The sequence below is a fragment of the Oryctolagus cuniculus genome, chromosome 14 (assembly GCF_051225735.1).
Source record: "Oryctolagus cuniculus isolate XC-2025 breed Fujian yellow rabbit chromosome 14, ASM5122573v1, whole genome shotgun sequence".
Classification (NCBI taxonomy): domain Eukaryota; kingdom Metazoa; phylum Chordata; class Mammalia; order Lagomorpha; family Leporidae; genus Oryctolagus; species Oryctolagus cuniculus.
In genome coordinates, this window is record NC_142880.1 from 66,054,655 (window position 1) to 66,176,550 (window position 121,896).

Genomic DNA, 121,896 nt, shown 5'->3' on the forward strand with positions numbered 1-121,896 from the left:
TGGGGCCACAAACACAAAGGATCATGGAAAAGTAGACACAGTAATTTTACTATTAGGTATGCCATTTTTTGGTCTCACATGGTCATGCAGAGAAATCTGCATTACACAAAGCATTCATTTCTCCTAACTGTACATGTTTCAAAACAAAACGGGCATGATAATACTCTCTTCTACCACTCTTCACACCTTCTGGCTTTCTTCCACCACATCCAAACCTGAATCTAAGATGCTTATGACTCATGTGTAACTGCATGGTTCTTCTCTATGCATGTAAACACATTGCTCAGGGTCCTAGCAAGGGCTTTTGCTTCCTAGGAAGAAAGGAAGACAGAAAGATAGCTCAGCCTCTGAGCACTGTATCAATGTTAGTATCTCTACCTCATTCACTATCTTACCTTTACCTTTCCAGGCCATCTACCCCTGGTCCCCACCAAAACAGAAGAAAAATACATAAATAATGTGTCATCCTGAGGACTTTTAACCATAACAATTAACTAAGATCTGCAACAAACTAAGATCTGCACAGTTATGCAAGTGAAATGGGATTCAATCCAAAAGCAAAGGGAATTCAAAAACCAGAGCAAAGCAACAGCTGTGCAGCCATCCACGTATGCAGTGAAATCAGAGGCGAGAGAGGGGCTTAAGAATGACTCCAAAGTTAGTAGGAAAAAAGAAAGAGAGGAAAGAAAACTGACAGGTTATTTGATGTTTGACATTACTGAGGAGAGTATTATAGTACTGCTAGGTAAAAATTAATAATATGGAAAACTAAAGAACAAGCAAGGCAATTATTGACTCCATGAAAACCAGAGGTCCAAAAAAGGCAATATAAACATATTATACTAAGTGAGCTCAACTAGGTGTAAAAATTACACAAAGTAAATAATGTACATAAATTTAAACCAGAATTATAATTATACTGAAAAGGAAGGCAGAAGTAATAGATACATTGGAGGGAGCATTAAGAGAGATAAATCATAACAAATCAAAAATTACCTAAATTTTAAAAAAGCAGTGAAACAAAAATGATATTGACTTATGCACCAATTCTACTCACAAAAATTTTTAAATGTGAAAATACCAAGTACACTTTAGAAAATCTCATACACTGATGGTGAGTCTGACAAATCATTTTGAGAAATAAACTTAGCATTATCTACTAAAGTTCAAGATGTAGATGCCATCAATTACAACTGAAAGGACTGAAAACTATCAAATATTACAATGATACAACAAAATACCTCACTGGTAGATGGTAAGGAACTAACTCACTATTTTGGAAAGTGATAAGTAAAGGGGAAAAAAACAAGTCTTCACTTTAAAAACTACCTTTACTACATAAATTGTTTCCCAGGGTAAGAGAATAGTTGAAAGGGGGAATTTCTCCTTTTAAGTTTCTAGTACCAAAAAACTGATAGCCAACTGAACAAGTCATACTTGCTGCACAGCAGACTAAGCCATGACTTGTGACAGCAGCATCCAAGTCCTCACTGCTCCATTTCTGATCCAGCTCCCTGCTAATGAGCCTAGGAAGGCAACACAAGACAGCCCAACTGCTTGGGCCACTGCAACCCACATGGGCGAACAGGATGCAGTAACTTCATTTGTGAGTTCTATTAAACACAGAAATAACACCAAAGGTATAGAAACTGAGAGAAGAATAGATGAAAATAATTCTAAACTTTTTTTATGAGATCAGCTTTATCTTGATTTGAAAATTAGACATTTTACAAGAAAAAATATGTATCTTTCATAAATATAAACACAAAAATCCTTAATAAAATATTACCAAATTGAAGTAAACAGTATCTAAAAAGAATAATTCAACATGACTAAGTAGTTTATCCCAAAAATAGATAACTTAACACTTGAAAAGTATCAAATGATTCTCATGGATGCATAAAATACATTTTTAAACAATGTTTAAAAGACTAAGGAGGAAAATTTTTTTTAACTATTATTTAATGAATATAAATTTCCAAAGTACAGAATATGGATTACAATGGCTTCCCCCCCATAACGTCCCTCCAACCCGCAACCCTCCCCTTATCCACTCCCTCTCCCCTTCCATTCACATCAAGATTCATTTTCGATTCTCTTTATATACAGAAGATCAGTTTAGCATACATTAAGTAAATATTTCAACAGTTTGCTCCCACACAGAAACACAAAGTGAAAAATACTGTTTGAGTACTAGTTATAGCATTAAATCTCAATGTACAGCACACTAAGGACAAAGATCCTACATGAGGAGTAAGTGCACAGTGACTCCTGTGGTTGACTTAACAAATTGACACTCTTGTTTATGGCATCAGTAATCACCCTAGGCTCTTGTCATGAGCTGCCAAGGCTATGGAAGCCCCCTGAGTTCACTGACTCTGATCATATTTAGACAAGGCCATGGTCAAAGTGGAAGTTCTCTCCTCCCTTCAGAGAAAGGTACCTCCTTCTTTGATGACCCGTTCTTTCCACTGGGATCTCACTCATGGAGATCTTTCATTTAGGTTTTTTTTTTTTCCCCAGAGTGTCTTGGCTTTCCATGCCTGTAATACTCTCATGGGCATTTCAGCCAGATCCGCATGCCTTAAGGGCTGATTATGAGGCCAGAGTGCTGTTAGGACATTTGCCATTCTATGGGTCTGCTGTGTATCTCACTTCCCATGTTGGATCATTCTCTCCCTTTTTGATTCTATCAGCTAGTATTTGCAGACACTATTCTTGTTTATGTGATCCCTTTGGTTCTTAGTCCTATCATTACGATCAATTGTGAACAGAAATTGATCACTGGGACTACTGAGATGGCATTGGTACATGCCACCTCAATGGGATTGAATTCGAATCCCCTGGTATGTTTCTAACTCCACCGTTTGAGGCAAGTCAACTTGAGCATGTTAAGGAGGAAAATTTTTTCAACTTAATAAAAGATACGTATAGGGGCCATTGCTGTAGCGCAGCAGGTTAATGCCCTGGCCTGAAGCGCCGGCATCCCATATGTGCGCCAGTTCTAGTCCCCGCTGCTCCTCTTCCGATCCAGCTTTCTAGAAAGCTATGGCCTGGGATAGCAGTAGAAGACAGCCCAAGTCCTTGGGCCCCTGTACCCACGTGGGAGACCAGGAAGAAGCTCCTGGCTCCTGGCTTCAGATGGGCGCAGCTCCAGCCACTGCAGCCATCTGGGAAGTGAACCAGCAGATGGAAGACCTCTCTCTCTGTCTTTACCTCTCTCGGTAACTCTGTCTTTCAAATAAATAAAATAAATCTAAAAAAAAAAAAAGATATGTATAAAAAACCTACAGCAACCATCATACATAATGGTGAAAGACTGAAATTGCAAAGAAAGCAAAAATGTTCATTCTCACAGCTTCTAGTTAACATTACACTGGAAGTTCTAACAAATGTGATACAGCAAAAGGATATAAAAGGCATATAGTTTGGAGAGGCAGAGGAAAACCGTCTTTATGAAGGCATGATAATGTGCATAGAACATTCTAAGGAAACAAACAAAAAAAACTAATACAACTGGGGCCAGCATTGTCGCACAACCAGTTAAGCTGCCACATTGGCACCCCATATCAGTGCTTGAGTCCTGGCTACTCTGCTTCTATTCCAGCCTTCTGCTAATGTGCCTGAGAAGTACTTGAGCCCCTGCCACCAATATGGAAAAACAGGATGGAATTCCTGGTTCCTGGCTTTGGCCTGGTCCAGCCTCAGCTGTTGAGGAGTGAATCAGTGGATAGAAGATATCCCCTCCTTTGGGGCCAGCACTGTGGCGCGGCTGGTTAATGCCCTGGCCTGAAACGCCGGCATCCCATATGGACACCGCTTTGTGTCTGGGCTCCTCCACTTCCAGTCTAGCTCTCTGCTGTGGCCTGAGAAAGCAGTGGAAGATGCCAAGTCCTTGGACTCCTGCACCCACGTGGGAGACCCAGAAGCTCCTGGCTCCTGGCTTCGGATCCATGCAGCTCCGGTCATTGCGGCAAATTGGGGAGTGAACCATTGGATGGAAGACCTCTCTCTCTCTTTGCCTCTCCTCTCTCTGTGTAACTCTGCCTTTCAAATAAATAAATTTTTTTTAAAGAAATTATATCCCCTCCTTCCTCCCATACTTCTTCCTTCCCCTTCTTTCCCCCTACTCCCTCTCTACCTCCCTCCTTCCTCTCTTTTCTTCCTTCCCCTCTCTGTATATTAGCCTTTCAAATAAATAAACCTTTTTAAAAAATGGAATACAATAAATGAATTTGTCAAGGTTCTTTCCTACAAGATCAATACACAAAATTTGTACCTCTATGTATTAGTTATCAAAATTGCAAACCCAAATTTTAAAAACACTCCTAGTAACATCAAAAATGTGAAATACTTGAGGTAAACTTAACAAAATATGGGCAAGACATACTGAAAATTAAAAGGCATTACTAAGAAAAATTAAAGAAAAAACAATGAGAGTTGCGCCAAGTAATGAATAATGTCAAATGGCAACACAAACCTCAGTGGGCTTTAATACAGAAACAGATAAGCTGATTCTAAGATGTATATGGAAGGGTCAATAAGCCAAAATAGCTAAACAATTTTGGAACAGAGGCAAAATTGGAAAAATCATACTGATATATATAAGAGTTACTATAAAACTATAGTAATCAAGACAGTATGGTAGAAGACTGGACACAGATCAGTGCAACAGAATGCTGAACTCAGCTATGCCCTCTTATGCACAGTGAATTGGCTTCAACAAAGATGCTAAGATTTTTTTTTTTTTTTTTTGACAGGCAGAGTGGACAGTGAGGGAGAGAGACAGAGAGAAAGGTCTTCCTTTTCCGTTGGTTCACCCCTCAATGGCCGCTGCGGCCAGCACACTGCAGCCGGCGCACCGCGCTGATCCGAAGCCAGGAGCCAGGTGCTTCTCCTGGTCTCCCATGTGGGTGCAGGGCCCAAGCACTTGGGCCATCCTCCACTGTACTCCCGGGCCACAGCAGAGAGCTAGCCTGGAAGAGGGGCAACCGGGCCAGAATCCGGCGTCCCCACCAGAACTAGAACCCGGTGTGCCGGCGCCGCAGGCAGAGGATTAGCCTTTTGAGCCATGGCGCCAGCTGATGCTAAGATATTTTAATAGAAAAGGACAGGTTTCTCAACAAATACTGTTGGAATAACAACATTTAAAAATGCTTAAAAATTTTAAAAATGAACCTCAAATTTTACCTCATACCATACACCAAAATTAACTTGACATGGATTCCAGACCAATCATAAATGCTAAAACTACAAAACTTCTAAAAAAAAAAAAAAAAGCAAAGAAAATCTTTGTAATTCAAGGATAAGTACATATTTTCCAGCACACAACAAGCACCCAAAAGTAAAAAGATTTATAAACTGGACTCCAAAGTTAAAAACTATTACTTTTTAAAAGATAGAAGTTCTGCAACCCTCACTCATTTAACTGATAAGAATATTTATCAAGACAGTTTGAGAATATGCATTTTAATTAACTTTAAAGATGATTAAAAAATAAAGAGTATAACAAAAAAAAAAACATGGGCATAAGATATAAATGGGGAAAAAATACTCAAGGCACATATATCTCATAAAGGACATTTACCCAGTGAGAAGAAAAAATTCTTACAACTCAATAGATAACCCAAATAAAAATGGGCAAAATATCTGAACATGTACTTCCCAAAAGAAAATATACAAATGTTAAATGAAATGATGCTCAACATAATTAGGGAAATGCATACCGAAACCACACGGAGTTCCTACAGAGGTTAAATTTAAAAAGACCAATGATACCAGGCACTGACAAAGATGTGGAAAAACTGAAACTTCTTTAACACATTGATGCTGACACATATTAACACATAAATACAAAATGGTACAGATGCTTTGGGAAAGTCTGGCGGTTTCTTCTAAAGTTACACCATGTATTTATCATGACTCAATTAATTCATCCTTAGGTATTTACCAAGAGATATGAACACACAGGTCCACAAAGAGATTTGTGATGTCTGTACATAGCAGCTTTATTCATAATAGATCAGCACTCAATAGATCAAAACAAACTAGATGTCCACCAACAGATGAATAGCTAAACACACTGTGGTACATCCATACAATAGAATATTATTCAGCAATAAAAAGAACATATTACTGATAAAAGCAATAAGGTGGATAATTTTCAAAGCATCATGTTAAGCAAAAAAATTCTGACAGAATGAGAATACACATTATATGATCTTTTTATTTGAAATTCTAGGAAAATTATAACTAATTTATGCTCACAGAAAGCAGTTAAGTAAATGAATAGGGTTGGCTATTCGGGTGGAGGGGAACTGACTGAAAAAGATCTTTGGACATCTTTCCCGGTGACAGCTGTATAGTGTATCATGATGATAGTGCTAGTTAAGTGGATGTTCACATTTGTCAAATGTCTCCAAACTATAAACTTAAAATTACTGCATTGTTAACAGTCATGCATCACATACATTCTGAGAAAAGCATCATTAGGCAACTTAGTTATTGTAAGATCATAGACTATCTACACAACTAAGATGACTATGATCCCACTGATCCATACAGCTTTACGGAACCACCATTGTATATGCAATCTGTCTGAAACGTTAGCAGTTCATGACTACATTTAAATTATGCCCATTTTAGAAAGTTGATGGGGGACAAGGGATATCATAATTTGTTTTATATTTTTCCAATTAAATCTAGAGGCAATATTATGGTGCATCACAACTCCATCAGTAGACCTCTTTTAAATATCCTGAACAAATTTTCACTATTGCCTCTTCACTAACATCATTCATTTTCAATAGAATTGCCATAACAAAAAATCTAAAATTAGAAATTAATTCCATTTGGTGTTTAATGTATTTCATATTTACATTGAAATATACTCACACTTTTGTGAGGTTGGAGGGAGTCATAAAATTATAACCTGTCTCCTGCACCCCAAACTCTTAAACCATGTTAGACTCAGAGTCAGGCAGATTATATCAACCATATTGCTAAAAATAGGCTAGGTTAGAAGATATAATTTAGTGCAAACAATGGTCATCTAATATTTAACCCACTATTGGAGCTGCTCACCATGGTATGGGCAGAGCTGCACAAGCGTCAGCAGAGAGCCTGTACAGCAAGATTCACAAGTAGCTGGCAAGAGACCACACACAGGCTCTCCACAGAGGTAACAAATCCAAAGAAAGGAGGAAAATGAGATATGGCACACCCAGTTGTATAACCTAATAAACCACCTTCTTTCTTGGAAAGGTAGGAGTGAGAGACCAGAATCCCTTGCAAGTCCTAGTGAAGTAGGCAGGCATACAGGCTAAAATTGATTAGGTTTGTGAGCTGAAAGACCACGCCTTTGCCACGCCCCTGTGTGACCTCATCCCCCTACCGGGCCAGACCTAGGTGCCAACCAGCCAATCAGGTTAATTAACCACTCCCCTTTGGAAGTGGGTTAAAAGCCTGGGGCACAATGTGTCAGGCCCTCTCTTCTTCCCTGGACTCTTGCCAGGAGGGGGCTGGTGGCTGTAGCCCTGTGCCTCCAGGCCATGTGCTCCAGGCTTCCTGGCCTAAATGTTCATCCACGTGGCTGGTTCCTGGTGCTTGGTATGAACCCCTATTCACCACTCTCTCTTAAATAAAGCTCTCACTCTCCTATATATCTTTCTCACTAAATAAAAGCTTAAAACGTACCATGCTGCCTCGTTTATCTGTGCAGATATTTAGAATTCTCTAAATATTAGGCAAGAACGCTCTTGGGCTTATTAATATTGGGGATTTAATAATAAGCCTGTGGTGAAATCGTATGGCACCCCAAATTCCGGTAGCACATGTGGCACCCCAGGTAGCATTTCTAGGGAAACTTAAAGGGACACATTTTTAGTGCAGATTTTAGGGAGTCTTTTCCGATTTCACTAGGAAGCCATCCCCAGCCTTTCCCCTCCCACCAAAGTGATTAATGTTTCTCAAGCTTTCATTCACCATGTCACACAGAACAAGGAAAGTTTACATTAACACACATTAAAGAAAGATTCAGGCATGCCATCTTTTATCTTCCATCAATGTAGCCATATTTAATTGCAAGTGACCAAGGTACATGACTTTAGGAATTGGCTCCTTTATTTTGTTTTAATTTACTGTAGTAAGGAAGTAAATTATTTTAAAATTTCCATATTTTATTATTAATTACAAAAAACAACTACCTTCCTTTCTCTATCCTAAATACCATCAATTATAAAATACAGTAGCTTAATAATAACCTCTCAGAAAAAAACACATTTAATATACACACTGAAGATAATTACTATGGAACCATGGTTCTTGTGTCAACTCACAACTCATTTAGATACCTGTATGTCATTAAAGCATAACTCAATCAATTTAGAAGAGCTTCTAATGTGAAGAAATTTAAAGAGATGACTCATAAGTTGTTGAGAAAAGCAGTGAAACAAATTTTTGAATTATGTAAAATCATAGTTTTTAAATTGAAAAGATTATGCTACTCAGTTAAAACCATGAAAACTCTAAGACAAAGCTTTGAAAATAAAAAAGTCCTTTAAGTTTTCATGTATAACATCAGTTCAAAAGGTTTTCATACCTAAACCACTAACATCAAATTTTTCATGTAAGTCTCAGTTGCAGCAGATTTGAGTTCTATGATATATATATATATATATATCTTGCACAACTTTTTGACGTTTTATGTCCTATCTGCGAGCATATTTCTGATAAATACTCTTATAACCCAACAGTCTGTTTTCTAGAAAGTGATCCTCAAGTGATCAGGCATATGTAGTACTCTGACTAATGAATGTCTATTCCAACAATTTTCAAACAATACAAATTATATCCAAATTATATCCAATATAGTCTGAGCATTAAACAGTATCATTTTAGAATTTTAACATTATACCACTATCCTTAACATCAATTATTTTTCTTCAGAATCAAAAAGATGTGTTATGACAATTAACAACCTTTTTTACAGATTCATATATCAGTATTCACATCTTTGCAAAGTAATAGGTGGATCTTCTCTTAATACATAGAAGAGTGGTAGCTAAACCAAGCATCTTTTGAAGAAGCCTGGAGAAATGAGCTGGCTTTCTTCTCTGTAACTCACTATTCCTTTTTCTCCTGCATCTTACATCTAAACTATTTTATGTCTTATATTTATATAAGGATGAGACTAAACTGGCCTAGCAATATCAATATGAGGAAACACTAACTTCTTTAACAGAGTGGCTATATGCACTTCATCCTAGATCTTGTCTCCTTTGAGCCTGAGGCATAAACCTGATGTCAACAAAAATCTCCAACTGATAACCATCTGCTCTATTAGTATCAGGAATAGTAACATCTCACTTTTAGATAGGTAGGATTAAGAAGTTCTCCTTTCTTAGTATCAGAAAAGGGGCCGGCGCTGTGGCCACAGCAGGTTAACACCCTGGTCTGAAGCGCTGGCATCCCATGTGGGCACCAGTTTGGGACCCAGCTGCTCCACTTCCAATCCAGCTCTCTGCTATGGCCTGGGAAAAGCAATAGAAGATGGCCCAAATTTTTGGACCCCTGCACCCAAATGGGAGACCCAGAGGAAGCTCCTGGCTTCGGGTCGGCGCAGCTCCCGCCATTGTGGCCACTTAGGGAGTCAACCATTGGATTGAGGACTTCTTTCTCTCTCTCTCTCTCTGCAACTCTGAATTTCAAATAAATAAATAAATCTTTAAAAAAAATCAGAAGAAACTGAGGTAAAATATCTCCAAATTAATACAAGCTTTTTCTAGAAATAGCAAGTATGTACTAAGCACTTCACTTGCAAGGGGCTTTACATATATTACTCTCATATTTATTATTCTTGATTATTTATATATATATATTGCTCTCACATAAGAAATTATGTAAATTAAAGTAATTCTCAAAAGCTTACAACACAAAAAAATCTTCAAAATGCAGGGGAGGGGCCGGTGCTGTGGCACAGCAGGTAAAGCCACCACCTGCAATGCCGGCATCCCATATTGGCACTGTTTCAAGTCCTGCTGCTCCTTTTCTGATCCAGTTCTCTGCTGTGGCCTGGGAAAGCATCAGAGGATCCCAAGTGCTTGGGCCCCTGCACCTGCGTGGGAGACCTGGAAGAAGCTCCTGGCTCCTGGCTTCAGATCAGCCCACCTCCAGCCTTTGCAGCCATTTGGGAAGTGAGCCAGCAGATGGAAGACCTCTCTCTCTCTCTCTGCCTCTGTCTCTCTGCAATTCTGCTTTCAAATAAATAAAAAAACTTAAAAAAAAAAACTTTACAAAATACAGGGGAAAAAATATCCACAAATAAACAAATATCCATTACTCAAAACAACATACCAAATATTGAGTACTTTCTATGGATATCTATCAATGCCCATGAGAATATTCCTTATTAAATAAAGTAAATTTTTGTATTACTCTAAAACTGACCTCTCCAGCCAGACTTAACTTTTGATGATATGACTTAGGGGAAAACTTAAAATAATTTTTAAGGCAAGTGCAATTTCTCCAACTCCGGGAAAAAGAAAGAAAGGAAGGAAGTACAGGCAAGAAGAAAGGAAGGGACGGATGGAAGGACGGGGAAGAAAAGCATTTCACAAAAACAAAAATCTTCAAAAATCATCCTCATAGAAAAGAAGACCATTACTTATATGCTCAACAGTGTTAGGTAAGATTTCTCAACACAAAGTAGTTTATCTTACTTCTAAAAAAAGTAAAATTAAATTTACACTAATATCTTCCTGAGGGTCAGAAGTAACAGTATTCAATAGTTCTACACAGTTTTACTACAATACATATGACATACAAGCGATTCATATTAGCAGTGGTACTCTTGATTTATGAAAGTGTTTGGGCCTTCACTTAACATTAACTCTACTTAATGTATCCTTCTACTCATGGGACAGAACTAAAAAACACAATCCAGTTTCTATGCATTTTTTTGCTAAAATTTTTCACTAATTGGTATTCTAATAGCAACATTCCTACATTTTTATTTCTAGAAAGATATGTTAGTTGTTTAGACTTCGAGTTACTTTTCATTTCACTGACTAGTTCCAAAAAAGTTACTAGAAAAGTAATTCTAAATCATCAGTTGGAAAGTCAGAAACAAGAAATAAGGGTTTTCAAGGTTTGTTGAGCTTTAGAGACTAAAAGTGTTTTCAAAGTTATTTGAGTTTTTGAAAAAATATTGCTTTTTGATTGATATCATTAAGCAGTATAATTTCAATCACATGCACATAATGTCATTGTTTTAAAAATGACTCACTTGTGGTAAGGATTACCCCATCTACTGCAAGACTTTTATTAAAAAAATCACTCTGACATTTATCAATACTTCATACATTTATCAAATACTGAAAGAGAAAACTACCATTGTTACAACTTTAAAGTGAAAATGGAAGCACAAATCAGAACTCAAAGAAACCAGAAAAGGTTGAGAATGTACACAACTGCATGCATTTTCAGCCACACTTTCAAAGATTCCACATAGAACAAAATGATAACTTTGAATCAAAATTATTATCAAAAAATACTCAAGCTTTCTGATAAACTTACAGTAGTGAAACAAGAAAAATCGAAGAGCAATGGTTTATTTCTAAGACAGAAAGAAATCACTTTATCCTAAAACAAGTCAATGAGTCAGCATTTTAATAACATTCACCATCAAGTTAACTAATCATGAACACACTTTTCAAGCTGTGTCTTTAAAATGTGTTCATTTATACATTTCCATTAAGTTTATTAATCAAAAAAATTACTTAGAATTCTAATCTTGAAAGTATAAATCATAACTTATGAAAGCATACTCCAAACACAATAGAAAAATTCTACCACTGAGTTGTTACATGCCTCATCTGAAGAATTTATTTTACAAGCAGGAGTTCTGTCCTCTTTCACCAGAGCAAATGTTCCTATGTCTAAACTTCATGTGGCAATCAAAAAGACAGATTCAAATAATTCCTCTACACATACAGCTTCATCGGGCTTTGATAAACACAGATCCATCTGGTGGTGGAGCACCATCTGCCTTCTTGGTGACAGTCTCTACGGTCCCAGAAGCCGACACAATAACCATGGTTTTATTTGCTGAAACTGTCTTCTGTTTCTCAGCAATAGCTGCACAAACAGCAACAATCTCATCACTTTCAAAGTCATAGTCAGGAATGGACTTTGGTGAAAAATGTGTCACTTCAGCTGGTGCTTCACTTTTCTTGATACTCTGTGCTACTTTCTGTTGCTCCTGAAGTGTTCTTGCCCAAGAAAGGTCTTCCTTCCAAATTTCAGGGTTCATGGGATAGATATGAAGGGCTACTTGAAAACTTCGAATTGCCTAGAAAAAAAAAAGTCAGAGGTTTTTGTTTGTTTCACAACAAACAGGTTTAATAAAATTGTGTGTGTGTGTGTGTGTGTGTGTGTACACCTATATGTATACATTCTAATGCATTACTTTAATGCAATAGAATATAAAGGATAGAAAGTCAGGCCTCACCTAGTCAGCAGATAATGATTGTGGGAACAAACATTACAGAAGTGTGCAAAAAAAAGTCACTGACAAAGTGTTGATGGATTAAAAGCCACCAAATGGAGGAATAGATATTAGAGTTCAAAGAAAAGTAAATACACTGCTTAGCTCTTACAGACCAGAACATATATTAATCTGGGGATTTCCGAGGCAAAACCACTATCAGGAAAGTATGAGGAATGTATAACTTTGAAGCCAAGAGTTTAGATCTTAATAATGCGAATATTTATTGGGGTTTACTACATTCTAGACACTATTCTATAGACTGACATGTATTAACTCAATCATCCTCATAATAATCCAATGAAGTAGACATGGTTACTGTTTTCAGTACTATTTTACAGAAGCACAGAGATCGGTTAGCAAAGGTGTGAGCTAGAAAGCAGCAGAGCTAGGAAGCAAACTCAGACTGTATGGATCGAGAGTGTTCTTATTTACTATGTTAAATTGCCCTTACAAGAGCTCCAGTTCAGCCTGAATCAAAGACAATGTAAGCACTACTGACATTGAGGTCTGGGTAATTCTCTTTCTGGAATGAAGGGAGCCACTACTTGTACTGTGGGAGGTTCAGCAACATCCCTGACCTATACCCACCAGATGCAATACAGTTCTCTTTCCCACATTGTGATAACCCAAAATGTCTCCAAATGTTGACAAATGTACCTGAGGCAAAACTGCCTTCAGTTGAGAACTACTAGTCTAAATCTACTGTGTGTTATTCTCTCTGAGAATACTCACTCTCTGGCTAGAGGATCCTCATGCAAGCAGATCTGTTTTAGGATCCCACACAATGTACTGAATTCACAGTCTTCAGATATCCTTCAGATATTATCAAAAATAGATATACAGAAATAACTATGTGAAGCAGTGAATGAAAAAGGGTAGTTGCAGTTTTACATTTTAGTTTATTTATCTGAAAAGCAGAGAGATGGATACACAGAAAGAGACTGAGAGACAGAGAGAGAAACAGAGACAGAGATATTTCATCTACAGGCTCACTCCCTAAAATGCCCACAACAGGCATGGCCGGGTCATGGTGAAACCAAGAGTCAGGGGGCCGGCGCTGTGGCGCAGCAGGTTAAAGCCCTGGCCTAAAGCGCCAGCATCCCATATGGACGCCAGTTCTAGTCCTGGCTGCTCCTTTTCCGATCCAGCTCTCTGCTATGGCCTGGGACAGCAGTAGAAGATGGCTCAAGTGCTTGGGCCCCTACACCCATGTGGGAGACCTAGAAGAAGCTCCTGGCTCCTGGCTTCAGATAGGCGCAGCTCCAGCTGTTGTGGCCATCTGGGGAGTGAACCAGAGGATGGAAGACCTCTCTCTGTCTCTACCTCTCTCTGTAACTCTATCTTTCAAATAAAATAAATCTAAAAAAAAAAAAAAAATCATAGAAAATGTGTATTAGGAAAAAACTATGCATGGATTTCTAAACTGCTTCACTGAAATAAACCTATGATTCAACTCCATGCTCTATGGACTTTAAAAAAGAAAAAAGAAAAAAGAAAAGAAATCAAGAGTCAGGAACTCAATTCAGGTCTCCCACATGGATGACAGGGACTCAAATCCTTGAGCCATCCCACGCTGCCTCAAAGGGTGTGCATTAGGAAGAAACTGGAATTGGAACCAGAAGCAGGACTCAAATTCAGTCACTCCAATAAATGTAGGTATTTCAAATGGCTTCTTTAACTGCTCTGTTAAACATCTAACCCAGTAGATGAATTTTTTAATTGCAGCAAGAATTCCAGCCCAAAAAAAGTGTGATGTTTACCTAATAAGAAATCATTGGAAGTTTTGTGTAATATTTGTTAAATTTTAAAAAGTTATCAATCTTTCACTTAGTTCATCTCTAATTGGATGTAACAAATCATCAAAAGTATAATGAAATCTTGATGACTTAATTTCATTCAAAGATTAAAAAATCAGTAAATTAATCAGCATGTGTGACTGAGCACGTAAATCATGTGCTTAGCTCTATAAGGGTACTGTGCCTTGAATGTTCTTTATAATCTAAGACAAATGGCTCTAGGAATATAAAAAGAAGTATTAAATAAATACTTCCTCAATGTATCAACTAAATGCCTAACAAAATGTTAAAATGATGATTGTATTTACTAGATTTTTTAATTATTTATTTTAATTTTTATTTGAAAAGCAGAGAGACAGACAGAAAGAAAAAGATCTTCATCTACTGGTTCACTTCCCACATGCCTGCCACAGATGAAGCTGCGCCAGGCCAAAGCCAGGAGCCTGGAATTCATCTGAGTCTCCCATGTTGATGACAGGGACCTGAGTACTTGGGCCATCACCTTCTGCCTACAAGGGTGTATCTTAGCAAGAAGCTAAACTTGGATGAATAGTCAGGGACTCAATCCTAGTTACTTAATGCAGGATGTGGGTGTCCCAAGTAGCATCTTAACTACTGCACAAAACACCCACCCCTCATATTCATTAAAATTTTAAACCCATGTATATAGTTAAGTGGTGCTTAATATATTCAGAGAGCTATGCAGCCATTGCCAAAACCAAATTCAGAACAATTTATCACCCCAAAAAGGAAACTCTGCATCTATCAGTATTCTCCAAGACCCCAACTCCAGGCAACCATTAATCAATCTTTCTGTCTCTGCCTACTCTGTACCTATCATATAAATGAAACCATACAACAAGCGGCATTTTGTGTCTGGTTTATTTCACTTCAAATATTGTTTTCAAGGTTCGTCCATGCTGTAACAAGTATCAATACTTCATTTCTTTTCATTGCTGAATAAAAAATGTATAGATGTACCACATTTTGCTTATCCACTTATCAGTTGATGGAATTTCAGTTGTTTTCACATCCTGGACATTACAGTGCTATTATGAACATTTACATACAAGTTTTTGTATACACAAGCATCCACATTTCTCTTAGATATAAACTAACAGAATTGCTATGTCCATATGCTAACTCTATGCTTCATTTTTTTGAAGAACTGCCAGACTGTCTTCTAAAGTAGCTGTAACAATTTACATTCCCACCAGCAATACTCTCAATCAACCAGCTTTTTTAGGACAGTTTTCTTAATGGATGTTAAGTAGTAGCTCAGTGTGGTTTTGATTTGTATTTCCTGATGCTAAGATTGCTTAGCATCTTTTAAGGTGCTTATTAGCTGTTAATACAAGTATACCTTCATTGAAAAAAAATTTATCCAGATCCTTTCCCCACTTAAAAACTTAGTATTTGTCTTTCTGTTTTTGAGTTATAAGAGTATTTATATATTCTAGAAAAGAGCTTTATCAAATATATGATTTGTAAAAATTTTCTTCCGCTTTCCGAGTTTATTTTTACTTTCCTAATGGTATCCTCTGAGGTAAAAGTGTTTCTTTTTGATGTCCAACTTATCTATATTCCTTTTTGTTGCTTGTGCTTCAGGTGTCATATCTAAGAAAATTTTTCTGAAATGAAGGTCACAAAGATTTTCACCTACATTTTCTTCTTAGAGTTTTATACTCTTTGATAATTTATTTATTTGTTAATTTTTTAAGGAATACAAATTTCATAAGTACAACTTTAGAAATATAGTGATTCTCTCAGCCCTAAAGGCATGCGGATCTGGCTGAAAAGCCCATGAGAGTATTTCAGGCATGGAAAGCCAAGACACTCTGGGGAAAAAAAAAAATGACCTAAATGAAAGATCTCCATGAGTGAGATCCCAGTGGAAAGTACGGGGCCATCAAAGAAGGAGGTACCTTTCTCTGAAGGGAGGAGAGAACTTCCACTTTGACCATGGCCTTGTCTAAATATGATCAGAGTCGGTGAACTCAAAAGGCTTCCATAGCCTTGGCAACTCATCACAAGAGCCTAGGGTGATTACTGATGCCATAAACAAGAGTGTCAATTTGTTAAGTCAACAACAGGAGTCACTGTGCACTTACTCCTCATGTAGGATCTGTGTCCTTAATGTGCTGTACATTGTGATTTAATGCTATAACTGGTACTCAAACAGTATTTTTCACTTTGTGTTTCTATGTGGGTGCAAACTGTTGAAATCTTTACTGAATATATACTAAACTGATATTCTGTGTAAAAAGAGAATTGAAAATGAATCTTGATGTGAATGGAAGGGGAGAGAGCGGGAAAGGGGAGGGTTGTGGGTGGGAGGGAAGTTATTGGGGGGGTTAGCCATTGTAATCCATAAGCTGTACTTTAGAAATTTATATTCATTAAATAAAAGTTTAAAAAAAGAAAAAAAATAGTGATTCTCCCCACCAGACTTCCCTCCAACCCATACTCCCAAACCACTTCCTCCTCCCTCTCCCCTTCCCAGCCTCATTCTCCATTAAGATCCATTTTCAATTAACTTTGTACACAGAAGATCAACTCTATTCTAAGTAAAGATTTCAACAATTTGCACACACATGCACACACACACATACAACAAAAACTGAGAACAAGTTTTACAGTTAACTCTCATAATGCAACTCATTGAGGACAGAGGTTCTACATAGGGAGTTAGTGCACAATGACTCCTGTCGTTAATTTAACAAGTAACACTATTATGTATGATGTCAGTGATCACCAAAGGCTCTTCACATGAGCTGCTTAGGCTATGGAAGCCTTCTGAATCTACAAACTCCATCAGTATTTAGACAGGGTCATAAGCAAAGTGGAAGTTCTCTCCTCTCTTTAGAGAAAAGCAATCTTTCTTTGATGGCCATTTCTTTCCACCAGGGTCTCACTAACAGAAAACCTTAATGTAAAACATTTTTTGCCACAATGTCTTGACTTTACATGCCTGAAATACTCTCATGGGCTTCTCGGCCAGACCAGGAAGCCTTAGGGGCTGATTCTGAGGTCACAGTGTTACTTAAAGCAATTGTCATTCTGTGAGTCTTCTGGGTGGACTGCTTCCCACGTTGGAGCATTCACTCCTTTTAAATTCTATTTATTATTATTACCAGACACTTGATCCTTTTTATATGATCACTTTAACACTTAATCCTATCCATATGATCACTTTAACACTTAAGATGGCATTTTTACCACCCAGCTTAATGAGAATGTGGTCCCATGACAAGTTTTTAAACTGTACCCTCAGAAGGAAGTCTGTAGGAATGTATGCAGAACTATACAGCTTTACAGTTATAAACTTTTTCCTCCCTCTCTTGTAATCACTCTCATTTTTTATTGGGATCAATCCTCAATTGACTTTATACATAAATGATTAACTCTGTTAGTATAGCAGTATAGTATAGTATGAAGAAAAAACTGAAAAAAAAAAAAAAAAACTGAAACTGTTCCTTGACAGTCAAGACAAGGGCAGCTTAAGTCATCCCTTGTTAAACTGTCAATTTCATTTAAAGATTTTGTTTTAGGTGCTCTGTTACTTATCACAGATCAGAGAGAATAGATGGTATTTGTCCCTTTGGGACTGGCACAGCTCCAGCCGTTGTGGCCATCTGGTGAATGAACCAGTGGATTGAAGAGCTCGCTCTCTCTCTGCCTCTGCCTCTCTGTAACTCTTTCAAATAAATAAATAAACAACTTTTTTTAAATGGAGATATATGGGCCAGTGCCATGGCTCACTAGGCTAATCCTCCGCCTTGCGGCACCGGCACACCGGGTTCTAGTCCCGGTCGGGGCACTGGATTCTGTCCCGGTTGCCCCTCTTCCAGGCCAGCTCTCTGCTGCGGCTAGGGAGTGAAGTGGAGGATGGCCCAAGTCCTTGGGCCCTGCACCCCATGGGAGACCAGGATAAGTACCTGGCTCCTGCCATCGGATCAGCGCGGTGCGCCAGCCGCGGCAACCATTGGAGGGTGAACCAACGGCAAAGGAAGACCTTTCTCTCTGTCTCTCTCTCTCTCACTGTCCACTCTGCCTGTCAAAAAATACAAAAAAAAAAATTTTTTTTAAATGGAGATATATGGTTTATCTGACAAGGAATTCAAAATAACCACCAGGGATCAGTGCTGTGGCACAGTGAGTTAACGCCCTGGCCTGAAGTGCCAGCATCTCATATGGGCGCCTATGGTGGAATGAGAAGGCCGTGCCAAGATGACCACTGGCAAGCGAGCATCAGTTACTCAGGAATGGCTTCAGAACCCACCTGGCAAAGGAGCCTGCCTAGCAACAGGCAGTGATTGGTTAGGGATTGACCAGATTGGCTGCCTCAGCTATATAAGCTGCTCTACCAACTGAAATAAATGAGTTTGTGGGCCGTTCGCCTTTGGCCTGCTTTCACCTGACTCCTGGTGTCTATGTGGTGACTCCACGCCTGTTGCCCCCACTGCGCACCTCCTCTCAGAACGAATCCATAGCAACAGGTGCTGGTTTAAGACCCGGCTGTTACACTTCCAACCCAGCTCTCTGCTATGGCCTGGGAAGGTGGTGGAGGATGGCTCAAAAGGCCCTGCACCTGCGTGGGAGACCTGGAGGAAGCTCTCGGCTCCTGGCTTCGGACTGGTGCAGCTCCAGCCATTAAGGCCAACTGGGGAGTGAACCATCGGATGGAGGACCTCTCTCTCGGCCTCTCCTCTCTCTCTGTGTAACTCTGACTTTCAAATAAATAAAAAAATAAATCTTTAAAAAAAATAACCACCAAAAAATACTCACCAAGTCAAGAGAATAATGCCTGAACATAGTGAGAACATCAACAGATACAGAAAATATATGAAACTACCAAACAGAATTCATGAATCTAAAGGAATATAAATGAACTTAAAAATTTACTAGAGAAGTTCAACAGCATACTAGAGCAAGCAGGAGAAAGGATCAATGAGCAGAAAAACAGGTTATTAGAAATTATTTAACAAGAGCAAAAAGAGAAAAGAATGAGAAAGTACAAAGAAAGCATGAAGGATTTATCAGACACCTTAAAGTGGACCAATTTATATATTATGGGAGTCTCAGAAAGACCAAAAAGAAGAGACTAGAAGGATTCTTCAGTCAGATATACAGTTAAAAACTTCTCAAATCTGAAAAAAAAAAAATGGACACTCAGATCTAAGAAACTAGTAGGATGAACACAAAGAGATTCACACAAGATGCATTATAATTAAATTAAATGTCAAGAAAAGAGAGAATATTGAAAGCAGCAAAAGAAAAGAAAGCCAGAACAAAGAGGGAAGATGGTGGAATAGGGAGGGAGCTTATTGCTTTAGTCCAGGGGAAGATAGTTAAAAAAAAAAAAAAAGTGAAGAGAGTGCAGTCTCAGGGAAGAGTTAGGAAGAAAACGGCAGAGAAAACTCCACGAAAATTAGAGAGACACTGTGAATCTACATAGAGGGTGTGGACAACTCAGGACTCCAGTAGTCAAGAGCCTCAGCACCTTTGGAGAGTAAGGTGAGACCAGACTGCAGCAGCCCAAGCCACTAGTGATAAAGCTGAGGGAAAAGTCTGGCATTAGTCTGGCTTGGAGCCCCATGGGGAAAAGTGTACCTACCAACCTAGAGGGAAAAAGGAGGATGGGTATATTTCTCTCCCCAACCACCTGACACCGAAGACCTGTAACTAGCTGAGAGAGGGTGGACGCCATTTTGGACATACATAACAGCTGTACCACCTTGCATCTGCGTGCCCAGCAACCATCTGAAAGGAGACACCTGAGTCTGGCTGGGAGAACTGACAGGGGCTGGGTGCTCCCAACTGTGGGAGCCTTGTGTGATGGGACTGACTGTGAAAACACTATGGCTGCATGGGAGTGAACAAAGAGTGGCTGGGTCTCTGAGCAATCACTGTGGGCGGCCCCACACACTGAAGGCTCCTGATTTCCTGGTTAGATTCATTGCTGCCAGATCTGTGCTCATACTGAGGGCTGCATGGATCCTTTGTGTGGATCTTGTGGCAGCGCAGATGAATACTGTATCCACTTGAGCTAGAGCCCACGCACAGGTTTCCACAGAAGAGATAAGGTGAGCATGAGACCACACCAACAGGGCTTATCAGACCATCCTCTCAGATAAAAAAGAGAGAGAGAGAGAGAGAGAGATTACACACCTAACTTGGGTGTCACCTTGTGTCGCTCCCCCTCTTCGTGGAGGAACGACACTAAACCCTGCCTAGGCTTCATATCCGAGTCACGGCACCATTATGTCGCTCCCCCTCTTCGTGGAGGAACGACACTGGACCCTGCGCTGTTCTTTCGTCTGCTCGGCCCTCCCCGGGTTTGCTGCTGGTTCTTCCCGGGTTGGCTACTATCCCTTCCACCTCCGTGGAAGGGCAGTTCCCCCTGGCCACATTCCCCACTTCCGCAGGGGAGCGGCACACCGCCGGCCGGCTCTCTCGGGGGCTGCACAGGTGTTCCCTTAGATGTTCCCCTTAGATGTTCCCCTTAGATGTTCCTGGTGCATGCCGTCTCTCTCCTCCTTTATAGTCCTCCTCCGCCAATCCTAACTCGGCTGCCCACACGCCGAGTACGCTGCTCTCCTCCAATAAGGAGCAAGTCCTACAGTTTATTGGCTGAACTGGAGGCAGCTGTGTAGAAGCTGTTTTCTTCTCTCCCAGCGCCATATTGTGGGAGAGCAGATGCACAGAATAAGTCTTAATTCCAGTAACTTAGTCTAGTCCGAGCTGCTCCCCACACCTTGTACAATCCGCTCATCCCAAAGCACTGAACAAAGCTCCCTGGCCATACCCCACACACGCCTCTGGGTACTCAGTGAAAGAGCAGATACTCCACTAAGCCACAGAGGTACAGTTAAAAGATAAGTCATCACAGGGGGGAAAGAAAACCAACAATTATCTCTAAAAATGAGTAAAAATAAATGCAGAAATTCAAGAAACAAGAATAAAGAAGACAACATGATGCAACACAACACTTCAATACTAGAATGTGAAGATGAAGAAATAGAAAAATGCCAGAAATGGAATTCAAAAAACTGATCATAGGATTACTTACAAGTAACCAGAAGGGCCAGCACCATGGCTCACTTTGCTAGCTCTCTGCCTACGGCACTGGCACCCAGGTTCTAGACCCAGTTGGGGCACTGGATTCTGTCCTGGTTGCTCCTCTTCCAGTCCAGCTCTCTGCTATGGCCCGGGAAGGCAGTGGAGGATGGCCCAAGTGCTTGGGCCCTGCACCCTCATGGGAGACCAGGAGGAAGCACCTGGCTCCTGGCTTTGGATTGGCACAACGCGCTGGCCTTAGCAGCCATTTGGGGAGTGAACCAACGGAAAAGGAAGACCTTTCTCTCTGTCTCTCTCTCTCTCTCACTGTCTAACTCTGCCTGTCAAAAAAAGAAAGAAAGAAAGAAAGAAAAAAGAAGTAACCAGAAGCAAATCCATGAATTAAAGAAATCCATACACGACATGAAGGAAATTTTTTCTCATGAAATTGAGATTTCAAAGAGAAATCAAAATGAAGTATTAGAAAGGAGGAATTCAATAGATCAAATTTAAAATGCAGTGAAGGGGCCAGTGCTGTGGTGTAGTGAGTAAAGCTGCCCCATCCCATATGGGCGCCAGTTCGAGTCCCAGCTGTTCCACTACCATTCAGCTCTCTGCTATGGCCTGGGAAAACACTAGAAGATGGCCCAAGTCCTTGGACCCTTGCACCAGGGTGGGAAGACCCAGAGGAAGCTCCTGGCTCCTGGCTTTGGATTGGTGCAGCTGCAGCCATTGCAGCCATGTGGAGAGTGAACCTCTCCTTCCCTCTCTGTGTAACTGTAACTTTCAAACAAATAAATAAATCTTAAAAAAAAAAAAATGCAGTGGGAAGTCTTAACAACAGACTCAGTGAGGCAGAAGAAAAAATATCTGAATTAGAAGACAAATCTCTGGAAATTTTACAGTAAGATCAAAAAAAAAGAAGAAATTAGAAAAGCTAAAAAACACTGTTGTAGATTTACAGAATACTATCCAATGATCCAACATAGGGTCTAAGGAATACCTGAAGGCGTGGAAAGGATTAGAAAGCCTTTTTAGTGAAATAATAATGGAAAACTACCCTAATTTGGAGAAAGAAAGGGAAGTCCAAGTACAAGAAGCACTTAGAACTCCTAATAGACGTGACCAGATAATATCTTCATCATGCAACATTGTAGTCAAACTCTTCACAATAATACATAAAGAAAAGATTCTGAAAACTACACCACAGAAATGCCAGAATAATGTAGAGGATCTCCGGTTAGACTCAGAGCTGACTTCTCATCAAAAACCCTACAGCCTAGGAGAGAATGGCGAGATATATTCCAAGTTTTAAGAAAAAAATAAAAAACTCTCAACCAAGAATACTATACAAAGCTCTCATTCATGAATGGAAATGAAATAAAGACCTTCCATAACAAACAGAAATTGAAAGAATCCATCACCACCTGTCCAGCCTTACTAAAGGATTTACTACACACAGAAACATGGTCATCACTATGAAAAAAGGTGAAGGCGGAAAATCTCACAGTAATAGTATAAAGAAAATCCAAAATCAACAATAGGAATTTTTTCAACTTTTATTTAATGAATATAAATTTCTAAAGTACAGCTTATGGATTACAATAGCTAACCCCCCCCCCCATAACTTCCCTCCCACCCACAACCCTCCCCTTTCCCGCTCTCTCCCCTTCCATTCACATCAAGATTCATTTTCAATTCTCTTTATACACAGAATATCAGTTTAGTATATATTCAGTAAAGATTTCAACAGTTTGCACCCACATAGAAACACAAAGTGAAAAATACTGTTTGAGTACCAGTTATAGCATTAAATCACAATGTACAGCACATTAAGGACACAGATCCTACATGAGGAGTAAGTGCACAGTGACTCCTGTTGTTGACTTAACAAATTGACACTCTTGTTTATGGCATCAGTAATCACCCTAGGCTCTTGTGATGAGTTGCCAAGGCTATGGAAGCCTTTTGAGTTCACCGACTCTGATCATATTTAGACAAGGTCATAGTCAAAGTGGAAGTTCTCTCCTCCCTTCAGAGAAAGGTACCTCCTTCTTTGATGACCTGTTCTTTCCACTGGGATCTCACTCGCAGAGATCTTTCATTTAGGTCTTCCTTTTTTTTTTTTCCCCAGAGTGTCTTGGCTTTCCATGCCTGAAATACTCTCATGGGCTTTTCAGCTGGATCCGAATGCCTTAAGGGCTGATTCTGAGGCCAGAGTGCTGTTTAGGACATCCACCATTCTATGAGTCTGCTGTATATCCCGCTTCTCATGTTGGATCGTTCTCTCCCTTTTTTATTCTATAGGTTAGTATTTTCAGACACTAGTCTTGTTTATGTGATCCCTTTTACTCTTAGTCCTATCATTATAATCAATTGTGAACAGAAATTGATCACTTGGACTAGTGAGATGGCATTGGCACATTCCACCTTGATGGGATAGAATTGGAATCTCCTGTCACATTTCTAACTCTACCATTTGGGGCAAGTCAGTCTGAGCATGTCCCAAATTGTACATCTCTTCCCTCTCCTGTTCCAACTCTTATATTTAACAGGGATCATTTTTTCAGTTAAGTATCAACACTTAAGAATAACTGTGTGTTAATTACAGAATTCAACCAATAGTATTAAGTAGAACAAACAAAAAAATACTAGGAGGTATAAAGTATTAAGTTGTTCTTCAACAGTCAGGGCAAGGGATGATCAAGTCACTTTTTCTCATAGTGTCCATTTCACTTCAACAGGTTTCCTTTTTGGTGCTCGGTTAGTTGTCACCGATCAGGGAGAACATATGATATTTGTCCTTTTGGGACAGGCTTATTTCACTCAGCATGATGTTTTCCAGATTCCTCCACCTTATTGCAAATGACCGGATTTCACTGTTTTTGACTGCTGTACAGTACTCTGTAGAGTACATATCCCGTAATTTTTTATCCAGTCTATAGATAATGGGCATTTAGGTTGATTCCAGGTCTTAGCCATTATGAATTGAGCTGCAATAAAAATTAATGTCCAGAAAGCTTGTTTGTTTGCCAATTTAATTTCCTTTAGGTAAATTCCAAGGAGTGGAATGGCTGGGTTGAATGGTAGGGTTATATTCAGGTTTCTGAGGAATCTCCAGACTGACTTCCATAGTGGCTTTACCAGTTTACATTCCCACCAACAGTGGATTAGTGTCCCTTTTTCCCCACATCTTCGCCAGCATCTGTTGTTGGTAGATTTCTGAATGTAAGCCATTCTAATTGGAGTCAGGGGAAAATTTATTTTGGACTTGATTTGCATTTCCCTGATTGCTAGTGATCTTGAACATTTTTTCATGTGCCTGTTGGCCTTTTGGATTTCCTCTTTGGAAAAAAGTCTATTGAGGTCCTTGGCCCATCTCTTAAGTGGGTTGTTAGTTTCTTGTTGTGCAGTTTCTTGATCTCTTTGTAGATTCTGGTTATTAATCCTTTATCTGTAGCATAGTTTGCAAATATTTTTTCCTATTCTGTCGGTTGCCTCTTCACTCTCCTGACTGTTTCTTTTGAAGCACAGAAACTTCTCCATTTGATGCAATCCCAATAGTTAACTTTGGCTTTGACTGCCTGTGCCTCCAGGGTCTTTTCCAGGAAGTCTTTGCCGGTCCCAATATCTTGCAGGGTTTTTCCAATGCTCTCTAATAATTTGATGATGTCAGGTCATAGATTTAGGTATTTAATCCACGTTGAGTGGATTTTTGTGTAAGGTGTAAGTTAGGGGTCTTGCTTCATGCTTCTGCATGTGGAAATCCAGTTTTCCCAGCACCATTTATTGAATAGACTGTCCTTGCTCCAGGAATTGGTTTTAGATCCTTGATCAAATATAAGTTGGCTGTAGATGTTTGGGTTGACTTCTGGTATTTCAATTCTGTTCCATTGGTCTATCCATCTGTTTCTGTACCAGTACCATGCTGTTTTGATTACAACTGCCCTGAAGTATGTCCTGAAATCTGGTATTGTGATGCCTCCGGCTTTGTTTTTGTTGTACAAGATTGCTTTAGCTATTCGAGGTCTCCTGCGTCTCCTTATGAATTTCAGCATCATTTTTTCCAGATCTGAGAAGAATGTCTTTGGTATCTTGATTGGTATGGCACTGAATCTATAAATTGCTTTTGGGAAAATGGACATTTTGATGATGTTGATTCTTCCAATCCATGAGCATGGAAGATTTTTCCATTTTTTGGTATCCTCTTCTATTTCTTTCTTTAAGATTTTGTAACTCTCATTGTAGAGATCTTTAACATCCTTGGTTAAGTTTATTCCAAGGTATTTGGTTGGTTTTGTAGCTATTGTGAATGGGAGTGATCTTAGCAGTTCTTTCTCAGCCGTGGCACTTCCTGTGTATACAAAGGCTGTTGATTTTTGTGCATTGATTTTATATCCTGCTACTTTGCCAAACTCTTCTATGAGTTCCAATAGTCTCTTGGTAGAGTTCTTTGGATCCTCTAAGTAAATTATCATATCATCTGCAAAGAGGGATAGTTTGACTTCTTCCTTCCCAATTTGTATCTCTTTAATTTCTTTTTCTTACCTTATGGCTCTGGCTAAGACTTCCAGGACTATGTTGAATAGCAGTGGTGAGAGTGGGCATCCCTGTCTGGTACCAGATCTCAGTAGAAATGCTTCCAAGTTTTCCCCATTCAATAGGATGCTGGCCGTGGGTTTTTCATAAATTGCTTTGATTGTATTGAGGAATGTTCCTTCTATACCCAATTTGCTTAGAGTTTTCATCATGAACGGGTATTGTATTTTATCAAATGCTTTCTCGACGTCTATTGAGATAATCATATGGTTTTTCTTCTGCAGTCTGTTAATGTGGTGTATCACATTGATTGATTTGTGAACTTGGAACCATCCCTGCATACCAGGGATAAATCCCACTTGGTCTGGGTGGATGATCTTTCTGATGTGTTGCTGTATTTATTGGCAAGAATTTTGTTGAGGATTTTTGCATCTATGTTCATCAGGGATATTGGTCTGTAATTTTCTTTCAATGCTGCATCTTTCTCTGGCTTAGGGATTAAGGTAATGCTGGCTTCACAGAAAGAATTTGGGGGATTCCATCTTTTTCAATTGCTCTGAATAGTTTGAGAAGAATTGGAGTTAGTTCTTCTTTACATGTCTGGTAGAATTCAGCAGTGAATCCATCTGGCCCTGGGCTTTTCTTTGTTGGGAGGGCCTTTATTACTGTTTCAATTTCTTTCTCGGTTATGGGTCTATTTAGGTTTTCTATGTCTTCCTGGTTCAATTTAGGTAGGTTGCATGTGTCCAGGAATCTATCCATTTCTGATAGATTTCCCTGTTTGCTGGCATACAAGTCCTTGTAGTAATTTCTGATGATTCTTTATATTTCTGTGGTGTCTGTTGTTACGTTTCCTTTTTCATCTCTGATTTTATTGATTTGCGTCTTTTCTTTTCCTTTTTTAGTTAGTTGGGTCAATGGTGTGTCAATTTTATTCATTTTGTCAAAAAACCAGCTCTTCGCGTGGCAGCTTTCTTGTAATCAATCCTGTTGATTTCTTCTCTGATTTTAATTATTTCTCTTCTTCTACTAGATTTGGGTCTGGTTTCCTGCAGTTTTTCTAGATCCTTGAGGTGAATTGAAAGCTCATCTATTTGGTGCCTTTCCAATTTCTTGATGTAGGCACCTATTGATATAAACTTTCCTCTCAACACTGCTTTTACCATATCCCATAAGTTTTGATATGTTGTGTTGTTATCCTCATTTACTTCCAGAAAGTTTTTGATTTCTCTTTTGATTTCTTCTATGACCCAGTGTTCATTCAGGAGCATGTTGTTCAATCTCCATGTGTTTGCATACTCTCTAGGGATTCCTGAGTTGCTAATTTCCATGTTCACTCCACTGTGGTCTGAGAAGCTGCATGGTATGATTCTAATTCTTTTGAATTTGCTGAGACTAGCTTTATGGCCTAGTATGTGGTCAGTCCTAGAGAAGGTTCCATGTACTGCAGAGAAGAATGCAAATGCTTTATGTGTAGGATGAAAAGTTCTGTAGATATCTGTTAGATCCACTTGGGCTATAGGGTCGTTTAAATTTACTGTCTCCTTGTTGATCTTCTGTCCTCTTGATCTGTCTATTTCTGAGAGTGGAGTATTGAAGTCCTCCAGTACTATTGTATTGGGGTCTAAGTCTCCCTTTAAGTCCCTTAACAAACCTTTTAAATAAACCAGTGCCCTGTAATTAGGTGCATATACATTGATAATCATTATATCTTCCTGTTGAATTGATCCTTTAATCATTATATAGTGCCCCTCTTTGTCTCAACAGTTTTTGTGGTAAAGTTTATGTTGTCCGATGTTAAGATGGTTACACCCGCTCTTTTTCTCTTTTTTCATTTCTGTTGGCATGGTATATTTTTTTCCAGCCTTTCACTTTCAGTCTGTATGCATTTTTGTTGGAAAGATGTGTTTCTTGTAAGCAGCAAATAGATGGGTTTTTGTTCCTTAAGCCAATCATCCAATCGGTGTCTTTTAACTGGACAGTTCAGGCCATTAATGTTCAATGTGACTATTGTTAAGTGGTAACTTTGCCCTGCCATTTGCCAAAGATATTTTCTAATATATGCTTTGAACTTTCTGTGATCTTTTGCTGTGAGGTTTCCTTCCTTTACCTTCTTTCATATTGATGACCGTGTTTCTGTGTTTCTGTGTGTAACACATCTTTAAGCATCTTTTGCAGGGCTGGACGATAGGCGACAAATTCCTTCAATTTCTGTTTGCTATGAAAGGTCTATATTTAACCTTCATTCACAAATGAGAGCTTTGCAGGATATAATATTCTGGGATGGCAGTTTTTCTCTCTTAGTACCTGGGCTATGTCTTGCCATTCCCTTCTAGCCTGTAGGGTTTCTGATGAGAAGTCTGCTGTGAGTCTGATTGGAGATCCTCAGAGTAATCTGACGTTTCCCTCTTGCACATTTAGGATCTTTTCTTTCTGTTTCACTGTGGTGAGTTTAATTACAACGTGTCATGGTGAAGATCTCTTTTGGTCATGGTTACTAGGGGTTCTATGAGCTTCCTGTACTAGGATGTCTCTGTCCTTCTCCAAACCTGGGAAATTTTCTGCTAATATCTCACTAAAAAGGCATTCTAATCCTTTCTCCCTCTCCATGCCTTCAGGAACTCCTAGAATGCGAATGTTGGTTTTTTTAATAGTATCCTGAAGATTCCCGACAATATTTTTTAGATTTCTAATTTCCTCTTCTTTTCTTTGGTTTGACTGTATCCTTTCCTGTGCTCTGTCTTCTAAATCTGATATTCTCTCTTCTGCTTCACTCATTCTGTTTTTAAGGCTCTCTAATGTGTTTGTCATTTGATCTATTGAATTCTTCATTTCATTATGATTTCTCATCACTTTCACAGTTTCATGTTCTACTAGTTGCTTCATTTCATTTTGATTCCTCCTCAATATTTCATTTTCACGAGAGAGATTTTCTATCCTGTCCAGTAAGGATTTCTGTAGTTCAAGCATTTGTTTTTGAGAACTTCTTAATGTTCTTATCAATTTTTTGAGATCCACTTCTTGCACTTCTTCTATCTTGTCATCTTCATAATCTTGAATTGGGGTGTCTTTATCATTTGGGGGCGTCATAGTGTCTTCTTTGTTCTTGTTACCTCAGTTTCTGCGTTTGTTTGGCATTGTAGAGATATTCTTTGGTTTCTTCGCTGTGGTGTTTTTTCTTGTTATACTATGACTCTAGATTAAGTGGACTGTCTGCTTTTGATGGATCCTTAGAGGCTGAGATGGGTGTGGCCAGAGAGCTCTGTTTGGTTCTTCAGGGTTAAGGGTGTGCCAAAGGTGACTCACTCAGTGTGTTCTCTCGCTCGCTCTTTTTTTTTCTTTTTGACTCAGAAGGGAAGTAATTCCGCACAGCTGAGTGGAATTGAGGGTAGCTGATGTATGAAATCTGGCCCCTGTTGGTATTTGCTCTACCCCAAGGACCACACAAAGTGTCTATGCAGCCCTCAGTGTGGTCTCAAATTTCTCAGCAGTCTCTTACCGGGTTGCCAAGGTTACTGAGTTTGTGTACTCCATGAGTTCTCTCACCCACCCTTAGATTTTCACAGTCTCAGTTCGTTAGCTCCACACTTTCACTAGGTTCTAACCTCCAGCTAGTTCTCCCCACCAGAGTCAGGTTTTTCTGCTTGGCTGATGGCGTGCGCCACTTAAGTATGTCCAAAATGGTGCCTGCTCTTTGTCTTGCTCAGCTTTGTAAGCTGCGTGGAGACAGAGGCTAGTGTCCGTGCCAGTTCCCCTTATTTATTCGTTTTTTTTTTTTTTCTCTCTTCCAGTCAGCCTGGTGAACTTTCCCCAGTGGGGCTTCAAGCCTCATTCCCTCTAGGCTCTTTCTGCCTTTCCCTGCCAATGACTCGGGTTACCGAGGCTTTTGTCTCACCTCCCCTTCCAGCACTGGCGTACAGACTCCGCGGCTCGGCTTCCACGGCTCGGCTCCCACGCCTCGGCTCCCGTGCCTCGGCTTCCGCGCCGTGGGCGTCCTTGCTCTCCCCGTAGTTCCTCCGTGTCACATCCACTAGATCCGGAAGAGTTTCCTCTGTAATTTTTTGCCGAGCCTTTTCCTGAGACTACAGTAACTCCACTTTTATTAAACTATCTTTTCCTGGACTATCAGTGCGCGCCCTCACTATTCCGCCATCTTGGCTCCTCCAACAACAGGAATTTTTATGGGAAAATGGCAGGGCCACATCATTGCTTATCAATAGTGTAAATGGCCTCAACTCTCCAGGTAAAAGATACAGACTGGCTGAATGGATTAAAAAATAAAATCCATTTATTTGCTGCCTACAAGAAACACATCTCACCAACAAAGATACAGGCAGACTGAAAGTGAAAAGATGGAAAAGGATATTCCATGCTAATAGAAACCAAAAAAGAGCTGGTGTGACGATCCTAATATCAGACAAAATAGACTTTAACACAAAAACTGCTAAAAGAGACAAAGAAGAACACTATGTAATGATTAAGAGATCAACACAACAGGAAGATGTGACTATTATAAATGTATATGTACCTAATTACAGGGCACCTGGCTATTTAAAAGAAATTTTAATGAATCTAAAGGAAGATATAAACTATAATACAATAGTAATAGGGGACTTCAATACCCCACTTTCAGCAATGAACAGATCAATGAGACAAAAAATCAGCAAGGAAACATAGTTAATCAACACTATAGGCCAAATGGATATCTACAGAACTTTTCATCATACAGTTGCAGAATACACATTCTTCTTACCGGTGCATGGAACTTTCTCTAGGATAGATCACATACTAAGCCATAAAGTAAGTATCAGAAAATTCAAAAAAATTGAAGTCCTACCATGCATCTTCTCTGACCACAATGGAATTAAACTGGAAATCAACAACTCATGAATCTCTCGAACATATTCAGACACATGGAGACTGAACAACATACCTCTGAATGAACAGTGGGTCATACAAGATATCAAAAGAGAAATAAAAAATTTCTAGAAATGAATGAAGAAGAAATACAGCATATCAAAACATATGGGATACAGCAAAAGCAGTGTTAAGAGGAAAGTTTATAGCCATTAGAGCCTACATCAAAAAACTGGGAAGGCACCAATAGTGAGCTATCAATGCATCTCAAGGACCTAGAAAAACAATAGTAAACTAAACTCAAAATTAATAGAAGAAAAGGAATAATTAAAATTAGAGAACAAACAAGATTGAAACAAAAAAATACAAAAAATCAGCAAAACAAAGAGCTGGTTTTTTAAAAAAAAATACAAATCATTGACCCAACTAATTAAAAAAAAAAAGAACCCCCAAATCAATAAAATTAAAGATGAAAAAGGAAATGTAACAACAGACACCACAGAAATAAAAAGAATTATCAGAAATTACTACAAAGAACCGTAATGCCAACAAACTGGGAAACCTAGAAAGTAGATTCCTGGATATATAAAACTTACCTAAAATGAACCATAAAGACATAGAAAACCTAAAGAGACCCACAACCAAGATAGAAATTGAATCAGTAATACAGACCCGCCCAACAAAGAAAAGCCCAGGACTGGACAGCTTCACTGCTGAATTCTACCAGACTTTTAAAGAAAAACTAACTCTAATTCTTCTCAAGTTATTCAAAACATCTGAAAGGGAGAGAATCCTCTCAACTTCTTTCTATGAAGCCAGCATCACCTTAATTCCTAAACCGGGAAAAGATGCAACAGAGAAAGAGGACCACAGACCAATTTCCCTGATGAACACAGACATAAAATTTCTCACCAAAATACTAGCCAATTGAATCCAACAACACATCAGAAAGATCATTCACTCAGATCACATGGGAGTTATCTCTGGTATTCAGGGATGGTTCAACATTCATTCGCAAATCAATCAATGTGATAAATCACACTAACAAAATGAAAAACAAAAAACATACGATTATCTCATTAGATGCAGAGACAGCATTTGGTAAAATTCAGCATCATTTCATAATGAAAACTTGGAGCAAACTGGGTACAGAAGGAACATTCCTCAACATAGTCAAGGCAATTTATGACAAACCCATGGATAGCATCCTATTGAATGGGGAAAAGTTAGATGCATCCCCACTGAGATCCAGAACCAGACAAGGACATCCACTCTCACCATTGCTATTCAATATAGTCCTGGAAGTTTTAGCCAGAGCCATCAGGCAAAAAAAGGGAAATCAAAGAAACACAACTTGGGGAGGAGGAAGCCAAACTATCCCTATTTGTATATTACATGATTCTATATATGGAGGATCCAAAAGACTCCACTAAGAGGCTATTGGAATTCATAAAAGAGTTTTGTATGGGATATGTACACCATAGAATACTACACAGTGGTGGAAAAAATGAAATCGTGTCATTTGCAATAAAATGGATGCAACTGGAAAATATTATACTTAGTAAAATAAGCCAGTCCCAAAAGGACAAATACCACATGTTCTCCCTGATCTGTGGTAAATACAGTACCTAAAAGGTAATCTACAGAAGTGAAATTGACACTTTGAGATGTGATGATTTTGAGCAACCCTTGTCTCGACTGTTTAGGAACAGTTTTTTTTTCCAGATTATTTTTTGAGCTGTTTACTTAGTATAGAGTTAATTTTACAAGTATAAAGTTAATTGAAAATAGATCTTAATAAAAAATAGGAATGGGTTCAGGAGAGGAAGGAGGAAGAAGGATGGGAGTGTAGGTAGGAAGGCAGGTAGAGTGGGAAGAATCACTATGTTCCTGAGTGGTACTTATGAAATGTATGAAGTTTGTATACCTAAAACAAAAGGTTTCTGGGGAAAAAAAAAAAACTCAGTTGTCATAATCAAGCTCTCTTAAATAAACTGTTATCAGCTTTATAAAGACAGAGTTTACATATATCCCAGAGTAACCACAGAGAAAACACCTACAGAAGTACACAGAAGAAAACAGAATCAAAGCATATCAATATAAAAATTACCAAAATACAGAGAAGGATGAGAGGAAAAGACAGACTGGGGAAACAAAAGACTAGTAAATAACAATTAACAAAATGGCAATAGTAAATTCTTCTCTACCAATTAATCACTGCAGCAAAAGCAGTACTAAGAAAGTTAACACATAAGGAAAAAACAAGTAATTCAACCTAGTTTTACATCCCAAGGAACTACAAAAACAAACTAAGCCCAAAGTTACCAGAAGGAAGTAAATAATAAAGATCAGAGAAGAAATAAACAAAACGGAAAATAGGAAAATATATCAATAAAGCTAAGGGTCAGTTTTTAGAAAACAAATTGGAGAATGTTTTATCTAGACTTACTAAGAAAAAAGAGAAGACTCAAATAATATCAGAAATAAAAAAGGAGACACTACAATGGAAGTCACAGAAATGCAAAGAATCAGAAGAAAATACTATGATCAATTATTTGCTAATAATCTATACAACCTAGAAAAAATGAGCAAATATGTAGAAATATACAATCCACCAATATGAAATCATAGGGGCTGGCGCCATGGTGTCATGGATAAAGCTGCTGCCTGTGATGCCAGCATCCCATATGGGCAACGGTTCAAGTTCTGGCTGGCCCACTTCCAATATAGCTCCCTGCTAATGTGCCTGTGAAAGCATCAGAAGATGGCCCTGCCAGCAATGTGGCACAGCAGGTTAAAGCCCCAGCCTGCAACACAAGCACCCCATATGGGCACCGGTTCAAGTCTCAGCTGCCCCACTTCCGATCCAGCTCTCTGCTCTGGCCTGGGAAAGCAGTACAAGATGACTCAAGTCCTTGGGCCCCTGCACCCATGTGGGAGATCCAGAAGAAGCTCCTGGCTCCTGGTTTCAGATCAGCTCAATTCTGGCCGTTGTGGTCATTTGGGGAGTAAACCAGTGGATGGAAGACCTCTCTCTCTCTCTCTGGCTGTACATCTCTCTGGAACTCTATCTTTCATACAAATAAAATAAATCTTAAAAAAAGAAAAAAAAGAAGACAGCCCTGGATCATAAGTGGAGCAGCCGATCCAATATGAAATGTGGGAATCCCAAGCAGGGACTTACCCCACTTCACCACACCACCATTAATTATAAAAAACATTAATGTCAATGCTTCTCAAATTCTTCCCAAAAAACTGAAAGGAAAGAACATTTTTAAGCTCTTTTTGTTAGGTCAAGATCATCCTGATATCAAAGGTAGAAAAAGACACAATAAGAAAATTAAGGGACTATATCCCTGATAGACACAGATTTAAGAAATCTCAACCAAATCCTAGCAAGCTGAACTCAACAACACATTAAAACATTTACACAATATGTTCATGCAGGATACGTCCCTGGGATGCAAGGATGAAAAACCAGTTAATGTGATACCACATATTAACAGAATAAAGGATAACAATTCTACCTGTCTCAACTGATGCAGAAAAAATAATTTGTCAACATTTAATACTGTCTTGATAAAAAGTCAACAAACTAGAAATAGAAGGAAAAAAGTATCTCAACATAATATAAGTCATGATAACATTTACATGAGAAGCAAACATGGCAAAATGCTAAAAAAAAAAAAAATTGTTAAGGGGCCGGCATTGTTGCATACTGGATAAAGCTGCCTTTTGCAGTGCCAGCATCCCATATGGGCACTGATTCAAGTCCTAGCTGCTCCACTTGCGATCCAGCTCTCTGTTATGGCCTGGGAAAGCAATAGAGGATGGCCCAAGTAGTTGGGCCGCCACACTCACACGGGATCCTAAAGAAGCTCCTGGCTCCTGACTTCAGATCAGCGCAGCTCCAGCCATTACAGCTAGCCATCAGAGGAGTGAATCAACGGATGGAAAACCTCTCTCTTTCTGCCTCTGCCTCTCTGTAACTTTGCCTTTCAAATAAATAAATCTTTTTTTTTTTTTTTTTTTGACAGGCAGAGTGGACAGCGAGAGAGAGAGACAGAGAGAAAGGTCTTCTTTTTGCCGTTGGTTCACCCTCCAATGGCCACCGCGGCCGGCGCACCGCGCTGATCCGATGGCAGGAGCCAGGAGCCAGGTGCTTTTCCTGGTCTCCCATGGGGTGCAGGGCCCAAGCACCTGGGCCATCCTCCACTGCACTCCCTGGCCACAGCAGAGAGCTGGCCTGGAAGAGGGGCAACCGGGACAGAATCCGGTGCCCCGACCGGGACTAGAACCCGGTGTGCCGGCACCGCTAGGCGGAGGATTAGCCTAGTGAGCCACGGCGCCAGCCAACAAATAAATAAATCTTTAAAAAAAAAAAAAAAAAGGTTAAACCTAAAACAGAAACAATATTAAGACAATACAAAATGCGGGCCCGCACCGCGGCTCACTAGGCTAATCCTCCGCCTTGTGGCGCCAGCACACCGGGTTCTAGTCCTGGTTGGGGCACCGGATTCTGTCGCACCTGCCCCTCTTCCAGGACAGCTCTCTGCTGTGGCCAGGGAGTGCAGTGGAGGATGGCCCAAGTACTTGGGCCCTGCACCCCATGGGAGACCAGGAGAAGTACCTGGCTCCTGCCATCAGATCAGCACGGTGCGCCGGCTGCAGCGCACCGGCCGCGGTGGCCATTGGAGGGTGAACCAACGGCAAAGGAAGACCTTTCTCTCTGTCTCTCTCTCTCTCTCACTGTGCACTCTGCCTGTCCAAAAAAAAAAAAAAAAAAAAAAGACAATACAGAATGCTTTTAGTATTTGAAAAATAAATATGGAATCAAAAAGTTGTTTATGAAAAACTGAAACTGAAAGTTTTCCTAAATGATCAGGAACAGGACAAAAATGCTCATGCTCACCATTTCTACTCAAAACTGTACTATACTATAAGCAAGGGAAATTCAGCAAGAAGTAATAATGTCCCTGAGTCCTAAAGACTCCAAAAAAAAAAAAAAAAGCCTTTTAAAATGTTAAATAAATGAATTCAATAACATCGCAGCATACACAATACAGTTGTGTTTCTATACATTAAACACTGAAAAGGAGATTAGAGCAACAATGTATTTTACAATAGCACCAAAAAGAATGAAATACTTGGGGCTGGCGCTGTAACGCAACGGGTTAAAACCTGGCCTGAAGCGCCGGCATCCCATATGGGTGCTGGTTCTAGTCCCGGCTGCTCCTCTTCCGATCAAGCTCTCTGCTATGGCCTAGGATAGCAGTAGAAGATGGCCCAATTCCTTGGGCCCCTGCACCCACATGGGAGACCCAGAGGACGTTCCTGGCTCCTGCCTTCGGATAGGCTCCGCTCCAGCCATTACAGCCATCTGGGGAGCGAACCAGCAGATGGAAGATCTGTCTCTCTCTCTCTGTAACTCTTTCAAATAAATAAAATAAATCTTTAAAATAAAAAAAAGAATGAAATACTTAGGACTAAAACTAAAGAGACAAAACACTTGTACATTGAAAATTATGTAAATAAATCTTTTTAAAAAGGGGGGGGGGGGGGACCGGCAGGTGGTGTAGCGGGTTAAGCCACCGCCTGCAGTGCCAGCATCCCATATGGGTGTCAGTTTGAGACCCAGCTGCTCCACTTCCGATCCAGCTCTCTGCTATGGCCTGGGAAAGCAGTAGAAGATGGCCCAAGTCCTAGGGCCCCTGCACCTGTGTGGGAGACCCGGAAGAGGCTCCTGGCTTCAGATTGGTGCAGCTCCAGCCGTTGCAGCCAATTGGAGAGTGAACCAGTGGAAGACTTCTCTTTCTCTCTCTCTGCCTCTCCTTCTCTCTCTGTGTAACTCTGACTTTCAAATAAATAAATATTTAAAAAAAAAAAAAAAGAAAATTATGGAACATTGCTGGAATTTAAAGAAGACATAAACAAATGTCTTTCCACAGACTGGATAACTTAATACCATTAAAACATCTACACTATCCACAATCTAAAGATTCAGTACAATCACTATCAAACTCTAAATGCATTTTTTATACAACTGCACAAAACATTTCCACAATCCACACGGAACCAACCACAAGAGAGCCTGAAAAGCCAATCAACCTTGAAAAGGAACAAAGTTGGAAGCACATACTTCCTGATTTCATGCATATTATAAAGCTGCAGCTACAATAAATAGAACAGTGTGTAACTGGTACGAGACATAGTATACAGACCAACAGAAAAGAATAGAAAGCCTGTAAATTAATCCACACATACCAAAGTACTTCAAAAAGTTCATGGAAAATGGAATCAAAAGATAAATTTATTTTGGTGCAACAAAACTGAAATTCATGCATAGTTTTTCATCACATCTATTTTCCATGAATTTTTGGAAGACCTCTCATACATGGTCAACTGATCATCAACAAGAATTCCAAGTATCAACAGGAAAACAAATGATGTTGGGAAAGCTGGATATCCACATACTAAAGAATGAAACTGGACCCTCATCTTACTCAATATATAAAAATCTACCCAAAGCAGATTACAAACTTAAAACATAAGAACCAAAGGTATAAAACTTCTAAAGAAAACATTAAAAAAGCTTCATGACATTGGTCTTGACAGTGATTTCATGGATATAACAAGAAAGGCACAGACAATAAAATGAAAAATAGGCAAATAAGACTAAATCATAAAAACCTTCACTCAGCAAAGGAAACAATAAACAGAGTGAAAGGCAACCTTAAAGACTAAGAAAATATTTGCATATTATGTATCCAAGGATTTAACTTATAAGATACATATGGAACTTCTACAACAACTTACTAGCAAAAAAAACAAAATATGAATGGGAAACAGGTACATGAAATGATACTCAATAGCACTAAATCAATTGGGAAATGCAAGTCAAAACCACAAAACCATCTCTTTTCTGATTTGTGGTAAATAATATATAGAGTACTTCAAAAAGGTTATATATACATATATATATATGAAATTGAAATCTTGAGATTTGATTATTGTTTACAGCCTGTGGCTATACTCTCGAGGAATAGTGGTTTTTCTACTTACTACTTGTTAAATTCTTTATTTATTGGAAGATTAAGCTTGTGATTATAAAGTAAATTAAAAGTATGTCATCACAAAACTTTAAAAATAAGGAAGGAAGGGAAGGTGGGAACAAGGAGAGGAAAGAGGAAGGGTGTTCTTAGAACTGCATATATGAAATACATGAAATCTGTTCCCTTTATATAAATAAATTATTCAAAATTTAATAAAAACAGAAGATAACATGTGTTAGCGAGGTTGTGAAAAAATCAGAACTCTTGTACACTATTGGTAGAAATAGAAAAATGGGACAGCTGCTATGGACATAGCATGAAAGAGCCTGTAAAAATAAAAACATAACTACTATACGATACAGTAATCTTATTTACAGGTATTTATCAAAAGAATCAGGATCTCAAAGAGATACCAGCACTTTCATATTCACTGAAACACTATTCACAACAATATGCAGAAACAATCTAAATGTCCAATGAATGCTTCAAGAAAATGTGCTATATATAAATACAATGGGATTATCATTCAGCCTCAAGAAATAAGAAAAGTCTGCAATATACAACAACATGGGTGACACCTCGAGAACATTATACTCGATGAAATAAGCCAGTCACAAAAGGACACTCATACGAGGTACCTAAATAGTCAAATTCATGGAATCAAAAGGTGGAATTATTGTTGTCAGCAGTAGGGTATAGGAGGAAATAGGGAGTTGTTAATCAACAGCATAAAGAAGCAATCAAGCTGGATTTGACACTGTGGTGCAGTGGGTTAACCACCATCTGCAGTACCAGCATCCCATATGAGCCTTGACTGCTTCACTTCGATCTAGCTCCCTGCTAATGAGCCTGTGAAAAAAGCGAAGGTTGGCCCAAGTGCTTGGGGCTCTTACACCCACGTGGGAGACCTGGAAGAAGCTCCTGGCTCCTGGCTTCAGATCAGCCCAGTTCTGGCCATTTGGGGAATAAACCAATGGATGGAAGATCTCTCTCTGTCTCTCCCTCTCTCTCTCAACTCTGCCTTTCAAATGAATAAATAAATCTTAAAAGAAAAAAAAAAGAAGCAATCAAGCACAGTAGACAAGTTCTAGAATTCTGCTGTGCTACATTGTACCTAGTCAACAATACCTATATAAATTTAAAAATTTAAGGGGGCAGACCTGATATTAAGTGTTCCTACCACAGAAAAAAATTATTTTTATATGATAGAACAATAAAAGCTCTTAAATCCACTCTATTCTTACTTTTCAATTCCTACTTAAGTTTCAATGTATAGCATTTTTTTAAGATTTATTTATTCATTTGAGAAGCAGAGTTACAGACAAAAGGAGACAGAGATGGAGAGAGAGAGAGAGAGAGAGGTCTACCATCTGCTGGTTCACTCCACAAAAGGCCACAGTGGCCTGGACTGGGTCAGGCTAGAGGCAGGAGCTTTCACTGGGTCTCCTCTCTAGATGCAGGGTCCCAAGCACTTGGGCCATCTTTCACTGCTTTCCCAGGACATTAACAGGGAGCTGGAATGGAAGTTGAGCAGCTAGGACTCAAACCAGCGCCCATAAGGAATGCCGCAGCCACAGTACAGGCAGAAGCTTAACCTACTATGCCTTAGCACCAGCCCCAACATGTAGCATTTTTAAAAGAGTATAATTTAATAATTTGATTATACTCTTCAATATTAGAAAAGACAATATAGCATAACTCAAACAAAATCTAAAGTACTTAATTAAAGTAAAAATTTATAAGGGAGGATATTTGGCCCAGTGGTTAGGTCACTAGTTAGGACACCCGAATAACATATCAGAATGCCTACATTTAAGTCCCAACTTATTCCAGCTCCCCAATTCCAGCTTCCAGCTAATGCATGAACTGAGAGGCAGCACGTGATGGCTTAAGTAGTTGTGTCCCTGCCACCCAACATGGGGAACCTGGACTGAGTTTCTGGATCCCAGCTCCAAATCCCTGCTGCAATAGGCATTCAGGAGACAGAATCAGCAGATAGGAGCATTTGTTTGTTCTTTGTCTCTCTCTTTCTCTACTTCTCAGATAAAACTAATTTTTTAAGTTTACAAGTGAATATTTTAAATTTTTAAATCTTTGAATTGTCTTCTTTTCCCCTAGAAATTAGCACTTATCTATCACACTAGGACAATAATAATTATTAACTTACTTAATGAAAAAGAAAACACTGGCATTCCTATGTTAGACTTACTTTTTTTTTTTTTTTTTTTGACAGGCAGAGTGGACAGTGAGACAGAGAGAGACAGAGAAAAAGGTCATCCTTTTCTGTTGGTTCACCCTCCAATGGCTGCTGCAGCTGGCGCGCTGCGGCCGGCACACCGTGCTGATCTGAAGCCAGGAGCCAGGTGCTTCTCCTGGTCTCCCATGTGGGTGCAGGGCCCAAGCACTTGGGCCATCCTCCACTACACTCCTGGGCCACAGCAGAGAGCTGGACTGGAAAAGGGGTGCCGGGACAGAATCCAGCGCCCCAACCGGGACTAGAACCCGGTGTGCCGGCGCCGCAGGCAGAGGATTAGCCTATTGAGCTGCAGCACCAGCCACATTTTTTTAAAAAGTTAAATTTTGTTAACCATCCAGTATATATAGCCCTGCCAAAACAAAAACAGGACAATTCTCACAACTAATTCCTTCGATTTATCCTTTGTTATCAACAAGGTGTATGATCAAACTGAGAGACACATTTAAACCACTTTATGGTAAACTTCACACAGTGAGTGTTTCCTTTTCATAAGCTCCTATATTTTCCCCTAATTAAGCATGGTAACTTTTCAGTCTAAAAATTTATCACCATTACTCTACCTTATTCTACTTTCTTCCTTCTACTACGAAATCTACCACTACAATAACACTACACTTTAAAATGTGGTCTATTACACTAACCGATAGAATAAATAAAGGGGAGAGTGATCCAACATGGGAAGTGAGATACTCAGCAGACTCATAGAATGGCGGATGTCCTAAATAGCACTCTGGCCTCAGAATCAGCCCTAAAGGCACTCGGATCTGGCTGAAAAGCCCATGAGAGTATTTCAGGCATGGAAAGCCAAGACACTCTGGCAAAAAGATCTCTGTGAGTGAGATCCCAGTGGAAAGAACAGGTCTTCAAAGAGGGAGGTGCCTTTCTCTGAAGGGAGGAGAGAACCTCCACTTTGACTATGACCTTGTCTAAACAAGATAAGAGTCGGAGAACTCAAGGGGCTTCCATAGCCTTGGAAACTCATGACTGGTGCATAGGGAGATTACTGATGCCATAAACAGGAGTGTCAATTTGTAAAGTCAACAACAGGAGTCACTGTGCACTTACTCCTCATGTAGGATCTCTGTCCTTAATGTGCTGTACACTGAGGCTTAATGCTATAACGAGTACTCAAACAGTATATTTCACTTTGTGTTTCTATGGGGGTGCAAACTGTTGAAATCTTTACTTAATGTACACTAAACTGATCTTCTGTTAAAAAAAAAAAAAAAAAAAAAAAGAAACTATCAATTCCCAGCTTGACTCTCACTGGGATTAAACATGACAATAGGTCTGATCTGATTTCATCATCATTTAAAAAAAAATCATCTATTATTTTTCACTTTATGTTTCTGTGTGGGAACAAACTGTTGAAATCCTTACTTAAGGTATAATAAGCTGATCTTCTGTATACTAAGATAATCGAAAATGAATCTTGATGTGAATGGAAGGGGAGAGGGAGTGGGAAAGGGGAGGGTGGTGGGTGGGAGGGACGGTATGGGGGGGAAAGCCATTGTAACCCATGAGACGTACTTTGGAAATTTATATTCATTAAATAAAAGATAAAAAAAAAAAAAAAAAAATGTGGTCTATTTAATGATCCAAAGAACTAAGGTAAAAGGTGCTTATTACCTATTCAAATATAGCTTACCTACATCAGACAGTGTTTTGCATTAAGTTTTTTAAATTTCTGTGATGTCAAGTAAATAAAAGATATTTTGGCCCTGGTACAACCAGCATTTATAATCACAAAAGATGTTCAGTAATAATTTTGATCAGTGCTTATGAACTAATACCTTTAAAAGGTAATATATTTTTTGCATAAATTTGTTGAGGGGTTATTGATTTTTTGCTTCAGTAGACAAAAATTTAAATAATAATCTGATTTCGTTACCAGCAGTATCTCTCCTAATCCAAGCTGAGCACGTCCCAAAGTTTGCCAAGACTCCCATGAATGTGGATTGCACTGGACAGCCATTTCTGCCGCATGTACTGCTGGAAATATTTCATGAAGAGACATTAGGACCTATAAACCAAAAAGAAGAAAAAACCTGTCATTAATATACATAAACTATCAAAGTACTGACTAATAACCACCTTTTATTCTTTATAAATATGTTTTTAGTCTGGAAAACACAGCATTTCAGTGCATTTTTTTACCCCCTCCTCTGTCATTGAGAATCAGAAAATACAGTCGTCTTCACTCCTGAAATAACTAATGATGTTAAAGCATTTCCTTTCCAGTTATTGAACCTTACATCCAGAGGGTTAAAACCAAGCAGTCATTTTCTAGCTATGGCAGCTCAGAGCTATTTCAACTCCCAATCTCATTTTTATTTACTCTGTTTACAATATAGTTGATAGGGAACACTGGGTCTTTCTGGTAAACTAGGTAAATTAATTTGTTCAACCAGACATCCTGTGCCTAGGTAACTTCTTTCTGCTATAAAAATAATTTAAAATTCCATATGCCTTGTCACAAGTGCACTTTTCAAATCATACAAACCAGAAAAACCAGAGTTCCGGAGCCTTCTACCATAGGCTATAAGAAAGGACTGGAGTTTGTCTATAATCTTTGGGATCATTAACATTTTAGAGGATTTGTAATAAAAGCATCAAGTTCCAAACTAAATCATCATACAGTTCCCCACAAATCCTGCTATTATTATGTAACTATTTAAAACTGAAAATGTAAAGCATCCCAATGATAAGCCCCAAAACACTTCATTCAGTGAATTGAGTTGGATATTTATTGGATAAACTAAAAATCAAAGCTGATCAAAAGAATGTCCACATTGGATATTATCATCTGAGAAATATTTGTTAAGTATGCAGATCGAGCTGAATTATAAAAATTTCCTTCTAGAAATATGGTGAATGCTCTGTTGGAGACCTTTGAAGGATCTTGGCTAACCTAACTGAGGTGCTTGGGGGTTTGCTTTATGGGCTGTCCCACAGAACCTTAGTAATTTATTTTTAAAGCATAATTGCTATTTTTAAACTATTGATAAGCTACATATATTCTGACCTAATATATTTTTTAGAAAAATCTCATCCAGAACCCAATCCATGAACATTTTAAGGAAAACAGACTTATTGCTAAGTCTATTACAACTAATTTACAAGAAAAACAGACATTTTTCATTTATTTAAGAGATCATCAATAATGACTTTTTAAAAGATATCCATCTGCTCATATTTTATCATAGTTTAAAATAAGTTAACTACACTGTGAAAACAAATTAATTTCTAATTTGATGCAAAAGGCAAATCCATAAATACTATAGTGAATTTTTTCCCAAATAAATTATATTTGAAAAAGAAAATGAGAGGGAATGCTATTTTGGTCCATCACTGCTTACCAAGAAATGTAGTAAATTTCATAACATAAGCTCTTCATAATTATTACCTGTGATTTCATCTCATATAAGGTAGCATCATTTGGGGTTAACTGGAGTGCTTCATCCCACTTCTGAATTGCCTCACGATACCTGTGGTTATTAAAGTCACATTAATGTCATCTTTCTAGTAAGTCTTTGAGAACACATGAACAAATTTAAAAATCAGTTACTAGGGAATAATTGCTTTAGCAAAAAAATTTTGATTCAGGGACTGATGATAGTGACTTTTTTTTTTTTTAATTTATTTGACAGGTAGAGTTATAGACAGTGAGAGAGAGACAGAGAGAAAGGTCTTCCTTCTGTTGGTTCACTCCCCAAATGACCACTACGGCTGGAACTACACCCATCCGAAGTCAGGAGCCAGGTATTTCTTCCTCATCTCCCACGCGGGTACAGGGCCCAAGCACGTGGGCCATCCTCCACTGCCTTCCCGGGCCATAGCAGAGAGCTGGACTAGAAGAGGAGCAGCCGGGACTGAACTGGCACCCATGTGGGATGTCGGTGCTGCGGGTGGAGGATTAACCGACAGTGATGTTTTAAAAGCAGGAAAAATGAAAGTGACGGAAGAAAAGAACAACAAAAGGAAAAAAAAAAAAAGTGGCAGGGGCCCAAACATGTGATCTATCTTCCGCTGCTTTCCCAGGCCATTAACAGGAAACTGGGTCGGAAGTGGAGCAGCCAGGACTCAAACTGTTACCCCAAGGAGATGCTGGTTTCACAAGAGATTGCTTAACCTACTACATCACAATGCCGGCCCCCAACAATGTTCTTAAAAGTCACACATTAAATATCTAAGAGCTCCATTCACTGAAAATTTATTTCTCTATGAAATATTTTGCCATTTTCAAGCAATTGTGGAGCCAGGATTCCCAAAATGGGAAGTAATGGTGGAGATATGGAGTCTGATGGGCTGCTGTCAGCTGTGGAGAACTGAACAGCAAAGAAATGGAAATTATGTAACAGAGGGAAAGCGATATGCCAGAGGTGCGCAGAAGCAGCCTGCAGACAGCAGAATCTTCCAAGAGTTCTCTATCTCATTCAGAATAAACATCAGTGTTCTCAGGGGGGCCAGTGTTGTTTTATAACATGTTGAGCTGCCACCTGCATCGCTGGCATCCCATAAGGGTGCCACTTTGAGTCCCAGCTGCTCCCCTTCTGATCCAATTCCCTGCTAATGTACCTGGGAAAAGCAGTGGAGGATGGCCCAAGTGCTTGGGCCCCTGTACCATGTGGGAGACCCAGATGAAGCTCCTGGCTTCATCCTAGCCCAGCCCTGGCCCTTGTGGCCATTTGGGGAGTGAACCAGCAGATGGAAGATCCGTCTCTTCTCTCTTTCTCTCTAACTCTGCCTTTCAAATAAAATAAATAAAAATAAATAAATAAAGCCAATGTTTTCACTATGATCTACAAGGTTCTACCAGGTCTGGCTCCCTTTTCTCTCGCTCTACCTTTACTTTTGGCCAGGCCCTTTAACTTCCTGCTGTAGCCCTACTGGCCTCATTACTATCCCTCAGATACACCAAACAGCCTTCTGCCCTAAAGCCTTTGTACTGCGTTTCCTTTCTCTAGAGTGCACTTTCCCTAGACAACCACATAATAAGTATTGTCACTTCCTTTTGGTGATTCAAATGTCACCCTCTCAGAGAAGTCTGTCCTAGCTGCTTTACCTAAAATTCCATTAACCTACCCTCCAATATATCCTAATTCCCTTCTTACTTTGACTCCTAATACTTATCTAAAATTATACACACTTATTTCTGCTGTTTATTATCCATCTCTCCCACTAGAATATAAGGGTAAGAATTTTTAGATGTTATTACTGAAGTAAATTCCCACATATAGAACAGAGCATCAGATGAAGAAGTTACTCCATAAATATTGAGAAAATAAAGAGGAAAAGAGCAGATGTACAGATGATAGCAATCTAACAACACAGACACTGCCTTCATCCCTAAGGATTTCATTTCAGGTTCCTCAACACTAGGCTATTTTCAGAAATTTCCTTTTGATACAACTATAACCATTCATCTTTTTTATTTTATTTAGACATGATTGGGTTTTTCTTTTATGCAAGAGCCAAGGCTAGAAAAGTGATGTTAAGTATGTGACACCCACCTCCCAAAAAAGAAAAAAAAAAATCCATAATTTTTCTAGCTCTTCATCCCCTCATTACTTTTTTTTTAAAGATTTATTTTATTTATTTGAAAGAGTTACAGAGAGAGGTAGAGACAGAGAGAGAGGTCTTCCATCCACTGGTTCACTCCCCAGATGGCTGCAATGGCTGGTGCTGAGCCAATCCAAAGCCAGGAGCCAGGAGCTTCTTCCAGGTCTCTCACGTGAGTGCAGGGGCCCAAGGAGTTGGGCCATCTTCTACTGCTTTCCCAGGCCATAGCAGAGAGCTTGATCGGAAGAGGAGCAGCCGGGACTAGAACCAGCACCCATATGGGATGCCGGCGCTTCAGGCCAGGACTTTAACCTGCTGCGCCACAGCATTGGCTCCAATCCCTTCATTCCTAATATAACTACTCTTTTTCCTTAAGATTTATTTTATTTATTTGAAAGACAGATACAGAGAGAGGTAGAGACAGAGAGAGAAAGATCTTCCATCTGCTAGTTCACTCCCCAAATGGCCACCATCGGGCAGAGCTGAACTGATTCAAAGTCAGGAACCAGAAGCTTCTTCCGGGTCTCCCATGTGGGTATAGGGTGCTATCATTTCTTTCTCCTTTGGTCTCTATGCCTTTCACAGAGCTTCCAAAAGCACTATGTTGGGACACAGAATTCTGAGGTTCACAACCTCTGTGGTCCATAGGACCCTATGAAAAGGACCCAGGGGACAATTTGCCATTTTCAGTGAAAAACAAGTGGAGATTCCTAATGATGATGACTTCGTGTTTTGGGTTTGGATTTGCTGCACATTCTTACATAGAACACCATGAAGAAAAAAGGATGTTTCAGGTCATCCACTTAACAGATAACAAAGAGCATTTCAAGAGGTTTAATCTCTTTGAAAATTAGATCAAACTCTTGAACTCATAGTATAATAAGTATGTTTGTAAATAAACTTATAACATGAAGGTTTAATGCTTCTTCTCTGATAGAGGGAATGTGATAATTGAGCATGCACCTACTTTATTATGTGTATAATATTCCAGCATTTGTTAATCAAGGTTTGTACAGTTTACTTTAGCTTGTTATTTTATTTAATTTTTTCTTGTTTGGATTAAGACATTGTTGGGCATTTAGGATCTAAAAGAGAAATGCAAAGTTTAAAAAAAAAAAAAAAAGGAAAGAAAATCACCTGAGCAATCAATGCCATGGGCAAAACTTTTAAAGATGAAATAGCTTTTGCTCTAAATCAGAGAGCCATACACTTCTTCTACAAAGGCCATAAAAAAATATTTTAGGTTTCGAGGGCCAGATCATCTATGTTCCAACTACCAAAATCAGCAGCTACAGAAGAAAGCAGCCACAGACAACATATATGAGTGTGTTTGTGTTTCAACAAAACTTTACAAAAACAGACAGATTTGCTCAGCCAGCTAGTTTGTAGACCCTGCTTTCAACTGAAGTATAAGCACATAACAATCATTAACTATGCATGAGCCTTGATTGGATTTTAACATTAAAATATAAGCTGCAAAACACTTATGGACAACTTCAAAACTAAATACATATTTGCTATTAGATTATTTTAGGGAATAAATTTTAATTGTCTTATGTTTTAATTATATTGTGGTTGTACAGGAAAATGTCCTTATTGATATAAAATAAGTAAAGTTTCAGGGATCAGCATCCATGATGTGTACAATTTTCTACCAAATGTTTCATAAAATACACAGAAATAAAGCAAACTATGTATATGTACTATAACAATTGCTAAATCTAGAGGGTGAGTACAGGTGTCCACTGTTTAATTGTTCAACTTTTCTGTTTATTTGAAATTTTTCATTATAAAAAACAATTTTAATGGAAAGCAATATGCATGTTTCATGTGTGTGTTAAGCATATTATGCATTTTTACATACATTTACACACACACACATAAAACCTTTAAAACACAAGTCTTATTTAAAAAAGTAAACTCAAAAAAGGGGAATATAGCAAAATATGATTTAAAAACACTTTAAAATTTCTTTGAGAGGCAGAAACACGACAAAAAGGGAGAAAGAGAGCTCTCACCTGCTGAGTTGCTCCCCAAATGCCTACAAACCCAGGGCTGGATCAGGTAGAAGCCAAGAGCCAGGAACCAGAAACTAAATCTTGTTCACTCATGTGAGTGGAAAGGATTCAACAACCTGAGTTATCAGTGGCTGCCACCCAGGCTGCCAAAAGTATGCAGTAGCAGGAAAGTGAAATAGAGATCAGAACCAGGACTAGTATCCAGGTACTCTGATATGGGACACAGGCATCCCAACTTAACCACAATGCCAAATGCCTGCCCCTCAATATGATTGTTAAATGCAGTTTGACCCAGAAATTTCATTTGTACAAATCTTTCTTATAGACTAATTAATACACATGCACTCTTAGCTATCTGAAGACATTCACTATATCATTTTAAGAATTATCACTTCTCATGGAATAGGAGAAGGAGCAGGAGAGGGGAGGGTTGCAGGTGGGAGGGAAGTTATGGAGGGAAAAAAGCCATAGTAATCCATAAGCTGTACTTTGGAAATTTATATTTATTAAATAAAAGTTTAAAAAAAAAAGAATTATCACTCTCCAGTTTTTACTTAAGATCAAGTGTAGAACCATTTATAAAAATTAAAGATGAAAATAGCCTTCCTCAAAGACAGGTGGTTATATTATTATAATATATCATATAACGAAATACAAGTACTCTGTTATATCCAAACCTTCCAGGTTGCTGATTTTAGATAATAGGAGTTTGGATAATGAGAGATGTACTATACATTCATTAAAATTTTTAAAAGCAGTTCTATAAATAACAATACAAAGTGATCTTTAAAATACATTATATACGGGCTAGGGCTGTGGTGCAGTGGATTAAGCTGCTGCCCGCAGTGCTAGCATCCCATGTGGGTACAGGTTCATACCCTGGCTGCTTCATTTCCAATCCGGTTCCCTGTTAATGTTCCTGGGAAAGCAGCGAAAGATAGCCCAAGTATTTGGGCTCCTGAACTCACATGGGAGACCCAGAAGAAGCTCCTAGATCCTGGTTTCGACTTGGTCCAGCTCCAGCTGTTGCTGCCATTTGGGGAATGAACCAGTGGACAGAAGACACCTCTCTTCTTCCTCCAACCCTCCCTCCCTCCCTCCCTCCCACTCTGTCTCTCTGGAACTCTGACTTTCAAATAAACAAACAAATAAATACATTTTTTTTTTTTGACAGGCAGAGTGGACAGTGAGAGAGAGAGACAGAGAGAAAGGTCTTCCTTTTGCCGTTGGTTCACCCTCCAATGGCCGCCACGGCTGGCGCGCTGCACCGGCGCACCACACTGATCTGATGGCAGGAGCCAGGTACTTATCCTGGTCTCCCATGGGGTGCAGGGCCCAAGGACTTGGGCCATCCTCCACTGCACTCCCAGGCCACAGCAGAGAGCTGGCCTGGAAGAGGGGCAACCGGGACAGAATCCAGCGCCCCGACCGGGACTAGAACCCGGTGTGCCTGCGCCGCAAGGCGGAGGATTAGCCTGTTGAGCCGCGGCGCCGGCCCTAAATACATTTTTTAAAGATATATTAAGTAAAAAGGGAAGGATGAAAATTATACACATATTTAGAATACTACCATCTATGATGTTTAAAAACATATAGACCCCATATGCTTATCAATATAAAGATTTTCTTTTAAAAGATATTAAGACCAGAGAACTGTGAATACTGATGAGAAAGTAAACTAAGAGACCACAGAACAGGCGTGAGGCCAAGACTTTCTTTTTACTGTATACTCCCTTTCTTTTTATTGCAAGAGTATTTGGTTTTTAAAACAATAAGCATATTCCACTAACTTTTTCTTTTCCTTAAATTTTTTAAAAATAAATTCATTACAAGATGGAGTAAGATATGAGAGAACATATGAGATGAGAAAAGCCAACGGGATCGAAGTGTTTTTTTTTTTTTTTTAATTCAGATGTCAAACAGAAAAAGATGGACCAACTGAGGAAGTAGAGACAGAGAGGAACGAGGAAAATCAGTAATGTATGTGATTCCATAAAAATTAGGAGAAGTTAAGATGCTGCTTGGGATGCCTGTATATTCCATTATTGAGTGCCTGTGTTCCAACTTCCTGCTATATCCCTGAGGCAATGGTACTGGCTCGAGTAGCCAGATCTTTGTCAACCACACAAAAAATTGAACTGAGTTCCAGGCTCCTGGCTTCAGCCTGGCCAACCCCAGCTATGGCAGGCATTTTGTACGTAAACCAGAAGATGGAAGATCTCTTTAAACAAATAATAATTAAAAACAACAATATAAGAGAAAAATTCTGGCACAGAAAAAGTGACAAGTTATACCAAACGCCTACAGACATCTAGTGACACCGTAGAAACACTATCCATCCGATGGTAGCAACAGAAATCAGACCGAAGAGTCAACTACAAGTGAGGAAGTGGGGACAATGGAGGCTGACAACTCATTTAGAAAAATTTTCTGTAAATAACAAAGAAAATGAAAAATAACTAGAAAGATACAGAAGATCAAGAGAAGCCTGACACATTCTCAAATGCAACATATCTAAACTGAATTTATCATCATATTGTACTCTAAATCAATCTTCCCTTGGCTTAGAGAAAAGCACCACCAACTCATTAAGACAGAATCTTACAGTTATTCTAGATTCTAGCTTTCCCTCCTGTAGGCCACACTATTCATCAATTTCCTTTTGTATCTCTTTAATTCATACCTTTAACCCACTGTTATTGCTACTGCTTAATGCTTGAATCATCAAAGATTCCATTAACAAGTCTTCCTGAGACCTGTCTTATCTGACTCCAATTCAATTTCAACCTAACCTTAGAAAGATTTTTCTAAATGTACATACAGGGCGTTAACTCGCTGTGCCACAGCACCGGCCCCTAAAACAATATGCTTTACTCCATATCCACACATCATTCCTGTATCTCACTCATAAAAGCTGCTTATTTAACATTTTCTTTGTGGCAACAATGCTTAACAAGGAACTAAATAATGTTCAGTGAGTAAAAAAAGATCTAAGACATTAGTTTACTAACCTAACATACTGAGCAGAATATAAAACAATAACTGTTACATGAAGTACACTGAATGTAATTTTATCTTTACAAAAAAGATATTTTTAAATTTCTTGCAGCTTTTAAGTAAATTTTAATTACTTGCTCTGATTATCTAGATTCATGATAAAAAGTTACCTACATGAAAACACTATCGAATCCAAAGGCTTATTAATTCTAGATACAGGTATTTCTCTTTATGTTAAAATAATTATTTTCTACAGTTACCATGACTACTGTGTTAATTAATCACTGTTCCCAGGGGAAATTCTGGATTAAGTTCCTACAAGAACTCTGGTTACAACATTTCTATTCAATTGATCACCACATGACCTTGTTCTATATATTTTTCTGTTAAAAGATACCTCATTTAATATATATTGTTGATGTATTAACATTAAACTCACACCCAATAGCATTATAATTTATGCCTGAATGCAGCTTATTAACACAAACATTTTCTCTAAAAGGCATATCACAGCCTTTACATGCTTAGGAGCATGAGACAGCACATTTGTGCTACATTTGCAGGCCATCTGAAACAACAAAATCAACAAAAAAGCACTGAAATATGGGAAACATCGCACTTCATACCAAAAAAATAAATAACAAAAACCGCTTGTTTACAATACAAAGGCTGAATCAAAAAAGCTGAACATCATCTTGTTTGACCTCAGCTGGGAATATGCATATCAGGTGACTCAAATTTTTTCAATACTGTGCAAGTTCACTAGTGACCATAAAAGTGCTAAGAGCATTGACTGGGGGTTACAAATAAATATTAGCAAGTAGGTAAATTACAAATATGGAATTTGAGAATAACAAGGTACAGTATTTAAGAAATGTAATCAGAGCTGGCATTATGGTGTAGCAGGTAAAGGCCGCAACCTGCAAAGCCAGCATCCAATATGGTTGCAGGTTCATGTCCCAGTTGCTGCACTGTCAACCTAGCTCCCTAATGGCCTGGGAAAAGTAGTGGAAGATGGCCCAAGTGTTTGAGCCCCCACCACCCACCTGGGAGACCTAGATGAAGCTCCTGGCTCCTGGTTCCAAGCTGGCTCAGCCCTGGCTATTGCATCCATCTGGGGAGTGAACCAGCAGTCTGAACATCTCTGTCTCTCCCTCTTTCTAATTCTGACTTTCAAATAAATAAACACATCTTTAAATCTTCCAACAAACACAAAAAGAAATATCGCTGTGGCCAGTGCCGTGGTATAGCAGGTTCAGCTGCCACCTGCAATTCCAGCATCCCATGTGGGTACCAGTTCATTTCCCAGCTGCTCCACTTCCAATCCAGATCCCCACCAATGCACCTAGGAAAGCAGCAGAAGAAGGCTAAGTGCTTGGGCCCCTATACCTATGTGGGAGACCTAGAAGAAGCTTCTGGTCCCTGGCTTCGGCCTGGCCAAGTGCTGGCTGTTGCAGCCATGTGGGGAGTGAATCACTGATGGAAGATCTCTGTCTTTCCCTCTCTCTCTCTCTCTGTAGCTCTTTAAAATAAATAAATAAATCTTTTAATAAATAAAACACACTTGAAAGGTATGCCTATATAGTTACCTTTTCAGGAAATCAGTAGCTGATATTTACTTCAGTATTAAAATCCATATTATCTGGAGCAGGTGTTGGGCTTAGAGTAAAGAGGACAGTAGAGACATTCGCATTCCACACCAGTGTATCCAAGTTTTGTGACTCTTGACTCCAGCTTCCTTCTAATGTGGACCCTGGAGGTGGCAATACTGGTTCAACTAGTTGGGTCCCTGCTACCCCAGTGAGAGCCCCAGAATGCATTCCCTGATCCCAGCTTTGACCCCTCGGCTGCTTTTGGAATTTGGGGAGTAAACCAAAGGAAGGGAGCTCTTGCTTTCTGTATGCCACTCAATAGATAAATGAATAACCATTTTTTAAAAAAGATTTATTTATTTATTTATTTATTTGAAAGAGTTACACAGAGAGAGAAAGAGAGGCAGAGAGAGAGCCAGGATTTCCATCTGTTGGTTCACTCCCCAATTGGCCGCAACGGTCAGAGCTGAGTCAATCCAAAGCCAGGAGCCAGAAGCTTCTTCCAAGTCACCCATGCAGGTGAAGGGGCCCAAGGACTTGGGCTGTCTTCCACTGCTTTCCCAGGTCATAGCACAGAGCTGGATCAGAAGTAGAGCAGTTGGGACTCAAACTGGTACCCATATGGGATGCTGGCACTGCAGGCGGTGACTTTACCTGCTACACCACAGCAGCAGCCCCAGAAAATTATCTTGATAAATATGTTTGGTTTTTTTGACAGAGAGAAAGGTCTTCCTTTTTGCCGTTGGTTCACCCTCCAATGGCTGCCGCGGCCGGCACGCTATGGCCAGCGCATCGCACTGATCCAAAGCCAGGAGCCAGGTGCTTCTCCTGGTCTCCCATGCGTGTGCAGGGCTCAAGGACTTGGGCCATCCTCCACTGCACTCCCTGGCCACAGCAGAGAGCTGGCCTGGAAGAGGGGCATCAGGGACAGAATCCGGCGCCCTGACTGCGACTAGAACCTGGTGTGCTGGCGCCGCAAGGCAGAGGATTAGCCTAGTGAACCGCGGCGCCAGCCAAATATGTTACTTTTCAATAAATGTTTTAAAAAATGTTTAATAGAGAGACAAAGTTCTCCAACCCACTGGTTTACTCCTCAAATGCCTGCAATAGCTGGGGCTGAGGCTTGGCTAGGCCAAAGCTAGGATCCAGGAACTCTGTTTGGATCTCAGTTCTGGGCGACAGGACCCAACTACTTGAGCATCATCTGCTTCCTCTCAGAGCCTAAAATAGCAAGAAGCTGGAACCAACAGAGGAGCTGCGACTAGAACTCACATATTCCAGTACAGGATTCAGCAGTATTGTAATCAACAGGCCAAATGCCCAACCCGTTATAAACACATTATAAAATCGTAAAGTAAGCAAAAGGCAAAAGAATAAATAGTACTCCCATCCCTCACTTGAATTAACTCAATTTCTTGTTTCCCAGAGAAGCCGTCTGTGATCCCTTATCTAAATTACTCTGGTGAATACTGACTCATGGTCTCTTCTAATTTTTCTCTACAAAACAATTTCAAACTCTGTATTTGTGTTTGTTAAAAACTAAAAGCTCAGTGTCCGCAGTGTGATGAATATATTGCTCACTAAGGTTCATATGTGCAGCTCTAGTACATAACACAATAGTGTATAACAGCCATCAATAATTTCAGAAGAAATAAGGCAGAACCAAGGAGTAGTCCAGTTTTTGTGTCATGAACTGGGATAGTAGAGAGCAGGCCCTGACCAGAAAATGGCTGCCACTGCTTAATCCAAAGTTTTAAACTCCATAATTAATGTAATTAATTATAATGTAATTAATTGAAAGACATTTCAGCATACTTAATCTGGCAAAAAAATTAGCACACTTTTGTCCTAAAATAGAATCAATTGTGGTGATCACTGAAGACTTTCTTGTCCATTAAGAGAAATGTGAAAATCCTAACTAAAGGATTATTAGCAAATTATATACAATAATTTACTAAAGTACAAAATCTACCCCACCATACAGGGCATCTCAAGAAAACATGAGAAATGGACTCACGAGTAACAGATAATGGAGAAAAAAGTACCCATCACAACATACTTACTATAATTTAACACCCATTCTGATTATTTGTATCTATTCTCTATGTCGTTCATAACAAAAAAGTACAGATAACAGCAAAGAAGCCTAATCCGTTGGCTGCTATTCTCTCCTGAGCTTTAATGATACTACCTCTAAAAGCAGTAACTATATTACTCAAAAGGAAACTGTGCTTCTTTAGGCACACTGTGGATGATTTCAAGCCTCACTGAACAGTGTTTCCAAATATTGTTACGAATACAACACAAAAAATTCTGGACATTATGTTCTATATTCTTTAGAAAATCAATTTACTCCTTCATAATAATCCTTCCAGTTACAATTTCTCAACAAATGTAGTAGTTGTAAATTCTATAAGATTTAATAATGGGTCAGTGCTGTGTCATAGCGAGTAAAGCCTAAAGCCACCTGCAGTGCCGGCATCCCATATGGGCACTGATTCAAAACCTGGCTACTCCGAGCCAGTGCCTAGGCTCACTAGGCTAATCCTCCGCCTTGCGGCGCCAGCACACTGGATTCTAGTCCCGGTCGGGGCGCCAGATTCTTTCCCGGTTGCCCCTCTTCCAGGCCAGCTCTCTGCTGTGGCCAGGGAGTGCAGTGGAGGATGGCCCAAGTCCTTGGGCCCTGCACCCCATGGGAGACTAGGATAAGTACCTGACTCCTGCCATCGGATCAGCGTGGTGTACCGGCTGCAGCGCGCCAGCCATGGTGGCCATTGGAGGGTGAACCAATGGCAAAGGAAGACCTTTCTCTCTGTCTCTCTATCTCACTGTCCACTCTGCCTGTCCAAATAAAAACCTGGCTATTCCACTTCTGATCCAGCTCTCTGCTATGACCTGGGAAAGCAGTGGAAGATGGCCCAAGTCCTTGGGCCCCTGCACCTACGTGGAAAACCCAGAGGAAGCTCCTGGCTCCTGGGTTCAGACTGGCACAGCTCCGGCTGTTGTGGCCAATTAGGGAGTGAACCAGCAGATGAAAGACCTCTCTCTCTCTCTCTCTCTCTCTCTTCTCTCCTTCTCTCTCTCTCTCTGCCTCTACTTCTCTCTAGGTGTAACTGACTTTCAAATATAAATAAATCTTTAAAAAAAGAAAACATAACCATTGTTGTTAGCAGAGGTATCACTAGGTGAAATGTACCTTGCTACCTACCAGGCACAAAAAGATTTAAAGGAACATATGACCTATCTTACACTGCCTAAAGTGAGGCAAGAAATGGTGGGCGTTTACTTCATTATCACCAGCCCACTTAATTCCACACCTCTCATTTTTCAATTCTTTCTTGTGTTTACTTCTCTTGGCCTAAAAATAAAGGGTGGCACCACTTAGTGCCTCCATTTTTGAACCCTGGGAAACCTGGCACCTAATAAATCAATGGTTGTAACTTTTACAGTTTGGAACAGACTGGACAGACACAGCCCTACTGCAGCTGTTGGATAGGAAGTATTAAAAGATAAAAACTTGGTTTTAAGTCACTGTGGTTAATAAATAACCAAAGTCTGATTCAGCCAGTTTAAAGACAACTTTAACAACAAGCAACTGAAATAGCACACGGAAGGAAAAAAACTGAATAGTTTTAGAGATTACACAAGGACAGAGTAAGATAATACTTTACACTAAGGTAAAGAACAGCTGGTGACCAAGCCAAATAGGTTAGATAGCATACTCATTTACCAGATAGAAATATTAAGGTGTTTAGATACTTTGCTCCCAATTAGATGTCTAATCCACTATAGGATCAAACAGAATACAGCTTAGTCATTTAATAAATATTTACTGAGCACCTCCTCTGGGTCAAGTAGCATTGCAGGTACTAAGATGCAGCATCCAACAAAATAGAAAAGGTCCCTACTATTCTTGCAGATCTTCTTTTCTACAGTATAAGCATGTGTGAAGGAGACAGGGAGTTAAGGATAGCAAAGTTAAAATATAAGTGCCTCGATTAAAAAAAAAAAAAAAAAAAAAAAAAAGAGGGATGAGATGGAGAAGGACCAAGCAGCTTTCTAGAACGGGTGGCTGGGAAAGGTCTCTACAGGAAGACATCTGAGCTAATATTTGAATCACAAAAAGCAGTCAGCCACATATTAAGAAAGCCCATTCCAGACAAAAGGAATGTAGGTCCAAACACTCCCTATTTTGAGGAAAGGAAATAAAACCAGGATGGCTAACGTAAAGGGAGCTGACAGGTCAGAGAGATGGGCCAAAGCCATGATCACAGAGATCCCAACAGGCCATGGTACAGATGTGGATTTAATTATAGATGTGATGGAGAATCTGCAGCCTTATGCAATACAGAGATATGAATTGATTTACATTTTTTTAAAGATCAATCAGGCCTAGGGAAGGAAAAATGCCAGCAAAGTATAAAAATTTGCACATGGAGACCAGTTAGGAGACTACCAGAGTAATTAAGGTAAGAGATAGCTATAGATTAGGATACCAGCAGTGAGAATAGAACACAGGGAAAAGGAGCTTTAAAATATAATGAAACAGGCCAGCGCCACGGCTCATAGGCTAATCCTCCACCTGCAGCGCCGGCACCCTGGGATCCAGTCCCGGTTGTGACGCTGGATTCTGTCCCAGATGCTCCTCTTCCAGTCCAGCTCTCTGCTGTGGCCTGGGAAAGCAGTGGAGGATGGCCCAGGTGCTTGGGTCCTGCACCAGCATGGGAGACCAGGAGGAAGCACCTGGCTCCTGGCTTCGGAACGGCGCAGGGCGCTGGCAGTAGAGGCCATTTAGGGGGTGAACCAATGGAAAAGGAAGACCTTTCTCTCTCTCTCTCTCTCTCACTGTCTAACTCTACCTGCCAAAAAAAATAATAAAAAAATATAATAAAACAGTAAAATCTAGTCAACTTGGATTGGATATGGGGAGTGAAAAATGGAAAGAAATACAGGATGGCTCTCATTGTGGGCTGTGACCGAAGCTTACTGCCTGATTCCTTATTGGGTGAAAGCATCTCAGGGAAGCAAGCCTGAGGAGAAAGAGGTCAGGAAGGAAACAGAACATATACGAGGCCACTTTCACAAATACAAATGACTGCTGATCTTCTAGAACTTCTTCAGAGAAACCATATTAAATCACTGTGTCATGGAAACAGGCCACTCGAGAGAAAGAAGTAAAAAGGATTACCTACAAGCCCCCTCTCATACCATTGGTCAAAATCTGCTTCTCAATGCTTTTGACCCTCTGGTCGTGTGATCCAGTCCCTTCAGAACCTCTACACATCTAATCTGGTCTGTGTCAAGGTGTGATGGACTCAGTATCACACAATGGAACTTTCTGGTCAGTGACTGCAGCAGCCAGAGCTTTATGGTCACACAAACAGTGTGAGCTATCCCTAAAGCATAGAGTTTGAGGCAAGTAGAGCTAATTAGCTCTAGAATGGCACACAAACCAGCAGAGTTGATTTGTAGCTTTTGGGCTTAAGTAACTGGATAAATGATGATACTTTTAACTAACATGGAAAAGACTAGAAAGCACCAGGTGTTTGGGAGAAAAGTCAGGCATTCTTCTCTGTGAATGTTAAATTTGATACTAATTACAGGTACAAATAGCTATAAAGCAAGAATTGGCGGGGCCGGCGCCATGGCTCACTTGGTTAATCCTCCACCTGCAGTGCCGCTATCCCATATGAGCACAGGGTTCTAGTCCCGGTTGCTCCTCTTCCAGTCCAGCTTTCTGCCGTGTCCCTGGAGGGCAGTGCAGGATGGCCTAAGTGCTTGGATGCCTGTACCCGCATGGGAGACCAGGAAGAAGCACCTGGCTCCTGGCTTCGGATCAGTGCAGCCATATCGGCCATTTGGGGGGGAGTGAACCAACAGAAGAAGACCTTTCTTTGTGTCTCTCTCTCACTGTCTATAACTCTACCTGTCAAAATAAATAAATAATAAAAAAGAATTGGCGATTTAAGAAATTGTAGTTCAGGCGGGAACACAGCACTGCAGGCATATATTTGATAGTCAGCAGTACACACACAGTATTGAATGCCAAAACTACATAACTTTTTAAATAATTTTTTATTTATATAAGGTGAACAAATTCCATGTATTTCATAAACACAGATTTAGGAGCACAGTGCTATTTCCCACCCTTACTTCACTCCCACCCAAGGTCCCACTGTCCCCTTCTTCCTTTCCTCATTCTTTCTTTACATTTTTACAATAACATACTTTCTGTTTATTTTATATTCATAAGCTCAACCCTCTACTGAGTTAATAATTCAACAAATACTAGGAAGAAGAAAACACTAATTCAACATTAGAAACAAGGACTGTAAACAAAAATCAAATCTCAAAATGTCCATTTCATCTACATTACATTTTTTGTACTCTATTAGTTACCACAGATCAGGGAAAACATATTTGTTTTTTTTTGAGACTAACTTATTTCATAATGGTTTCCAGTTATACCCATTTTGTTGCAAATGACAATTTCAATTTTTTATGGCTTAGTAGTACTACATGGTTTATATATACCACATTTTCTTTATCTAGTCATCGGTTGATGGATACCTTGGTTGATTCCATATCTTGGTTACTGTGAACTGAGCTGCAATAAACATGGGGACAGAACTCTTACATAATATGATTTAATTTCATTTCCAAGACTGAGATGGCTGGGTTATATGGTAGATCTATTTTCAGATTTCTGAGTTATCTCCATACTGTCTTCCACAATGGTTATATTAGTTTACATTCCCACCAACAGTGGAGTAGGGTATCGTTTTCCCTACATCCTCACCAGCATTTATTGTTTTTTGATTTCTGTATGAGAGCCATTTCTAACTGGGGTGAGGTAAAACCTCATTGTGGTTTTGATTTGCATTTCCCCGACGGCTAGTGAGCCTAAGCATTTTTTCATGTGTCTGTTGGCCATTTAAATTTCTTCTTCTCAAAAATGCCTGTTCAAGTCCTTTGCCCATTACTTAACTGGGTTGGGTGTTTTGTTGTTGAGTTTCTTGAGCTATTTATAAGTTCTGAATATTAATCCTTTATCAGCTGCATAGCTTGCAAATATTTTCTCCCATTCTGTCAGTTGCTTCTTCACATTCTTGAGTGTTTCCTTTGCAGTACAGAAGTTTCTTAGCTTGATGTCATTCCATTTGTCTATTTTTGCCTTTATTGCCTATTCTTCTGGGGCCTTTTCCAAGAAGTTTTTGCCTATGCCAATTTTTTTGAAGAGTTTCTCCAATGTTCTCCTTTAGTAATTTGATGGCAATGGGTCATAGATTTATATCTCTGCTCCATTTTCAACTGATTTTTGTATAAAGTGTAAGGTAGGGTCTTGCTTCGTACTTACACATGTGGAGATCCAATTTTTCCAACCCCAATTGTTGAAGAAACTGTCCTTTCTCCAGAGATTGATTTTAGCTACTTTGTCAAACATTAGTTGGTTGTAGATGCGTAGACTGATTTCTGGGGTTTCTTTTTTTTTTTTTTTACAGGCAGAGTGGACAGTGAGAGAGAGAGACAGAGAGAAAGGTCTTCCTTTGCCGTTGGTTCACCCTCCAATGGCCGCCGCGGCTGGCGCGCTGCGGCAGGCGCACCGCGCTGATCTGATGGCAGGAGCCAGGAGCCAGGTGCTTTTCCTGGTCTCCCATGGGGTGCAGGGCCCAAGCACCTGGGCCATCCTCCACTGCACTCCCTGGCCACAGCAGAGGGCTGGCCTGGAAGAGGGGCAACCGGGACAGAATCCGGCGCCCCGACCGGGACTAGAACCCGGTGTGCCGGCGCCGCTAGGCGGAGGATTAGCCTAGTGAGCCGCGGCGCTGGCCTTGGGGTTTCTATTCTGTTCCATTGGTCTAACATATCTATTTTCATGCCAGTACCAGGTGGTTTTGCTAATAACTGCCTTGTAGTATGTTTTAAAATTTGGTATTCAGACACCTCTAGCTTTGTTTTTGTTGTTTTAGATTGCTTTAGGGGCCAGCACTGTGGGGCAGAAGGTTAAGCTGCTATATGCAATGCCAGCATCCCTTATCGGCACTAGTTTGAGTCCCAGCTGATCCACTTTCAACTCAACTCACTCTTAATGGCCTAGAAAAGCTGCAGACGATGGTCCAAGTGCTTGGGCCTCTGAACCCATATGGAAGACCCAGAAGAAGCTTCTGGCCTCTAGCTTTGGCCTGGCCCAGCCCTGGACACTATGGCCTTTTAGGAAGTGAACTAGCAAATAGAAGATCTTTCTCTCTCCCTCTCTGTCTCTGTCCTTCCCTCTCTATATATAATTCTGACTTATAAATAAATAAATATTTTTAAAAAGATTGCTTTAGCTATTCAGGGTCTCATGTTTTCATATGAATTTTAATGTCATTTTTTTCTAGATCTGAGAAGAATGTTGTTGGTATTTTGACTGGGATCACACTGAATCTGTAAATTGCTTTCAGTAGTATGAACATTTTGATGATACTAATTCTTCCAATCCACCAACATGCCCAGACCCCTGCCAACCCTCCCAGCCAGACTCAAAGTCAACAGGGAACATGGATTTTCCCTCTGGTAAAATCTGGTCGAGCATGGGCAATACCCACTGCAGCCTCTACTGGCATCAAGATAGTGTCTTCTCCCTGCCAGTCACCAGGTGCCTTTGCTGGGGGATGGGGAAAAAGAAAAGCATTTTTCCTTCACTGCATTAGGCTGGTACCCTGCCTCCCATGAAGGCTCCAAGTCAGATTCAAAGTCAGTGTGGTTCACAAGGTTCTTCCTCAGGCAATATCACCAGTGGCACAGGTTACCACAGTCTGCTCTCATCTCACTTTCAGCAGCCGGTGCCTCCAGAGACTACATAACTTTAAAATCGAAAAGACTACACTGAAGGGGGTCTTCAAAAAGTTCATGAAGAGGCCGGCACTGTGGCACAGCAGGTAAAGGTGCTACCTGTGACATCGGTATCCCATATGGGTGCCAGTTAATGTCTTGGTTGCTCCATTTCCTACCCAACTACCTGCTAATGGCCTGGGAAAAGCAGCAAAAGACGGCCCAAGTTTCCACGTGGGAGACACAGAAGCTCCTATCTTTGGCCTAGCCCAGTGCTAGCCATTGCGACCATTTAGGGAGTGAACCAGAGGATGGAAGGTGCCTCTGCCTCTCTCTCTCTTTCAAATAAAACAAATAAATCTTTAAAAAAGTAAAAAGGAAATGCAGTGTGAACGAAAAGAGAGGAACAAATGATCCAAGTGTGAGAGGGGATCTTTTTAGAAACAATGTTTCCTAGGAGGGCAATAAGCCAAGGGGTCTAGCACAGCAGTGAAGAAGTGGGCCTTTCAATGTGGTATGGTGGATTAAGCAGACACCTGCAGTGCCAGCAGCCCATTTGAGCGCCAGGTCAAGACCCAGCTGCTCCATTTCCAATCCAGCTCTCTGCTATGGCCTGGAAAAGCAGTAGAAGATGGCTCAAGTCCTTGGACCCCTAAGCCCATGTGGGAGACCCGGAAGAAGCTCCTGGCTCCTGGCTTCGGATTGGCACAGATCTGGCCATTGAGGTCAATTGGGGAGTGAAACAGTGGGTGGAAGACTTCTCTCTCTCTTTCTGCCTTTCCTTCTCTCTGTGTAACTCTTTCAAATAAATAAATAAATATTAAAAAGAAAAGAAGAAGTAGGCCTTTGATAACAGCAGGTAACTTCATTACACAGAATGAGGATAAACAGTATGGTTACAGGTACAGCCAGATTGAAAGACAGGCAAATCATTGTCATTAAACACACTGATACAGGCTAGCGGCAGAATGTATACCATACAGCTATACTACTCTCAAATGCACTTTGGTTGGTAAAGCTTTTTAGATAGAGATAAAATTCATGTTAAATTATGATTATTTTCCTCCTTCACACATACAGACGCTGATTCTAACAAAAATTTTAGCTATATAATTTTAGCTATATAATCAAATATCACCATCTAGTGGCTGAAATCTTAAAAACCAATTTATCAAAATTGAGAACTGCACTGTGACTCTTTAGGTTTATACTGATAAGTTATAATTCTAAACACAGACATTTGAGCAAAATAATGAAAAGAAAAAATTTAATATTACATGACATGTACCAATAACATACACTCCTAAAATACAATACCCAGTGCTTACTATTGCTATTAAAACTAATACTACTACTATTACTACAATACTTAGTGCTTACTATTTCCCAGGCAGGATGCTGTGATCTGTTAGTTGGACTTGTTCTTTAACCCTTCAATATTTCATGAAATCTGTATCTTCATTATACATATGAGGAAACCAGAAACTAACAGACAAGTTAATAACCTGCCCAGGGTTTATAAAAAGAGAAACAATAAAGCTAGGGTTTTAATTGAGGAAATCTGGCTTCATAATCCACATTCTTACTAACTATACTCACTATTCTGTCTCTTTAACCAAGATTATTTAGAGGTTAGGCAGGAGAGTAAGCCAGGTTTTTGTTACAAAGAACTATTTACAGTCTAAGGTAAAAATTCAGAATTTAAGAATAACTCAGTTGCTAATCATATTTTCCTAAAAGTTGCTATCAGTCCTTACTGATAAAGTGCGCTGAAGGAGACTCTGTGACGCTAAGAACTGAGCTTGCTTTCAAGGAGGAATGACAAAACATTTTGATCATGCTACATTCCATGTGTTCAGACAACTCTAAGTGCTCAAGAAAACTGAATGAGAAAATATAAAGCGTTGAGGAACAAAAGAAAGGAAAATCACAAAAGGGCCAAAGAATGTATCCTCCGAAGCAGGTCCTCTTCACCAATCTTCCTTCCCCTTTTCTCTAGCATTTCATCCAGAGGAAGACTTCCTGTCTACCATTCTAAGAACTACTACCCATTCAAAACTCGTCTATACTTTCTTTCACTTACTCCTATACAAAAAGAATCTAAAGTTTAAAAATGTTAAGTGTTATACATCCTTTGAGATGTTAAGTTGAAGAGATAGGATTCAAACTCAAGACTTGTGAATACATGCAACTGCAAAAAGCCCCATTCTACACCTACATTAAGCCTGGTAACTTCTGCCACGGCCTCACACGTGGTGCACAAGAGGTACTGAGACAGGGTGATAAAATGTTCAGATCACAGAATTTGCGATCTGCAGATCCATAACTTTACTGATATATGAACTGTAACTTCTAACAATTAACTTTAAAAATAGCAAATTCAGAACAAAAATACATTCAAAACAAGCACAGAGTTGCATGAAACAAACACAGAATTGTTTTACATCTGACAAGCACTCAACTTTGGTTTTTGTAAATCAATTTATTGGAACAAAATGTATATACCACAAACATGTACCCACTTAAAGCATAGTGTTTGATGAGTTTTGACAAATATAAGCACTCGTAAAAGCTGCCACGATAAAGAACATATTATATTTTTCATATTTAGATGTTTCTTCTTCTTTTTCTTAAGATTTATTTATTTATTTGAAAGTCAGAGTTACACAGAAGGAGAAGGAGAGGCAGAGAGAGAGAGAGAGAGGTCTTCCATCCTCTGGCTCACTCCCCAAATGGCCACAATGGCCAAAGGTAGGCTGATCTGAAGCCAGGAGCCAGGAGCTTCCTCCAGGTCTTCACACACAGGTGCAGAGGCCCAAGAACTTGGGCCATCTTCTACTGCTTTCCCAGGCCATAGCAGAGAGCTGGATCGGAAGTGGAGCAGCCAGGACTCAAACGGGAACCCATATGGGATTCTGGCACTGCAGGCGGTGGTTTTTTACCTGCTATGCCACAGCACCAGCCCCTTCTTTTTCTTTATCTTTGATTTCACCCCTTTATTACATTCATATTTCCCTTTGAATATTTGAAAAGAGTTTGTTACCATGTTAACTTCATTGTCTATTACTTCCATCATACATGCTATTTCTGAGTATTTGCACTGACGAACTAGTTTCCTGTTATGGGTCACATGGGCAAGTCTAGTAACTTTTGATTGAAGGCTGAACATTTTAAGTGTTACACTACTGCCTGGAAACTTTTGAATCTGTTCTGGCAGGTAGTTCACTTTTGTATGTTTGAACACTTCAAAAAATTCTTTTTTAAGCTCTGTTAGGGCAAGTTCTGACAGCCTTCCCTCCAGGGATAGTGCATAATAGTGAGGCATAATCCCTCTGGTGACGCCACTGAACATCCTGGTGACCACTAAAGACACTCCAGTCTGGATATTTGAAACTTGAATACGTCTCTATGTATGAACTCTTGAGAATTGTTCAGCTTACGCTTTCCCAGTTATTTTGCCTAGACTAACAGAATCTCTTCCACAGCTGCTTGGCCTAATATTCAACAAAGTCTCAAGGGGACTTCATAAAGATCTTTAGACCTTTTCTCTAAGTAGCTCTTCCTTCTCTGGTAGTATTTTTTTTTTCTTTAAAGATTTATTTATTTATTTAAAAGTCAGAGTTACACAGAGAGAGAAGGAGAGGCAGACAGAGAAAGAGAGAGGACTTCCATCTGCTGGTTCACTCCCCAATTGGCCACACCAACCAGCACTACACTGACCCAAAACCAGGAGCCAGGAGCCAGGAGCTTCCTCCAGGCCCAAAGACTTGGGCCATCTTCCACTGCTTTCCTACGCCATAGCAGAGAGCTGCATCAGAAGTGGAGCAGCCAGGATTCGAACCAGTACCCATATGGGATGCCGGCACTGCAGGTGGCAGCTTTACCCACTACGCCGCAGCGCTGGGCCCTCTCTGGTAGTCCTTACAACTTCTAGTTTCCTTCAACTCTCCAAAATCCAATCTCCATCACCTCAACTCAATGAGACCACTGAGATCTGTCTGGTTTCCCCGTCTATGTGCTTACAACCTGGAAACTGGCTCTCAGGTAGAAAATAAGGGAGCTTATAGGGAGCTTATTTGTGTCCCTTCTCTTAAAAATCAGTCTTGTACTAGTTATTGTCCATTATTTGAAAACAATTGTTTCATATCCTCTGTCCAATTTTTCAGTTGTTTGGGGTTTTCCAGGTCTAGTTCTAAATACTCTCTCACGGTTCTAAGTGAAAGTCCACATCTAATTTTTAAAGTATTTTCACAACCATCATTGGACTTTAGCCTCACAAAACCCCATGAAACAAATAACATTGAAAGTGAATGGGAATGGCACTGTGGTGCAGTGGGTATAAGCCCGGACCTGCAGTGCCAGCATCCCATATGGGCACCAGTTCAAGTCCCGGCTGCTCCACTTCCAATCCAGCTCCCTGCTATGGCCTGGGAAGGCAACAGAGAATGGTCCAAGTGCTTGGGGCTTTGCGCTCACATGGGAGACCTGGAGAAAACTCCTGGCTCCTGGCTTTGGCTAAGCCCAGCTCCAGTCGTAGCAGCCATTTAGGGAGTGAATGAGCAGATGGAAGACCTCTCTCTCTCTGGCTCTACCTCTCTCTGTAACTCTTTCAAATAAATAGACTTTAAAAAAAAAAAAAGTGAAAGGATACACAACAAATCAAGGAGGCAGAACAATTAGAAATGTAATAATAATGTATTAACGGTAACAGTATGGGGGCAATGCTGTGGCGCAGCGGGTTAACGCCCTGGCCTGAAGTGCCAGCATCCCAGATGGGCACCGCTTGGAGTTCCCGCTGCTCCACTTCCTATCCAGCTCTCTGCTATGGCCTGGGAAAGCAGTAGAAGATGGCCAAGTCCTTGGGCCCCTGCACCCACCTGGGAGACCCGGAAGAAGCTCCTGGCTCCTGGCTTCGGATTGGCACAGCTCCAGCCATTGCAGCCAACTGGGGAGTGAACCATCGGATGGAGGAATTCTCTCTCTCTGCCTCTCCTCTTTCTGTGTAACTCTTTTAAATAAACAAATAAATCTTAAAAAAAAAAAAAAAAAAAAAAAAAAACCAGTAACACTAAGGATACTAGCAATAACCAAAGCTAATATTTATTGGGTCTATGCTAAGTATTAAGTCCCTGTTAAGTATGTTATATAAGTAAGTTCATTTCTTCATCATAGCAATGTTACAGTCAGGTATTTTTTCCAAGAGGAAAGCTAAATACAGAGAAGTAAAATGATTTGACTAATATTACAAAGCTAGTAAATGGTTGAGTTGTGATAAAACTAGGCTATCCAGCCCTAAGGCCCACTATACTGTATATATCGTTAGCTCCTATTATAGAAAGAAAGCCTTTTGTACACAAAAGAGCCTGAAAAATTGTGGAATATGGGATAATGGAAAAAGAATAAGATTCAGAATAGGGCAATTATTCTCAAATGCCACATAGTCACACAGAAGTACAACAGGAAAATTCTATTTTCAAAGGCCTTTATGGTTGGGCTAAGAAACAAAATACAGGGGCTGGTGCTGTGGCACAGTGGGTTAAGCATCCCATATGGGAACCTGTTTGAGTCCAGCTGCTCTACTTCTGATCCAGCTCCCCACTAATGTGTCTGGGAAAGCAGCAGAGAATGGCCCAAGCACTTGGGCCCCTGCACCCATATGGGAGAGCCTGATCGAAGTTCCTAGCTACCCGGCTATATCCCAGCTGCTCCACTTCTGATCCAACTCTCTGCTAATGATCTAGGGGGAAAAAAAGCAGCAGAAGATGGGCCCAGGTGTTTGGGCCCCTGCCACCCACATAAGAGACCTGAAAGAAGTTCCTGGCTCTTGGCAACAGCCTGCCCCAGCCCTGGCCATTGTGGCCATCTGGGGAGTGCAACAGCAGATGGAAGATCTCTCTTTCTCTCTCTCTTTGACTTTCAAATAAATAAATAAATATTTTTTCAAAAATGCATACTCGGTACATACAATGCAGCAAATTATAAAATAAAAATATTTTTATTATTTATTATTATTGAGCTGCAATACAGCTAAATAGTACAGTTTCATAAACATTGAGGACCTAGTAAGTGCCACAAGTTATTCCAAGAGCTGATGACACATTACAAGTTTCACAAAGTCCTCACCATCCTGGATTCTACATTTACACAGAAAAGAAACAACATATAAGTATACTGATATATAGGGTAATTTCAAAAAGGCAGAAATACTAAAAGCAAATTAAAAACAGGCTAATATGAAGAAGAGGAAGCACAAAGGTGCCCCTTGTTACAGAGGGGCTCACTGAGATGACATATCAGCAGACAGCTAAATAACAAGAAAAACATCACAAAACAGGAGAAAAGAGTTTTTCAGACAGAGGCATAACACAAAATTGCATAAGAACTTTATTCACAAAGCAAGGAAGTCCAAGGAGGCTACATGTAATTAAATGAGAGTGATTTAAGAAAGGTGACGTTGATTTGGTGAGCATGGAATGGTCATTTTTTTAATTTATTTAACTTAATTAATTTCAATCAAGCTTAATAGTTTCAGATATTTTTAAACTATTATTTCTATTTTTATTACACTTAGAGAAGCCAAACCACTCAATTCTACATGATTCCTTTGGTAGAATCTGTTCAGTTATTTTCTAAAGCTGTGTATACATTACTTCAAAACAAATGCTGAAGAACAAAATACTTAATCATCTCACAAAGTGCTCCACTCAAAGCATTCAATGCAGCTGATTTGAGTACTGTGACTCAATGTTTTGGCCTGCAGGCAGAAACAAGAATTATTTTGTTTATCTACAATGTTGATATCTCTCTTCTACCGCAGGAAATTCAGAGAGAATCCCATGGCAATAACGGAATAGCTTTTCCCTTCTACACACTAGTGTGGTCTGGAGAAAAGGCAAAAACAACAGTTAATGAACTTTTAACAGGCATTTACAGGAATTTCTAAGATGTTTTATGGATGTTCTGAAAGTGATTTCATAAATCTGGAAAGTTTACAATTGGTTTTCTTTTTTTTTTTTTTTTTTTTTTTTTGTCAGGCAGAGTGGACAATGAGAGAGAAAGACAGAGAGAAAGGTCTTCCTTTTTCCTTGGTTCACCCTCCAATGGCCGCTGAGGCTGGTGCGCTGTGGCCAGCACACCGCACTGATCCGAAGCCATGAGCCAGGTGCTTCTCCTGGTCTCCAATGCGGGTGCAGGGCCCAAGGACTTGGGCCATCCTCCACTTTTCTCCCGGGCCACAGCAGAGAGCTGGACTGGAAGAGGAGCAACCGGGACAGAATTCAACGCCCCAACCAGGACTAGAACCCGGTGTGCCGGCGCCACAGGCGGAGGATTAGCCTACTGAGCTATGGCGCCAGCCATCTAACAGTTAAAATGTTAATTGATCCTGACTGTTACTTATTTTCCACCTTACATTCCCAATTTGACATGCTAATATACTGTAGTTTAAGCACCATTTTGTTTTTTTTTTTTAATAGCATTTTTTTTTTTTGACTGGTAGAGTTACAGTAAGAGAGCCAGAGAGAAAGGTCTTCCTTCTGTTGGTTCACCCCCCAAATGGCCGCTGCAGCCGGTGCTGCACCCATCTGAAGCCAGGAGCCAGGTGCTTCTTCCTGGTCTCCCATGCGGGTGCAGGGGTCCAAGCACTTGGGCCATCCTCCACTGCCTTCCTGGGTCACAGCAGAGAGCTGGACTGGAAGAGGATCAACCGGGACTAGAACCCGGCGCCCATATGGGATGCTGGAGCCGCAGGCAGAGGATTACCCTAGTGAGCCACAGCGCCGGCCCTGACCATTTTCTTTTTTTCTTTTTTTTTTTTTTAAATATAAAAGGTTACACAAGAATCAAAAATAAAAGCAAACCTAAAAAGTAGTATGTCATTCAGTTTTGACTCATTTATGTCAAAAATCATTAATAAGGAATCTTATGGTAGAAGGAAGGAGGGAGAGAGGGAGGAAACAAAGAAAGAGAAAAGGTGTTTCTTACTTACTACTTCCTTTTATTTTAATTTCTCAAAGTCTTCAATTGCACATGGAAGATACCAGTCAAAGGCACACAGGCCTGATTTTTAGATGTATGGGTCATCTGAAGAATATTCTTTCCCAACCAAAGACGCATTCAGATACTACTGTTGGTAATAGATCTATCTTCTAAAAATCAAATAAATAGTGCAAATAAATCAACAGTTCTCATATTGTGAAAACCAATTTTCCTAATATATTTTCTTCAACAATAAATGTTTTAAAATTTTTAGGAAGGGGCCAGCATTGTGACAATGTGTTAAGCTGCAGCCTGCAATACTTGCATCCCATACTAGGGTGCTGGAGGTCCCGAGTGCTAAGAGCCGTTCTGCTTCTGATCCAGCTAATGCGCCTGGGAAGGCAGCAGAAGATGACCCAAATACCTAGACCTCTGACTCACTCATGAGACCCAGACAGAGTTCCAGACTCCTGGATTCAACCTTGACCACCACAGGCTACTGTGGCCATTTGGGGAGTGAACCAGCAAGTGGAAGATATCTGTCTCTAATATCTCTCTCTCTCCCCCTCCCTCCCTCCATCCCTTTCTCTGACCCTCTGCCATTCAAATAAATAAAATAAAATCTGAGAAAATAAAATGTGGGGAGCAGGGCCCGTCGCCCGGGAGACAAATAAGTACTAAGACTGGATAAATAAATACTGAGATTACCAAGACTAGACTAAACTACTGGAACTGCTAAGACTAACTCTATGCATCTGATCTCCCACCATATGGCGCTGAGAGGGAGTAAACAACTTCCACACAGCTGCCTCACCAATTCGACTAACAAGCTGCAGGAGCTGATCCTGCCCCTGATTGGAGGAGAGCAGCGTGCTCAGCGTGTGGGGAGAGAACGCCAGCAGAGCTGGGATTGGTGGAAGAGGACTATAAAGGAGGAGAGAGACAACATGCAGGAGGAACATCTGAGGAACCCCTGAGAGAGCCGGCTGGTGGTGTGCCTCTCCTCCGCGGAAGCGGGGGAAGCAGCGGGGGTGCCACCCCTCCGCGGAGGCAGGGTTGGGGGAGCAGCAGCAAACCCGGGAAGGGCCGGGGAAAGAGAACAGCGCAGGGTCTGGTGTCGTTCCTCCGCAAATGGGGGAGCAACAATAAAATAACATTTTTATGAAAATCTGGCTCTCAATGGAGCAAACTGAAGGACACAGGTACAGTATCTTTCCAACAGCTACACTAACAGAGACAACAACCTAATGTTAGTTATCTTCCAATACAATACAACATAAAGCACAAACTTCACCTATCACATACTCTTGCCAAAAATGATGAGACTTTAAATCAAATCTGCACACATTACTCAGTTTATAAGAAATACCTGAGATAGAACAGTGGGTATAGAAAAAAATCAAAAGAGAAACCAAAAAATTTCTGGAAACAAATTAAGATGACAAGACATCACTTCAAAACTTATGGGATATAGCAAAAACAGTGTTAAGAGGGAAGTTTACAGCACTTGGTGCCTCTATGAAAAATTGGTAGGTACCAAATAAATGAGCCATCAATGCATCCCAAGGACTTAGAAAAACAGCAACAAGCCAAACTACAAATTAGTAGGAGGGAAGAGATAATTAAACTTAGAGAAGAAATAAACAAAATTAAAAACAAAAACACAGAAAAAAAGATCAGTGGAATTGGGGCTGGCGCCATTGCACAGTAGGTTAATCCTCCGCCTGTGGCGCCAGCATCCCATACGGGCACCAGTTCTAGTCCCGGCTGCTCCTCTTCTGATCCAGCTCTCTGCTGTGGCCTGGGAGAGCAGTAGAAGATGACCCAAGTCCTTGGGCCCCTGCACAGGTGTGGGAGACCGGGAAGAAGCTCCTGGCTCCTGGCTCCGGATTGGCACTGCTCTGGCCGTTGCAGCCATTTGGGGAGTGAACCAACGAAAGGAAGACCTTTCTCTCTGTCTCTTCCTCTCATTGTCTGCTAACTCTATTTCTCAAATAAATAAACAAAATCTTAAAAAAAAAAAAAATCAATGGAATTAAGAGTTTTTTAAAAACCAAGGAAAATTGATATACCACTGGCTCAACTAACCAAAAATAAAAAAAGGAGGAAAAGACCCAAATCAATAAAATTAGAGATGAAAAAGTAAATGTAACAAAATATATCAGAAAAATAAAAAATCATCAGGAATTACTACAAAGAGCTGTATGTCAACAAACTGGGAAACCTAGAAGAAATGGATAGCTTTCTGGATGTAAACAACCTACCAAAATTGAGCCATGAAGACAAAGAAAACCTAAACAGACAAATAACCAAATCAGAGATTGAACCAGTAAAAAGGCCCACCCAACAAAGAAAATACCAGGACTGATGGCTTCACTGCTGAATTCTACCAGACATTTAAAGAACTAACTTCAATTCTTCTCAAGCTATTCAAAACAAGTGAAAGGGAGGGAATCCCCCCAAACACCTTCTATGAAGACAGCATCACATTCATTCTTAAACCTGAAAAAGATACAACAGAGAAAGAGAACTATAGACCAATTTCCCTGATGAACATAGATGCAAAATTCCTTGACAAATTATTGATTAATCAAATCCAACAACACATCAAAAAGATTATTCACCCAGACCATGTGCGAGTTATCCCTGGTGTACAGGGATGGTTCAACATTTGCAAATCAATAAATGTGATGCATCACATTAATAAGCTGCAGAACAAAAACCGTATGGTTATCTCAACAGATACATTTGATAAAATGATAAAATACAATATCACGGGCGGGCGCTGTGGTGCAGTGGGTTAAAGCCCTGGCATCCCATATGGGTGCCAGTTCTAGTCCTGGCTGCTCCTCTTCTGATCCAGCTCTCTGCTATGGCCTGGGAAAGCAGTAGAAGATGGCCCAAGACCTTGGGCCCCTGCACCCATGTGGGAGACCTGGAGGAAGCTTCTGGCTCCTGGCTTTGGATTGGCACAGCTCTGGCTGTTGCAGCTATCTGGGTAGTGAACCAGCAGATAGAGGACCTCTCTTTCTGCCTCTACCTCTCTCTGTAACTCTGTCTTTCAAATAAATAAAATAAATCTTAAAAAAAAAATACAACATCTTTTCAGGATGAAAACCTTAAGCAAACTGGGTACAGAAGGAACAATCAAGGCAATCTGTGACAAATACACGGTCAGCATACTATTGAATGAGGAAAAGCCAGAAGCATTCCCCCTAAGATCTGGCACCAGACAAGGATGCCCATTCTCACCAATGCTATTTCAATATAGTCCTGGAAGTTTTAGCCAGAGCCATTAGGCAAGAAAAATAAACCAAAGGGATATAAATTGGAAAGGAGGAAGTAAAACTATCCCTATTTGCAGATGACATGATGCTATATATAGGGGATCCAAAAGACTCCATTGAGAGACTACTGGAAATCATAAAAGAGTTTGGTAAAGTGGCAGGATACAGAATAAACAAAGAAAAACCAATTGTCTTTGTATACAGAGACAACATCATGGCTGAGAAAGAACTTTTAAGATCAAGCCCATTCGTAATAGCTACAAAAAGAATCAAATACTTTGAAATCAATCAAGTATATCCAAGATCTCTATGATCAAGCTGAGAAGCTTCTGCACTACAAAAGAAACCACTCAGTTATGTGAAGAAGCAACCAACAGAATGGGATTAAATATTTGCAAACAATGCAACTGATAAAGGGTTATTATCTAGAATCTATAAAGAGATCAAGAAATTCAACAACAAAAAAAAAAAACAAACAATCCAGTTAAGAAATGAGCAAAGGACATAAACAGACATTTTTCAAGAGAGGAAATTCAAATGGCCAACAGACACATCAAGAAATGATCAGGATCACTAGCTATCAGGGAAATGCAAATCAAGTCCAAAATAAAGTTTCCCCTGACTCCAATTAGAATGGCTCTCATACAGAATCAACAAACAACAAATGATGGTGAGGATATGGAGAAAATCCACTGTTGGTGGGAATGTAAACTGGTCCAGCCATTATGGAAAACAGTACAGAGATAATTCAGAAATCTGAATATAAACCTACCATATGACCCAGCCATCCCACTCCTCGCAATTTACTCAAACCAAAAGAAATTAGCATATGAAAGAGTTATCTCTACCCCCATGTCACTGCAGCTCAATTAACAATAGCTAAGATATAAAATTGGGGATAGAGCTGTGGCATAGCAGGTAAAGCTGCTGCCTGCAGTGTTGGCATCCCATATGGGTGCTGGTTTGAGTCCTGGATGTTCCACTTCTGATCCAGCTCCCTGCTAATGGCTTGGGAAAGCAACAGAGGTTTGCCCAAGTCATTGGGCCCCTAAACCCACATGGGAGACCTGGAAGAAGATCCTGGATCCTGGCTTAGGATTGGCCCAGCTCTGGCAGTTTCGGCCATTTGGGGAGTGAACCAGCAAATGGAAGACTTTCTCTCTCTCTCTCTCTCTCTCTCCACCTCTGCCTCTCTGTAATTCTGCCTTTCAAATAAATAAATAAATCTTAAAAAAATAAAAACACACACACAAAGATATGTAATCAACCATATGTCCATCAACTGTTAACTGGGTAAAGAAATTATGGCATATATAAACTATGAGGTACTTGGGGTAATACTCAGCTGTAAAAAAAAAAAAAAATGAAATCTTATCTTTTGCAATAAGATGGACACAACTTAATATCATTATTCTTAGTGAACTACACCAGTCCCAAAAAGACAGATACCATATGTTTTCCCTTATCTAAGGGAAAGAATAGATTACCTAAAATGTAATGTATTAGGGTGAAATGGACATTCTGAGATTTGATGATCGTTTACAGCCCTTGTCTCTTCTGTTGAGCAACAGTGTTTTTCTTCCTTCATACTATCAGTTGAGCTTTTTTACTTAATGTAGGATTAACTTAATGACCATTAAGTAAACTCAAAGTAGATCTTTGTAAAAATTAAGAGTGGGTGAAGGGAGGAGAGAACTTCCACTTTGACTACGACCTTGTCTAAATATGATCAGAGTCGGTGAACTCAAAAGGCTTCCATAGCCTTGGCAACTCATCACAAGAGCCTAGGGTGATTACTGACGCCATAAACAAGAGTGTCAATTTGTTAAGTCAACAACAGCAGTCACTGTGCACTTACTCCTCATGTAGGATCTCTGTCCTTAATGTGCTGTACATTGTGATTTAATGCTATAACTAGTACTCAAACAGTATTTTTCACTTTGTGTTTCTATGTGGGTGCAAACTGTTGAAATCTTAATATATGCTAAACTGATATTCTGTATATAAAGAAAATTGAAAATGAATCTTGATGTGAATGGAAGAGGAGAAGGAGCGGGAGATGGGAGGGTTGCGGGTGGGGGGGGAGTTATGGGGGGAAGCCATTGTAATCCATAAGCTGTACTTTGGAAATTTATATTCATTAAATAAAAGTTAAAAAAAAAATTAAGAGTGGGAATGGGAGAGAGAGGAAGAAGTAGTATTGGAGCCTGGATAGGAGGAAGGGTAGGGTGCAAAGTATCACTATGGGAGCTGGCACAGTGGCACAGCGGGCAGAGCCACCACCTGTCAGTGCCAGCATCCCATATGGGCATCAGTTCAAGTCCTGGCTGCTCCACTTCTGATCTAGCTCTCTGCTATGGCCTGGGAAAGCAATGGAAGATGGCCCAACTCCTTGGGCCCCTGCACCCATGTGGGAGACCTAAAAGAAGCTCCTGGTTCCTGGCTTCAGATAGGCGCAGCTCCAGCTGTTGCAGCCAATTGGGGAGTGAACCAGAGGATGGAAGACCTCCCTCTCTCTCTGCCTCTCATCTCTCTCTGTGTAACTCTTTCAAATAAATCTTTTCTAAAAAAAAAAAAAAAAAATCACTATGTTTCTAAATCTGTATATATGAAATACAACAAATTTATATAAATTAAAATTTAAAAATTAAAATTTTTTTTTAAATTTTAAAAAAGAGTTTTGCAGAGGCCAGAGTTGTGGTACAGCAAGTTAAACCATCACTTGTGATGTTGGCATCCCACCTAAGCACCAGTTTGAGTTCTGGCTGCTCCAATTTCACTCCAGTAGGGAAGGCTCCAGAAGATGGCCCAAGTACCTTGGCCCCTGCCAACCCCTTGTGAGGTCTTGATGGAGTTCCAGGCTCCTGGCTCTGGCATCGCCCAACTTAACACAAAAAGTTTTTCAGCATCAACAGAGGGATACAAGATTATCATACTTTCAACTTTAATATACATTAGAAATTTTCTTTAATCAGGGCTGGCATTGTGGCATGGTGGGCTAAGCCTCTGCCTGTGGTACAGCATCCCATATGGGCTCCAATCCTAGTCCTGGATGCTCCTCTTCTGATCCAGCTTTCTGCTATGGCCTGGGAAAGCAGAAGAAGGCTTAAGTGCTTGGGCCCCTGCGCCTATATGGGAGACCTGGAAGAAGCTCTTGGCTCCTGGCTTCAAAATGGTTCAGCTCTGGCACTGTGGCCATTTGGGGACTGAACCAGTGGTTGGAAGACCTTTCTCCCTCTCTCTGTCTGTAATTTTACCTCAAATAAATAAATAAAAAAAGAAAAGAAGGGGCTGGCACTGTGGCCCAACGGGTTAACGCCCTGGCCTGAAGCGCTGGCATCCAATATGGGCGCTGGTTCTAGTCCCGGCTGTCCTCTTCCAATCCAGCTCTCTGCTATGGCCTGGGTAAGCAGTAGAAGATGGCCCAAGTCCTTGGGCCCCTGCACCCGCATGGGAGACCAGGAAGAAGCTTCTGGCTCCTGGCTTCGGATCAGCACAGCTCTGGCTGTTGCGGCCATCTGGGGAGTGAACCATCGGATAGAAGACCTCTCTCTGCCTCTCTCTGGGTTCGAGTCCTGGTGACATTCTTGATTCCAGCTTCCTGCTAATGAGCATATGAGGAGGCAACAAATGATGACTAAAGTTCTTGTGCCCCTGCCCCTTACATGGGACACCTGGCTTGAGTTCTAGTCTCCTGGCTTCGGCCTTGTCCAGCCCTGGTTGTTGCAAGCATTAGGGGAGTAAACCTACACATGGAAGATCTCTGTCTCTGTCTCTGCCTCTCAAATAAAATTAAAATACATAAATAAATAAGTATAAATGCACATACAGAAAAGACATTGGGGTAAAAGTAAAAAAAACTAAATATGAGCATATTATGGAATTGTTAATTTTCACAAATTTGATAATGGTATGTCAGGTAACAAAATATCCTTATTCTTAGGAGAAGCATACTGAATTAGGTATCATTGTCATGATGTCTGCAACTTACTTTCATGTAAATCAGCCAAAATATATTCATACATACACACACACACACACACACACACATAATTATAGGTATATATATGAGAAAAAGATAAAAGAAATATTAAGAATTTTTGAGTCCAGCTAGAGGGATAACAGGGTTATACCACACTTTCAACTTTAATACAGTTTTGAAATGTTTCTTTAATTAAACAAAGTCCTGGGATGGGCATTCATCTCATATCAGTTTGCCTGGGTCTGAGTCCCAGCTCCTCTGCCAATTCCAGCTTCCTGTCAAAGTGCACCATGGAAGGCAGCAGGTAATATCTCAAATAGTTGAGTCCTCGCCACCTATATGGGAAATAAAGACTGAGTTCCCTTCACTCCTGGCTTCAGCCTGGCCCATTCCTGGCTACTGTGGTCATATGGGCAATGAATCAGCAAACAGGAGATCGCTCTCTCTCTTTCCCTCCTTGTCTATCATATAAATGCAAATAAATAAATAAATATTTCTTTAAAACAAAGGGAAGCTCAGAAAGCAAGCTGTTGTCCTAGCAATTAAGATGTCAATTAAGATACCCACATACTGGGGCCAAAGCAGTGGTACAGTGGATAAAGCCACTGTCTGTAGCACCAGACTTTCATATGAGCGCCAGTTCTACTCCCGGCTGCTCCTCTTCCAACCCAGCTCCTTGTTAATGTGCCTAGGAAAGCAGCAGAGGATGGCCCAAGTCTCTGGGCCCCCACATTCACATGGGAGACCCGAAAGAAGCTCCTGGCTCCTGGCTTCCAATCGACACAGCTCTGACCATAGCAGCCATTCTGGAAGTGAACCAGGGGATGGAAGACCCACCTCTCTCTCTCTCTCTTTCTCTTTGCCTCTGCCTCTCTGAAACTCTGCCTTTCAAATAAATAAATAAATCTTAAAAAACAAGTTTTATGTCTCTCTGTCATTCTTTCAAATAAACAAATCTTAAAAAAAAAAAAAATGCCCTCAACCCATATGAGAGTGCCTAGATTTGAGACCTCGCTCCATTCCTGACTCTAACTTGCCACTAATAAGTGGTATTGGCTCAAGTGATTGGGTTCCTGCCACTCTTGTGGGAGACTTGCATTGAGTTCCTGGCTCCCAGCCATTGCTGGTAACTGGGGAGTGAATCAGTATTGGGAACTCTGTCTCCTTGCCCCTCAAATAAACAAATTAAAAAAAAATTTTCTACCATAGACTATAAAAATACCACATGTATTTTTTTAAAAGATTTACTTATTTACTTGAAAGTCAGAGTTACACAGAGAGAGAAGGAGAGGCAGAGAGAGAGAGGTCTTCCATCAGCTGGTTCACTCCCCAACTGGCTGCAACGGCCAGAGATGCGCCGATCCGAAGCCAGGAGCCAGGAGCTTCTTCCGGGTCTCCCACATGGGTGCAGGGGCCGAAAGACTTCAGCCATCTTATAATGCTTTCCCAGGCCATAGCAGAGAGCTGGAAAGGAAGTAGAGCAGCCGGGACTCATACCGGCGCTCACATGGGATGCCAGCACTGCAGGCAGAGGCTTTTCCCACTACCCACAGCACCGGCCCCACCATATGTATTTTCCTCTGTTAACTGGATCATTTTACCTTTCATATTCAAATTTTAATCCATCTAAGATCCATCATTGTATATGGAACTAGAAATAAACTCGGTTTTACTTTCTTCTATACAGTAATTCAATTTTCTGAATACAACTTACTGAACAATTTGTCTTTTTCCCATTGACTTATATAAAAATGATTTCCAGTCCTTCTGAAAGAACTAAGCAGAGGAAGAAGAAAGGAATAAAAAGGCAAGAAAAAGAGGAAAAGAAAAAGATGGGCCATCATTATGGTGTAATGGATAAAGGCATTCCATATGGGTGCCAGCTTGAGTCCTGGTTGCTCCACTTCCAATGCAGCTCCCTGCTAATGTGTCTGAGAAAGCAGCAAAGGATGGCCCAAGTCCTTGGACCCCTGCCATCCACGTGGGAGACCTGAAAGAAGCTCTTGGTCTTGGCTTTGACCAGCCCAGCTCTGGCCGTTGAGGCCATTTGGGGAGTAAGCCAGAGGCTGAAAAATCTCTCTGTCTCTCCCTCTCTCTTTGTAAACTGTGCCTTTGAAAGAGAAAAGAGAGAAGAGAGAAGAGAGAAGAGAGAAGAGGGAAGAGGGAAGAGGGAAGAGGGAAGAGGGAAGAGGGAAGAGGGAAGAGGGAAGAGGGAAGAGGGAAGAGGGAAGAGGGAAGAAGGAAGAGGGAAGAGGGAAGAGGGAAGAGGGAAGAGGGAGGGAGAAGAGAGAAGAGAAGAGAAGGAAGAAGGGAGAGAAGGAGGGAAGGAGGGAGAAAGAAAGAAAAGGGGCCGGTGCTGTAGTGTAGTGGGTAAAGCCCCCACCTGAAGTCCCGGTATCCCTTATGTGCACCAGTTTGAGTCCCAGCTGCTCCACTTCCAATCAAGCTCTCGGCTATGGCCTGGGAAAGCAGCAGAAGATGGCCCAAGTCCTTGGGCCCCTGCACCCACGTGGGAGACCCGGAGGAAACTCCTGGCTCCTGGCTTCAGATCGGCATCAGCTCCGACTGTTGCGGCCAACTGGGGAGTGAATCAGCGGATACAAGACCTCTCTCTCTCTCTCTCTCTCTGCCTCTCCTTCTCCCTCTGTGTAACTCTCACTTTCAAATAAATAAATAAATCTTTTAAAAAAAAATCAAGAACATATAGGAAAAGCATTGAGAGATTATTAGTTAAGGGAAGGAAATGAATAAAGGGAGCTATTATCAAAATCTATGCACAAAATCATTTTCACATAAATAAATAACAAAGGATTGCCAAACTTTTTTTTTAATGTGTATGCCCTTAAAACCATTCACTAAATGCCTAGCCTACCTAGCATATAATTGCATAAGGACAAAGTTCACAAGGATTATACTACCTCCCACTAATGGTAAATTGGATTACATTTCACTAGGCATTTACCTGTTTTAAACAGAATAATGATGCAAAGCAGAGACTATTTTATGCTAAAAACTATTTTACAAGCGTTGACATTTCTTCCTGATCATAGGAATTTTTAGGTGACTAGAAATACCTTATTACTTTAATTAATTCAGTATGTAGGCTAGATTTTAGAAACATAATTTATAGAATTCCTAACTATTCACCTCATTACTGACAGTGAGCCAGAAAATATAAACTGTTGTTCATAAGAAAAGTCTAAAAACACACCTTTTATTTTCAGCCAAATTCGCTCCTTCGTCCTTCAGCTGTTTACTTTTCTCAGCACAGCCTTCAAGGAGAACTTCCTTCCGACGTTTAACAGCGTGAAGCCAATTCCCTTCATCACTCTCAGGGACATCCTTCTCATCAGCAGCTTCAGCTTCAAACTGCTGGGAAGTGACCCTGGAGACTTTCTCACCAATTTTCCTCTTCCACCCAAAGGATGCCATCCTGGAAAAATATAAAGCAGCAGCTTTAAAATTCAAACTTGGACTTTCCTACAAATATGACCACCAACAGGTGAATAAGGAAAAGAATATCAGCATTTTTTAATCCCTAACTGGTAGATCTGGGCGATAACCATTGACAGTTACTAACATCACAGAGAAATATGACTGGACATTCTGCCCCACCTCATGAGGGCGGCACACCAACCCATGAAGTACTCTTCTGAAAATTAACATTCAATTAGATCAGGTCTCTACCAGATGATAAGAAATGAAGTAAGCATGCTCTGTAACGCATCAGACACGTAGAGAGAAGGAAATCAAAACTAAAGATAAATAAAACTGGTTTCTTTAAGAAATAAACTGCTAGGAGAAAAATGAGAATTTACTCTTCAATTAAGAGACTTAAGAGACAAACTAACCAAACATGTGTGACTCTTGTTTTACTTCTGACTCAATAAAAAACAACAGGGAGTAAACACCTCAGGAAACAGGAGAAATGAGAACACTATGTATTTGATGATATTAAGGAATCATTGCTTTTTTCTGTCAGAATAGTACTGCGATTTTGTTTATTTTAATAAAACATCTTTAAGAAATACATACTGAAATATTCCATTTGAAATTACATGATACCAGCCGGCGCCGCGGCTCACTAGGCTAATCCTCCGCCTGCGGCACCGGTACTCTGGGTTCTAGTCCCAGTTGGTCCTCTTCCAGTCCAGCTCTCTGCTGTGGCCCGGGAGGGCAGTGGAGGATGGCCCAAGTCCTTGGGTCCTGCACCTGCATGGGAGACCAGGAGGAAGCACCTGGCTGCTGGCTTCAGATCAGCGCAGTGCACCAGCCGTAGCAGCCATTTGGGGGGTGATCTAACGGAAGGAAGACCTTTCTCTCTGACTCTCTCTCTCTTACTGTCTAACTCTGCCTGTCAAAAAAATAAAAATAAATTACATGATACCTATAAATTATTCCAAAGTAATCGGCAGGCATGGAGAGTACAGCGAAGGAAAAGATACAGATGAAATAAGACTGATTTGAAGGGGCTTGCAGTATGGCGCAGCAGTTTAAGCCACTCCTTGTCAACACCAGCATCCCATAAAGGCACCAGTTCAAATGCCAGCTGTTCCACTTCCGATCCAGTCCTCTGCTAATGTGCCTGGGAAAGCAGTGAAGATGCCCCAAGTGCTTGGGCCCCTGCACCCATGTGGGAGACCCAGTGTAAAAGCCACTATGGAAGACAGTTTGGAGATACCTCAGAAATCTGAATGTAGACCTGCCATATGACCTAGCCATCCCACTCCTGGGAATTTACCCAAGGGGAATGAAATCAGCAAATAAAAGGGTTATCTGCACCCCCATGTTTATCGCACTACAATTCAAAATACCTAAGACACGGAATCAACGTAAATGTCTGTCAACTGAAGATTGGATAAAGAAAACTATGGGATATGTACACAATGGAACACTACACAGAGTTTTAAAAAAAATGAAGTCCGGTCATTTACAATAAAATGGATGAATCTGGAAAACTTCATACTTAGTGTAGTAAGTCAGTCCCAAAGGGACAAATAGCATACGTTTTCCCTGATCTGTGATAACTAATAGAGCATTTAAAGAAAATCCATAGAAGTGAAATTGACACTTTGAGAAGCAGTGACTGGAACCCTTGTCACAACTGATAAAGGATTAATATCCAGAATCTAAAAAGATTCAAAAAAAAATCCAGTCAGGTGCCCAAATTCTTAATGAATATGAGGAAAGGCAAATAAAACCACAGCAATCAACAAATATACAGGTTGACAGAGATGAACCAAATGCTTTCCACAGCAGCAGGTATTTTTATTCACTTTTTAAAGTATTTATGTATTTATCTGAAAGGCAGTGTGACAGAGAGAGAGAGAGAGATAAACAGAGATCTTCTATCCACTGGTTTACTCCCTAAATGCTCACAACAGTCAGGTCTGACCCAGGTCTGACCCAGGTCTGGGCCAGGCCCAAGCCAGGAGCCAGTAACTCCATCCTGATCTCCCGAAATATAGGTGGTAGGGACTCAAGTACTTGGATCATCTTTCACAGCCTTCCCAGGAACATTAGCTGGAAGCTGCATCAGAAGCAGTGCAGCCAAGCCTTGAATTGGCACTCCACATGGTGTCCTGGCATAGCCAAGTGCTGGCTTAACCTGCTGTGTCACAATGCCTATGCGCAGGTATTTTTAGAAAACTCTAACAAAGTAACGGATTAGAATCTATACTTGGGGGCTGCCTCTGTGGTGTAGTGGGTTAAGTCCCTGCCACCTGCACTGCCGGCATGCCATGTGGGCACCAGTTCTAGTCCCAGGTGCTCCACTTCCGACCCAGCTCTCTGCTATGACCTGGGAAAGCAGTAGATGGCCTTGGGCCCTTGCACCCACGTGGGAGACCTAGAAGAGGCTCTTGGCTCCTGGCTTTAGATCGGCACAGGTCCAGCTGTTGCAGGCAATTGGAGAGTGAACCAGTGGATGGAAGACCTCTCTCTCCCTCTGCCTCTCCTCTCTCTGTGTAACTCTGACTTTCAAATAAATAAATAAATCTTTTAAAAAAAAGATATCAAGATAAAATAAATCTTATATTTACAATTGTCCCTAAAGAAAACACAAATGATACAGGGTGGCCATGAGACATGAGATACATGCATCCTATTATTATCAGAGCGTTTCTGTTCAAGCCTCAGCTCTGCTTCCAATTCCAGCTTCCTGTTCATGTATACCCTGGGAGCAGCAGGTAACGGCCCAAGTACTTGGTTCCCTGTTACCCAGGAGGGAATCCCAGGTTGTTTCGGGCTCCTGACTTTTGACTGGCTTAGCCTTGGCTGTTGCCAGCATATAGGGAGTGAATCAGCAGATGGAAGCTCTTTTTATGTCTCTTTCTGTTGTTCAAATAAATAATAAACAAATAAAATAAAAATGATGGTTTAATTTTATGGCTTCAAGTTTCCCAATGGAACTTTGCTTCTACATTAGCAATGTGAGGCACCAGGTAGTGTGGGAACCCTATTAACACTAACAGAAACCTGGTGAATTTACTGAAAGCAAATTACATCAGAAATCACTGGTCAGGTGTGTGATTACTAGGAGCAGGGGACAGAGTATGGAAGAAAGGAAAATGTGATCATTCAAACTGTCATGACCTTCCCTGTCTTTGAACTCAAACCTTATTACAAATATAATTGCTTAGGGGCCGGCACTGTGTTTCAGTAGGTTAAGCCTTCACCTGTGGTGCCTGCCTCCCAAATGGACACCAGTTCGTGTCCTGGTTGCTCCTCTCCCAATCCAGCTCTCTGCTTATGGCCTGGGAAAGCAGTGGAAGAACCCAAGTGCTTGGGTCCCTGCACTCACGTGGAGACTGGAAAAAACTCCTGCTCCTGGCTTCGGATCCTCCCAGCTCTGGCCGATGCAGACATCACGTTGCTAGGGAGTGAAGCAGTAGGTGGAAGACATTTCGATTTGTCTCTCCCTCTCTGTCTGTAACTCTGCCTCTCAAATAAATAAGTAAAATCTTTAAAAAAAAAAAAAAATAGTGCCTAGGACAGGTACAGGTTAAGCCCAATATGGTGGTTCTGAACTATGTATGAAAAGGTCTCACACACACTACTGTCTCAGGTTTTTGTGTCATTCTCCCTTACAAATCCCTTGAGATCCTCTAGAAATCAGAGGCTGGCACTCTCAAGACAGAATAAGATTATAAAGGTACAAGAAGACTGACACTAATGGAAAAGTTTCACCTTAAAGTGAGGGGTGAGAAAAGGAGTTAATATCAAGTGAAAAGTGGCCGGCGCCACGGCTCACTTGGCTAATCCTCCACCTGCGATGCCGGCACACCAGGTTCTAGTCCCAGTTGGGGCGCCGGGTACTAGTCTCGGTGGCTCCTCTTCCAGTCCAGCTCTCTGCTGTGGCCCGGGAAGGCAGTGGAGGATGGCCCAAGTGCTTGGGTCCCTGCACATGGGTCCCCTCCCATGCGGAGGGGAGACTGGGAGGGAGCACCCAGCTCTTGGCTTCAGATTGGCGCAGCGCCGGCCGTAGCGGCCATTAGGGGACTGAACTAACGGAAGGAAGACCTTTCTCTCTGTTTCTCTCTCTCACTATCTATAACTCTACCTGTCAAATAAAAAAAAAGTTTAAAAATAAATAAATAAAATTAAAAAAAAAAATCAAGTGAAAAGTAAAGGCATGAGGCGGTGTGAAGGGAACCCTGCTTCATATTTCTCAAGGAAATTGGAGGCTAATCATCTTCTCACAGTAAAGCACAAATGCTTCCAAGCACTTGAGAAAAATGAAGAAGATATGAAATAATCACCATAGAAACAAGAAACAGTAGTAAGAAATGAATAAACATATCAAACAGACTCAAGGGCCTACTGAGTCCATAAAGCTTGAAGCTGTTACCGAGGCCATTAGCAGTTTTGTATTTCTTCAAAAGTGTCTGGTGACGCAGGCGGCTAGGCTACCACCTGTGGCACGGGCATGCCATAGCAGAGCCCTGGTTACAGTCGTGAAAGCTCCACTTCAGATCCAGTTCCCTGCTAATGCACCTGGGAACGCAGGGGGAAATGGGCCAAGTACTTGGACTCACGCCACCCACGTAGAAGACCCAAATAAAGGTCCAGGCTCCTGGCTTCTGTGGCCATTTGGGGAATGAATCAGTGAATGAAAGATCTCTTTTTCTGTCTCTCCCCCCATGTCACTCTACCTTTCAAATAAGTAAAATAACTCTTTAAAACAACAAAGTATCTGGAGACCACAGAGTACAGTCAATCACAGTACATAATCAAAGCTGCAAGAGATTAAACAAAGAATGCTATGAGGTCACATAAGCTCATGAAGGACCTGTTTTTAAGACTAAAAGTTAGCCGGTATTAAAGAAGGAGCAAGTCATTGAACATATGCAAAACACTTTCCAATTTGGAAAATTCAACACTCCAGGTTGATTCAGATATTTTAAATGAAGAAGGCAAGTACAAATAGGGAAAGACTATGGTCACTGGATTTTTATGGATAAAAATGTTCTAAAATTTATTGTTTTGATGGTTGCATAACTCTGAGCAACACACATTTCAAAGGGATGAATTGCATTATGTGTGAATCACATATCAATAAAGCCATTTTCATAAAATATGTATATTTAATAGTATAAGTTTACTGTTCTTGTAAGGCCATCTGAACATGAAATTAAAACTTGTAAAGTGGGGCTGGCACTGTGGTGCAGCAGGTTAAAGCCCCAGCCTGCAGTGCTGGCACCCGGTATGTTCGAGTCCTGGCTGCTCCACTCTGATCCAGCTCTCTGCTATGGCCTGGGAAAGCAGTAGAAGATGGCCCAAGTCCTTGGGCCCCTGCACCCACGTGGGACACCCGGAGGGAGCTCCTGGCTCCTGGCTTCAGATCAGCTCAGCTCTGGCCGTTGCAGCCAATTGGGGAGTGAACCAGAGGATGAAAGACCTCTCTCTCTCTCTGACTCTACGTCTCTCTGTAACGCTTTCAAATAAGTAAAATAAACTTTAAAAAAAAAAAACTTATAAAGGAGGTTTACTAAATCTATATTCAAATACGCAAGATGCCAACATCCTGGACTTGATAGTTTTCCACCAGAGTAAGAAACTCCACGGCTAAGTCACAATCACAGATGATTCATGCTACACCCAGCAGCCCAAACTCAACATTCTACATAGAATAATACTTAATGCATGCCATAAAAGTGCGCTAGGACGTTGTATTCTAAAGTCTCGCACAATGATCCCCACAGCAGGCGCTCAGTAACTGACTGCTGACAGCGTGACATTTTCCCCCCTCCGCGCCGCAAGCCAGGGAACCCTTGTCTGAACTGCTCGCGAGAATGCGGCACCTGGGAAGAGAGGCCACTGGTGGAACGTGACCAGGAAATCACACCCCGAAGGGTAACGAGATGTACTCAGAGGTGGGGAATGAAAGAAAATGTCCAGACAAGGTTGCAAGAGAGAAGCCAATAGTAGCGACTCTGCTTTCATTAGCCAACAATCAAAACGTTCCTAATGGCAAAGTTCAGAGGGGCTACCCTGGTCATCACCTGCGAGATCGCCAGACCGACCCCCAGCCCCAGGTCCGTCCACGCTGGGTGGGAAGCCAGCTCTGTTCACTCCTCCCACCGCTCAAGAAAGGTCAAAGCCCCGCGGTCCGCCGCGCGGCGGTGCAGGCGCAGGCCCGACCCCCCGAGGCGCTCCTGTCCCTAGGGACAAGCCTCGGTGTCCCGGCTACGTCAGACTTCCGTCAAGTTTCAATTCTTACTTCTGGCGTTCTTTTTTTCCCTTCCCACAACACCTACTCGCCTCGCTTTCCTCCTCTTGTCCGGCTTCCACCGCGCACCGGTTAGCCTCACACTCCCGTGGTCCAGTGTTTACATTCCGCTTGCCCTTTGACTCCCGGAAGCGGAAGTCACCACGCCCGACCGCCTACCTGCCGGCCTTTCCTCCCTGGTTTTCCTAAGACACGGGTTGGGCCCACCCAGGGGGCATCCAAACACCCGAGAGAAGAGGGTATAAGAGCGACAACTGCAAGCCTTTCCTCATGCGCCAAAGCCTTCTCCAGCACCACAAGTCCCAGTAGCCACTACGGCCTCGCCCCCGCCGCATTACCTTTTGGGACTTGTAGTCAAAGCCGCTGGGCTCGGAGCGCCCTCTAGCAGCCGCTCGAAGCGTCTGGCGCGTGGGAGACCGCAGTGCGCGAGCGCGGGAAAATGGTGCCGCGGCGTCTGACGAGAGACGACAGCCCACACGCTCCCCCCAAGCCGCGCTGTGGGGCGCGGCGCATCGTAAAGCGGGAGGCAGGGGAAAGATGTTGAGGAGCAAAGGGCTCACGTGCGGTCCTGCGCTAAAATAAGTGGACGCTGGAACGGAGGAGACTGGCCAGGCAGAGGACGGAGACGCAAAACTCGACGGAAGAATGTTGAGGGGCGAGGGGCGGGAGGGCTGTGACTGAAACGTTCTTCCCGTGGAAGCGACGTTGGGCCCAGAAGGAGAATTATTGTCTGAAAGTATGTGTGGATCATGTCTCGAAAATAAGTGGGCAAATGTAGCTCAGGTGTGTGTTCAGGAGACTGAAAAAGAGTGTCCGTTTCCCGATACCTCTGTGTTGCGCAAGGAGGAGCACGTTGGGGAGACCGGGCTTTCCCAGCCTCGGCTGAGGGAGGGGGCTGCCCTGGGTCGTGTAGGGTGACTGACTGGCAGCGCGCCCTGGGGTCTACCCGCTAGGCGCCACTGGCGTGCCTGCCGCCCGCACCAGTTCTGGCAATCAAATGGTTTCCCCAGATAGTTACCTAATCTGCCCCTGCATGAGAAAGCCTTGCCGCCCACCGCGCCGGTCAGAATCGAGTGCAAACCCTGATCCTCAGAGGCGACGAACATACTAATATGAAGACGTCATTTGCCCTTTTCACCTCGTTGATATGCCTGTGCGCTGAGGGTGAGAACTGACCGATGGTTGGTTAAAACCGCTGGCAGCTCAGCGCCGGGTCCTGACTCCAAAGCGTACAGCAGGCGTTGTGTGCTTGGTTGGCCACGACTAGCTCATAGTGAGAAAACACGTGCTGTCCTTGATGCAGTATATCGGGGTGCCTGCTTCAAGTCCCTGCGAGGCGTCTTCTCCAGCTTCCTGTTAATGCCCACCCTGGCAGGCAGCAGGTGGTGGCTCAAGTGCTTGGGTCCCTGCCACCCCCGTGGGGACACCCAGATGCAGATCCTGGTTCCTGGCTTTGGCCTGGCCCAGCCCTGGCTTGTTGGGGGCATTTGGAGAGTGAACCAGTGGAAGGAAGATATTTCTGCCACTCTTCCAAGTGGATGTAAATATACATTTTAAAAAATAATGTAAGGCCGGCGCCACGGCTCAATAGGCTAATCCTCCACCTTGCGGCGCCGGCACACAGGGTTCTAGTCCCGGTTGGGGCGCCGGGTTCTTTCCTGGTTGCCCTTCTTCCAGGCCTGCTCTCTGCTGTGGCCAGGGAGTGCAGTGGAGGATGGCCGAAGTGCTTGGGCCCTGCACCCCATGGGAGACCAGGAGAAGCACCTGGCTCCTGCCATCCGATCAGCGCGGGTGGCCATTGGAGGGTGAACCAACGGCAAAGGAAGACCTTTCTCTCTGTCTCTCTCTCTCACTATCCACTCTGCCTGTCAAAAAATAAATAAATAATTTGAAACTTTAGAAATCATTTTTTTTCTATTTGATGCGGTAAAATTTTTTATTGAAACTTCTGATTGAGGACTCGGCTTTTACAAATGAAATTATGATGCGTCAAGGAAAAACAGTAGTATTATAAACTGATTTATATATATTTTCCTCACAGAACACAACTTTTATTTAAAAGAACAACTGATAGAGTGGCTTCTCAACCTGGTGCATTTAAGAGACCTTTCTTGAAAATCTACAAAAGGAGCTTGTTACTTCAAGAAAAACAAGTTGTATCCAGCTTTGTGGCATAGTGAGTTAAGCCACCATCTGCAATGCCTGCATCCCATATGGACAATTGTTCAAGTCCCAGCTGCTCCACTTTTGATCCCGCTCTTTGCTAATGTGCCTTGGAAAGCAGCAGATGGGAGTACTTGGGCCCCTGCCACCTACGTGGGAGACCTGGATGAAGCTCCTGGCTCTTGGCTTCAGCTTGGCACAGCCCTGACCATTGCAGCAGTTTGGGGGATGAACCAGCTAGCAAAAGATCTATCTCTACGTTTTAAATAAAACGAAAGAAAGAGCAAGAACAAGGGCGGGGCGGGGGAGGAAACGGAAAAGGAAATGGAGGAAAGTTAGTGTTGCCAACCAAGATTTTAAGCAAAAATTATGATTTTGGAAAAACTGTCTTTGCCATGACTTCAACAGTTTACCAATCCTCAGTTTCTGGTAAGATTAGTGGTGACCTCTATTAAAGTCTATCAAAAAAATCTAACTCCCTATGAATAATTCTACTTTATGGTTACATACATAGTGCTTAGTTCATACTAGCCATGAGGGGATGTAGTTTGTAAATAATCAAATGGTGCTTGAGGTTATGCCGCTTTCTAGGGGTCTTTCCCAAATCTCCCAGGTAACTTAACCTTTATCTACATTACTCTGGTAAAGGCTACCTCCCACTAAATTTTTACACTTCACCACCATTTCTCTAATTTAATTACTTTGGTCCATGATCTTGATTCACCCACCTATTGATTTATTTAAAGCATTGACTATGCCCTCTTTTTCTAGACAACATCATAACCTTCCAAGTTGCTAAAAACCCTCAATTTATCACAGTTAACTTTATTGGCATTTACAATAAATAAAAGTTTATTTACAGTAAATACAACAGTCCAATAAATATTGACTTTTCAAATTTCTTGTACAATTTTGTAGTCAGGATAGATGCCTAGAACAATTTAGTTAAAATTCCCTAAAATATTCACTTTATATGCTATTCATAACATTCTTTGGTACTGTTTTCATTTGCTACTTTAAGGAAAGAATGCCAGCAATCTAGCACAAACCCTCCCTAACAAAGCCATAAGGATACAAAATTTAGTCCTAATTGAATTCTAACAATAGTGTGATTCTAACCAAATCCAATATTAACTGATATATGGCAGTTGCTTTGGATTTTACTGTGATTACCTTAATACTCCCTTTAGGTGGTTGATTCTTAGGTGAAATCAAAACTAATTCAGCTGAGACAAAAATCACAATCTTTAAATTCTAAAATTTGACTAAGTGCTGTGTTTTATACCTAAGTTCATTGTTAAGGAAAACACACATGTATTCAGCCATGAGCAAGCTTTTTTCCCCCATATAATTTTTCCAGAAGGTAAAAAAGACATAACAGATGAAAAATGAAGTTCATCTTTATTATACCATCTAAGTCAAGGTACTTGAAATTGTATACTCCAATCAAAACATAAACCACAAAGATTGATTTCTACCCTTCTTACAGTTTAGTTATGTTGAATGTGGAACTTCATTCATCGTGTCAGAACTCACAATGAAAATGAGATTTCTGTTGTGGTTGGGAAGATGGGGGAAAGAGTTAAGGAAAAAAAGATTTAGACAACACACTTTTTTTTTTTTTTTCATTCCAAAGGGGCCAGTGGGAACAGAGATGCATGGGGTTCATCTAGCCACAGGCCACAGAACATTAATCAGTGCAAATGGTATTACTGCAAGATCAAAAAGAGCAGTGTAAGGATGGGTGGGAAGAATTTTGTATAAAATTATCTAAAACTCTGAAAAAGTATAAAAGCATCTTAAGAAAATGATATAATCAACATAAAAGCAATGGAATTTGTTTCAGTGAAATTATTTTAAATTAGATATGATATATAAGCTCCCATATGCCCCAACCTGGTAGAAAAGTTCCTTTCAGTGAGAAATCAATTTTAATGGCAAAATTTTTACATATCAGTAAAATCTGTTATATTTAAAACTATGTATACAGTACATTTCTGGCAAGAACCTCATATATCTTTCAGTTGTCAAGACAAAGTAAAAATATGGTTGCATAAAATCACAAAAAATATAAATTGCCTGAAAAAATAAAAAAGATTAAAAATCATCTGCATTGACTCCCTTTACATCTTCAAAATTAGTAAGAATTTGCAAACTACAATAAATTTGTGAAAATTCTATTTCAATCTTGACACGCTTAACCAAACATTGTCATTTCAAATATCCTAGCTTAAAAAAGAATTTACTGCAATAGTCTGTGCATTTTTTATACTATTTGTACAAGTGCAATATTTAAATATTCAAAATAAAACTCAGTAACTAAAAGTAATCACAATAACTTATAAAAGAAGCAAAGTTTACAAAATTAACAATTTTTAGAAGTTCCTATTTAACTCATTCCTCTTTATATACCCACCCTCCCCACAACAGCTTACAGACATTACTTAGTTCTATATACAATTCTGTAACTTTAAAAATACAGTCTTCTGTTGTTAATATCAGGAACATAATGCTGCATTTTGAGAGCCTAAGTGATATCAATATCCCCAAAACAGAGCTACATACAAGTCATAAATACATTTTTGAACTCATATTTAAAATGGAACTTCTTTCAGTTTAACTAACTTCAAATTCAAAATCGAATACAACAAGCCCTGAAGAAAAAGAAGCAAGAATACTCTTATGAACTCAGTGCATGATTTTAGAGATGCTGGAGTCAAATTTATAACTTCAATAACCACTTATACAAGTTACATGATATTTGAGTACATTAGTATCTGGTTACTTGCCCAGAAGAAATCCTAAAACGCAATGATTCTTTAAAAAGTTCTGTTACAATGGGGAACTGATAAATATCAAAAAGGAATAAATTTCTTGAAGTTTAAATAATAATATAAGGCAAATACGGGTAAATATACATTTTTATTAGCATACACATGATACCATTTTTATCTGAGGCAACTTTTAGTCATCAATTATACCTGTTATATGATGCTATAAACTAAGTGAATAAGAGAAAATATAAATGTAAATCATAGATCTTAGGAAGAATAAACATCAACAGCATAATGCTAATTAAAAAAAAAAAAAACAGGGCAGGCATCTGGCCTAGTGGTTGACACCCGTATCCCATATCTGAGTGCTCCAGTTCAAATCCCCACTCTGCTCCTTTTCCATTTTTCTGCTAATAAAGAACCTGGGAGGCAGAGGGTGATAGCTTAAATAGTTGGTTCCCTGGCACCCATGTGGGAAAACAAACACTAAATTCCTGATTCCACCTGACCAACCCCACTACTGAGGGCATTTGAAGACTGAACCTGTAGACTGAAATTCTCTGCCTTACTGTCTCTGCCTCTCAAAGAAATTTTTAAAAACCTAAAACAAATGTGACCATTTAGAACTGATTTGTTCTACCTTGTATCAATTAATGTTCTATATTACTAAACAGCTATAACCAAATGCAATGTGTAAACTAGCTGGACGCTGGCTTAAAATACCAAGCTATAAAAGAAATCTGGAAGGCTAACGGGGAAATATAAATATGGGTTGAGTTTTAGATGCCATTAAGTAATTACTAAGTTTAATGGTTTTATGGATTTTTAGTAGAATGTCATTATTTTTAGGAGATACTTGAAGTATTTAGAAGTGATAAATGTGTAACATCCCAAAGGTTCAGGGTAAAAAAGTATATAAATACACACATGGATTTGCATACCTATTTGTTACTATACATATATGAGGGAGCTTCAAAAAGTTCATGCAAAACTCACATTCTCTAATTCCCTTTTTCCATAAACTTTCTGAAGCCTTCTCATATAGCTATAAAGAAAGCAAATATGGCAAAACATTAATAACTGTTCGATTTAAGTGGCAGATACAAATGTGATCACCCTACAGTCTTCCAGCTTCTATTTTTTTAAAATGGTCATATTAAAATTGGGGGACAAAAGCCAGATCAAAATATTTAAAAGTTTATGAGAAATAATTTTTCTATGCATTCAATCAATTTCAAAGCTACATAATCAAATGGCTAGAAATTTTTGCATACATTCAATACTGGCTGACATAACGAGCCAGAGGAATTTGTGAAATTGGCAAAAACAACATTATTTATTTACAGTATATGCAACCCAGCTCTTGAAAGAAAAAGAGCACTTTATATACAGAATATAGCAGGGCAAATTGTAAGATTAAACATAGTGCCTAGAGTACCTGAATATATAAATTCTTTGTAATTTTGTACTTACCAAGCTAAAGAAAAAATTTAAATTGAGTCTAATATCTGATATGACTTATGACATAGTACAGAATTTTAAAAGGTAAATATGGAAGAAGTTATCCAGATTGTTACTACTTACTGGAAGATACTAGCTATTTAAGAAGTTAGGCTCATTAAACAAAATCACCTATAATGGTCTCTGGGAATTTAGGCAAATATTTATTGAATGAACTTATGAAGTAAATATAACATATAAACATGTAATAACACATGAAGGCCTTTATGGTAAATTAATATTCTGCAAAGTCCTGTGTACACTAAATATAAAATAGCAAAAAATCAAGTGAGCCTGAGACCTATAATTCACTGTGTGTATATTATGCCAGATGCCTAACGAACAATAAACAACAAAATTATCTTAATTCATTTCTGCACATTAGGCTTTAAACTATTAATCATGTTCCGATCCCTGTGCAAATTGCATTCTAAAAGGCTAATCCTCAGAATTATGTATAACTTGATTGCAAATGGAAGCATTTGGCTGTTATTTATTATGCATGCTTATTGCTATCAAAGAAATAAGCAAAGTTTTAGATTCACTGTGCAAGTATTTTGATTAGATTTGCACACATCTCAAAAAACTCTATTGTGTGACTCCCAGGTCTTGGAGTTAAGTCAACAGTAGAAGAGTCAAGTGAGGTCACAGATGAGGTAAGAGAAACTTCTGAGGATTTTCCTTGAGCCTCGGCATCTGAATCATTCCGTTGGCAAGGTCGATAGTTGCTAATTGATCCCGATCTCTGTGGAGTAGCTGTCCCTGATTTGGCTTCTGTAATTTCATCTGAGTAAAAAAAAAATTTCAATTTATTATAATCAATGACCTCCCCTCAAAGTTTCTTAACAGTATAGATTTGCTTCTTTAAAACTACTAACCAGCTATTAAGAACATGTTTAATAACTCCTAAAATATAGGCCATGAGCCTATGTTAAACCATTCACCTTTTTTATATGTAGCATATATGTGTATTCTTTTGATGAATACAGTATATAACTACTTAGCAGCCTTACAAAGATTAAAATTCTAGGGCACTAACAACCTGGGTTTTAATAAACATCATGCTCTAACAATAAAAATTAATCTTTCTGTTTCAAAATCATATAACCAATGCACTTAAAACTTGGAAGCTATCTTAGAAATCATCTCATCCAACCACTCATTTTGCTAACACATAAACCCAAAAAAGTTAAATGCTTTGGCTAAAGTAACAAATGAACAGAAAGGTGAAGTCCGGAACCCAAGTCTCCTAACAGCTCAGTACTTTTTACTCTCTATGTTCTCACAATTGGCAATCTCATAAAACAGCAATTCTAATCAATAAAATCAAAGAAAAGCTATACTTAGGAACACAATACAAAAATAGTAAATAGTCAGTCAATTGGTAAACTCAGGTGCTAATAAACCTAAGACTGGAATTTGTTTTATTCCAAATACACTGAGAAAAATTAAACTCATTCCATATATCAAGCTGGATTAGTATGTGTTAGCAGATAAGCACTATCTAGACATAAAAATAAAGCTGACAGATAGATGTGGCCAGCAGATCAGAACTCAAATCTGTCTTTCTGATAATTTGTAGGTACTATCTTTGAGTTTATAAAGAAGAGAACAATACATAGGTGAACCCATCTATAAATTCCATGCAGTCCTCCACAAACAAAGGTGACATCATTATCTTAATTGACATCAATATCTTAATAACTGACATCATTTGGCCAATAAAAAAATTGCTAATAACTTTGTACTTTTGAAAATAATAACAAATAAAAACTTATATCAAAGTCAAATTTTATTTCTAAGTACAAAATTTTATCTTACACAAAAATAATTTAAAAATCTGGCAGAAAACTATCACTTTAAGATTTTTACCTGAAAATATTTTTAAAAGAATACAGTTTAAGATAAAAGAATAACAAGACTCAAAAAAGAAAAAAAAAAAGATTCACAAAGACACAAGAATTCATTTTTATATTCCTTTACTATTGACTTAGTAGGAATAAGAAAGTTCAAAAGCCAAGTAATAAGGTCTAATATATTATCTACATGGTTTTGTGTGATTTACATACCATCAATACTACGGAAATCCAGTAAGTAAGTTCTACTATCCACTTGGTATAACTGTAGACTCATTTTGGAATATGTGCTAGTCACAGGATTCTTTCTTCGTACACGCAAATAATAGGGGTTAACAACCTAGCATTTGGTATAGAAAAAACAAAGTCAAGTCAATTCTATAAAACATTGTATAGACTACAGGTTTGCCAAGTGTGTTAACAATTAGGTTTCTTTCTTTCTTACCTTCCATTCATAATCTAATTGTTTAATTGCTCTACATACTTCTGCCATGATATCATTTGGTCGACTTTGACTTCTAATTCCCAAATGCCATTTTGCTTTCCTTACACCTTGGTGTTTGGATTTCTGTGGATTTAATTCATCAAGGGTATGGCGTGCCCTTGGTGTTTCAGCAACCAAAAATGGTACTCTTTCAGGATGGGGCCGAGTTAAATGATGATCATCAAGAAAAGAATCAGGTGGGCTTGTTGCCAAGTAGAAATCTTTGGCTTCATTCATTATTCTCCTGTTATCTATTATGAGGTGGTACGCAACTGCCAGCGGGTCCTGATGATTTCTGTTATAAAGGCAGCTGAGAACCTCTTCTTCTGAGCATTCAAACTTTTCACAGACTTCTTTTAAGGCTTCATCATCAATCATGGTTGAACTATATGACGGATCCTCAGGAAAGAGATATTTTGGAAGGTCTTGTTTAAACCATTCATGTTCCCTGAGACAAAACAGCAGGATTGAGGAGAAGAATTTTAAGTAGATCTGAGACTGAAAGTAATAATTTGAGGAATTTAGGGTATATTATGGCATTACCAATTTTTTTAAACGGAGTTTCCTCTTCTAGTTTAATACTTTGAATATATTGAGAGGAATGCTGAAAGCTCCCTCTGATTTTAGGAGGGAGAAAGTATCAGTGAGAAAATAAATGTCTACATTTATATTTATAGCTTTGGAACCAATGACAATGGAAAAGAACAGCTTACTTCCAGCTCAGAAATAGAACCTTGTAGCTTCCCTGTATAATTTATAACATTGGATATGACTTAACAAAAGAATTTAGTAACATGTTAAAAAAACAAGGATTACACTGTATATTCTGTTCTGCAACTTCTTCTTTCACATAACTTACATCTAGTATACTGTTAGATCAGAAAATTTCCAAGTTGCTTTACTACCTGATATCTTTGATGGTGGCCCTCTTCATGGGATCCACCTGCAGCATGTGTTTCAGAAGGCTAATCACCGAAGAATTTAAATACTGAGGAGTATAAAAGATCCCATCACATATCTTCTTAAAAAGAGTTGGCACATGATCATCATCAAATGGAAGAGTTCCACATAATAAAGCATAGAGAATAACACCACTGCTCCATATGTCTACTTCTGGGCCTGCATACAATCTGTAACAAGAAGTACCAACTGGATTAAATGGTCATTAATGATTCAAGAGTCACTGAAGTGGTCAAAAATTAAAATTTGGACATTTCTTAGAGAACAATCAGAATATGGTTTTTATAACTATGGCTGCATGCTACATTCAGGTCTTAATTCTATAAATATTATTTCTGGGAAAACAAAGTCAAGAAGTCTTGTCAATTTCAGACTCTGACTTGAGCTGGTGTTGTGCATAGTAGGCCAAACCGCTGCTTGCAAAGCCTGAATCCCATATCAGAATGCCAGTTTGAGTCCTAGCTGCTCAACTTCCAATCCGCCTCTGTGCTCATGTGCCTAGGAAAGCAGCAGAGGATGACCCAAATATTTGGGCCCCTGCCACCCATATGGAAGACCCAGATGGAGTTCCTGGTTTCTGGCTCCTGGCTTCAGTATGGCCCAGCCCTGGTTGTTGTGACCATTTAGGGAGTGAACCAGTGGATGGAAAACATGTCTCGGGGCTGGAGCTGTGGTACAGTGGGTTAAAGCCCTGGCCTAAAACACTGGCATCCCACATGGGTGCCGGTTCTAGTCCCGGCTGCTCCTCTTCCAATCCAGCTCTCTGCTATGGCCTGGGAAAGCAGTAGAAGATGGCCCAAGACCTTGGGCCCCTGCACCCACATGGGAGACCCGGAAGAGCTCCTGGCTCCTGGCTTTGGATTGGCTCAGCACCAGCCATTGCAGCCATCTGGGGAGTGAACCAGCGGATGGAAGACCTCTCTCTGTCTCTACCTCTCTGTAACTCTGTCTTTCAAATACATAAAATCTTAAAAAAAAAAAAAAAAAAATCCTGTCCCACTCACCTTCTCACTCCCTCTATCTCTCTGCCTTCCAAATAAGTAAATTAAAAAAAAAAAAAATTGCAGATGTGGCTAAAACCCTGTTCTTGCTATCTTACTGTGGCCCTCAAAGGATACTACCAATAGGGCCAACCCCTGAACAAACATCATTATTGAATTCAAAACCAGTGTTTTTCATTTTAGAGGAAACATTAAGTTCTTTAGTGATGGACTATGAGCTCACTCTCCCCATTAACCTGAGACACCCTACCAAGGTAAAAGGAGCCTGAGGCTGTGGAAGAAAGCCAAGCCAAGTGGTTCACGAAAGATTTTAATCAATTTGCAGTACACCATAAACACTTGCCTTAAGCTGCAGACTAGTTCGATCACCCCCAACTGCCGTAAGATAAAGACTAGTTAGATCCCGCATTCAAAGTCTGGCTTCAGGGAAAGGATTTCATTGAATTAACAAAAAGAGATTGTTGAACTGATCAAGAGATATATTTTTGAGAGTACAAGTTTCTTCAAAGAAAAACCTTATCCAAACTGGGAAAACTAGATATCAGTCAGTCTTTGCTACCACATTTTTTCTTATTTATTTAATCACATAGTCTCTAATATCCAGGACCTAAACTGTTTTGTTTCCAGAAGAATTAAGAAAGACACAAAAAATATAATATAAAAAGAATTGTGGACACTAGATATTAATGATGAAACTTGATTTATCTAAAAATTAGGTATTCTTCTTGCCTTTACACAAATACCAGTTCTTTTGAATACTCTAGGCAAGCAAGCTCATCAAAATAGAAAATGCTAGTGTTTCTGCACTGAGTTAATCAAAATATCAAATAAAGAAAGAAATGTGATTTGGATGAAAAGTTATTAAAAATTATAAAAGCTAGTAAACAAACAAGTTTCTGTGTTTTTAATTTCAGTGATATAGTGAAGAACAAAAGGTTATTCTGAGAAAAATTAAATTTTCTTGTTTTCTAAACTACTTAAAAAGCTGCACTCAAGGCTGGCATTCTGACATATGAGGTTAAGCCGCCGCCTGCAATGCGGGCAACCCATATGGGTTCCAGGTCAAATTCCAGCTTCTCCACTTCCAATCCCACTCCTTGCTAACGTGCCTGGGAAAGCAGCAAAGGATGGCCCAAATCCTCAGGTTCCTGTACCTATGTGGGAGATCTGAAAGAAGCTCCTGGCTCCTGGCTTTGGCCTGGCTCAGCCCTGGCCATTGAAGCCACTTAGGGAGTGAACCAGCATATGGAAGCTATCTCTTTCTCTCTTTCTCTCTTTCTCTCTTTCTCTCTCTCTCTCTCTCTCTCTCTGTAACTTTGCCTTTCAAATAAATAAATCTTGAGAAAAAAAAAAAGCTGTGCTCAAATCTTCATGTTCTCAATGCTGGTGGTTACTAAGTTGGCAGCATAAAATTCTTATATTATTGGTTTCTTGAAAGATTTAGGGAATGAAGATTCAACATAAATGAAGTCTGAAGATTTTATCAGTATTTCAGTTCAATTCTCCAAGATTCTTTCTTATCAGAAAACCTAAAGCCATCTCTTGAAAAAATAAAGCTACACATTATACTTTTAATCTAAGTACACAATAAACCATTCCTAGTTACTGAGTGCTTCTGTGTTACTCAACTTTTCAGTATTTTACCTACTTAAAACTCAGCTAGGGAAAAAATGAAAGTACTTTCATCCACCTACTTTAACATAATGTTGAGCGGCAAACCAACAATCTCCCCTATAAATGGAGTCATTAACTCTCATCCACTTACAATGTTTTATTTTTAAAAAGAATACTCCCGCAGCCAGAACTGTGGTATAGCAGGCTAAGCCTCTGCACTTGTGGTACCAGCATCCCATTGAGGCACTTGTTCGAGTCCTGGCTGCTCCGCTTCCAATACAGCTCTCTGCTATAGCCTGGGAAAGCAGTAGAAGATGGCCCAAGTGCCTGAGCCCCTGAACCCAGGTGGGAGACCTAGAAGAACCTCCTGGCTCCTGGCTTTGATTCAGGCCCAGCTCTGGCCATTGAGGCCATCTGGGGAATGAAGCAGCAGATAGAAGATGTTTCTCTCTGTCTCTCCCTCTCTCTGTAACTCCACCTCTCAAATAAATAAATAAAAATTTAAAAAAAAAATAATACTCCCAGGGGCTAGCACTGTGGCATAGTAGGTTAAGCCTCTGCCTCCCATATGGATGCCAGTTCAAGTCCAGGCTGCTCAACTTCCAATCCAGCTCCCTGCTAATGGCCTGGGAAAGCAGCTGAAGATGGCTCAAGTGCTTGGGCCCCTGCACACATGTGGGAGACTGGGAAGACACTCTTGGCTCCTGGCTTCGGATCAGCCCAGCTCCAGATGTTGAGGCCATCTGGAGAATGAACCAGCAAATGGAAGACGTCTCTGTCTTTCCCTCTCTCTGTAACTCTGCTCTCATATAAACCTTTAAAAAAATGAAAAAATACTCCCAGATAAGAAAATAATGAACTTTATATTTCTTTCATTAGAATTAAATATGACACTACAGACTAACAAAATCTAGGAGAAAAAGACAATTACAAATATATTAGGGGTGGGAGAGTGTCAAATACTACCTTCCAGAAATTACTTCTGGTGCAGCATAGTTGGGTGAGCCACAACTTGTTCTTAAAAATTCACCATCTGACATCATGTTTGAAAGACCTGAAAGTGCACAAAATTAGCTACTCAGGATTTTCCAAGGGCAAAAATAAAAACAAAACCCCATTAAATACAAAGTGAATTTATAAAGGAAAAATAAATTCATTTTTAAGAGTCAAATAATATTTCTTAAGCTGAAATGATGATTTTCTAATACTTAAATATTTGATTTTTTAATATATAATTTTGTTCATATAAGTTCACCTTCTAGCTTCCAAGTTTTTAATAATTCCATCACACTCACCTCCCTTGTTCCCCATATCTGACTCAAAAAACAGGAACTAAGGTTGCTACATTCCCTTCATAAATAACAGTCCCTTTTCAAACAAGTTCTCTAATACTACCAACTTAAATTGTTTACCTACTATCCTAAAACCCAGTTATAGAAACAAAGCTAAGAAAAGAGAATGCTCATTTTCGTATGTTCATAAACAAAACAGAAAGAATACTTCTGAATAATCAATTACATAACATAAAAGTTATCTGGAAAATGCTAGGTATGTTCATGAAAAATATGAACATATGAAACTATAAAAATATCCTTACCAAAATCAGCTATCTTTGCATTCATGTGTGCATCAAGCAGGACATTTTCAGGTTTCAAATCTCTATGGACCACCATATGCCTGTGACAATAATCCACCCCAGAAAGGATTTGTTGAAACAAACGTCGACTTTCTTTCTCATCCAGCTAAGAAAGGAAGAGAAGTATCTTAAAGGTGTGTCTCTCAAAATAAATACTTCTACCTATAAAAGTGTCAAAATGTATGAAATCTTCCAAATGAATTTTACTCATGAGACATTTTTGAAATACAAAGTAGATACATGCAGTACAAAACAGAAATACTAAGAAGATCCTGGAACCCAAATCAGTAACTCAACTTTCTGGTATTTTTCATTGGCATTATGACTGCATTACAACATGAAATATAGAGGAAAGTAACTTCAAAGTTGTAATTCTTATTTAAAACTATGCATGTTTTTGCCCATATGGAAATATTTAATCCTTCATTCCTATAACAGATATGAAGTATTTTTGGACACCTTCATTGTACTACACACTGTTTTAAACATGATATAGCAATAGATAAAAACAAAGACCCTAATATAGTTGACAAAAATATACAATAAATAAGCATAACATCAAGGAGTAATAGTGCTTTGTAGAAAATGAAAGCAAAGTAAGAATATAGAGAGTGATGCTGAGGTGGGAGATACTATTTTAGACTACGAGGGGAAACATTTAAGCACAATTAATACGTTAGCAAGCAATGACATTATAGTCCTAAGAAATTAAAGACATTTTAATTTTAACAAAGAAAAACCTTAATTCATCATAAAATGTAAAAACATTTATCTTTGGTGCTTAATGAAAAAATCGCATGTGATGCCACAACTACCTTTTTAAAAGTATGCTTTAAGAACTTCTCTAGCTATATTTTTATGATGTTTTCTCAACATAACTAATAACTAATGGACATGCCTACACCCAAGAAGTCATTTTAATAAGTAAGCTATTAATTCTCTAGGCAAAGGGACTCTAGTATGTAATCTTCTAACACAAGTCATGAGTTAGCATTCTAAAACCAGAATTTCACACATTAAAGGGAATGGATGATCTGGGAGAAAAAAATCAGTAACTTGTTTTCAAAGCAAAATTAAAATACTACTGAAGTGCTATGGGGCACCCTTACTCTAGGGGAAAAAAAACTAATATTTTAGCAATCAAATATTTTTATTTCTATAAGAAATGTAGGTTCATGAAAAAGAATATCTGTTCAAAATATGAAACAGGAAAAATTTAATCACTTAAACAGAATATAAGTAAAATACCTAGGTAGGCTACAAAAATGAAAAATTTTATATTCATTACAAATACAGTACAAAGGATAAAGGAAAAGATGTCTATAAAGAAAGAGAAAAATCAGTGCATGCTAGACACAGCAGATAGAATCTTTTGTCTTCGTTCCTTGAAACATCAATAAAATGACACTACCAATACAAGAGGCAAATAAAGACAAAAAGAGCAAGAGAAGAGACAGCAGTAATCAGGAGGACTGGCCAAGTTGTACACTGGATGGAACAGTGATAAATACTTAGGCAACAACAGAAAGAAGAAACCTAAGCCTACAGGAATGGAAATGAGTAAGAAATAAATTCATCTGTACAAAGAACCTTGCAAAGGCTCCGACCCTGGAAATATCAGGAACTTCTGAAGGTAGAAGGGAGAGTGGGCTGAATACAGAACTGACTGAAGTAAGAAACGTAATCATCCCTACTGAAGAATAGATTTATGGTATACTCTAGTAAGATGAACAACTCTGTTCTCAAAGATAACCAAGGCAAGGATGAGGCATCATGAGGAAAACACAGGGATTAAGTGAAAGTCAACACACTGATTAGTGAGACCTGTGCACTCTTCACTCAGCTCCTAGAGCAGTGGCACAAGGCTGATAATACTGTCAAGATTAGAAGGTTTCTTCTGGAACAAGTATCAGATATAAGAAACACTACCTACCAATTCAACCTATGGGAAGGCCTCACAATCAGTAAATTCTACCAACAGGAGCTTGGCATTTAGTGCTTCATTCTTAAATACAAGTGGACAACAAAAATCACCAAACATCTCTTGAAGGGCTATATGCAGAAGACAAAGAGAAAGCAAGAAAGATCTTTGAAACAGAAAATATGATGGCTGAAATTTTAATGTTAATCAGCAGACAAAATGAAGAAATTCCTATAATGTCAAACAAAATGACACAGAATGAAAATGGAAAAGTTATGAAAATAGGGCATTAATTCAACTTGGGCTTGTTTTTTTTCCAGGCAAAGCTGCCTGGTGCAGCATGGGGGAGGGGGAAGTAATTAAAGGAGAATGCCTGAAGTAGAAATAGAAACAAACCATGCTAAGAAATAGCAAAATCAGGGTAGGAACTACAGCACTACAGGTTAGGCCACCACTTGGAATGCCCAATCCCGTATCAGACAGAGTACAGTGAGTCTAGCTGCTCTACTTTGGAGTGTGCCTAGGAAAGCAGAGGATGATGTCTCAAGTACCTGAGACCCTGCCACCCATATGGGAGACCCAGATAGAGTTCCAGGCTCCTGGCCTCAGTCTGGTTCATCCCTGGCTGTTAAAGGCATCTGGGGAGTAAACCAGCAGATGGATGATATCTCTATCTCTGTCTCTCTTCTCTCTCTCTCTCTGCCTTTCAAATAAATTAATACATAAATCTTTTTCTAAAAAAAGAAACAGTAAAATCATGGGGCAGGTGTTACTCAGCAGCAGGTTAAGTCACTGCTTGGAACGCCTGCATCCCATATCACAGTGCCATCTCTCTGCCATTCATGTGGGAAACTAGGATGGGGTTCCTGGCTCTTGCCCCTGACCTGGCCCAACCCTGGATGTTACAGTCATCTGGGAAGTGAACCACTGGATTCTCTCCCTCTCTCTCTGTCACTCTGCCTTTCAAATAAAAAAAACTTAAAAAAAGAAATAGTAAAATGAAAAATTAACTTAGTTAATGTCTTTGATTTTGGTGAAAGTAAAATACGCTATGTACCGCGGAAGAACCAAGGGTTTGGACCTCTGCACCCACATGGGATGAAGTTTCTAGCGTCTGGCTTCATCCTGGCTAGCCCAGCCTTAAAGGCCATTTGGCAAGTGAACCAGTAGAAAATCTCTCTCTCTCTGTAACTATGCCATTCAAATAAAAAATAAATCTTTTTAAAAATGCTATGTAGAACAAATGAAGATGTAACATAAATAACTTTAGATTGGGAGTAAGAGAAATTGTCTTCTCAGTGCTGATATGAATCTTTCAGAAAGGGGATTTTGCAGACCACATACCTAGGAATGAAAAAAGTATGGGCAGGGGGCGGGGTTCAGCTTTTGAAAATACTGGTTAACTTAAAGTATTATTCAAAATATCTTCTGAAGTTCCTTCCAGCTCTAAATTCTTTAAGTCTAGGTCCTACCTCCTTCATGAAGCCTGTTACTACTCCAGGTACATCAGATTTCTGAAACCAAAAAATGAATGCAATTTAAATGTAGCTAGGGTGGACTAGCAAGGTCTAGATTTTAAGTATTCAATAATATATTTTCTAAGAATTAATTATATACTTCAAGACACAATTTTTAAAAATTGTATATTCCAAAAGCATTAAGTGTGAGGATTATGAGTTCTAGGGTCTCAATCCAACTCTTTCTTTAATAAATAAAGTGAGCTTGAGCAAGTATATAAACTGTGAGGCTCTATACCACATCTATGTAAGCACTCTAGGAAGATAATCTTTAAGGCCCTTTCTAACTCTAAATAGTCTATGATACTAAACAAATACATACCCAAGGAAATGAGTTATTAAATATACCTATTAAAATTGCTTTCTGACATGATGCTAGTAAAGAATAAGGGGCGTTACAAAATATACACAGGATTAAATCAGAACCGCTTACCCTTCCATTTTTACAGATATAATCAAATAGCTCTCCTCCTGAGACATATTCCATCACCATGAAAATATCAGATGGTGTACTGATGACCTGGTACCTGGTGAGAGAAAACATTATCTACTAATATTAAAACATGTATATCCATTCAATAAATATCTGCTAAGTACTTGTAATATACCAGGTATTATGCTAGAAGCTAGAAAAACTGCAGGGAACAAAATGGATTCTCTGCTCCCATGGTGTTCAAGTTCTAGGCACCAGGAAACAGATACTAAATAAATAGGCAATATCTCAGGTGGTAGAACCTGCTATAAAGAGAAATAAACTGTTTTATATGGAGGGCTCAAGGAAGGTCTCTAATAAAGTAATATTTGGGCAAAGCCTGAGGAAGTAAGGGAGCCAACAATGTCTATTTCTAGGAAAGGGAACCAGGCAGGAGTTAACAGCAAGTGCAAAGGTCCTCAGGTGGAAGCTACTTGGCATATCTGAGGAATGGTAAGGAGGCTAGAGTGGAGTAAGCTGGGAAAGAGAAATACAATGTGGAAACAAAAGTGTAACTGGAGGCCAAAGGCCACAGAGCTCTACTTGCCATGATGAAAAACTACTAAAGGTTTCTAACAGAGGAGTCCCATGGTCTGACATGTTACAAGGATAACAATGGCAGCAGTATAAAGAACTGACTGAAGAGATGGTAAAGGTGGAAGCAGAAGGCTACTGCAGTAGTCATGAGAAATTAAGATGGTTCAGACCAGTTTGATGGAAATAAAGAAACTCAGAAATAGTCAAATCCTAGATATATTTTAAAGGATAAAATGGAACAGATGGTAGGAAGTGGGAGAAATAGGGAAATTAAGGATGGTTCCTAAGTTTTTCCTCTTGGTAACTGGCTATTAATGGAGATGGTGAAAACTATGGGAAGAGCAGGTTTAAGAGGGTAACAGAGTTCAGCTTTGGCCACATAGGGTTTGAAATGCCTCACATACATCCAAATGGAGCTGTAAAATCAGCAGTGAGCTTGTGAGTCTAGAGTTTAGAAGTTTCAAAGCAGGATATACACATTTAGGGAACAGTAGCATACAGATGTTACTTAATACCATCTCAACATGAGGCCAGCGTACTGTGGCATAGCAGATAAAGCTGCCACCTGCAGTGCTGGAATTCCATATATGTGCTGGTTCAAGTCCCAGCTGCTCCACTTCCCATCCAGCTTTCTGTTATGGCCTGGGAAAGCAGTAGAAGATGGCCCAAGACCTTGGGCCCCATACCCACGAGAGACTCGAAGGAACTCCTGCTCCTGGCTTCAGATTGGCCCAGCTCCAGCCAATGCAGCCATTTGGGGAGTAAACCAGTGGACGAGAGACCTCTCTCTTTCTGCCTTTCAAATAAATTTTATATATATATATATATATATATATATATATATATATATGCCAGCATTGTGGTGCAACAAGTTAAACAGCTGCTTACAATGCTGGCATCCTATATTGGAGTGCTTGGGTTCAAGTAACAGCTGTTCCACTTCCAAACCAGCTCCCTTTTAATGTGCCCAGGAAAGCTACAGATGATGGTCCAAGTACTTGGGCCCCTGCTCCCCAGGTCAGAGACCTGGATGGAGTTCCAGGCTCCTGGCAATGGCCTGAACCAACCCTGACTCTTGCAGCTATTTGGGCAGTAAACCAGCAGATAGAAGATTTTTTCTCTCTCTCTCTCTTACTGTTTCTTCCTATCTCTGTTGTTTTGCCTTTCAAATAAACAAATCCTTAAAAATAACATATACCTCAACAAATGAGAAGAGGTGACAGTGAAACAAATTTTGAGTCATCCAGTTCATTAGAAAAGGCTGTGAGGTTTCAAATTATAGCTTGCATAACAAAGCAGGAAGTGAATAGTAAATTTATTACCTGTAGGTGCTACAACTGGTAGCAATACAATAGAAGGGTTACTGGATTACTGCCCTTTTCAAATAATAGATTCCTATAGTTTTGTTATATGTATGATCAGATATAAATAGGATGAGGGGAAATCTTTTTCACTGCATTGTCATTAGTGAGGCTAAGTGACATTATGTGGAAATTTAGGTTGTTTTTACTAGCAAATCATTGCTGGTTCAATAGCAATAGGGGCATGGAACACTGTCAGTCAGAAGGACATCTGTCCAGAAGATGAAAGAATAAGAAGGATAATAGCTAAGAAGCACAAGGTCAAAACACAAAGACAGGCTTAACTGACCAAACAGGGTTAGAAAAAATACATGAGCAGGAAGAAACTTTGCAAAACCCTCAGGAAACAGAAATATCAGTAATATTTCTCAGAGGAAGATGAAGTAGATTAACAAAAGTGATAAAAAGATGACTGAACCATGTTTAATGTGAACAAGCTTACAATTTAATTATATGAGGATGCCTGAAAAGCTTGAGGTTCTGAATTTCTCTGCGGATTTTTCCTACCACATCCAGGCTTCGAATTTTCTGTCGATTGAGTATCTTCACGGCAACTTTATGCCCAGTCAATTCATGTTTGCCAACTGTAAGAGAAATAATTTTAATAAATATAAGGCTTGACTAATAATATATTTAGATCTATTCTAAGAGTAGTAAGGTTAGCATTCTCAGAAAATATGTGAACAGATTTAAGTTCTTTTCTCTTCTGCCCAATATTTGCCCTGCATGTTCAAATGTTTCAGAATGAATCTGAATGAAAAATACTAAGAAAACGGTAAAAGTGATCTCTTATAGAAGGGAAAGCTAGAAGGCTAAGACAAGAAAGAAAAAGAAAAGAGACTTTCTTTTTGCTGTATATATTTTTGTACTTTAAAATTACCATACATATAAATTGAACTACTAAGGGGATATACAGTTCTATAGTCTTTAACAGGTGTAGAAATTGATGTAACCACCATTATACTAGGATATACAGCAGTTCCATCATTCCAAAAAACTCCATCATGACAGACTTTAGTTTAATCCTGTTTGAAGGTACTTAATAGATGTTTGACTTGGCAAGTATAAAAACTTTAACCTTCTATTTACTCATTTGTAAAAATAAGAATACCACATACTCCATAACAGTGACTGTGATGAATACATGAAGTAGTGTTTGTAAGGCACTTTCCAGAATGCCTGCCACACAGTGAATGATCAATAAATAAATGTTAGCTACTACTAATTTTTTTAAAAGATTTATTTATTTGGAAAGCCGAGTTACAGAGAGGCAGAAGCAAAGAGAGAAGCCTTCCATCCACTGGTTCACTCCCCAAATGGCCACAACAGCTGAGGCTGGGCCGATCTGAAGCCAGTTTCTTCTTCTGGGTCTCCCACACAGGTGCAGGGACCCAAGTACTTGGGCCATCTTCCACTGCTTTCCCAGGCACATTAGCAGGAAGCTGGATCAGAAGTGGAGCAGCCAGTACTTAAACCAGTGCCAATAAGGGATGCCGGTGTCAGAGGCAGCAGCTTCACCCACTACACCACAGCACTGGCCCCTAGCTACTACTAGTTAGGGTTATTGATTTTCTGTTGTTCCTAGAACTGAATTATCTGCTTTAATATCTGAACAGCCAGTCTTATCTCAGTTCTTTGATCTGCACTCTTTTAGATTCTAAAGCATTCTTTTATGCAGACATATAAGTACTACATAAATAATACCATCATTTTCATGCATCTAGTTCCCATTCCCACAAGTTTCATTCTCACCAACCTGCTCTACCACCACCACCATTGCTGAGATTTCCAACTTCCAAAGTTCAACCAATTTCCTGACTTTAGTTAAAGTTCAACTGATTATTCTTAGGCATATGTGTATTTACTTATAGCACCACTCCCTGACAGTGACTTTATCTATTACGTAAAAACTACAAGAATACTTCTTTGATCATAGAAAAGTTAGAGGGGGAAAAAAAACACAGGTCATTTGACTTACAAATTATAATTTTTACAATATAAAATGTAGTCGATCTATAAAACATAATGTAATTAAGGTATACAGCTCACTAGTTAGTATTTCTGACATACCCAATTTGGATCCAAACATGCTCTCTCACCAGCCCTGAAGATGAGTATTAGCAACATTTTACAGGAAATTGAAGTTCAGCAAAATGATATAACTTGCCCAAAGGTACACAGCTAATGAGTGGCAAAGCCAAAATTTCAACCTAAGTCTGACTCAAAATTAGTGAAATGTGATAAATGTTTCAAGAAAGGTAGTTCTGAAGACACTGTATATTAGAATACAAATGTATACGTCCTATTAATAAAACAGAAATAAAAGTTAAACATATCAGAAGAGTTTCTAATTTATTGTCCTGTAGTTTTGAGATGAATAGGCTCAATTCCCCGAAACTAATAGAAACTGTTCTAAAAATTCTTTCTTTTTTTTAAATGAAGATTTATTTATTTGAAAGAGTTACAGAAAGGGAGAGAAAGAGATCTTCCATCTACTGGTTCACTCCCCAGATGCCTGCCAACAGCCAGGGCTCGACTGGGCCAAAGCCAGGAGCTTCATCCGTGTCTCCCACATGGATGGCAGAGATCAAGTACTAGGACCATACTCCACTACTTTCCCAGGCCATTAGCAGGTAGCTGCATCAGAAGTGGAGCAGCTGGGACACTAACCAGTACCCATATTGCATGCTGGCACTGTAAACAGTGGCTTCAGCCACTACGGCATGATGCCAGCCCCCTAAAAATTCATTTTTTAAGAATTACTTATTGGAGCCAATGCTGTAGTATAGCGGGGTAAACCCACCTCCTGCAATGCCAGCATCCCATATGGGCACCGGTTTGAATCCCGGCTGCTCCACTTCTGATCCAGCTCTCTGTTGTGGCCTGGGAAAGCAGTAAAAGATGGCCCAAGTCCTTGGGCCCCTGCACCCATGTGGGAGACCCAGAAGAATCTCTTGGCTCCTGGCTTCGGATCAGCACAGCTCCAGCCGTTGTGACCAACTGGGGAGTGAACCATTGGGTGGAAGACCTCTCTCTCTGCATCTTCTTCTCTCTCTGTGTAACTCTGACTTTCAAATAAATAAATCTTTAAAAGAAATACTTATACTTATGGAATACCTGCATTTATACGTCAGGCTCTGCTACAACTATCCTTTTCCTGTATCAGAACAGGAATCCAGTCACTGAAAATCTGCCACATGTCAATTTCAATGACACTTTATTAACATAGTCTATCAAACCAATTTAAAAGTTACTAAAAAAAATGAAATGTAAGAGAAAAATAAGGAGCATAAAACTAAAAATATATAAAATTTAACCACAATAATGGGTTGAGGAGTGTTGCTCAAAATGCATGTCAACCTGGAACCTCAGAATGTTATCTTACATGGAAATGGGGTGAAATGAGGTCCTTACAGATAAAATTAAGGATCTCAAGATGAAATCATCTTGAATTTAGGGTAGGCCCTATATGTAAAGGCTAGTGTGCTTTAAGAGAGAACACAGAGGCCGGCACTGTGGCACAGCGGGTTAAAGCCCCAGTCTGCAGTGCCGGCATCCCATATGGGCGCCAGTTCTAGTCCTGGCTGTTCCTCTTCTGATCCAGCTCTCTGCTATGGCCTGGGAAAGCAGTGGAAAATGGCTCACCCATGTGGGAGACCCATTAGAAGCTCCTGGCTCTTGGCTTCGGATCAGCTCAGATCTGGTTGTTGCAGTCATTTGGAGAGTGAGCCTGTGGAATGAAAGACCCCTCTCTCTCTCTCTCTCTGTCTCTACCTCTCTCTGTAACTCTTTCAAATAAATAATTCTTAATAATAAGAGAGAACTCAAACACAAAGAAAGAAGGCATCCATCTGAAGACAGAACAGAGACAGAAATTATACTACCACAAGCCAAGGAATAGCAGGAGCCACCAGAGCTAGAAAAGGCAAAGATCAGATTCTCTACTAGAGCCTTTCTTCAGGGCAATGTAGCCTTCTGACCTCCAGAATGTGAGAATAACTTTCTGTTGTATTAAGTCATTCACCTTCCAGGCACTTTGTTACTGCAGCCCCAGCATACTGAGACAGTATTTTTATCAGCTGAAAAGTGAATTCATGGTGCCCCAGCATCATGATGCAGCAGGTTAAGCTCCGCCTGTAATGCTGTCATCCCTTATGGGCACCAATTCAGGTTCCAGCTGCTCTACTTTCAATCCAGCTTCCTGCTAACATGCCTGGGAAAGCAACAGATGACCCAAGTGCTTGTGCTCCTGCTACCCACATGGGAGACGTGGATGACGCTCCACATCCCTGGCTTCAACCTGGCCCAGGCCCAGGGAGTGAACCAGTGGATGGAAGATCTGTGTGTGTGTCTGTAAGTCTTACTTTCAAATAAATAAAATATTTTGGAAAAAAGGTGAGTTACCTAAAATACCATTTAAATTAACAAGCTAACTAAATTCACCTTTTGGGAAAACATTTTCTAAACTGTACTACACACATTCATATTACTTAAATGGAACACACTGTACATGATTGTTGGGAGCCACTGTGTTGGTTTCCCTGTATAGGCCTCTGTTTAGATTAACCTTCAACTACAAATCACTAGAAAGCTCCATTTGTACAGATCACTGATACGGTTGGCGCTTGGCCTTCTGGCTTCAGTGCCCCCTGACCTCACGACCTCTTGTATCTTATAAGAGTATTTGGTGGCTGTAAAACCCCACAGTAACTCCCCTTGTCAAACTGATGTTGATTTAAAACTCCTGTAAAACCATTCCTTCGGACTATGTTGTAAAATGACCCCTGCTTGCCCTCGACTGCCACAATCCTTGCCTTGTACTATATAAGCTGCCTCCGTCTCCAATAAAGTGGGACCTTGATCAGAATACTGTCTTGATCTCCCTTCTTGTGTCTGGTTTGTCTCTCCATTCAGGTCTGCCCTCCTTGTGTCCTAGATAATTACCCCGCGGGCCGGGGAACATGATGACAGAGAACCAAGCAAATGTTCAGCTTGTATGAGCATCAGTATTACCCTGTGCTCTCACACAGGATAGCCTGGAAGTCATTCAGCTGTATAGGATTTCTTGATCCTAGTCGGTATTATGTTCTAGCACAAACTTTGTTCAACTTAGTAGTCTTCAATCTCTTTTCTTTTGGCCCATTGAGGCACTTTGTTTGTATGTATATATTACATCCCCAGAAAAAGAATCCCAAGAAAGCGGGTATTTAGCCTATCAGTTAAGATCCATGTAACCCACATCAGAGTGCTTAGGTTCAACTCCCAGCTCCAGCTCCTGACTCAAGCTTCCCCCAATGCAGACCCTGCAAGTCAATAGTAATGGCTCAAGTAACTGGCTTCCCGTCACCTTCATGGGAGACCTGCATAGCATTCCTGACTCCTAGCTCCTGGCTCCAGCCCTGGTTGTTGCAGACATTTGGGGAGCAAGTCAGCAGATGGAGACTTTGTTTATTTGACTCTGCCTCTCAAAAAAGAAAATGTTTTTATCACAGTACTTTTTCTCCTGTGTGTTTCATCTTTGCTTCTTCTTGGTTCATGTCAGCTGAAATTGTCAGCATAGTGAAAACAAACTGACAGAATGAGAACAGATCATTCTGCCATTTTTCCAGATCTTTAAGTTGCCCACCAAACCTGAAGATGATCACTCTACACTTATTTAACCTGTGAGGTTCACATAATTTTCTCAGTTCTGTGATCACTAGTGATTTCAAATTCACCAATGTAACCATGTTTCACCAACACAGTTAGAAACTTGACAATGACTTTGAAGCATGGCCTAATAATCTGGAACTCACCTCTCCTTTTGGCATTGTTGATGCTCTCAAGACCACCAGCCAGAATATTCATGTACATCATTATGATGGCACAGAAATATAATGGGAAGAGCACAATCTTTTTTTTTTTTTTTAAGATTTTATTTACTTATTTGAGAGAGAGTTACAATGAGTGGGAGAGACAGAAAGGTCTTTCACCTGCTGGTTTACTCCCCAGATGGCCGCAATGGCCAGAGCTGGAGCCAGGAGCCAAGAGCTTCCCCTGGGTCTCCCATGCAGGTACGGGGGCCCCAGCGCTTGGACCATCTTCTACTGTTTTCTCAGACCATAGCAGGGAGCTGGATCAGAAGAGAAGCAGCTGGGACTCAAACTGGTGCCCATATGGGACGCTGCCAGTGCTGCAGGCAGAGGATAACCTACTGTGCCACAATGCCGGCCCTGAAAGAGCCCAATCTTAATCTGACACAAACTTTTCCCTCCAAGGTTTAGAAATAATGTCCCAAGACTGATGACTCTCCAATTTACCCATTCTCCTCCTTCCTTCATCCCAGCAAAATCTGTGTAATTTAAGGCTATCATATTATAATCTGTTACTTATGGGAACAAATATATTTGCCTTTAACTCACCTACATACTTCAATATTAAAATTTCAGGGAACAGAATTGTGGCATAGCAGTTTAAGCCTCTACCTGCATTGTATGTGGGTGCTGGTTCACCTCCCAGCTGTTCCATTTCCAATCCAGCTTCCTGCTAATGTGCCTGGAAAAGCAGCAGAGGACAGCCAAGTAGGCCCTGCACCACATAAGAGACCCGGAAGAAGCTCCTAGCTTCAGCCTGGCACAGCCCTGGCTATTATAGCCATCTGAGGAGTGAACCAGCAGATGGAAGATCTCTCTCTCCCTCTCTCTCTGTAACTCTGCCTTTCAAATAAATAAATCTTTTAAAAATATTAAAATTTCCATAGCGCAATACTTTTTAAAACAGTGTATCAGCTTAGGAAACATCCATATTACATTCAGGTCTCATAAGAAATCTGTGATGCAGGTATCATCTTATTTTACAGATAAAGAAACTGCGGCTATAAGAACCTATGTAATTTGTCAAAGTAAAGCTATTTTGACAAACTTGGGACAGGTCTTCTAATTACAAGTCTTTTTTTTTTTTTCCTCAAAGATTTTATTTATTTATTTGAAAGTCAGAGTTACAGAAAGAGAAAAGAAGAAACAGAGATCTTCCATCTGCTGGTCACTCTCCAATTGGCCACGACGGCCAGAGCAGACCAGGCCAAACCCAGAAGCCAAAAGCTTCTTCCAGGTCTCCCACATGGGTGCAGGAGCCCAACCACTTGGGTCATTTTCTACTGCTTTCCCAGGCACATTAGCAGGGAGCTGGATTGGAGGTAGAGCAGCCAGCATTGGAAACTGAGCCCATATGGGATGCTGGCATCTAAGGCAGCAGCTTAACCAACCTACTACACCAACATTGGCCCTGACTCCAAGTCTTTGACCTATTCACTCTACCCTACTATTTCTCTGCAGTGGAAGGGGGAAAAGTACTGGGTACAATACCAGAATTTGAACTGTTTTCTCAAAACAAGGCTACAGATTCTCTGTTAAGTAAACTTGGTTGCAGCCAAACTCATTGCTACTTCCACAGTTAACGAATGTAGTAAAAGAAATACAGATTACTAAGGGATTTCAATCTTTTGCAAAGTTCAAAACTTTACTTAGTAGGCTAAACGTCCACCTGCAACAATGGCATCCCATATGGGCACCGGTTTTAGTTCCAGCTGCTCCTCTTCCAATCCAGTTTTCTGCCATGGCCTGGGAAAGCAGTAAAAGATGGCCCAAGTCCTTGCACCCCTGCACCAGGGTGAGAGACCTGAAAGAAGCTTGTGGCTCCCTGCTTCAGATTGGCCCACCTCCAGCCATTGCAGCCATTTGAGGAGTGAACCAGTAGTTGGAAGACCTTTCTCTCCATCTTTTCCTCTCACTGTCTATAACCCTACCTCTCAAATAAATAAATAAAATCTTTTTAAAAAAACTTCACTCATCACACTGCTACTATTTCACACACACACACACACACACAAAAAAAAAACAGCACTGATATGTTGCTTTTGAATGAAATGGAAAAAGGTATTTTGGCCAAGGAAGACTTACTGGCTACACACAGCAGTGATTACAAGCATTCACAATGTCTGTCCCACAAAAATAGCATATTAGTCAACTAAGTATTAACTAACAAAAATGCTACTATAATCTAAAGGAAACTTTATCTAATAATAACACATTGTAACAAATGCTCTTCTATTCAGACATAATCCTGAAGTGAAACAATATTAGACTTTGAAAGAGAGGATTTTAGGGGCCTGTGCTGTGGCACAATGGGTTAAAGCCCCTGCCTGCAGAACCTGTATCTCATGTGGGCACTGGTTCGAGCCTCAGGTGCTCTACTTCCAATCCAGTTTTGTGCTATGGCCTGGGAAAGCAGTAGAAGATGGCGCAAGTCCATGAGCCCCTGCAACCCCATGAGACCCGAAAGAAGCTCCAGGATCCTGGCTTCAAATCAGCTCAGCTCTGGCTCTTGTGGTCATTTTGGGAGTGAACCAGCAGATGGAAGACCTCTCTCTCTCTCTCTCGCTCTACCTCTAACTCTGTCTTTCAAATAAATAAAATAGATCTTTTTTTTTCTTTTTAAAAAGAGGATTGTAATAGGATAGAGATACTAGAAAGACAGAAATATCTACTGAAGTTATTCTAATGGCCTAACTATTAAATTACAAGAATAAAACTTTCACTGCTGAAAGTATTAGGGAAACACCTTAATCCTGGAGAGGAATAGTTTTAAAGGCTACAGATGGAAATTTAAACTACTTTTTTTCAAAGAAAACATGTCAGACATACCAAAACATCCACCAAACACTCAATTACTTCCACCGGCTTAAGAAATAAAACATTACAGATACACATAGACGCCTTCTTCCTTCTTCATCTCTCCCTAAAGGTAACCACTACCCTGAATTTGGAATTTGCTTCCCACACTATAGATTTTACTACACAAATAAGAACCCATAAATAATACAGTAATAATGATGTTCATGTGATTTTTTTTGCAGATTTAATTTTAGGTATTTTGAATACGTAATGCATGTACCAAATACACAAAAGTACAAAAGAATATATGAGGAGTATGTGTTTAGCCCAGTGGTTAAGATGTCTATATACCACACAGGAATACATGGATGTAATTTCAGGCCCTAGCTCTGGTTCCAGCTTCCAACCAATGCAGTCACTAGGATGCAGCATTGATGGCTCAAGTAAATGGGTTCCTGCCATCCAGACAAGAGATCTGAATTGTGTTTCAGCTCTGAGCTTTGGACCCAGCTCAGCCCCAACTATGGCAGTCATTTAGGGAGTGAACCTGTAGACAAGAACCCTGTCTGACTCTCAAACAAGAACAAAAAAGGATATTCAGTGTAATGTCTCCCTGCTACTTTTCCCTGAACAACTACTAAAGCAGGTTTGTGTAAACCTCTAAAGAGACACACACTCCACATATATATGCACTCACACTTGGACACTTAATTGCCTCTTCCCCTTTTTAAAGAAATATTTGTGTATGGCCGGCGCCGTGGCTCAATAGGCTAATCCTCCACCTTGCGGCGCCGGCACACCGGGTTCTAGTCCCGGTCGGGGCGCCGGATTCTGTCCCGGTTGCCCCTCTTCCAGGCCAGCTCTCTGCTATGGCCAGGGAGTGCAGTGGAGGATGGCCCAGGTGCTTGGGCCCTGCACCCCATGGGAGACCAGGAAAAGCACCTGGATCCTGGCTCCTGCCATCGGATCAACGCGGTGCGCCGGCTGCAGCGGCGGCCATTGGAGGGTGAACCAACGGCAAAGGAAGACCTTTCTCTCTCTGTCTCTCTCTCTCACTGTCCACTCTGCCTGTCAAAAAAAAAAAAAAAAAGAAAGAAATATTTGTGTATCAATCTATATATGTATTTGAAAGGCAGAGTGACAGAGAGAGGAAGGAGAGACAGAGAGGATATTCAAAGCTTCTTTCATCTGGTTCACTCCAGCTCCTTAATGTGCCTGGGAAAGCAGCAGAAGATGGCCCAAATGCTTGGGCTCCTGCCACCCATATAGGAGATCCAGATGGAGTTCCAGGCTCCTGGCTTCTGCCTGGCCTGGCCCCAGTTGTTGTGGCCCTTTGGGGAGTGAGCCAGCAGAAGGAAGATCTTTCTCTCTTGCTCCCTGTAACTCTGCCTTTCAGATAAATAAATCTTTTAAGATAAAAAAATCTTTTAAGATTTATTTATCTGAAAGGCAGAACTACATATAGAGAGAGGGAGAGATACAGTGCCTGGTCTTCCATCTTCTGATTCATTCCCTAAATAGCTGGGGCCAGGCCAAGCCAAAGCCAGGAGCCAGGAGCTTCTTCCAGGTCTCCCACATGGTTGCAGGGGCTCAAGTACCTGGGTGATCGTTGTGGGTAATCACACTGGAGTCCCACAAGAGTTACAGAGCACCTCTAACCCAAAAAGAAAGAGAAAAAGCAAAACCAAAATGGAGTTACTTAAGTTAATGCTACTAAGCAGAACAAAAACGGAGTTACTTAAGCTAAGGCCACTAAGCACCAGGAACTGCCCAGACCATCTGTCAGAAACAGACACAGGTGGTGAAGCCTGATATGGACAGGAGGACATTACATCATAAGAAGCAGCCAACCGGAGCCGGCGCCATGGCTCACTTGGTTAATCCTCTGCCTTCGGTACAGGCATCCATATGGGCGCCGGGTTCCAGTCCCGGTTGCTCCTCTTCCAGTCCAGCTCTCTGCTGTGGCCCGGGAGGGCAGTGGAGGATGGCCCAAGTGCTTGGGCCCCTGCATCCACATGGGAGACCAGGAGGAAGCACGTGGCTCCTGGCTTAGGATTGGCGTAGCTCCGGCCATAGTGGCCATTTCAGGGGTGAACCACTGGAAGGAAGACCTTTCTCTCTGTCTCTCTCTCTCACTGTCTAAATCTGTCAAATAAATAAATAAAATAAAAGCTGGCTACAACATTACTTCACCGACACTACTGCACCATGATTGGCCACACCCAGAAGACACTTAACACACCATTGGTCACACCCTAACACCAACATCTGGTTGGTGACACCTAAAAAGGATGAGCCGGTGATTGGTGACACCCCAGAGCACACTCACGGCCCACCTACTCTAGAAGGAGGCTAAAGAGGCTAGCCTCACCACTGCTCTGCTTCCCTTCAGGGACCATGGCTCAATGCGAGTGATGATCAAGTAGATCCACCACATCCTGCTGAAACTTTGCCTGTGTCTTTGCTGGCTGAAACTCTGCTCACTACTCCACTGGATCCAACCTCGCCTGGACGTTCCAGCCGCTGCTGAAGCTGACATTGGAACCGGACTGGACTTCTCATCGGTGACCTCTCCAACCCTTCACCTCACCATCCGACTTGGAACTCTGAGCCTACTGCCCAGAGTGCCAGTCATTCCACGACCACTGCCCGTAAGTGACTTCTGAGATCCAGCTCTCCAAGTGGTAACGAAGACTTTGGACTCTGGACTCTGAATGCAGCATTCATATACACCCTTAGCCATGAGTGTTTAGATTGATTATGCTTTTTATGCTTCATACTTATTACTATTGCTGGATATTTTTAGAGATCGTCTTACTCCTAGATGTGTTATGATCTGTGGACTAATGATATATATATTGAGTGGTACTGACCCTTAAATGTGTGCACTGAATATATATGTTGAGTGATACCGAACAAAAAATTATATTAAAAAGACTATCATGGTTCTGTGGAATTCCTCTGACACTTCACATTAGCCTTGTCGAGCTGCATGACAAGTGGCCCTCGAGGCAATCCTCCACTACTTTCGCAGGCACATTAGCCAGGAGCTGGAACAGAAGTAGAGCAACTGGGACTAGAATTGTAGCCCATATAGGATGCTGGCATTGCAGGCAGCAGTTTAACATGCTGCACCACCATTCCGGCCCCTAAATAAATCTTTTTTAAAACATAATTCAAGTATAATCTCAAATTAATAGTTTTTTGTTTAAACTTTCCTCCCAAAATGCTATCATCAAACAACCAAATAAATATTTTAGCTTGCAACAGAAAACAAAATAAATCACTATGAATTTATAGCAACCTTCTCTCCCAAATTAAATTTCCTATCAGCATGGAATATCATACTGGGAGTTTTTCTGCCTATCAATATTACGTATTCCATGAGATTCCTTTTCTATGTTGAGTTTACCAATGAATATAACTAATTTCAAAACTACCTATTCCAAATTGTCTTGACTTAACTATATTGCTAATCCTGTTATAGCAAAGAATTTTTGTCAAAATCAGGCTGTTTTGCCTACTCATAAAGCATCTATATCCCAATTTTCTCTGATCTTAACTCTAACAATACTTATTGCTGTGTAGGTGCCTATCCTGCCTGCCCCCCTACACTAAAAAAGTATTTTGGAAGATGACACACATACACATCCAAGGGTTGGCCATCATCTTCCAAAGGTAATGTTATCTCCCTTTCTAGTGCCTGCTTAAGAACACAAGCCTAAGTCAAATGGCACATAGTATCACTGACCAACCAGCAAGAGAGGTACACAAGCCTTCCTTGCTCTGAGAGAACCAGAGATAGTTGTGCTTACTCTGAGTTGGATTTTTCTATTCCTTGTGACAAAAAGTATCCCAAGTGTTTAATATCTTAAAAAAAACTAACTAGGTAAAGATCATGACATATATAAACTAACTTTTTTCAAAAGATTTATTTATTTATTTGAAAAGCAGAGTAACTGAGAGGGAGAGGCAGAGAAAGAGAGATCTTTTATCCACTGGTTCACTCCCCAAATGGCCTCATAGGCTAGAGCTGGGCCAGACTTCCGGGTCTCCTACATGGGTGCAAGGGACCCAAACACTTGGGCCATCTTCCTCTTGTTTTCCCAGATGCATTAGCAGGGAACTGGATTGGAAGTAGAGCAGCTCAAACTGGCACCCATGTGAGATGCTGACACTGCAGGCAGTGGCTTAACCAGCTACGTCACAGTGCCAGCCCCTCAACTAACATGCTTATAAAAATATTTAGCCATATCCATGAAATCTGTGATCTTTTTGCTATCATTTTGGTCCTTCTATATTTGGGGAGGTTGTTATATTGGACAGACTATGGCACTTCATGAGAGGCACATTTGCAGGGAGAAGTTTAAGGAACAGCAGAGTCACTGAAGAGATTCACATCACAGCCACATCACAAAAGATCAACTCCAGAAAACAGAAGATGTCTATTCCTTCTCCATCTACTGTGCCAAAAGCCAATTAACAAATAGGAAAACAGACTTGACTCTGTTCAGGTCTTTTTTAGCAGAATGATGAACATCCCAATCAAAAAAGAATTTTGAGAAAGGGGTGAGGACATCAACAAAGTCTCTTTCACTATTTCAGAGACATTACTGAGCATTTCTTACAACTACTGGCAAACTAAAAACCTGTTTATAATCACTAACAAGAAACAGCACAGAAAAAAAAAAAAAACAAACTTCAAGAAAACAGAAACATGTTACTGTCCTAATGTAGACCCACCTTAATGGCTGTTACTACTCCATATTGGAGTTTGCTCCTTACTTTATTATACTACTGACCTTGTTGGTTAATGCCCATCCCCATGGGTTATACAACAATATTCCACACCTATGGCTCAGAATCGGCAACAGAGGCACGCACTTGGCTCATCAGCTAAGACGTTATTTGGGATGCCCCACATCCATGTCAAGTGCCTTGGTTTGAGTCCCAGCTGCCTTTCCAATTCCAGCTCAGGCTAATGCACACCCTGGGAAGCAGCATGTAATGGATCTAAATATCAGGTCCCTGCTATTCACATGGAAGACAAAGACTAAGTTATGGCACCTGGCTTCAGCTTGGCCCAGACATGGCTGTCGTAGCCATTCAGGGAGTGAATCATTGGATGGATGATCAAGATCTTTCACTTTCAAAAAATGAAAATAAATAAATTGGGGAGGGGGGGCCGGGAGGATGTTAACTTAGCTCTGGCAGAACAAGGCTCAGTTAATTTACTGTATACTCTTTCATAAACCTTTTCTTCCAGATCAAATATTTACCAAAAACTTAGTATATACTAGTCAAAGGCTTCTTATTTATCCAATGCCAATGCAATAATTATTCTTATCAGTTCCAAACTTCCTCCACATCCCTAATAACAAAGTCATATTTGTAAGGAAAAAGAATGTATGCCTCACAAAATTTGCAATTTAAACTTTTTATATCAGGATTGGATTAGAGAGCAAGTTTATTACTTGCAGAATATTCATGCTTTTCATAAAGGTAAGAAGTTCCAGGGCTGGCACTGTGGCACAGCGGGGTTAACACTCTGGCCTGCAGCACCAGCATCCCACATGGGTGCCGGTTTGAGACCCGGCTGCTCCACTTCCAATGCAGCTCTCTGCTGTGGCCTGGGAAAGCAGTCCAAGATGGCCCAAGTGCTTGGGCCTCTGCACCCACATGGGAGACCCAGAAGAAGCTCCTGGCTCCTGGCTTCAGATCAGCACAGCCCGGGTCGTTGCAGCCAATTGGGGAGTTAACCAGGGAATGAAAGACCTCTCTCTGTAACTCTTTGAAATAAATAAATAAATCTTTAAAAGAGAGAGATACTAAGTTCCACACTTAACAAAAAAGTTTAAACAGTGTGCACTAATCTGTTTATTAAATGTAAATATATTGTGGACAGGGTTTTGTTAAGACACTACTTAGAACACCTGCATCTCACCAGGTCTCTAGGTTTGTCTCTTGTTCCAATTCCAACTCCAGTTTCCTGTGCATGTGCACCCTGGGAGGCAGCAACTGATGGCCCAGGTATTTGGGTCCTTGCCACACAAGAGGGAAACCCTGCTTGAGTTCCCAGCTCCTGTCTTCTGCCTGGCCCGGCCCCAGCCTCAGCTATTTTGGGTATTTGCAGCGTGAACCACCAGATGGAAGACCTATGTGTCTGTCTCTGTCTTCCAAGTAAATAAAAATCAATTTCTAAACATTAAAAATAAATATCTTCCCAAAATAAAAGGAAACGAACTCTACTAATTAATAAATATTATCTAGAGGCAACATCTACAGTAGCCTACCAGGTTCAGCATGCAGATACTGCAAAACCGGTAATTCAGAAACACTGAAGGTCGGGAGTCTGCATTTGTAAGGTAAACCAAGGGTCGCACCAGCTCCCCTTAACTGCTTTACACAAGGTCAGTCATCTTTTCGGACGAAATGGATTTAAAAAAAAAATTATTCAGGCTATACTCAAAGCAACCTCAACTGGGAGAACATCTCTCATGCTCAGGAAACAGCAGGGGCCGTTATGCTTTCCCTAGCCTGCTGAAGACGGAAATACGGACAAGGCGGAGGACCGCCAGGAAAGCGATGGGCTGGCGTGGAGCCAAGAGCACAACCAGCCGGACAGGAGGCCGCCTCCCCCGCCTCCTGGCCGAGACCCCCGGGACCCCACGCTGCAGACCTAGCGCGCGGGGCAGCTCCGGACGCCGCCACCTGGGAAAGTTCGCACCTCGGCATCTCCTCCCTCGCACCGACCGCAGCGCCGTCGCCATGGCGACTGGTCCCCACCCTACTCCCACCCGCAAAGGGAGCAGCGCCCACTTCGCTCGGTAGCTTCGGGCTCGGCTCCGAACAGAGCCCGGAGAGGGTCTGCCGAGCCCGGGAATCTAGGGACAGGGAGGACCGGGAGGAGGAAGAGGTGCGAAACGCGGGAGTCCCGCGGCTCCCGGGCCGGGGCCAAACCCTTCCCCTGGGGTCCTCACCCTTCACTTTGCCGAAGGTGCCGACCCCCAGCGTGTCCCCCAGGATGTAGTGGCCGATCTTCACCCGCCCGTCGTGTTTCTGCTTCTCGGCTGTCGCCATCTTCCTCCAGACACTGAGTCTGCGCACGGCGCCGCGGGAGGGGGCGGAGGGGGCGGGCAGGGCCGCGCCGGGGGCGGGCGGGCGGCGAGGGGGTGGGGACGCGGGCGAGCAGCTGCGGGGCCGAGCCGCCGCCCCGCGCGCGCCGCCCGGGCCTGGCCACCTGGAGCCGCCGCTCCCCCGGGCGGGGCGGGCTGCGGTCGCTGGCAGGGGCCCCCCAGTCCCCTTGGTCGCCCCGCATCCTTTCGGGCTCGGCACCCGCCCAGCTTCCCGGGTAGTCCAGGAGGGCGGTAGCCCCTCCGCCCT

General features: G+C 40.6%; 2 protein-coding genes and 1 pseudogene across 14 annotated transcripts; all 3 read right to left on the minus strand.

Annotated features, from left to right (window-relative positions):
* Window positions 1-11,290: 11,290 nt before the first annotated feature.
* TTC33 (tetratricopeptide repeat domain 33) lies at window positions 11,291-86,527 on the minus strand. Of its 7 annotated transcripts, none has more exons than XM_051853785.3 (5): window positions 86,405-86,527; window positions 79,548-79,769; window positions 43,514-43,595; window positions 41,999-42,130; window positions 11,291-12,349 (listed from the first exon to the last, which is right to left on the minus strand). In XM_051853785.3, the coding sequence occupies exons 2-5, from the start codon at window positions 79,766-79,768 to the stop codon at window positions 11,996-11,998; spliced, it is 789 nt and encodes a 262-aa protein (XP_051709745.1). In that variant the 5' UTR covers window position 79,769; window positions 86,405-86,527; the 3' UTR covers window positions 11,291-11,995. The 7 variants fall into 7 exon arrangements, with proteins under 7 accessions (XP_051709745.1, XP_008260371.1, XP_008260368.1 ...); XM_008262149.4 differs by lacking the exon at window positions 86,405-86,527 and adding an exon at window positions 86,226-86,404; XM_008262146.5 differs by lacking the exon at window positions 86,405-86,527 and adding an exon at window positions 86,099-86,394.
* A 3,084-nt stretch (window positions 86,528-89,611) lies between these two features.
* Window positions 89,612-121,651, minus strand: PRKAA1 (protein kinase AMP-activated catalytic subunit alpha 1). 7 transcript variants are annotated; one of them, XM_070056673.2, is made up of 10 exons: window positions 121,494-121,651; window positions 106,305-106,446; window positions 103,926-104,019; window positions 103,448-103,489; window positions 100,016-100,160; window positions 99,385-99,472; window positions 95,749-95,973; window positions 94,805-95,291; window positions 94,573-94,699; window positions 89,612-93,289 (listed from the first exon to the last, which is right to left on the minus strand). In XM_070056673.2, exons 1-10 carry the CDS (start codon window positions 121,591-121,593, stop codon window positions 93,045-93,047), a joined length of 1,695 nt encoding a protein of 564 aa, XP_069912774.1. In that variant the 5' UTR covers window positions 121,594-121,651; the 3' UTR covers window positions 89,612-93,044. The 7 variants fall into 7 exon arrangements, with proteins under 7 accessions (XP_069912774.1, XP_069912775.1, XP_051709741.1 ...); XM_070056674.2 differs by lacking the exon at window positions 103,448-103,489; XM_051853781.2 differs by lacking the exons at window positions 103,448-103,489; window positions 103,926-104,019 and having other exon boundaries at window positions 121,494-121,626.
* LOC138845186 (small ribosomal subunit protein uS8 pseudogene) lies at window positions 111,219-111,842 on the minus strand (annotated as a pseudogene).
* Window positions 121,652-121,896: the final 245 nt, after the last annotated feature.

Coding starts and splice junctions, on each gene's coding strand:
- TTC33 (XM_070056677.2), bottom strand. CDS start 83,203: ATGTCTGCATCGGCCAGAGCTGGGAGGATCCGAAGCCAGGAGCAGGAG. Junction 79,770..83,138: donor GAGTTTTTTCCAGTCTCCAC/GTGAGTGCAGGG, acceptor ATATTTTTCCAG/GATGGCATCCTTTGGGTGGA. Junction 12,350..41,998: donor GATTAGGAGAGATACTGCTG/GTAACGAAATCA, acceptor TTTTTTTTCTAG/GCAATTCGAAGTTTTCAAGT.
- PRKAA1 (XM_070056673.2), bottom strand. CDS start 121,593: ATGGCGACAGCCGAGAAGCAGAAACACGACGGGCGGGTGAAGATCGGC. Junction 95,974..99,384: donor CCAGAAGTAATTTCTGGAAG/GTAGTATTTGAC, acceptor TTCTTGTTACAG/ATTGTATGCAGGCCCAGAAG. Junction 94,700..94,804: donor AATTAGATTATGAATGGAAG/GTAAGAAAGAAA, acceptor ACCAAATGCTAG/GTTGTTAACCCCTATTATTT.